The sequence below is a fragment of the Drosophila gunungcola genome (assembly GCF_025200985.1).
Source record: "Drosophila gunungcola strain Sukarami chromosome 2R unlocalized genomic scaffold, Dgunungcola_SK_2 000013F, whole genome shotgun sequence".
Taxonomy (NCBI): domain Eukaryota; kingdom Metazoa; phylum Arthropoda; class Insecta; order Diptera; family Drosophilidae; genus Drosophila; species Drosophila gunungcola.
In genome coordinates this window covers 539,358-643,229 of record NW_026453171.1, presented here as the reverse complement: position 1 = coordinate 643,229, position 103,872 = coordinate 539,358, and the positions used below count along the sequence as shown (strand labels likewise).

The following is a 103,872-nucleotide window of genomic DNA, read 5'->3' as shown; positions in this document are numbered from 1 at the left end:
ACTGCGAATGCCATTTGATAGGCAATTTAATGGCGAATTCAGCGATGTATGACATTCCATCATTTGACTATTACTTCTCAGCATTTTGATAGAAAAACTGATTTTTTAGGAGATTTTAGGTTCTTGGAAACTTGTCAAAAAAAAAAATCCGAAAGAGTCCTTTCGTTGTATCTTGGACAAAATTAGACGTATAGCCATAAGAGTGACTGTTTTGTATAGTTGGCGACCTATACTACCCATCCACAATTGGCTTAGAAAAATGAATTTTGTTTTGGTGCGAAGACAGATTTTTTAAAATCGATTTTTTGAAGAAATTAATTTTATGACCAATTTTTGCATTTTTGATAAGGGTGGGGGTCATCATTTTTTCAAAATTTTGAAAATCTGGAAAAAATTTTACTGCGAATGCCATTTGAAAGGCAATTTAATGGCGAATTCAGCGATGTATGACATTCCATCATTTGACTATTACTTCTCAGCGTTTTGATAGAAAAACCGATTTTTAGGTGTTTATTTTAGGGTTTTTGGAGACTTATCCAAAAAAACAAAATCCGAAAGAGTATTTTCGTTGAACTTGGAAAAAATTAGACGTATAGCCATAAGAGTGACTGTTTTGTATAGTTGGCGACCAATACTACCCATCCAAAATCGGTTTAGAAAAATGCATTTTGTTTTGGTGCAAGGACAGATTTTTTAAAATCGATTTTTTGAAGAAAATTTTTTATGACCAATTTCTGCATTTTTGATAAGGGTGGGGGTCATCATTTTTTTCAAAATTTTGAAAATCTGGAAAAAATTTTACTGCGAATGCCATTTGATAGGCAATTTAATGGCGAATTCAGCGATGTATGACATTCCATCATTTGACTATTACTTCTCAGCGTTTTGATAGAAAAACCGATTTTTTAGGAGATTTTAGGTTCTAGGAGACTTGTCAAAAAACAAAATCCGAAGGAGTCCTTAAGTTTAACTTGGACAAAATTAGACGTATAGCCATAAGAGTGACTGTTTTGTATAGTTGGCGACCTATACTACCCATCCATAATCGGCTTAGAAAAATGAATTTTGTTTTGGTGCGAAGACAGATTTTTTAAAATCGATTTTTTGAAGAAATTAATTTTATGACCAATTTTTGCATTTTTGATAAGGGTGGGGGTCATCATTTTTTTCAAAATTTTGAAAATCTGGAAAAAATTTTACTGCGAATGCCATTTGATAGACAATTTAATGGCGAATTCAGCGATGTATGACATTCCATCATTTGACTAATACTTCTCAGCGTTTTGATAGAAAAACTGATTTTTAGGTGTTTATTTTAGGGTTTTTGGAGACTTATAAAAAAAAAAAAATCCGAAAGAGTCCTTTCGTTGTAACTTGGACAAAATTAGTCATATAGCCATAAGAGTGACTGTTTTGTATAGTTGGCGACCTATACTACCCATCCACAATCGGCTTAGAAAAATGAATTTTGTTTTGGTGCAAGGACAGATTTTTTAAAATCGATTTTTTGAAGAAATTATTTTATGACCAATTTTTGCATTTTTGATAAGGGTGGGGGTCATAATTTTTTTCAATATTTTGAAAATCTGGAAAAAATTTTACTGCGAATGCCATTTGATACGCAATTTAATGGCGAATTCAGCGATGTATGACATTCCATCATTTGACTATTACTTCTCAGCGTTTTGATAGAAAAACTGATTTTTTAGGAGATTTTAGGTGCTTGGAAACTTGTCAAAAAAAAAAAAATCCGAAAGAGTCCTTTCGTTGTAACTTGGACAAAATTAGACGTATAGCCATAAGAGTGACTGTTTTGTATAGTTGGCGACCTATACTACCCATCCACAATTGGCTTAGAAAAATGAATTTTGTTTCGGTGCGAAGACAGATTTTTTAAAATCGATTTTTTGAAGAAATCATTTTATGACCAATTTTTGCATTTTTGATAAGGGTGGGGGTCATAATTTTTTTCAATATTTTGAAAATCTGGAAAAAATTTTACTGCGAATGCCATTTGATACGCAATTTAATGGCGAATTCAGCGATGTATGACATTCCATCATTTGACTATTTCTTCTCAACATTTTGATAGAAAAACCGGATTTTTAGGAGATTTTAGGTTCTTGGAGACTTGTCAAAAAACAAAATCCGAAAGAGTCCTTTCGTTGTAACTTGGACAAAATTAGACGTATAGCCATAAGAGTGACTGTTTTGTATAGTTGGCGACCTATACTACCCATCCACAATCGGCTTAGAAAAATGAATTTTGTTTTGGTGCGAAGACAGATTTTTTAAAATCGATTTTTTGAAGAAATCATTTTATGACCAATTTTTGCATTTTTGATAAGGGTGGGGGTCATCATTTTTATCAAAATTTTGAAAATCTGGAAAAAATTTTACTGCGAATGCCATTTGATAGGCAATTTAATGGCGAATTCAGCGATGTATGACGTTCCATCATTTGACTATTTCTTCTCAACGTTTTGATAGAAAAACCGGATTTTTAGGAGATTTTAGGTTCTTGGAGACTTGTCAAAAAACAAAATCCGAAAGAGTCCTTTCGTTGTAACTTGGACAAAAATTAGACGTATAGCCATAAGAGTGCTGTTTTGTATAGTTGGCGACCTATACTACCCATCCATAATCGGCTTAGAAAAATGAATTTTGTTTTGGTGCGAAGACAGATTTTTTAAAATCGATTTTTTGAAGAAATTAATTTTATGACCAATTTTTGCATTTTTGATAAGGGTGGGGGTCATCATTTTTTTCAAAATTTTGAAAATCTGGAAAAAATTTTACTGCGAATGCCATTTGATAGACAATTTAATGGCGAATTCAGCGATGTATGACATTCCATCATTTGACTAATACTTCTCAGCGTTTTGATAGAAAAACTGATTTTTAGGTGTTTATTTTAGGGTTTTTGGAGACTTATAAAAAAAACAAAATCCGAAAGAGTCCTTTCGTTGTAACTTGGACAAAATTAGTCATATAGCCATAAGAGTGACTGTTTTGTATAGTTGGCGACCTATACTACCCATCCACAATCGGCTTAGAAAAATGAATTTTGTTTTGGTGCAAGGACAGATTTTTTAAAATCGATTTTTTGAAGAAATTATTTTATGACCAATTTTTGCATTTTTGATAAGGGTGGGGGTCATAATTTTTTTCAATATTTTGAAAATCTGGAAAAAATTTTACTGCGAATGCCATTTGATACGCAATTTAATGGCGAATTCAGCGATGTATGACATTCCATCATTTGACTATTACTTCTCAGCGTTTTGATAGAAAAACTGATTTTTTAGGAGATTTTAGGTGCTTGGAAACTTGTCAAAAAAAAAAAAATCCGAAAGAGTCCTTTCGTTGTAACTTGGACAAAATTAGACGTATAGCCATAAGAGTGACTGTTTTGTATAGTTGGCGACCTATACTACCCATCCACAATTGGCTTAGAAAAATGAATTTTGTTTCGGTGCGAAGACAGATTTTTTAAAATCGATTTTTTGAAGAAATCATTTTATGACCAATTTTTGCATTTTTGATAAGGGTGGGGGTCATCATTTTTTTCAAAATTTTGAAAATCTGGAAAAAATTTTACTGCGAATGCCATTTGATAGGCAATTTAATGGCGAATTCAGCGATGTATGACATTCCATCATTTGACTATTTCTTCTCAACATTTTGATAGAAAAACCGGATTTTTAGGAGATTTTAGGTTCTTGGAGACTTGTCAAAAAACAAAATCCGAAAGAGTCCTTTCGTTGTAACTTGGACAAAATTAGACGTATAGCCATAAGAGTGACTGTTTTGTATAGTTGGCGACCTATACTACCCATCCACAATCGGCTTAGAAAAATGAATTTTGTTTTGGTGCGAAGACAGATTTTTTAAAATCGATTTTTTGAAGAAATCATTTTATGACCAATTTTTGCATTTTTGATAAGGGTGGGGGTCATCATTTTTATCAAAATTTTGAAAATCTGGAAAAAATTTTACTGCGAATGCCATTTGATAGGCAATTTAATGGCGAATTCAGCGATGTATGACGTTCCATCATTTGACTATTTCTTCTCAACGTTTTGATAGAAAAACCGGATTTTTAGGAGATTTTAGGTTCTTGGAGACTTGTCAAAAAACAAAATCCGAAAGAGTCCTTTCGTTGTAACTTGGACAAAAATTAGACGTATAGCCATAAGAGTGCTGTTTTGTATAGTTGGCGACCTATACTACCCATCCATAATCGGCTTAGAAAAATGAATTTTGTTTTGGTGCGAAGACAGATTTTTTAAAATCGATTTTTTGAAGAAATTAATTTTATGACCAATTTTTGCATTTTTGATAAGGGTGGGGGTCATCATTTTTTTCAAAATTTTGAAAATCTGGAAAAAATTTTACTGCGAATGCCATTTGATAGACAATTTAATGGCGAATTCAGCGATGTATGACATTCCATCATTTGACTAATACTTCTCAGCGTTTTGATAGAAAAACTGATTTTTAGGTGTTTATTTTAGGGTTTTTGGAGACTTATAAAAAAAACAAAATCCGAAAGAGTCCTTTCGTTGTAACTTGGACAAAATTAGTCATATAGCCATAAGAGTGACTGTTTTGTATAGTTGGCGACCTATACTACCCATCCACAATCGGCTTAGAAAAATGAATTTTGTTTTGGTGCAAGGACAGATTTTTTAAAATCGATTTTTTGAAGAAATTATTTTATGACCAATTTTTGCATTTTTGATAAGGGTGGGGGTCATAATTTTTTTCAATATTTTGAAAATCTGGAAAAAATTTTACTGCGAATGCCATTTGATACGCAATTTAATGGCGAATTCAGCGATGTATGACATTCCATCATTTGACTATTACTTCTCAGCGTTTTGATAGAAAAACTGATTTTTTAGGAGATTTTAGGTGCTTGGAAACTTGTCAAAAAAAAAAAAATCCGAAAGAGTCCTTTCGTTGTAACTTGGACAAAATTAGACGTATAGCCATAAGAGTGACTGTTTTGTATAGTTGGCGACCTATACTACCCATCCACAATTGGCTTAGAAAAATGAATTTTGTTTCGGTGCGAAGACAGATTTTTTAAAATCGATTTTTTGAAGAAATCATTTTATGACCAATTTTTGCATTTTTGATAAGGGTGGGGGTCATCATTTTTTTCAAAATTTTGAAAATCTGGAAAAAATTTTACTGCGAATGCCATTTGATAGGCAATTTAATGGCGAATTCAGCGATGTATGACATTCCATCATTTGACTATTTCTTCTCAACATTTTGATAGAAAAACCGGATTTTTAGGAGATTTTAGGTTCTTGGAGACTTGTCAAAAAACAAAATCCGAAAGAGTCCTTTCGTTGTAACTTGGACAAAATTAGACGTATAGCCATAAGAGTGACTGTTTTGTATAGTTGGCGACCTATACTACCCATCCACAATCGGCTTAGAAAAATGAATTTTGTTTTGGTGCGAAGACAGATTTTTTAAAATCGATTTTTTGAAGAAATCATTTTATGACCAATTTTTGCATTTTTGATAAGGGTGGGGGTCATCATTTTTATCAAAATTTTGAAAATCTGGAAAAAATTTTACTGCGAATGCCATTTGATAGGCAATTTAATGGCGAATTCAGCGATGTATGACGTTCCATCATTTGACTATTTCTTCTCAACGTTTTGATAGAAAAACCGGATTTTTAGGAGATTTTAGGTTCTTGGAGACTTGTCAAAAAACAAAATCCGAAAGAGTCCTTTCGTTGTAACTTGGACAAAAATTAGACGTATAGCCATAAGAGTGCTGTTTTGTATAGTTGGCGACCTATACTACCCATCCACAATCGGCTTAGAAAAATGAATTTTGTTTTGATGCAAGGACCGATTTTTTAAAATCGATTTTTTGAAGAAATTATTTTATGACCAATTTTTGTATTTTTGATAAGGGTGGGGGTCATCATTTTTATCAAAATTTTGAAAATATGGAAAAAATTTTACTGCGAATGCCATTTGATAGGCAATTTAATGGCGAATTCAGCGATGTATGACGTTCCATCATTTGACTATTTCTTCTCAACGTTTTGATAGAAAAACCGGATTTTTAGGAGATTTTAGGTTCTTGGAGACTTGTCAAAAAACAAAATCCGAAAGAGTCCTTTCGTTGTAACTTGGACAAAATTAGACGTATAGCCATAAGAGTGACTGTTTTGTATAGTTGGCGACCTATACTACCCATCCACAATCGGCTTAGAAAAATGAATTTTGTTTTGGTGCGAAGACAGATTTTTTAAAATCGATTTTTTGAAGAAATCATTTTATGACCAATTTTTGCATTTTTGATAAGGGTGGGGGTCATCATTTTTTTCAAAATTTTGAAAATCTGGAAAAAATTTTACTGCGAATGCCATTTGATAGGCAATTTAATGGCGAATTCAGCGATGTATGACATTCCATCATTTGACTATTCTTCTCAAGCGTTTTGATAGAAAAACCGGATTTTTAGGAGATTTTAGGTTCTTGGAGACTTGTCAAAAAACAAAATCCGAAAGAGTCCTTTCGTTGTAACTTGGACAAAATTAGACGTATAGCCATAAGAGTGACTGTTTTGTATAGTTGGCGACCTATACTACCCATCCACAATCGGCTTAGAAAAATGAATTTTGTTTTGGTGCGAAGACAGATTTTTTAAAATCGATTTTTTGAAGAAATCATTTTATGACCAATTTTTGCATTTTTGATAAGGGTGGGGGTCATCATTTTTTTCAAAATTTTGAAAATCTGGAAAAAATTTTACTGCGAATGCCATTTGATAGGCAATTTAATGGCGAATTCAGCGATGTATGACATTCCATCATTTGACTATTACTTCTCAGCGTTTTGATAGAAAAACCGATTTTTAGGAGTATTTTAGGTTCTTGGAGACTTGTCAAAAAACAAAATCCGAAAGAGTCCTTTCGTTGTAACTTGGACAAAATTAGACGTATAGCCATAAGAGTGACTGTTTTGTATAGTTGGCGACCTATACTACCCATCCACAATCGGCTTAGAAAAATGAATTTTGTTTTGGTGCAAGGACAGATTTTTTAAAATCGATTTTTTGAAGAAATTATTTTATGACCAATTTTTGCATTTTTGATAAGGGTGGGGGTCATCATTTTTTTCAATATTTTGAAAATCTGGAAAAAATTTTACTGCGAATGCCATTTGATAGGCAATTTAATGGCGAATTCAGCGATGTATGACATTCCATCATTTGACTATTACTTCTCAGCGTTTTGATAGAAAAACTGATTTTTTAGGAGATTTTAGGTGCTTGGAGACTTGTCAAAAAAAAAAAATCCGAAAGAGTCCTTTCGTTGTAACTTGGACAAAATTAGACGTATAGCCATAAGAGTGACTGTTTTGTATAGTTGGCGACCTATACTACCCATCCACAATCGGCTTAGAAAAATGAATTTTGTTTTGGTGCGAAGACAGATTTTTTAAAATCGATTTTTTGAAGAAATCATTTTATGACCAATTTTTGCATTTTTGATAAGGGTGGGGGTCATCATTTTTTTCAAAATTTTGAAAATCTGGAAAAAATTTTACTGCGAATGCCATTTGATAGGCAATTTAATGGCGAATTCAGCGATGTATGACATTCCATCATTTGACTATTTCTTCTCAACATTTTGATAGAAAAACCGGATTTTTAGGAGATTTTAGGTTCTTGGAGACTTGTCAAAAAACAAAATCCGAAAGAGTCCTTTCGTTGTAACTTGGACAAAATTAGACGTATAGCCATAAGAGTGACTGTTTTGTATAGTTGGCGACCTATACTACCCATCCACAATCGGCTTAGAAAAATGAATTTTGTTTTGGTGCGAAGACAGATTTTTTAAAATCGATTTTTTGAAGAAATCATTTTATGACCAATTTTTGCATTTTTGATAAGGGTGGGGGTCATCATTTTTATCAAAATTTTGAAAATCTGGAAAAAATTTTACTGCGAATGCCATTTGATAGGCAATTTAATGGCGAATTCAGCGATGTATGACGTTCCATCATTTGACTATTTCTTCTCAACGTTTTGATAGAAAAACCGGATTTTTAGGAGATTTTAGGTTCTTGGAGACTTGTCAAAAAACAAAATCCGAAAGAGTCCTTTCGTTGTAACTTGGACAAAATTAGACGTATAGCCATAAGAGTGACTGTTTTGTATAGTTGGCGACCTATACTACCCATCCACAATCGGCTTAGAAAAATGAATTTTGTTTTGGTGCAAGGACAGATTTTTTAAAATCGATTTTTTGAAGAAATTATTTTATGACCAATTTTTGCATTTTTGATAAGGGTGGGGGTCATCATTTTTTTCAAAATTTTGAAAATCTGGAAAAAATTTTACTGCGAATGCCATTTGATAGGCAATTTAATGGCGAATTCAGCGATGTATGACATTCCATCATTTGACTATTACTTCTCAGCGTTTTGATAGAAAAACCTGATTTTTAGGAGTATTTTAGGTTCTTGGAGACTTGTCAAAAAAACAAAATCCGAAAGAGTCCTTTCGTTGTAACTTGGACAAAATTAGACGTATAGCCATAAGAGTGACTGTTTTGTATAGTTGGCGACCTATACTACCCATCCACAATCGGCTTAGAAAAATGAATTTTGTTTTGGTGCGAAGGACAGATTTTTTAAAATCGATTTTTTGAAGAAATTATTTTATGACCAATTTTTGCATTTTTGATAAGGGTGGGGGTCATCATTTTTTTCAAATTTTGAAAATCTGGAAAAAATTTTACTGCGAATGCCATTTGATAGGCAATTTAATGGCGAATTCAGCGATGTATGACATTCCATCATTTGACTATTACTTCTCAGCGTTTTGATAGAAAAACCTGATTTTTAGGAGTATTTTAGGTTCTTGGAGACTTGTCAAAAAAACAAAATCCGAAAGAGTCCTTTCGTTGTAACTTGGACAAAATTAGACGTATAGCCATAAGAGTGACTGTTTTGTATAGTTGGCGACCTATACTACCCATCCACAATCGGCTTAGAAAAATGAATTTTGTTTTGGTGCGAAGACAGATTTTTAAAATCGATTTTTTGAAGAAATCATTTTATGACCAATTTTTGCATTTTTGATAAGGGTGGGGGTCATCATTTTTTTCAAAATTTTGAAAATCTGGAAAAAATTTTACTGCGAATGCCATTTGATAGGCAATTTAATGGCGAATTCAGCGATGTATGACATTCCATCATTTGACTATTTCTTCTCAACGTTTTGATAGAAAAACCGGATTTTTAGGAGATTTTAGGTTCTTGGAGACTTGTCAAAAAACAAAATCCGAAAGAGTCCTTTCGTTGTAACTTGGACAAAATTAGACGTATAGCCATAAGAGTGACTGTTTTGTATAGTTGGCGACCTATACTACCCATCCACAATCGGCTTAGAAAAATGAATTTTGTTTTGGTGCGAAGACAGATTTTTTAAAATCGATTTTTTGAAGAAATTATTTTATGACCAATTTTTGCATTTTTGATAAGGGTGGGGGTCATCATTTTTATCAAAATTTTGAAAATCTGGAAAAAATTTTACTGCGAATGCCATTTGATAGGCAATTTAATGGCGAATTCAGCGATGTATGACGTTCCATCATTTGACTATTCTTCTCAGCGTTTTGATAGAAAAACCTGATTTTTTAGGAGATTTTAGGTTCTTGGAGACTTGTCAAAAAACAAAATCCGAAAGAGTCCTTTCGTTGTAACTTGGACAAAATTAGACGTATAGCCATAAGAGTGACTGTTTTGTATAGTTGGCGACCTATACTACCCATCCACAATCGGCTTAGAAAAATGAATTTTGTTTTGGTGCGAAGACAGATTTTTTAAAATCGATTTTTTGAAGAAATTAATTTTATGACCAATTTTTGCATTTTTGATAAGGGTGGGGGTCATCATTTTTTTCAAAATTTTGAAAATCTGGAAAAAATTTTACTGCGAATGCCATTTGATAGGCAATTTAATGGCGAATTCAGCGATGTATGACATTCCATCATTTGACTATTACTTCTCAGCGTTTTGATAGAAAAACCTGATTTTTTAGGAGATTTTAGGTTCTTGGAGACTTGTCAAAAAAACAAAATCCGAAAGAGTCCTTTCGTTGTAACTTGGACAAAATTAGACGTATAGCCATAAGAGTGACTGTTTTGTATAGTTGGCGACCTATACTACCCATCCACAATCGGCTTAGAAAAATGAATTTTGTTTTGGTGCGAAGACAGATTTTTTAAAATCGATTTTTTGAAGAAATTATTTTATGACCAATTTTTGCATTTTTGATAAGGGTGGGGGTCATCATTTTTTTCAATATTTTGAAAATCTGAATAAATTTTACTGCGAATGCCATTTGATAGGCAATTTAATGGCGAATTCAGCGATGTATGACATTCCATCATTTGACTATTACTTCTCAGCGTTTTGATAGAAAAACCGATTTTTAGGAGATTTTAGGTTTTTGGAGACTTGTCAAAAAACAAAATCCGAAAGAGTCCTTTAGTTGTAACTTGGACAAAATTAGACGTATAGCCATAAGAGTGACTGTTTTGTATAGTTGGCGACCTATACTACCCATCCACAATCGGCTTTAGAAAAATGAATTTTGTTTTGGTGCAAGACAGATTTTTTAAAATCGATTTTTTGAAGAAATTAATTTTATGACCAATTTTTGCATTTTTGATAAGGGTAGGGGTCATCATTTTTTTCAAAATTTTGAAAATCTGGAAAAAATTTTACTGCGAATGCCATTTGATAGGCAATTTAATGGCGAATTCAGCGATGTATGACATTCCATCATTTGACTATTACTTCTCAGCGTTTTGATAGAAAAACCTGATTTTTTAGGAGATTTTAGGTTCTTGGAGACTTGTCAAAAAACAAAATCCGAAAGAGTCCTTTCGTTGTAACTTGGACAAAATTAGACGTATAGCCATAAGAGTGACTGTTTTGTATAGTTGGCGACCTATACTACCCATCCACAATTCGGCTTAGAAAAATGAATTTTGTTTTGGTGCGAAGACAGATTTTTTAAAATCGATTTTTTGAAGAAATTAATTTTATGACCAATTTTTGCATTTTTGATAAGGGTGGGGGTCATAATTTTTTTCAATATTTTGAAAATCTGAATAAATTTTTACTGCGAATGCCATTTGATAGGCAATTTAATGGCGAATTCAGCGATGTATGACATTCCATCATTTGACTATTACTTCTCAGCGTTTTGATAGAAAAACCGATTTTTTAGGAGATTTTAGGTTTTTGGAGACTTGTCAAAAAACAAAATCCGAAAGAGTCCTTTAGTTGTAGCTTGGACAAAATTAGACGTATAGCCATAAGAGTGACTGTTTTGTATAGTTGGCGACCTATACTACCCATCCACAATCGGTTTAGAAAAATGAATTTTGTTTTGGTGCAAAGACAGATTTTTTAAAATCGATTTTTTGAAGAAATTAATTTTATGACCAATTTTTGCATTTTTGATAAGGGTGGGGTCATCATTTTTTTCAAAATTTTGAAAATCTGGAAAAAATTTTACTGCGAATGCCATTTGATAGGCAATTTAATGGCGAATTCAGCGATGTATGACATTCCATCATTTGACTATTACTTCTCAGCGTTTTGATAGAAAAACCTGATTTTTTAGGAGATTTTAGGTTCTTGGAGACTTGTCAAAAAAACAAAATCCGAAAGAGTCCTTTCGTTGTAACTTGGACAAAATTAGACGTATAGCCATAAGAGTGACTGTTTTGTATAGTTGGCGACCTATACTACCCATCCACAATCGGCTTAGAAAAATGAATTTTGTTTTGGTGCGAAGACAGATTTTTTAAAATCGATTTTTTGAAGAAATTAATTTTATGACCAATTTTTGCATTTTTGATAAGGGTGGGGGTCATAATTTTTTTTCAATATTTTGAAAATCTGAATAAATTTTACTGCGAATGCCATTTGATAGGCAATTTAATGGCGAATTCAGCGATGTATGACATTCCATCATTTGACTATTACTTCTCAGCGTTTTGATAGAAAAACCGATTTTTTAGGAGATTTTAGGTTTTTGGAGACTTGTCAAAAAACAAAATCCGAAAGAGTCCTTTAGTTGTAGCTTGGACAAAATTAGACGTATAGCCATAAGAGTGACTGTTTTGTATAGTTGGCGACCTATACTACCCACCCACAATCGGTTTAGAAAAATGAATTTTGTTTTGGTGCAAAGACAGATTTTTTAAAATCGATTTTTTTAAGAAATTAATTTTATGACCAAGTTTTGCATTTTTGATAAGGGTAAGGTCATTTTTTTTCAAAAATTTGAAAATCTGAAAAAATTTTAACTGCGAATGCCATTATAGGCAATTTGATGACGATTTCAGCGATTTATGACATTCCACCATTTGACTATTACTTCTCAGCGTTTTGATAGAGAGGTGTTTTTTTTTACGTTTTTATAGACTTGTAAAAAAACAAAATCCGAATGAGTCGTAACTACCGGTAACACTTCCTAGTGTTCCGACCCTGTTAAGTATATCTATTCTTGATCAGGATCGAGCTATTATTTTAGAAGTTATTTACTTATTGTCCTAAAAAAAAACTGTTAGCGGGCTTTCTAAGCTTCCTGCAGTTCGACCGATGGCGCCACCCAGACCCCGATTGTTTTGTGGGTGAATAATTGGTTTGAAGTTTGTAAGGTGAGTAATGGGTATCTAATAGTCGGGAAACTCACTATTACGTTCTTTCACTTGGTTTTAAATTATGCTTTGGATTTGATACAAATCAGACGACGAAATCTTAAAACTGCAAGGGAGTTCAAAATTGATTGTATCCGTTAATAATAGAGAGAAACGAACAACATGTTCTCCATTGTCATTATTTATTCACTGAAAACTGTACACAAAACGTACGGCGTTATTGCTAATACATGTACAAGAATTTTAGAGGTTCCATTACAAAATACAATGAGTCTGTTAAATAGGCTATGCTTACATTCGAATACATGGCTTATATGGGTTTGATCTTGAAGTGCAGACCGATAAGTGAGAAGACCAGGCACTTGAGATCCTGCACCAGGTAGTAAAAACAGCGCAGGCCTTCGGGGTCCTTTGAGCGATTCACGTCCACCAAGGAGCCGGTCTTTGAGGTGGTAAACGAAATGTGTTCATCCCCTATGACGATTTCCAGTTCCTAAAAAACACATTTGGGTTAGTTAAGGGGCTTCACTTTCACGTGCGCTGGTTGTCCAGAAAACCCACCTGTCGACCCACGCGATCTGGTGGCGGCCAGGGCAGATCATCCTCCTGCATTATCTCCGAATCGATGATGATGCGCTTTAACTCTTCCATCACAGATTGGTGGACGAAGGCCTCTTTGCGGATCATGGTGTCATTTTTGTAGTTGGAGTTGTTGGCGTACCGGAGTTTGCCGTCCGGCCGGAACTCGAACTCCAGAAACTCGTGCCCAAACTTGCCCTTGTGGCCGACATAGTAGCGCAAGTAGAAGTCTTCGGTGGACATGATTACGCCTAGATTGTAATGTTTCTTGGCAAACCTTTGGAAAAATGCTATTTTCTCTTCCCACTTTTACCGAAAACGCGGTAGAGATGGGTTCAACGCGATAAGACTATCGCCGCATATCGATAAGCCGTTCTCTGCGAATGGCTGATGGAGAAGAAGAAGCAGCTTATCGGCGAATCGATAACACAACAACAAACCAACAACGAGTCGTATTCTTCTGATTTATTAAAATGTTAATTTAATTCGTGGCAATGGAACTACCTTAACAAGTGAGTGGTTGGACTAGCGGGATATGTCGATGTCGGCCTTATCAGTGGAGAGTTTTAACAGCAACATTGTACATTGTAATTATTGCTAAATTGCTACAAAGTTGGCCATTCGGATTGTTTTTGGCCGTGTGATTGTGTGCGTGTGTGAGGCCACCGCCGTTGTAATGGCGTCCATGTCAAAATGGGAGAGGACACGGCTGGCTCTCCGGCTCTAGCTCCATCTCCCTTATCCTTCGCCATATCTCCTCAGCCATGTCCTTCTCCAATCCGTATCTCGGTCAAAGTAATTTTACAAAAACACACACGGCCATTAAAGTGCGCCCGGAGAGCGGGAGCGCGATGAGCGCCCAGAGAGCGAGACTCCTGGCAAGTGAAAGTGCAAGGATGCGAGGGCGCAGGTGCCGCTCTTGGCGGGAAAGCCATAAACGGAGCACGTGCGACCCCGGTCGTCCTTCGGGAAAAGTCGGTCGTGCAACATAGTTGCGCTCAGCTGAGACTCGGACTCCAAAGACCCGACTCCAACTCCGCTCTTCACGAGCAGCGCTGACTTGCTTCTTGGTGGTGGTTTGTTTTGACTTTCCGCCCGGAAAATCGATGACATTGAGTGCAACATTGTGGCATCCGCCCATCTGCCCCGCCTAGTAATGCCCCAAGTCCCCATAATATTTACAACAGTTTATGCAAACAAATCTCTCATGCTCTCCGCCTCTCGGCGACGCTCTCCGTATCCGTCCGGATCCGGAGCTCCGTCGGGCCGCGGGTTACAACATTGTTAACTTCGGGCTTTTGTGTGTGCAGTCGGTAACCAGGACAGTAACCGGGAAGGAGTTACTTTGTTGCGTATTAATTGATTTTTTCCGCAATCAGTTTTTGCTTCTTTGTAAGATTTTAAGTGCTCATAAAAAACGGTAGAAAGTTTGTCATTTAAAACAATTTGAATAGGGGAGAAATCGGTAAGTAACGAAGGGAGAATTCCGGAAAGTAAGAGGATTTGGCTTTTTGTGTGTATCCACAAGAGTTGCAAGGGGCTTGCATATATGTATGTGCATTACTGCAGAAGTTAGTAACTCTGGGGGGAATCCCGTTTGAAAAGTTTGTAATTATGTAGCATACATTTAGGGGTTTGTTTTATAGAGAATCTGCATTAAAAGCTATACAAAATGCACATAATAGCTAACTAATCATTGAAAAAGCTTTTTCCCTTCCGCACTTTTTCCAGGCCTTTAAGGGACCTGCCAAAAGTGGCTGGGGAAAACCCTGCACGTCACATTTCGCCGCCTGACCGAACAACTATGGATACATGAAGCCATTCACGAAGTAACGCGAAGTCAACATGTCAATGAACCCCAACCCCGGAGTCCTCCAGAATGCACCCTCCTTCTCGCCGAAGGACAGGGAAAGGGCGACCAGCTCCTCGCAGCGCAATCTGCTCGAGTTCCTGTGCATTTGCGTGGCCTGCCTCGCCTGCTACTACAACAGCACGCAGTGCGGGCTGGTCTTTGACGACATTAGTGCCATTAGGGACAACAAGGACTTAAGACCTCACACGCCGCTGCGCAACGTCTTCCTCAATGACTTCTGGGGCACGCCGATGCGCAAGGAGCAGTCCCACAAGTCCTACCGCCCACTTACCGTTCTAACGTTCCGATTCAACTACTTGCTGCATGCGCTGGAGCCGTTTGGCTACCACTTCGTCAACCTGCTGCTGCACTTGTCGGTCTGCCTGTTGTGGCGACGGGTCTGCCGGCTGCTGCTCCGCCAGTGTGCCTCGTCGGGCAGTAATGCAACCTCGGCCTCGGCCTCACCATCATCCTCAGCCTCAGCCTCCCAGCTCAACACATGCGCCTTTGTGGCTTCGTTGCTCTTTGCCGTTCATCCGGTTCACACGGAGGCCGTTACTGGCGTCGTCGGGCGCGCTGAATTGCTCTCTTCCATTTGCTTCCTGGCCGCATTTCTCAGCTACACGAGGTCCGTCGGCGACTCGGGCTGCCCTCGTCGAACCAATTGGCTGGCGCTTTTCGCCTGCTTTGGCAGTTGTTTGCTGGCCTCCATGCTGTGCAAGGAGCAAGGTATCACCATCGCCGGCATCTGCGTGGTCTACGAGTTGTTCGTGGTGCATCAACTGCGGCCGCTGCATCTTTGCCACTTTGTGTTGCGTCTGTTCGAGGAGCACACCGAACAGCAGTCGCCCAAGTTGACGAATCCCTCGGGCATCCGACGCTGGTCTTCCTCGGTGCTGTGGAAACGATTGATCTTTCTGGCCGGAATCACGTTGGCCCTGCTGGTGGGCCGTGTCTATGTGATGGGCTCCCAGCTGCCCATCTTTACGCGGTTCGACAATCCAGCCTCGGCGGCGGATACGCCCGAACGGCAACTCACCTACGGCTACCTGATCTACCTGAACTGCTGGCTGCTGCTCTGTCCCTCGTTGCTCTGCTGCGACTGGACAATGGGTGAGTAATGTTCATAAATTCAAGACAGCAATGTTTTTTAAAATGTTTTAACCTTTTTTCACAGGCACTGTTCCGATGCTGCAGGGATTTGCGGATGCCCGCAACTTGACTACACTGTTTACCTTCATGGCGCTAGGGACTTTGGTGGCAAAGGCGTGCTTCACCCGCAACTTGGCCAGGTCGCGGACTCTTATTATGTGTCTCGGCTGGATGGTGCTGCCCTTCCTCCCAGCCTCCAATCTGTTCTTCCCAGTGGGCTTTGTGGTGGCAGAACGCATTTTGTACATGCCATCCATGGGCTACTGTTTGCTGGTGGCCTACGGCTTTGAGCAGCTCCAGCGTCGTGGGAGTCCTACATGGCGTCGGATTGGACAGGCAGCCCTGGCTGTTCTGCTGCTCACGCACGCTCTGAAAACGCATCAGCGTAATTCAGACTGGCGAACAGAGTACTCTCTCTTTATGTCTGGCGTACACGTAAATCAACGCAACGCCAAGTTGTACAACAACGTGGGGCACGCTTTGGAAAACGAGGGAAAGTTTGAAGAGGCATTACTCTACTTCCAGCAGGCCGTGCGCATACAGGCCGATGACATTGGAGCCCATATCAATGTAGGTCGCACATTCAATAATCTCAAGCGGTATGCGGAGGCGGAACAAGCTTATGTCCAGGCCAAGGCTCTGTTTCCACAGGCCAAGCCGGGGGTCAGCTATCATGCGCGCATTGCTCCCAATCACTTAAATGTGTTTATCAACCTGGCGAATCTTATAGCCAAGAATCAAACGCGTCTGGAGGAGGCTGACCATCTCTATCGCCAGGCTATCAGCATGAGGAGTGACTATGTTCAAGTAAAAGCCCTCGATTCATTTGTACTACTAGAATTTGTTACTAAACGCCCTTGTTTCACAGGCTTATATCAACCGCGGAGACATTCTCATGAAGCTGAATCGCACCGCCCAGGCCCAGGAGGTGTACGAGCAGGCCCTGCTGTATGACAACGAGAATGCGGACATCTACTATAATCTGGGCGTGGTCTTCCTGGAGCAGGGCAAGAGCCAGCAGGCCCAAGTGTACTTCAACAAGGCGATCGAGCTGTATCCGGAACACGAGCAGGCGCTGCTTAACTCAGCCATTCTCCTGCAGGAGCTAGGTGGCGAGGAGGCGCGCAGGGTGTCCCGCTCACGCCTTTATAAAGTACTTGCCAAGGATGATCAGAACGAGAAGGTGTACTTCAACTTGGGCATGCTGGCTATGGATGAATCGAGCTTTGATGACGCTGAGCAATTCTTTAAGAGGGCCATCCACCTTAAGTCTGACTTCCGTAGTGCTCTATTTAATCTGGCTTTACTGCTGGCGGATACAAAGCGGCCCCTGGATGCGGTGCCGTTCTTAAATCAACTGATCCGACATCACGCCTCGCATGTGAAAGGTCTGATCCTGTTGGGCGACATTTATATCAACCACATGAAGGACCTGGATGCGGCTGAGAAGTGTTATCGAAGCATACTTCACTATGATCCCCACAACACCCAAGGGCTGCACAACCTGTGTGTGGTGTTTGTGGAACGCAAAAGGCTTGCGAAGGCCGCTGCCTGTTTGCAGTATGCCCAGCGCTTGGCCCCCGCCGAGGACTATATTGGTAGGCATTTGCAGATTGTCTATGCACGGCTGCAGAAAATCAACAAGTTACCTGAATCGGCGCCAGAGCGAAAGCTCGCGTACGAGGACTATGATCCTCTCGAGTTTAAACTCCCCCAGAACCGACCGACGCATAAGCCTCGTAAAAGGTCGTAGCAGAAGTAGGCTTCAATCAAACAGCACTTATAAGCATGTATAAAGACACAAGTTGAGTTAAAGGGAACGAATAGTCCCAAATTCTGTGAAATATGCAGAGTCTGATTATGATAACACAAAGTGAAATAGTGGAGCATTCCACAGAATTCCGTTGTACTTATTAGTTATTATTGTAATACTTCGATAATATACTCATTTTTGAGATATTTTTTGGTATTTGCAATTTTTTTGTAACAACTGACATTTCTTTTGTAAATATATTATCTAATTTATATGTGGAGGGCTCGCAGTCTTGCATTTACCAAAATAAGGTAATGATGTGTACTAAAATAAATAATACAAATTAAACATTGAAATTTTCATTGCAGAAGAAGGTGGTAATTATATTTCCAATAAAACAACTTATTTCATTTGCATAATCCTTTTAATTACTTTACTTTGCCTCTTTATGAATTTGATAAATAAATATATGCTTTCATGAAAAGTATCTACACTGCTCACACAATGAAAAATAAATCTTTGATCATCAGCTGCTTATATTTAGAGCCTAGTACGAGTTAGTAATGTTCTCTTAAAGACTAATAGTACTCTCATTTCAAATAGTTTACATTTGTCCTTGATTTGTTGCTATATGCGGATTATAAAACTGATATTTAGTTTAAATGACATTTAGCTCGATTCGCTTACAAGTGAACTTATCTTTAGATGGGCACATTAAGATTTACAGAGTTATAGGACCTGTCCTACTTAATTTCTTATAAAATCGGTGAGCACATTCTGAGTAAATGTCATAAAATGATAGCCACTACATTACATATACATAAGTGATTAAGGGGTTCTTCGAGTGACTAGATTTCCGACAATGTTCTGGCCAGAGTGGCTTGTTCCACCCTCCAGACAGCTGTACATAAGGCAGCGGGCTAATCCCAAGGATCCAAGCTAGCTCACTCACAGGCTATTTTGCCGTCGAAACTGCTGAGGGCTATTGCAAAAGCCTGCATCGCACACAGTGGGTAGCGGTAGTCCATGGTGAAGACGTCCTCCGAGGTGCGACCAAACTGCATCACTATGTACTCGGGATCGGAGTCGTGGACCAGCTGAAAGTTCTTCACCGACGCCTGGGTGACGCGTCCGTGAAAGTTGAGCACATACGACTGCGTTTCGTCGTTCCACACCGGCGTCTTATTGTGCAGCTCCACAATGTTGTCCATGTTCTGTAAAGATCGATTAATCAGTATGCTATCCTTCGGGAATCCCTATCCTCTTACCTTCATCTTCCAGAGGTCCAGAATGCCCTGCTGCTTGGGATCCGCTGAACTGATCTTGACACGCTGATCATCCTCAGTCATGCCCGGCAGTATTACAGTCATGTTGCGAGGTCCCTTGAACCCCAGGATGTTTGTGTCCTGTAATTAAAGTTCACCGAATTTATTTAATTTTTTTGTTTAACTAATTCGTTTACCAGGAGTAATTTATTTAAATTATTAATTTAAGTAAATGAGAAAAAACTGTAAGAAAAAAATGTTGTGCAAAACAGTATTCATACAAAATTTCAATTCCAAATTGTGCAAAAATGTTTTTTATAAAACCATATTTAGATTAACTTAAAAAAATTACGCCTAATCGAATTTCGTTGAGAACCAACGTCTAAGCATCTGTTTGTGCATTACTCTTATATCTAGTCAAGTAATAGCATGTTGTCCTTAAAGATTTTTAACTTTTAAATCCCAATTCAAATTTAAATTCAAATACTGTGGCAACAGGTCCTTTTAGAATTTTAAGTTTACCAAGGTGAAATAATTTCTCTTTGAATTAAGATTTTGTCAAGTGTTCCAGAATTGCGTGCCTCAAAATAAACGTTCTGTTTTGTTTTTAATTAATATTTAAGACCCGTCCCATCACTTACGTAAATAATTACGGCCAGGTCGAGTCTAGGGCTCTCCGTGCTCTCCTTGTTCCCATTGTCAAAGACGGTAAAGGACGTGCCAAAAACATTTGAGCGGAGCTTGCCGCAGAAGCCATCGGCATTGCGAGACAAATCCGTGGGATCGCAGCTGACAATGTAGTTGGATGTCTTGCTCTTCTTGCGTTTGCGGCCTGCAAATAAAATCGGTTGGATGAGGTTATCGGGATAGCTCTGTAATGGGGGATATATTATTGACCCACCTCCCAGCAGGAATATCTTCTTGCCGTAGTCTCGCTCCAGGTGCAAGTAGTATATGGGAAAGAGACCTCGGTCCATGCCCTTGCGATCCCGGGTGATGCGGCACTTGTAGAGGACTCCCTGTGGCGCTGGCTGCATTACGAACTGGTCGATGTTTCCGATGACATCCCCCTCGGACTCCCCACCAGCCCCATTGCCTGTCCCGTTGCTGTCCAGCGTCGCATCTTTGTAAGGCGACGAGGCCATTCCGGCAGGACGCACTGGAGCTGCTCCCGCGACATTGCGATTGGTGTAGTCGTCCTCGTCCAGGTTGTCGCTGAAGGAATGCTGGCGGGCACGCGGCTTCTGCGAGTGCGTCGAGTTGGCGCTGTGGCTGCCAGCCTGCAGCTGCTCGATCACCGTCACCGGACTGCTCTCCTCGTCCTCCAGTTCATGTGATGAGATCTCCTCTATAAGATCCGCTGCAAGAGCAAAAATTGTATTTCCACTATTAATTAAATTCAATGTCGACCAATAAAATTTTTGTATCTAACCAATAAGCACATTTAAATATATAACATGTCCCTATCTGTTAAACAATTAATTGGACTTACAACTTTCTTAGAATCCTAAATTCAACTATGCTTAAAAATTAAAAAAATTTAAAATTTTTTTAACATTATAACTATTTATATGCGAAGTTTTAAGAAGCTTTGAATTTTTTTACTTGTACTTATTGACTTATGAACACTAACTTAAATTTTGACTTTGTCGAACGTGTAAAATTTTCGGTAGGTATTTCTTTTTCCAAAACCTTTTTGGTCGCTGCATTTTTGTATGAATTAACTCCTTAATTTTTCTGTTTATTTAAAATTTTAAAATTACTGATACTCTTTTCAGTTTACAAAAAACAATTTTAAAATTTGATATTAAATCAAATAGTTTGATCTCATTGTAAGGGTTTGTTTTCGAACTATAATGTTGAATCGGTCTTAAAAGATATTTTTTTTTTTCAAGGTTATGACATGATTAACTGATTCTTTCGGAGTGTACGGCCACTTACCCTCCTGGTTGATGGTGCTCAGACTGCGCATGTTGTTTGAGTGGTTGCGACTCGTGTTCATGGCAACCGGAGCGATGCCCCCGGGGCTGCCGTTGGTCAGTATCTGGTCCGGATTCTGGGGCGAGCTGATGAACTGCATGGGTCCGTCGTAGGCGTGCAGCTCCCGGCTGTTGCTGCGCATGCCGGACATGGGCCGGTTGATCTGCAGATCGCTTGCCTGGACCATTCCCGGCGAGGCTCTCTTCTGCCGGATGTAGGCCTCCATCAGCTGGCGCTGCAAGCAAATAAGTTAGCCCGAAAGCATTGTTTACTCCACTCTCTAATCGTAAGTCACTCAAAGATTATTTAGATTAGGAAACGCCTTGGGGTAAAAGATAATAAATCAAATAATTATGACTGCACTTGCTGATAGCCGCAAACAAAACGTTTGCAGGCATAGCCACAATTATTTTTGACTTTGCAAGCGACAATTTGCAAGGGAATTTCTGAAAATCCAATTAGGCGTCCCAGTTTCAAGTTGCAACAAATTGCTGAACTGAATTTACACCCACGGAGCGGATAAATAACCGCAATAAATGCCTAAATATTTGCATATGCATGGATACCCCTAATCCCCTCCAGCGGAATGCAAATGCGGGCACTAGGTAATTGGCCCAACATCCAGATTCGAGTCGATCCGTCATCACCACCTCCCACATCCCCATCCACCATCCACCGTCCACCAAGCACCCAACTCAATGGAATGGGTGGGTGTGGGAATACGAATGCGAATGCAAATGGAAATGGGTACGAACCATCGCCACATGACATGTGGGACAGTGGCTTATGGCAATGATTTCATTAAAGATTTAAATTTCAAGTTCACGTTCATGTTTACCAGCGCAAAAACAAAAGCAGTAAGCAGTCTCTGTCAAAAGTTGCGCTGAAATTGCGCATATAAATCAAAGCAAATAACCCGAGTTTAATGGCTTCCCTTTTTCTTTTCTTTTACTTTCGCAGGATATAAGATACAAGCAAAATCCCAGCTTAGTGTCAAGAAGTTTGTTTTTAGTTCTTATTATTTATAAAAAATGTACTTTTTAATTGGCATAAAAATGCAAGCAACATTTGTGCAATTGCTTACTTTAAAATATTGCCGAAAGAATTTAGAATTAAATTTCCTCGATAGGAAATATTTTTAAAAAAATATTTGAGATATTTTTAGAAAAAAAGAAGTCCGAGTTATGTCCTTACTAGTTCGTTTATTGCATGGGGTATATAACGTTTTAAGGGCGCTACAGAAATCGGGGACTACAGGAAATTAACGTTACTCAGGATGCTTTCAATGGTGGCGTTCAGCTCGCGCTCCTTGGGCGCCGGATCGCACTGGAGCTGGAAGTAGCCGGGCAGGTCCTGCTCCGCCTCGAAGGCGCTCGTCCTGTTGGCGCCCAGCCAGAGGTCCAGCCGGTCGTAGATGACGCCCGTGGGTCCCTGCTGCAGGAACCAGTTGATGGAGTCGCGGTCCTTGAGGTCCGATCCCCAAAGCAGAACGATGGGCACCTGTGCCTTCGCCCGTTGGACCACTGAAGGATCCGCCTTGACGAAAACGGCATTGGGCGAAATGCCGCCAAGATCGAAGGCCTGGGCAAAGTTGATGCTCTGCTCCACAGTGCTGGTCCGCGGATCCGCGAAGACGTGCTCCTTGCTGCTGGACAGGAAGAGCACCGGGTACATGTGCTGCTTGAAGCGCAGCAGGGAACACAGATCGGCGTCGAAGCTCTTGATCACATTGAGACGCCCGCAGCCATGCCGCCGCACCACCGCCAGGATGCGATCCGCGAAGAGGTTTTTGTCCAGCGTCTGTTCACTCTCGAACTGCCCGTCTGCCCGCTGCTGCGGCCACTTGATCTCGATGTCGAATCCTGTGCTCTGGTTCACCCGCTCGAAGAAGTCTTGGAGCGTGGGGAAGAGGCGCTGTTCCGGCGGCTCCACGTTGTTGTGCGCCGGATACTCAACAATCTTGTTACCCACAATCCGGTAGGTCTTGAGGTCCTTCAGCTGCTCGTAGGATATGTCCTTCAGCAGAACCTCGGTGAGGTCGTCGCGACTGGTCGGCGTCTTGGAGTCAATGCACACGCGAATGGAGAAGTCGTGGTGGATGATGGGCACCAGATCGCTGGTCAGCTGCACATCGAACTCCACGAGATCGGCGCCCATCTCGGCGGAGGCCAACATGGAGGCCACCGTGTTCTCGATGAGCGGCGCCGCATTCGTGGTGACCGTCAGCGACTTGCCCAGTCCGCGGTGGCCCACCTCCAAGGCTGTCCAGTTGGAGCGCCAGTAGTTGGCGAAGCTGGTGCGCAGGTCGAAGCCATCCCGCTCCATGGGCCGGATGTGCAGGTACTCCAGCCGCAGTCCACCCACCACGCGCTGCCAGAGCGGCGAGATGAGGTCGATGGAGACGCGGCCCTCGGTGCCGGCGAACGAGGTGTGCAGCAGGTGCGAGTAGCCCAGAAGCCGGACCACACTCTCCGCCGGCTGTTCGGCATACACCTCCACCAGGAAAGCCACCCGCTCCAGCTGCTCCAGGCTCACGTGGAACATGAGTATGTCGCCGGAGGCGTAGGCCACTCCGTACTCCGGCTGCTCGCGCAGCTTACTGTCCGCATACGACATCCTCACGTACTCCACACTGGCGCGTGACGAGCTGAGGATGGGCGCCAGGCTCTTCGGATCCACTGGCTGCAGTCGCAGGCGCAGCCTTCCCTGTCCCAGTTCCGGCTGCTCCTCCAGATTGAGGGCCTCGCGGAACACCTTCAGCTGCAGGATGCTGCCGGAGTCCTGGAGCCAGCCACGCGACAATTGGCGCTGTCCGGCTATTAGTCCGAATTCATCGCTCCGGTTGCCATTAAACTTGGTGGTGTTGAAAGTCCTGGCCTGGACGTGCGACTCCCAGCGGCGGATCTGAACGGCTCCTCCACTCTGGCCAACGGCTGCCGCAAAGTAGCGATACTCCACGCTGCTGTTCTGCGGGATCTCCACGGAGGCGGTCCACACATTGTGCACGGCCGTGCGATTGAGCAGCACCGCCTGTTTCGCCTGCCAGGCTCCCAGAACGGGCAGGTTGCCCACCAGGCAGGACGCTCGAACGTCGCCAGTTGATCGCCATCCGGCAGTGCTAAGGTGAAGTTGAAGACCAGCGGAGCGTTCCGCTTGAGCGGCACATAGCGCCGGGCCGCGTAGTACTTCTCGTAGTAGGAGGTGTCGCAGAAGGTCTCCACGGGCAGCAGGCACAGGGTGCTCAGCCAGGCGACGGTGAGCGCCACGAAAGTCTTCGACCAGGACACCGACATGTCTACGCTCGACGGCGATCGCGGTGCAACTGGGATTGGGGCTGGCAGTGGCCAACCTATCGGGATCAGCAGGGCGAGATTTATGGCAGTGGCCTCATCTTCGAGTGTGCAAGACGATAAGATTTCACACTATCGGGGTTTCGACGCGAACGTGAAATACGTCTCGTCTGGCCGGTGGTCAAATCCGTTCTGTTCATGCACGTGTGCCCTAGACTAGTGCACCCCGTCGATACAGATACACATACCGATACAGATGCAGAGGCAGAAACAAAAACAGAGACAGATACAGATACAGATACAGATAGATACAGAGATACGGATTGAGAATCAGATTCATCGAAAGCTTTGGGGTGGTGCCTACGTCATCGTCATCAACGGGCCACAAACGGGTGGCAGTTTAAATGAATTTGATTTCGAGTGCTGCGCAAAAGCTTCACCTTCAACGGGTGGCATGGTATAACTACATACGAAGGCCCCAAGCCCAGACCAGAAATCAGAAACCCGAGACCCGAAACCGGAGACCAGAGTCCAGAGCTCCCCTTATGTGGTGGCTGACCCCCAGTCGAGCAATTTACATGGTGAAAGTTTGTCAGCGCCCGTGTAATTCATCCGCCTCGCTCAATTACGAATTCGAATTCGTAACGTTTTCCCGTTTTCCCTTCTGGTCGGCACAGTGGTGGCCCTGAAATAGTAATAACAATATTCCGAATACCCAACGGCGTACAGTTCCGTCAAGAGCTCGCAGGGTAATCAGCGGGGCTAGCACCTGATTGCAGTTCCTTCAATTGCTGTTGTATCTCAACAGCAAGTACTCTCTGGGGCACGTTCACTAGGTGTTTCTTTTTGTCTACTGCTTTCTATGAGCAACACGCGATTATGTGAAAATTTGAAATCAGTTGGCTGCCAGGCAAAAACTCAAGCACTGAGCACGTACAGCAAACAGGAAGCAGCGGGGGGAAATGCACAGCCGGTAAAAAACGACTGACATCGCCTTGGGAGGATCCGGTGGGTTGAGTTTGCTGGGTAAAAAACTTGGAGCGTCGACGTGGAGCACGGTAGAACACAAACTCTTCGCAGGGATTCGTTTATGACTTGACATAAATAACAACTAAAAGCAGGGAATGCATAAAGTTAAGCTCAACAAGGACGCTTCTAGTTGATGAAGCAATCAATGATGCAAGACATTAGGTTTTATTCGGGCATGTAGTTATCTAGAGCATCTTCTTGGGAAATCATGACTCAAACATTAGTTTTATTATTCTTTTCAATTTTTTCAATTTGAAGTGATAGCACTTAATCTTTATTATTATCCTATTTATGTGTTATACGAAATTTTAGATAATTTTATAAGAAAATCACGCCATAAATATTTGTTGCTATTCAAATCGAAGATATAAGGCTTGAGAAAACTAAAACAAAATTTCCATAAAACTCATCGTCGTGGGTCGTAATCCTTCGCTTAATACTTAATCATCCGTTTTTATTATTTTTCAATTCCGTACACAAAAGGCGTATTAGGCGGGAAGTCGAAATTAACGAAAATATACGATTGCGGGAGGATGGGTATCGTAAACGAGAAAGTGTGCAAATGTTTTTCAGCAACTTTTTGGGCATGCTTAGCGCATTTATTTTAATTTGGGGCCAGACAAATTTGCGTATACGTAATGAAGGGGACTCGCCCAGTGCAATAAAAGACATAAGCACAAAGGGCACCCAAAACACAAACACACATGCATAAAGATATATATATGTATATATATGTATATAAAGAAGGTCAACATGTGTTGGCAACTGATATTTGAAGGGCTGCATACTTTTGGGGGTCGCGTAATAAAATGATTACTCATACGCCCCGTGCGCAGAACAAGGAAATTGAGAGCGTCAGCAAGCCAAACAGCCCAGAATGTATTGTGGCTTTTTTGTTGCCGCCCCTTGTTTGTTATTTGCAAATACGACAACAGCCAGGATAAGCAAGCAAATCAGCCCCCCCCCCCCCCCCCCACCGCCCCTCCTTCGAATCATCCAGCTCTCGAGATGGCAAGGACCCACTGCTGGCTGCTGATGTGTTTTGGCATAAAGGATTATGTGCACGTATTACAGCGGCTTAAGTGAGCTTCCGCATGCCAAAAAGCCGAAAGGCAACAAATGCACGCAGGAAAAATTGCCAAATTGAATTCAAACTTGAGGAAAATGAAGTCCTGAAATAATTTACATACTTTAACACTTGTAAAAATATTAAATTAGGTAGTAGGTACATAAAACTAGATAAATTGCCGATGGAATATTTATTAAACTAATAGAATATTTAATAGTCGTTTAAGCTGAACTCAAAACCAATTCATTTCATTCACCCACAAAAACCCGTAAAAACACATTTTTTTATCCTCAGCCAAAATTTCTGCAGCTTTAAGTTGGGCTAAATAAATATATAAAAACTGAAAAAGGCAGTAGTTTAAATTGTATGTTTTCAGTGCACGTTACAGGGATGACAAATCCCTCTAATTTTTCAAAACTTTAATATAATTTGGTCCTGCTTGTCCAACTATATTCAAGCACACACGCCAAATCGAATTACCGTTGGCCTGGAAAAGTGTTCATCAATTTTCAGGCTGGCCAACAGACAATAGATATAGCCTAGCTATCTACACGATTCGGCCATTAACCCCGAAAGTGTGGGGAACGGTGTCAGAGCTGCGTGGCAACTATTACGAGGGCTTTGCGCCTTTTCCTTTGACCCCACACCGAACCCTTCATCCGGGTTTTTGTTGCTGTTGCTGCTGCCCTTGTTGGTTTTGGCCATATTGACATTCATTTACGTGCCCGCTTCATTAAGCCATAAGCCATGACCATATCGGACGTGTCATGTTCACATTGTTCTCCTCACAATGGAGACACAATCCCAAACCGGAGGATGTGGCTACAAATGTGTTCCCAAAATTGTATAAAGAGCTTGAGGACATTGGCTTTGAATCAAAATGCTTGGAAATTTGCAGCTTTAAAAGTTTTTGACAGCAGATCATAATAATATGATTCGGCTGTGGGTCGTTCACATAATGAAACTGACGAAGTATTGTAATGTTTCTTTAAATGTTTTTTTTTTAACACGTCTGCAGCCACAGAGATGTTTAAAAATTCAACGTGCGAAACAAAACAAATACATTTGACTAGTTGATCCTGGTCAACAAAGCGAAAATTGAAATAAAGTTTAGAATGCAAATAAAATGGCATATGAAATTATGCATTTGCCTGCTTCCACCACAGAAAATTGGCCAAAGTTCAACTTTAGATTGGTATTATAGTGCATTTTGCTCATTCATGCATGTTTTTCTTGGTATGCTGTTTCGTGAATAGATTAACACATGGCTAAACATTCAGCTTAATGCGATGTTGTAATACAAATCTAATGAGGCTGTTTCCCTTTATGTTTTTCAGACTTCAGATTTGCGCTCATGTGTTTAAGGTCAGGTGTATTCAATTTCCGGCTTGACTTTGAAACAATTTAATTCCCTGGTTCATTGAATTGGGATTATAAAAAAACCTAACAAAAAACCCTTTACACAATTTGGCAAGGTATTTTTGAGAATATGTATGTGCATCTAGATAAGAGTTAGCAATTTATAGGGGTATCAACTATTCAATTGAATTCAAGTACAATAAGATAAGTTTAAAAAAATAATATATACATAAATATACTTATAAACAAACAAATAATCATTAAAGAAACGTTTTAATACTTATCTGTTTTATTTGTTTACCTTATATTTTAATTTTATTTTATCTGTTTTATGTCTTCATTTTAAAATGTCTAATTACCACTGCCAAACAATTTGTTTTGTTTTTTGATATTAAGTCGAAAATCGTTAAAGAACAAGGATTCCTCTATATCTATAATTGTTGGCTTGGAATCCTTACACATCGATTCATATCCTACCTCTACTGCCAGTCCTGTCGGCGTTTGTTTGCAGCCAGTTGGCTTTTGAACTTCCGAGCTGTCTCCGTTGTGCGAGTCTGCATCTGTATGTCGGTTAACCGAAGGCAAAGCAAGAAATTAAAAAAAAAATGCTGCGGTGTTCCAAGCCTTAAATCCTTTGCCTGGTGTTTTTGCTCCTCTTTCTTTCGGCAAGTACTTTGATTTCCGTCTTTGGGGTCTGACAAGTGCAAATTCTTTTGCTCACAGGCCAATGACAAAGCTCTTAAGACTCTACAAAGCCACTTAAGGACCCAAAGTCCTGTCACAAAATACATTTGAGACGCGTAAGGTCCTCGGGCGCAAATTAGTTTCGTTTTTGGTGTAATTCCCCCTTCGCATGCACCTTTTGTATGGAAATTCCAAACAATAACAAGAATATCAACAAAAGCCAACAACAAACAACAAACGACATTGACTCTAGATGTGTGCATGTGTGACTTGTGTGTGTGTGTGTGTGTGAGTGAGCCTAGTTGTGAGTGTATGGGTAAGAGCCTGGCAGTATGCAATGAAATGTGACGAGGGGCAAGTGACTGAACAAGTGAAAAGGAATAGAAAAAAATCGCGATGCCAACGCTGTCACCTTGGGCTGTAGGCCGTGTTATGTGAATTAAAATTAAACATAATATTCAAATATTATTCTGTATACATTTCTCAAAAATTTAAGAAAAATTGCCTTACAGAATAATTGATCAATATTTGGTATTATTCCTTATACCTATTATAAGGTGTCCCACAGAAATATATCTATTTAATTTTAGTGATACATAATTATCTTGAATCTTAAAACCAAAAAATAAGATTCCTATAAATTAATCTCTCAGTAACACTCAAGAGATTCAGGTTGTTTAAGATATCTAAAATCGTCCGTATTAAATCTGCATTAAATTGTATGACCTAAAGTGTTAATCACATAAAGTACTATTCAATATAATATATTACGCCATTGTAACCGCTGTATGGTCAGATAAAGGTTGCGAACTAATTTAACAATGAAGTAACCAAGCTTTGTTTAATTTGCAACTTTAAGTAATCGTGGTTTGAGCCACTGTGCCGTGAAGTCAGAGGAACATAGCCAGCGGCGCCTCCCAACCTTTGTTCCACATATTTGTGGGTGTCGGACGTTATGTGTCCGCATGGAGAAGAGCAGGCTGACAGGCAGAAAGTCCATGATTTCACTCGTTGGCGCCAAGGCACTATGCCGCAAACCTCCCCGTTGCAGCTCCTGCACCTCCTGCACCGGGACATAGAGCAAACACCCAGGAGCAAGCCTCTGCTGTCCCGCTTGTCGCAGAAAGGTCAAATCAGTGGCATGTGTCTGCCTGCCAGAACCTCCGTCCGTCCTATGCTCCAGCGAGCCCGGCTCCCTGCTCCCGATTCCCAGGACATGCCGCGTTCCCCAGCGAGTGCTCACCAAGCCAAGAATTGTTTGTGCGAGGCAAACAGAGGGAGTTGGCAGGTGGCGACGAGTGAATTGGTTGCCTAGCTATTGTTTCCACGGGAATATGAATACGAATACCCACGTAAGAGTACGTAACGTACACTAGAAAGAACTAAATGGTTGGTTCATCTAATAAGTTTATACTATTGAAACAACCAACTCGTGGCCATTCAGCATACATATAGCATATCTTCAAGTATTAAAATAATTATCTATTGACTAATATAAATTATTCATTGGGACAGAAAAAAAATTAAAACTAAATTAAATTAAAATAAAGCTTAAGCTTATTTTAAGAGGTTTTTATTTGGTTACATTCATTTAATGTGTAAGAGAGATTTAATGGGAATGATGTCACTAAATGTATTTTAATTTTCGGCCATTGAAATATAATTGCAAAAAAAGGCTTGATTAAAGACATGTTTTATTTAGGAAAGTTAAAATTTATTTAAATTATTTAATTTATTTATTTTGTACGATTTAGTTAGAAGATTTAACAATATATAAGCAAAAAACCAAAACCGTATCAAGGAAATTAACTTTAGATGGTAATATCTGTGAAAAGTGGAAACGCAGTATTCTCCAAAAACAATCAGATTATAAGTTAAGGATGTGACATAATAGTCGCAGTGTAGTTATAGATTCTACTTCATACTGTATGCTCCCAATGGTTGTTTACAGGGAGGTGTGAAGGAGTAAGACGGTAGTAGAATGCCGAAGGTGCTGGCAGTCCAAATATTAATGGACCTCGTCCGCCCTTTTTGTGGCAGAAGCACTTTGTTCAGAAAGCACAAATGTTGAATAATGCGAATAATTAATTTAAAGTGCACACAGTTTGTGTCAATTCCTTGGATAATCCAACGTACGGCTACCATTTTTAGCAGGGAAAAGGTACTACCAAGGGAAAAGGAAAATTTTCCAGGAAATTACCAACCTAATACAAGCCACATTTTTCAATTTATCGTACGCATTGTTAGCTTCCGACCAACTTTCACTCTCTTCTCCTCCCTTTCCAATAATTTGATGTTATGGCGGTGAACATGAAGGTAAGCGCAGTTATGAAAAATTAGTACGAAATTCCCCGGAGGACTAGTCTCACCCGTGAAATACAAAACGCGATTCACATTTCTAAACCGAATGTGTACACAAGTGTTGTTTATGTTGCGCATATAAAACAGCGAATAAAAATGCAAAATTGAAAAAGTTTTACTCAACTCGATGCACACAGTTGCAACTGGGTGAACAAAAAAATGGTTTTTATTTCGTAAAAATATGTTGGCCCTTTGGCTTTGTTCTTGGAATATTCCGTGCCAAGGAAATTTTTTAACAATTCAATAGTTTTTCCAGTTTTATTCGACTCAGCCCCATAAAGTTTGAGCCACGGAGCTGAATCGAATAAGCTTGAGTTGCAAAAAAGTGGAAGAAAAGAAAAAATTTTAATTAATTAAAGTGTTCCGAAAGCCATTGTTCGTTCAAAAATGTTGACCACGAAGCCGTTGAAAGTCTTTTAAAAAGCCCAGAAATGCTCTAAGGTATTCACCCAAAATTGTTGCCAGGCCTTTTGTTTAATCGCTTAACCCACCGCCCCCGCAATCAGCCCACTTTTTACGGCCTCCAACGCGTTTTAAAGTGAATGGCGAATGAACATCTGCAGTCGTTTCGGCTTAAAGTCCCCGAAACTGCGGCATTTTAAGGACTGCCGAAATGTGTGCACATTAAACGAAGCCACCATGTGCACACATAGACGTGTCTTGCATCTCTCCAGGCATCTCTAGCACATGATATATACGGCCACAACCATCTCCCAACATCCTGCTCAATTTCTCAGTCAAGTTTCTGGTCTCTTCTGCTCGTGGTTTCGGTATTGGCAGACGTTTTTCGGTTTCCGCATTTTATTTCCCAGGTTCAATATGGAAATCCTCTGGCCGCACATGACTCTGCTCCTGACATCCTCACATATTTATTTGCTACTTACGAGCAAATTATTTTTCCTCTTTTTCCTCTTTGGCTAGGTAAATTTGCTTTCACAAAACTGACTGCAAAATCTGGGCGCAAGATATTCTTGTTGCATACCAAAATACTTTCGTACTCTCTTCGAATAAAGTTTTTGTGTGTGAGGCTAACCGAGGTAAGGACCTGGCCTGGAACCTGAAGGTCCTTTGGGACTAAGAGCTTCTGAGTTTCTTAAGGTGACAAAACTGTGAGGAATATAAACAAAGTTGCTGCAAAAAGTGAGAGGCAAATGGCAGGAGACTTTGCGGTGGAGCAGCAAAAAGTATATACGATGTGGGAAATTAATTCAGCCGAGAGTTTCCCTATATGTATGGCTTAAATGTGGGCTACCCAAAAGGATTTAAAAAAAATATTCTACAAAGCCAAAGTTACTGAAGACATTTTACGAGATGCAAGTACATGTACTTTAATTTCGATAGTGCATACTGGTTTTATTTGTATTAAAGCTTAAAATGTTTACTCAAAAAGAAACAACAAAGTAACCACAACATTTACCCAAGGCAATTAAATAAATACAATATTGAAAGAAATTTTTAGTGTAGGAAATAAATGGCCATGGTAGATATTTTTGGTTATTTTCTTCCTAAAAGTTTCCAACTTCCATTTGGCTGAAAAAGAACACATGTCGGATAAAAACCTAACTTATTGTCCAACCTTCTTAGCTTAATCGCCTTTACTTCAAATATATCGATACTCCTTTTTTTAATTTCGCTTCGGACATTCGACTTTTTCGGACCGTAAAGCTGGATCTTTACTAACTGCATATGTGTGTATGTGTTTTGTGAACAAAAGGAAGTAAGGGATTGTGAAAATCCGCTATGGCATTTCACAGGCAATTGGGAACTTTCAATATAAATGCTTCTGTGTGCCTTTGATTGCGGTAACTGGGAAAAGGCAATGCCAATGCTATGGCGAGGGAAACTTTCGAGATCCGGAGGGACCGGAAGGATGGACGGATGGGGCCATCAACGAGCCACAAGGGAATCGGTAAGTCCCCCTCCGCGGAAGGGGAAACAAGGACCATCCTCCGCACTTGCCATGCACATTGAACACATTTAATGCCAATGAATACAGCCTGTCGTCGGCCAAACGACTGGATTGAATATTTATTGGGAGGGAGGGAGGATATGCTCGGTACAATCGTTTAGCCACATGCCCCGAGGGAGGGATTTGCTAATTTACGTGCAATTATGATAAAGCATTGTGGGGCTTGACGGCAAACGGACAGCGATTTAACTGGATTTAACAAATTGTTATTTAATTAGCGCACAGATGTATTTACCTACCGTGAGACAGACACTGGAAGATGCAGCTGCTGCATTTCCGCTTTTCCTTTTGAGCGGGGAAAACTTGAGCTCAAAATTGTAGCCTACTTAGACGGGCCCGCTGCCTTGAGTACAAAAAGTTTCTCTTTCATCTGACGGCTTTAGTTCTGATTACGCCTCCTTGAATGCTGCAGTTGCATTCATCAAGCGACGACACTTTTAAGCAGACAGTAATTATTATAATTGCATCAGGAGACTGGAAGAACATGTGCTGCAATTCACACAATGCGTCGGTCTTAATTAGGTGGATTACTTCATATTAAGATGAAATTAGATTTGAATAATTCAAATGCCCGCTTACTGTCTCTGTCATATCCTGCTGTTCAGATAAGTTAAGTTAAGAATTTCACACATTTCCAGGAAACTAAGTTCGCACATAAATCATGCAGTAAAGTTCATAAATAAACAATGATTTAAAATAAAATTTGATTGATGGGCTCAAGGATGAGCAGTGGCTCAGAATTAGTTGCCGGCACGCACACAGAGTCTTTCTACTCTTTAGATAGTATGCAAATATGGACGCAGGATAACAAACACACAACGATGTCGTTGCCTTGGCACAGTGAGCGTCATGGTGGCAAAGTTTTATCAATAAAAACTCGTCGAAAGTTGCTGCTGCAACATGCAACTATCGCATGTTGCCGCTGTGGCAGCTGCAATGCCAAGTTGCACGACTTTTCCCCGACTTTGGCTCCACGCTCATGTCGTTTTCTGGAGTCGAATGTCTTCCGTTCGCATTCAAAACGGAATTCGATGTGCATATTCATTTGAGCAATTTCTTTTCACCCTATAGAGAGTAAGCGATGGGTGGCAAGGAGGCGATAACAATGTGCCACAATGCGCTGTTTGTGTGTGCAATCAATATCTCATTTTTGAATAGTCTCCATCGTCCTTTGCGTCCTTGATGGATGAGTGAGCTGCAGACCGTCACGTTCAAGGAACGTAGCAATTCGATTAAAATATGCAAATGTCATTAGTGAGGAATTCAGTTGGGGCTCGGACACCAAGGTATCCATATTGACCAATTAACGATAGTTCTACTCCCCAATTAATTCTCCAGGCTTTCTGTATGACAAATTACTTTGTCCATTAAATCCATTTTATCAAAATCACTCTGCCATCTTGCAGCTGAATTAATGGCTGGGTTAATCGAACAATGGAATTGTCATATGTCACTGCAAATCATTAATTCTGATTTGAAATCGCTGATGGAATATCTGGGCTTTCTTTTATTTACCTGCCACAGACAGAGACACAAAAGCTGTTACCCGTGGCAACTGTGTAAAAAAGAGATTAGACCTCTTTGCTGGGGAAAAAGTGCAATGGGATTGATTGAAATGCAATAGCGCATACGACACGTGGAACGTTGAGTTCAGTTGCGACATGACAAGGGGCGTTCTGTTGTCAATGGTTGTTTTTGTTGTTTTTGCGTTTGTGGTTCAGTGTCAAAACAAACTGAAAAAAGGGGGAAAGGGAACAAGAGCCTCGTTCAATCGATAAAAAACACACCCAGTCAGAGTCGTAGTTTAAAAGCGGCTTAAGGGGACTACGCAAAAACTAAAAAAAGTGGGGCAACAGCAGTGGAATTATGACTACCCAAAAAGACCTGGTCCTCTGGCCTTATATTTTATATTCCCCATAAATGCTCTTAATAACTTTAATGGTTTATTCATTTGAATCGTTTAAACCAAGACTATTCATATAATATATAATATATAATATATAAAGTTCTTCTAATCAATCATTTTCTGGCATTTTAAAGTAGCTTTCTGTTAGCTCAGTCGCCCAATTCATTGCATTGATTTTATAAAAAGGTCTTTCTTTGTTTAAATAGTTTAAGTTAGAAATTACAGCTGCTGAAAGAAAACTTCAACTTTTAAAATACATTATAAATATTGTACATAGGTGCCTTGTTACTAACTAAATAGGTTTGTATATGAATGGTTGCTTTCCCAGGCGAAAGTAAAAGGACACGTCCCTGCAATCAAAGCACCAAAGCAGCAAAGCTCGTCACAGAACTAAGCAAACTACAGGTGCAATGTAATGGGAGAAGTGGGAGGTGAATAGGGTGGTAAATCGGACGCAGGGGTGGTGCTCTATGAGGAGCCTAACGATAATCGAGCTAATCCAGCCTGAACGCTGACATGCCTGAATGGCCCAGCGAGCGCACGGATGAATGAATGGGCGGGTGAGTGAGTGACGAGGGCATTGCCAACCTCCAACTGCCAACTGCCAGCTGCAAAAGGGCAGCAGGACGGGTTCCCATTTCCTTGCCTTCCATGGGGCTCCCTTTTCCCTTCAATAACACGCGGAGAACCTTCGATTTTTTCAACTTGACAAACCGCGTTCCAATTTCAATGATAGTTCCTTTGTTTAAGTTTGGCCTTCCACTTGCGGTTCGTGTAATTAAGGTGAAAGTTGAGGACTTTCCTTGACCACTTCTCCTTGATTCCGAGAAACGCTTCCCATATACCTTTTTAATGGCAGAATGTAGGCAGTGGAAAGGTCCTTTATGTCTCTACATACAAACTTCGATGAAATTGATTTTTTATCGAAATGGAAATCGGAGGTAAACGTGTCTTTTATTATGCAAATGTATGTCTGGAACTAACAGTCAATGAATTTAGTTTGATTTTCTTCAAATAACATCTGGAATTGTAGAAATCAATATAATCTAACAGTCAAGAGCTTTAGTTTCTATTGGTATTATTATTTACACAATTTTACACAATTTAAGCTTTCTTTAGGACGCAAGAAAATTTTGTAAAAATAATAATTTTACCCAAACTAAGCTTAGCTTAATTTTTTATGGCAACGACAACTATTTAAACAACAATAAAAACAGTTTTAATTAAAGTTTGCTCAATTACGGCGTTGCAGTCTAGCTGTTAGGCTCTCGAATCAACAAAATAGACGTTCACCAGCATTTCATTTCAATGGAAACAATACCACTAATTAGGCCAGGGAATTGAGGCCCAACAGCGGGATGTTTGAGGTAAATTTGGTGTGGTTGCGATGGCAAAGAGTTGGCCAAGGCGACACAAAGTTCTCGCTTTCTGCCGCTTTTAAGGTTAACCTCAATTAGCTGCCAGCGGGAGGGGGGTGTGGCCTTGGGAAGGGGCGAGTGGGCGGTTGGACCACACAAACAATCAAAATCACACGATGCCCGCAAATGAGAGGCATGCACCACAAGGGGATTGCCACGGGGCACAGAACGTGGAAAACGAGCTAACGGGAGGGGAGCCACAGGATTCTGCCTGCGGAAGAAAGTAGGCACATGGGGCGCAGTGGGCGGCCCAAGATGGAGCACTTTTGGCGAGTTAATTGTTGCACACTTCGAGGGGCCATCAAAAGCTACTGACCGGAAAGCCAACACTCCATAAATACATGAATGCTGATTGCTTTTTGTTTCAAATTATACTTTATACAGTGTTTTTTTACAGCCCTTTTAGCAACGACTCGAGGGAGGCCTATTACGGATGTCGACATCTCGTCCGGAATTGTGCGGCACAAATCTCCGGAGAGCCGCTAAAAATGGCGTTGAAAAGTGTAATTAAGGGGAGCTTTAAGCCAAATGCAGCGGATAAGCGACCACGGCCACACAGTAGGGAAAAAATGGCAGCCACAGGGGATTCAAAGCGGATCCGGATGGGAAATCCCTGTCCCTCAGTCGTTCAATGATTTTCCTCTTTTATGTTTGGTTTACTGCCGTTTACAGGGATCGCCATCGGCCAAAAGGCAAAAACGGCGGGAGTCCGGCATTTTATTTGAAATGCCTGCCACAAGCGCCGAAAAGTCGGCAGCAATAACTTTTTCATGGCTGTCTCGCTTTTATTGGTCCACCCTCGATTCTAGCACATGATGTCTCAATTTATAAAAAAAAACCATTATCAGGGATTTCAATTGTAGCATTCGCAGATCATTTAACTGACACAAACAAATTAGAATAAATTAAAACTTTTTTGTTTAATTTCAATTAAATAACAACAGCTTTTTATTAAAAAGTTGGAATTGAAAAACAGTAAAACAGATTAAAAACCGTGTAATTTTTTTTTAGTTTCCTATTAAAAAATAAAATTTAATTTGTATAAACACCTTGCCTGACCAAACGCAATCTTAATTACTTATAAAGTTTGTTAATGAACAAATAAACGATTTATGGACGATTTTAATTTAATTCATGCCTAATCGGAAATTTCACCGAAAATATAGACACTTAAAGTGGAGTTTAATTACCCAAACAAAAAATAGTATATGATGGAAGATTTTAATAGCTACATTTGCAAAGCACTAAACGTACACATCAAATTAAATTAAATTCGAAACTAAAATGGCAAAATAAACTTTTTTTATAACTATTTTATTTATAATTAAACACTGTTTTTATTTAATTTAATTTATTTTTGTTTTGCTGTTTAATGTATAAGGTTAGAGTTTTCCGAGTTTCTAATTTAAAACATAATTATTATTAACTCTTTGCATAATCAAGAGAAATCATAGCAAACTCCATTTGTTTTGAAATCAATAAAAAGTTTTATAAACAATTTAATTAATTTCGCTGCCTAAACCGGAAACTTTGCAGGTAAAATATAAACCCAAAGTAGATTTTAATTACGCAAACGAAAACAGTATTTTTATATGATTTTTTCGCGATGCTTTTAATTAAATTTCTAATGAGGGACAGGAGTGGAGTTCTCGCTGTCTTCGTTTGACGATGCCGTTAGGCAACAGGGCGTATAATGAACATTTAATTAGCTTACAACTCCGGCTGTCCACTTGTGCGGCGGAATGCTAAGCTAAGGACACTCTGGGCGAGGGTTGCTCAACAAGTTGTTCGGAGAAATTCCCTCCAAGCCTGGCAATTAATATCCAAAATAAACGCAAATCAAATTAAACAAATACAGATATTTACTTATGACAGCTGCACACAAAATTTGCCCAGAGGGCTGTCCCTGGCTGGAAATGCTGAAACTCGAAATTGCCATAAATATTACAAAAGTCATCACAGCAAAAGCAAACAGCACAAGCGCCGGAGAAATTGAATTTGCCCTTTTCAAGTCCTGCGTCTTTAAATTCCTGATATAAATGCAAATTGAAGTGGCTGGCTTACTCTGGGCTTTGCCAGCCAGGCTCAATTGAGCTTGCATCAGTTTCTCATGCAGCCATTCACGATCTGAAGTCACTTAAAAAAGTCCTAATCTCCGGCAAGTAGCAAAAAGCAAGTGTCATAAATCTGACGACTTTTGCAAGATGGCAACAAGGAATAATCTGACTATAAAGGTCCATTCGGACATTTTCATTTTGTGCGACAAGAAGCGAATCGGCGAAGAAAATCTCGGCTGAGTAAATAGCAAATGGGAAGGCCACCAAATGCTGCCAGAGCACCATTCCTCATCTTTCCGCCTTCATCCACCTGAATGCAAAGGACAGCGGAGGAGACATTTTGTACAGGACATCACAAGTTGGGGGCAAAGAGAAAGAGATATGATTGTGTAATAAAGCAAAGTAAGTCAACGACTTCCCCTTCCCCAGCGAACATTATTAAACAAGCCATTTGTATTAACGTTCTCCTCAACTACCTTTGCATTCACTCTGGTATTTTCATTTCGCATAAATCCATTATTGGATTTATAACCAATCGCTGTGACACTTTTCATAATTTTCCAGTCGAAATTCACAGACAATGGAATTTCGACATAAAATTGTGGTGGTTCAAAGCCGTTTTATTGTCACACCTTTTATGCATTTTAATTATTTGTTCAGGTTGCTAACTAATTAGTTTTCGATTGAAAAAGTCAAGTGCAAATAATTGCACAAGTGTTGTTGGAAAAACAGAATTTGCATTAATATTAAATCTGGCAGACTCATAAACAATTCAACGATTGAGACACATTAGTCTCAGCGACAGCTCCTGGTTTTTTGTCGTTGTGCTGAAATCCTTTTCGGAATACTAGTTAAGCCCTGTACAAAAATGGCCTCCTTGATTGTGGCAGCAGGAGATGAAAGAGTGAAAGCGAAAGCCTGTTTGGGAAGGGATAAACCACACACCGCCCGACCACTTAATCAGTGACGTGACGCTCTGCAAACTGTCAGCTGCAGTTTCCGCAGCGGAGCCAGAACCACAGATAACCACACGTGTGACAGCGGACCACAAAACACAACCACTGTGCAAAAGGCGATTAAAGACATTTCAATTTAATTGGTCATTTTCACTACACAGAAGAAAAAAATCAATATACGTACCTGAAACGAATTTTATTTGCTTTTCAAAATCCTGTTTAGACATTCTAAATTCTTATTTGAGATTTGTCTGATTTTTAATTTGTACTAAATTTGTGTTTGAAAAACTGAAACCATTGCCAAATATTTGTTTTATGTTTTGCGTTTAAGAATGAACGTACAAAAAAGGATAAATTGATTTAATTTCATGCTTCGAAACCAATTATTTAGTGTTTTTTTGTTTATTTTTAGCAGCGGAATCAATGTTTGTCATTTGTGTGTGCAACGTCAATTTTTTATGTTACGAAACATTTCGCGTTTGTGTTTGCTCAATATTTCCACTGTTGTCAAGTGTTAAGTGCTTTTCGCTAAATTCCTCGAAAATGTTAAAATTAATTTAATAAAATTTTTACCACAAGTTTGCCAATTAAACAGATTTATTCATATTTGCAATGGAAACAAATTCTTAAGCCTGGCAAATCGCCTAATTCTACGAAAAGTTTTCAACTCTCGACATACTGCCACTCCTAGGTATGTAATTAATTTGCAGCATGCAAAATGCTCCAGGTCCTCTGCTTCTGCATATGCAAAACTTTGGCTGGTGTGGCTGACGGTGTTGCAGAAACTTTCTGTCTGATAAATTGAATCAAATTTGCCGCCTACGAATGAAGTAGCCCTCGGCGCGATTCGCCAAATTGCAGTTAATGAAATCTGCAATTGAAATGGGGTCCAGCAAGGTTGGCGGCGCATTTCCATGGCATTCATATAAAATGATCACAAAAATGTCACAATATTGCAGCTTTTGTAAAATGACACTTTAATTCCGCAATGAAATATTTTTAAATTGGTTTTTTAAATAAACAACTTTTTTGATAATTGGCCAAATTTTTCGGTAAAATTTAAGGGCGCTTTTCTCTGTGTGAAATTTTCCTGGCTATGAGTAATAGCTCTATTTTTTTGGTAACCAAAAGTTTTAAGTTCCCCCATTGCAGGATGAGAAATGAAATTTGAGTCTGCAGTTTGTCCACTAAGCTGGCAACTGCCAACTGCAGTTTCAGTCAAACAAAAATGGCAGCAACATAAACTGAAATAAGAGCCGATGAAAAGCCAACACAGCAATGAAAGCTTTTATCCAGAAATTTATTGCCAGCTATTAGTATATATGTCAAAATTTGTGTGCCCTAATTGAAAATGAATTGCTTTTTAGGAAACCCCAGTCTTTGGCTTTAGTCCTGCGTTCCCTTGTTCTAAGCTCCTTTCAATATATGCGTTCTTTTCATCATGGAATTTTCATTCCCCGTTGCCTGTTGCTTTTTGAGGCATTTTCTGCGAAAATCTGTCGGGTTTAAGGGCGCTTAGGTGCGAAATGTTGGCAAAGAGCTTGCCATGAATTATATAAACTGCAAAGAACGTTCGGCTTAAATGTTGGCTTCTGGAAAAGGCTACGTTAATCCGAGTTTTTCTTTTTCTATTTCACCTGTAGCCAATAGTCAGTCAAGGAAATTCCCCTAAAAATTCTCATCGAATAGTTTCAGCAAGTTGGCACAAAATTGTGGTTCCATTTGTTGTGGAAATACTCACATTTTAATTTGACAACCCCTCGAAAGTATTTTATTTCTGCCAAAAGCACTGAAATAAAATATCTTTCAACAAAACAATCAATCAACTTCTAATGACAGGACTTTAATACACATTTAATACTGTGCCTTTTTCCAATAAATTGCTGGGTTTATTAAATATTAAAGCTTTGACTTTGATGGCTGACAATCGAGAAGTTTGGTAAAACTCGATTTTGTTTAATCCGGCATTTGACTCTCGGTAGGTCAAGAACCTCGGACTAGAAGCAACAGAACGAAAATTACAGGCTTGGAACAAAGGCCAAACGTCGTGAAGCTAAATGAAAGCAAACACCCCAGAGTGGACCTCAGTTTTGTCACTTTCTCTAAAATCATTTGGAAGACAAACAAAATGTTTAATAATTTGTCTTGGTATACAAAGGCAGAAAAAAGAAAATTTAATAATCTTCCCCGCTTTTGGTTTTCTATTTCTTTCGATCCAAAGAATATCAATAAGAGATAAGTATATTTTAATTTAAGAAATTAAAAATTTATCACTGATTCTTGGCTTAGCTTTACTTATAAAATTCCAATAAAAAAATAAAAAATTAAAATGTCTTAATATTACTATTTTTTTTACAGTTTTTATTTTTGTTTCTCAACAAATAAAAACATTATACTTATATACTTAGGCATTTAATGAAACACTGTTTTGCTTGCCACTCTCTAGATATTTTTAATAATTATAATTAATGTTTAAGGTTCACCCCAATGTACACTTGAATATTTGGGAAGTGAAGGCGGTGCGTCATATCCGTTTTGGGGCGGAATATTTTTACGGTTCGCGTGAAGAAAAGCTTTTGCGAATTGGGGAACCGAGTATTATATTCACATATGGGAGAAGTAAACAATTGAGGGACTTATTACTTGGCATTATGCTCTGGCTTAGTTTGTCCCGCAGCTTGAGTACCCGTCGCCATCGATTTAGTGCTTTTGGTTTCCTCGGTTAATGGTATTCCATGGGTGACGGCAAACATGAAAACAATACTAAATACTGGCATTGTTCATATTTCTAGTTGGCTGTCTGTCTTCGTCCCGAGTATCCCGATTCTCTCTGTCTGGGGATGTGTGTGTGTAACTGTGGCAGTTGCCCGTAGTTACGCAGGACCCCAACAACAGAAAGACAACACGTTCTAGTTAAGCGTGAGTCCAGGCCGAACTCTTTATTAATCCTTTGTGTATTTTTAGCGGCCACTTTATAAGTTGACGGCCATATATCTTCCTGTTGATTTATGCCAAGTGTAAATTAGCTCCAACGGCCCTTCTTTCTGTGCTATTTTTTTTTTTTTTATGGCAGGAATAAATTTGTGTTTATTTAAACTTAAGAAAATTACCCAAACGATTGTCTCGAAAGATTAATGGTGTATGCTAACACTTTTCCAAAAAACAAGCTTTATGGCAGGAATAAATTTCTGTTTATTTCAATTTTAGAAAATTACCCAAACGATTGTTTCAAAAGATTAATGGTGTATGCTAACACTTTTGCAGAAAATAAGCTTTTCTTTTAAACTAATACTTTTTACTTATCCTTTATCTTCTCGAAAGAACGAACATAAACTAGGTTATAAAAAATTCTGCATCATTTTTCCTTAAGATTAGTAGTAGTAGTTTTTATATGCAACAGCTATCCTCGGGGAAAGATTAAAAGATGCCCTTCTTGGCAACAACAAAATGTTTCAGGTCTAAAAAAGTATGTGTGTTGTTTTTGTATTCCAATCGAAGTTTGATTGAGACAACCTATTTTTTTCAGAAAAAATTATTATTCTAGCGATTGCACCTGAATCTGAAACGAATTGGCATTAGGATTTCATGACGTCCTTCCATTAAGGAACATCGGAAAGCTGTAAATAGCTTCTGTATGTTTTATAAGCCATCACGGCACGAAATCGAATCGAAACTCTGAACTCCCAAATACTTGGCAACGAAAATCGACTACATCGAAGTGATTCGATTTATGTTCTTGTGGGTGCTAGAGGGTCTTTTTGGGTGGGTGAAGAGTTTCGTGCCACCCAACATAATTAGGGCCAATGACAATCCTATCGGGCTGCAGCAAGTGCACCACCAAAGCTGGGTTTCGATTTATTCGAACGCCGTTGCCCGGACAACAGACGACCAGGTGGCCACGAAGAATTGGGCACAACAAAACCATTCCGAAGAGGCGTTTAGGAACTTGGGTGTTGGGAGGGCGGCACATTTAAAGCGGTCAGATTTGAGGGCAAAAAGTGAACAATTTCGGGGAATGTTGGCTGATGGCCCCATTCGGCTGGTGATGATTGCTCTGGGCTGACCAAGTTTTCCAAGACAGGTCCTTTTTTGTTACTTTTTTCAGATTTTCACAACTCGTCTGGTAATGAAAACGGAACCATAAAGAAAGGATTGCTGACATGCCTTAACCACAAAAGAAGGGTTTAAATTATTTTGTAGCCTTAAAAGTTAATTTGTAATAATTTTTGGGTAAATCAAGCTAATCGTAGCACTTGAGTTAATATTTAAATTATAATAAATTATATTTGGTCACGACTGCTTGTTATATTATTGATTTGTGGGCTTTTTTTAAACGAAGCAATATATTTAACCCGTGTAAATAATGCGAGCAAAAATGAATGAAATGATTCACCAAAATAATATACGAAAATATAAATGATGTTTGCTAATTTATGGGGTATGATTTGAAATACCTTATCTTTAAATCATTTTTAGATAAAATATTTATTTATTTGTAAATTGAATTACTTTATAGATTTAAATTACTTTAAGTAAAGGACCGAAGGGGTGCAAAAACTTGATACTCAACAAAAAATAGACCGGATACAGATTAAGAGGTTTCGTTATAGTTATCTTTTGAATGTCAATAAATAGTTTCTTTCGTATAAGGTCTTACAAAAGTTTTATTTTTTTAGTTAGGGCCGAACAATCGGTGGAATTGTTCGTTAGTCACTCCTCAGTGAAGTCAAAAATGAATACGTACAGTCTTTCATATCGCTTTACCAATATAATATCATAGCTCGAAAATAACATTGAATACGTAAATCACATAAAATTTTAAATGTTTCTTAAGATATATTAAAATGTTGCTTCAATTTTTTGATACCAAGAGATTTGTAAAAGCGAAACCAATAAAGCCAGGCGAATTTTAATACAAATTTAAGGTCTCTTGGATCGTCTTAGGCCCTTACCTGTTGTTCCATTTTCTGATTGCGACCGTTAATTGCAGACATTTTCACAATTGTGGCTTTTACTTCGAGAGGGATCTGTGTTATGCTGGCCTCCAACTTTACTACGCGATTTCAATGATCAAATAGAGGGGCATTTGGCAAATTTCGGAGTGACAGCTGCTGGGAAATTTTCGTAAATCTTCAAGGCGACGAAGAATGCGAATGAATGCAGCAAAACAAAAACGTCGAAGAATCGTTCAAGACCAAGACACTCTCACACTATACATATATATTGCACACCTGGCGACAGTTATGTGGCGTGTGGTACTTTTGTAGTTTGTAGTACTGCAGCACACGCGACACCAAAAAACAAGGGGTGGCAAGGGGACGAGAGGCGGAGGAGGGGGAAGAAGAAGACTGAAGCCGACAGCCGGCTCTTCCTGTTCTCGCTCTCTCTTTCCACGCGATCGGAGGGATTGATATTCTCCGATTTATCGCGGCGATCGGGGGGTACTGATTGCTTGCTTTCGCTTGTAAAAGGCACCCGAAAAGGTTTAGGTTAAGTACATATGTATTTGCAATATTTAATTTGGCAAACACTTCCGTGCTCGCTGAGTTCCGTGTGATGTTTGCCAATCGAGTGGCTTTGGCGCCTATTTCTTGGTAGAGGAGAGGAGGAGACGAAATATCCCGTCGACCGAACCGCACGCTGCCGAAACAACAACTGCGGCTACTACTAGCAGGCAACCACCACTCAGGCAAAGGCAAAGGTCTCGAGCGGAACGGAATGGAAGAGGAAACACAAAACGAACCACTTCGTCCTGTCGTGTGTCAGCGAGAGAGCGAGAGAGAGAGGGCGCGCTCTCTCCTGTGCCTGCTTCCTCTTCCATATCCTGCAACCGACAGATGTGCAGCTGCCGAGTGCCTTTCATTCTTTTCACTAGGATTCGGATTAAGAAACGCATTCCCATACAAATCTGAGCAATTCTCTCATATGCTTATGCATTTGGTAATTGCATTCCGGATTAGGCACACTCCAATGGCTAACATAAACGTATCTTATTAATTTCACTAGATAACAAGAGCTGCTTCTTAATTACAAATAGTAATCTGTTATTTATTGAACACATTCGGTAATGAAATGAGAAGATAGTTAAAATCCCCCGACTCAAGCATTCAACAATTAGAGTCGCATTCTAAAACTCAATTTATTTTTAATAAATAAACAAATGTGTTTATACCAACTACACATATTTTGAAAAAATAAGCACAGTGTAAAATTTGCCTTATTATTTCAATCGATTTCAATTTATAATTCAGAGCTGTTGGTAATAATACCTCCACAAGCCGCACTTGTGTGGTAGAAAACAAGTGGGCGGAATAATATCAAAATAATCTATCTGCTTATTTAACAACAAATGTCCAATGTTCATATTTGTTTGTATGCATAAATACAAGGTATTTATGTTAAAAGACCCACCACGAAGCATTTTACGTATGCAACAAATGTTTAAAAAATGATTGATTAAATATTAAACCAACAACGCTGTTAGCTTTATTGATGAAGACTAATTAAAGCCCCCCTTTTCCATACCGATAGTATACAGATAGACATCTTATGCGTTGTCAGCTCGCCCGTTTTATTTCATTAACATTAGTCTTAGCCTACGATTGTGATAAGTAAAATTAAATAACAAATTAAATGAAAATATATCTTCGCTCAGAACAGCGTTCTGGTAAATTCGATTGAAATTGCCTTGTCATTTATGAGGTTCCTTAGCAGTAAAGGTTGTCAGGTGTTTTTTTTTTTTTTTTTTTTTTTTTTGAGGGCTCCTAGAAGAATCTATGCTTTTTCTTCTTCTTGTTTTCCCCCTCCGCCGGCGGCTGTGGCTCCACGGATACCTGTCGCCTGGGCAGAAGAGGCGGCGGACTGACATTGCCATCAGCATCCCCAGCGCCAGCTTCAGCGCCGTTGGCATCCACCGTGCTAAACGCTGGCGAGAGAGGACGTGGGGCACGCAGGATGGAGGTCAGCGGCGGCAGGGGGGAGCTACTGTGGCCGTTCGCCTCCTGGCCATCCTCCTCGATCCTGTCCAGCCGCGAGCCGTGCACCGAGGCCAGCTCCGAGGGCGTCTTCACCTGCGAGCCGCCCTCATCCCCGAACTCGCTGGCCATGTTCATGCCGATGGTGGCGCCCACCTTGGCACTGGCCCGCTTGAAGTGGTCGCTCAGCTTGATCTGCACCACGTTGATGAACATGGAGGTGAGGGCCAGACCGAAGATCAAGTAGATCATGCTGACCATCACGTAGAAGGGATTGCCGGGCACTAAATCGCCAAAGCCGATGGTGGACATCGAGATGAAGACGTAGTAGAAGGCGTCCAGGGGCGACCAGTCCGACTCCACCAGCGTGTAGCCGAAGGTTCCCAGCAGGATGTACGAGATGAGCAGGAGAGAGGCCACCGACACCGGCAGGTTGAACTCATCGTCCACCTCGAAGGTCTCCGGATACGGCGACGTGGGCGTCTCCGGGTGCGAGGTACCCAGCGATCGGCCCGCCTCCGCATCCGCCTGCGACTCCTCGTCGTTCTCCTCGCCCGACTTCCCAAAGAACATGCTGGGCCGCCGAATGGCCATGTCGTAGACCGTATTGAACCCTGTCATCGCGTCGCGGATCTGCTGCTGCTTCCGGATCCTCCGGCAGGATCGGGTGTAGTACACGCGCCGCACATACGCCCACAAGAACTTGACGCAGCGCGTGAAGAGCTTTCCCAGATCGGCCAGCACGATCAGGAACATGGGGATGCCGATGATGGCGTAGACGATGGTCAGCGACCGGCCCAGGTTCGTCTTTGGAGTGATGTGGCCGTATCCTGAGGAGAACAAGAGGGAAACTCAGTTTTACAAGCAGTAGGGGGGTACAAAATAAAATTTAAAATAGCATTCAAAAACTATTTATTCAACTTCAAGGAGTTTGTGCTATTTATTTAGAAAAAGTATTAGTGATTTAAAAGTGGATTGTAGAGTGCTCAAGTTATAAGTCGACGAGATCTCAGAAGAGCTCCGGCGTCATTTAGGAAATAAGATTATCCTAACCAAAAAAGGAAAACTATATTAAGACAAGGCGGAATGAACAGAAAAATCCATTCTTATTGTCCTGCTATGAAATATATTACATCACTTATGTATCTGTTCATATTTCGCTGTTGACTTAGCCAAAACTTAAACGTAATTGTTATGTTTTGTGAGTCAGAAGTCCGGGTTGCGTTAACTTTGATAATTTCAGAAATTTATATATTTTTTAAAGGTTTTTCTAATAAAAGCTGGTCCTAACTCAAACCAATTTCGAACCAATTTCTTCCGCTCAAAGAGGAATCCAATTGATCGGTTACCTATGGTTGTGATTACGGTCCAGCAGAAGATAAAGCAGTTGACAAAGTTCCACGACTTTTGTCCCGGAAAGCGGCGCAGTCCCAGCTCGGCCAGGGTATTCAGTTCGTCCTCGAATTTGCGCAGCTTCTGACGCGCCAGAGATTTCCAGTCCTCCTCTCTGGCAAAGATACAAACGGATCACTCGCTGAACTGGGCTAGCAAGCCCGCTCCATTGGCCCTACCTCATGTTGTGACTGACGTCCCAGAGTTTGTCGACGAAATCCCGCTTGACCTTGCGCACCTCGCACTTGTAGATGTCCTCCGAGGCGCCCTCCGTGTAGCGGAACATGAGTCCTCCGAATCCCAGCAGCATGGTCAGGCAGATGAGGTAGGCAATGCACTTGTTGCGCAGCTGACGCAGCTCATCCACCCGCTGGGGGTAGTCCAACTTCAGGCGCCGCCATTCGTGAGCAGCTTCCAGGCGTAGGTGGTAGAGAAAGACCCTGGAGGCCAACTTCTCCGGCTGGCTTACTGTGGGTAAATCTGTGACATCTTTACTTTTAACCTCTTTCTTTCGTCGGAATATATTTTTTATTCGCTGCCAGAAGGATGACTTGGGTTCGGCCATTGGGATGGGTGATGGGCATCTGTATGGCATCTGGTCAGCTTCTGACTCAGCTTCTGGCTCAGGAATAGTTACATCGGCGCCTTGAGGTTCCTCACTTTCCAGACTGCCGCCCGATCTCAGGCTGGCTCTCAGCGGACGCTCTAAGCTGGAACTGCGCTTCGGCGGCTTCTCTTCCTTATCGGCCAATCTCAAGCTGTGGCTGCGACGCACTCCCTCCGCCGCTAGATTTTGGGCCGCCAGTGCAGCCTCTGCTTTTTCCGCCCGTTCGGCTGCCTCCATGTACTTCTGCATCAGCTCCGCCTGCTGATCCGCCTCCGTCATCCTGGGCTTTGGCACCTCTGCTCTAGACTCGCCCACCTCCACGTACTCGTGCTTCCGGCTGATCTCCTGCCGTTGCTCCGGAGTCTTGGACCTTCGTTGGGGTCTCACGGGCGACAGGGAGTTGTTGCGACTCACGGACTGTCTTTCCGGTGGTTTGGGTGGGGCAGTGGCTGGTGGTGGCGGTGGGGCCCCTCGAATCGGAGCTGCCACATAGCCCTGGGGAATCTTGGGGGGTCGTGGCCTGGCATGAATCTCCTCCACCGCCTCAGCTTCGGAGGAACTGAATTGGGTGGAGGACTCCTCGTATCCGCTGCTGCGATTCCGAGCCCGAGCCTTGGGTGCCTCCTGCCTCTGAAGCCGCAGGCTGTGGATGAGGCGGCGGCGCTCCTCCTCGTCCTGCGGCAGCTGGATGCGATCGCTGAGCTTGCGGTAGCTCTGCAGGAGTCGCTTCTTCTCCTCATTGTCCAGCTGCTGGCGGTGGCGCATCTTGTGCTCCCGCTTCTCGCGCTCAAAAAGCCGTTTCTCGGCATCGAAACGCCTGCGTTCGTCCTCGAACCTCTGCAGGTTCTGCTCCAATCGGGTGAGGGTATCCTGGGTCTGACCGAGATTCGGGATGGCCATGGCCCTCTGCTGCTGGCTGCTGCTGCCGGTGGTCAGCTCACTCTCGCTGGACTCCTCCTTGTGGCGCGGCGAGGATAGACTGCGATGCTTAATGAGATGGTTGGCATCCGGACTACTCAGTTTCTCCGCCTCCCGCGGCTGCGACTGACTGCGTGCCGTGGAGCTGGCGAAGCTCTTGTCCCGCTTCCGCAGGATCTTGCTCTCGTGGGCGGATAGAGTGCCAGGCGGTCGTATTTGCATGCGCACCATTTGGGGCGAGGGATCCGGGAAGTGCTCGGGACTGGCATCGTCCTGCGGCAGGACATCGGTGACGGGCGTCGGCTCCCGGTGGCTGCGACCCAGGCGGCGTCGATGGCGCTGCTGCTGCCTGGCGTCCACTGGCTGCTCCATCATGTCCAGCCGCAACCGTGCGCTACTTTCGCGATCTATCTTTGTGCTCGTGCTCGTGCTCGTGCTCATGCTCTGGCCATCTATTTTTAACTGGCCAACGAGGCGTTCATATTCCGCTTATGAAAATATGCCTCTGGGTAATTATATCACTTTCGCTTGCAATTTTCTATTTGCTTATCTTTATGCAGTTGCTCAAATTGTTAGACAATACACTTTTCACCGATTTATTCTTTATTTTTTGATATTTTTATGTATTTCAGAAGTGCTATTACATATAAGAATGTCTGTATCTGTTCATATAGATGGTGCAGAGCGCGACGCGATCCAACAGATTGGATATATCTGACTGACTCGACCACGGCTGGCATTCAACTGCTGAGAGTGTGGAGAATATTCTAATTCAAAATTTCAATTTCAATTTTGTTGTCTATATTTTTGGTAGACGTCTCAACAGCTGTTCTGCTATATAGTAGCATGTATCTGCTATATCTGCTGCATCCGATGATGTGAGATACTTTCTCTCTTATTGTGTTTGTCCAATTTTCTCTTGTCGGATTGCTCATTGAATGAGTAGGAAGAAATTTTTAAAATGTGTAGTTGCACCAGTTGTATTTCGATGTCTCAATCAACAATTCGTTTTTTTAATTTTATATGAACAAAAATATGTTCTTGTTAAAAAAAAAATGTGTAAGAAAATTTATTTATGATTCGATTAAACAAACCCCAATGTAAGAAGCTGTAAACAACTTTAATACATTAAACCATATTTAGTACGTACAAAATTATTAAATATTTTCAACCATAATGTATGTATTTTTTGGACCAAACTCACAAATGTATGCTTTTTAAAAGTTTCCAAATTATTGTACATACCCATGTGTTTTACACCAGCTTTGACATGTTCTCTACGCATAAACTGTCATTGGTACACATACAAATTAGCCAAAATCAATTAAACCATTAAACGAGATAGGAAGCTTAACTTAGCAAAACCAACATCAAGATATTTAGGCATATTTGTTGCAACCACCCATAACACTTGTTGCACACAAGGGCTGGAGTATTTTACCCGTTTAAGAATCAAGAAAATATTTTACATTTTAAAAAAGTCCGCTACATTAGTTCAGTGTGACCATGAGTCCACAAATATACTAAAAAATCGAAACACGGTTAGTGTTGTAAATACTGAAACACATGCTTACAGTTATCGATGTATCGATTAAGAAATTCAAACTTCTTCCTTCTCTAAATATTGTGGCTCAAAGATACGCGCACGTGTTTTTGGTTATTGTGCTCAATATTTATAATAATTAAATATGGGATTTGGTAGACCTCGTGGCGGCGGTGGTGGCGGCGGAAGAGGATTTCGTGGCGGCGGCGGCGGCGGAGGAGGAGGTGGTGGCTTCAGATCCAACGGCGGCGGCGGCGGAGGATTCAGCAGAGGAGGAGGTGGACGTGGTGGCGGCCGAGGAGCCTTCGATAATGGTATGTGAATGGAACTTCTTAAGTGTCACTACAAAACCTCAGCTAATGCGATAAAGAAACTAACTTTGCCCTAAATATAACATTCAGTTAATACAAGTATTAACAAAACTACAAAAACCACGTTGTTTACATATGTACATACATATATTCCAACTTATCCCCATGATTTGATATACATATGTATGCATAAAGATTAATACATACATATAAAAGAAGATTGGAAAATATATATTGTATTGGCGAGTGAAAAAATGTCTCGAAAAAATTTTGAAAACCCTTTGGAAGTGTCGTCTTCTTTCAGGCAATTTGCCAAGTTTCCATAGACCACATTATTTCGCTTTTACACTAATTGTTATTTATATTTTAAATTATAGGACCTCCGGAGAGAGTTATTCCCCTAGGAAGCTACGTTTATTCGTGCCAAAACGACCTTGTGTGCAAAGTTGGAATCCAGGATGTCCCATATTTCAATGCTCCAATCTTTCTCGAAAACAAGGAACAAGTAGGCAAAATCGACGAGATCTTTGGAACAGTTCGTGACTACAGCGTGTCCATCAAACTGTCGGATAATGTCTATGCGAACAGCTTTAAACCGAATCAGACATTGTATATCGACCCTGGAAAGCTATTACCAATCGCAAGATTTCTACCCAAACCTCCACAGCCGAAAGGAGCAAAGAAAGCATTCACAAATAACCGCGGTGGAGGCGGCGGTGGATTTGGAAACAGAGGAGGTTCCCGCGGAGGAGGTAATTTAACAAGTTATGTTTGCAAACTGGAGCCTAACTCTTGTACTCAACAGGTGGTCGAGGTGGAGGCGGATTCGGCGGCGGTGGACGAGGTGGTGGCGGATTCAGAGGAGGATCTCGTGGAGGTGGCGGCGGCGGAGGCGGAGGATTCGGCCGAGGAAGAGGAGGTGGTGGTGGCGGTGGTGGTCGTGGTCGATGGTAGTTTTCAATATTGGACCCACATTCAAACATTTAAGGAACTGTACAATACACTTTTTGTACATGTCCAAATAGTTTATAAGGAAAGACTCGTTTGGGTATTATTCACTGACCAATCAATCGAAAATTGTACCTCAAATGCTTCTAAAATAAAAAACTTAAAATTATATGATCATATTTAACTGAAAAAAGGGAATTATAAACTTTAGAGATACCATGCAGTTCAAAAATAACAAGGATTAATTAACAAGATGATGACAAGAGAACACTCGGTATTTGTATTTGGTAGCAAATCTTTTGGTAAAAAACAATTAAAACTTGAAGGAACTTAACAATTGGCATTGGGTTTTCCGTTGTTTTATGTGCATTTTGGATACACTTAATGTCAAAGAAATGTATCTTTTTATCCCTGCCTCGTCAAGAACATATGTACAATAGGGTGGTCCAAAAGCAAACTTTACTATTTACCTTTCGAGGTAGAAGATTTGTGTGCACAATAAATTTACTCGAAAAACATTTTACTTTAAGTCTTAGGCGTTGCGCAATGGGAGCAAAGTTTTCGTAAAAATGTCATGATAGAATATAATTTTTGATCAAAGGCTACAGTACGTATGGGTGATATACTTTCAATCCAATAAGCAGACTTTTAAACTCATTTTTTCTGAAAAGTTTCGTCTGATGTGCCTTGAGATCGTTAGTAAACTACTTGAGAATGGCTGGAGGGAACTAAAAATGTTGGAACTCGAGTTTATCTCTTAAGTTTTCTATTTACAGAATTTCATTGCAAAGAAAAAGGTAAGCTTGGAACGGGAGGGAAAATAACTTCGGCTAAGCGAAGTTGATATTATCTTGTAGTTATAGAACAAAATAATGATTGGAAATGTTCTCGAAAAACCCTATTTCTAAACGCAAATATCTACAAAAACGACGAATTTAAGCAATTGTCATTGCTTTCTTTCTCTGCATTGCAAACACGTAGCCAAAATAACAACATACTCATCAGGGGAACTTTATCGAATGATTTGTGGTAAAATAAACGGATGACTCCATTAGTACGAAGCGAGCTGCAATTATAATGTATCAATTTTATGCTAGAATTACACTCATCCGAATTCCCTTGAAATTTTATTAATTCTTCGAGGTTTGTTTAAAATACCCAAGATTGTTTGGTATGGGGGTTTCCTTCCGCTTTCCACTAGCAGTTCGATTCGTGCATGTAATTTGTTAAATTTGCAGCTGTTCTCAAATCGAAAAAATATATATTTATGGCAATAGATTTGGCAAACATTTTAAATAATTTGTTTTTGACGTCTAGTATTTTATCTTTGTATCCACTGACGTCATTGTTGCCATAGAGCAATTCTCCACTTCCAAATTTCAAATAATTTAAATGTTTTGTTAAATTTTCATCAGATACTTTCCGGAACCCCTTTGATTCTTCTCGCCCCTCGAACTGTCGGATGGCTCAGCTCCCGCCCCTTTCTCCTCGGAAAACGTTGATGACGGATCGGATTCGCTTTTATGGAATTTCTTCGCGATTTTTTTGTTTATTTATTCCTCGCAATTTCATTCAACATTTCCGAACTCGAGATTCGATTGCCATTTGGGCATGCACCATTTTAAAACATTGTATTGAATCCATAAAATCGTTTTCACTAAGCGTTATGTTAATCGCAGCACCAACAGTTTTATGGCAGCTAGCGAATATGGATTTTGCTTGGGAACTATGAAGTGTTTTCCGGTTTATTGGTCTGTTCGATTTTGTGTTTACTTTGCGCATAAATCAATAAAAACTAATATGCAAAATCCTGAAATATTACCTGTCATTCAAAAGAGAACTTATTCGAATATTTCATTGTGTCATGGGTGAATTGGGTAATATTTTTGTGACATCTTGGGCCTAAAAATAAGTAAATACTAAATATAGCGGGCATTGATTCTCAAGTGAGTCATACTCGTGAGCAACCACAGCCATCTTTGAAGACTCTCGATTTCAAATTAACCCATCCATGCACTAGATCATAAATGCAAATCTGTTTACAAGGCACCCGTTTAAACAAGAAAATTCTGTCGTCGTGTTGTGGCAATTATTTGGCAATTGGTGTTAATTGCTTTTGCGTTAATGTGGGTGCAAAGTTTTCCACACTTGCGGATTTACTTGAGTTTATTTCTTACTTTTCGGTTTTTGGAAACTTGTCAAAAGTGGCGACGCATGGGTATAATTTATTTCCATTTTCCCTATTTGTCTTGCTGGCGATAAAACGAGTCGGCAGGCAGAGTATAAAATTCAGAACAAATCCCAAAAGCAAGTGAATCGAATATAATTGGCTATCAAATCATTAACTAACCACAACAATTAACATGAAACATAATTTCCCGATGTAGAGCAATCATTCAAAATATGAGACTACCGCGCAGATTTGTTCGGTCAAAAGAATTTCCATTTTCATGGCTTGTTTATGACGGAGCTAAGTCTTTTGCAAATTAAAAGTGAAATTAAATGAAAATTTAATTAAGAATGTGTGAAGTGAAAATTCGTGGAATTTCGTTCTTGAGGTGAAAGAACGGTCGGTGAGTTATTTATAAGTCCTAATTAAGAATTGTGACAGTATTCCAAAGAATTTCGTAGCCTCTCGAGAGACCTCATAACTGTCTGCGCTAGAAGAGACACAATTTTTTTATCTCGCAAATGCCGTCAACAATCGCAAAAATATTCAAAACTATTTCCATCTTTTGTGTCACGTATTTTGTTGGCTTAATAATGAAGAAGACTAAACATAAATAGACCGTCTTGCGTCCTAAGAAAACATCTTTTATCGGCGTGGGAGTCTTTGCACTCACAATACACTTGGGAATTACGAAAGTTCGCTTTCGAAGATTTAAATATATCACTTACCTATGGTAGTGTATATGGTGCAGCTGTATACCATGGCGTTCCAAAAGGACCACGGTTCCGCTTTCTCCGCCAGTCCATTCCTGAGTAGCGATTCCACCACCGACGGATGATTGTTCATTATTCGCAGCACTTGACTGTCGAAATCTGTTTTCGACAACTGAAATATGCACAAAATGATAGACTGTTTTGGGTTGAAAATATTTCACCAATGATCTTACCCCGCTCAACTGTGGATCCTTGGTCATCTGACGCATTTCGTCGAAGAATTGCCTCTGCATCCCCTGGAGCTCCAATTTTTCCAGCTTTCCCTGACGAACTAAAATAGAAGAACACGTTTCGTGAAACCTTGACCTATGTTGGATGGGATTAAAAAGTAGGAATATTGCCAATGGATTTGCAATTTAGACTTCGCGCTCAAGGCAATAAATCAAAGGGATTTGGCTTTCCAAATTAGTGAAATCGACAAATGCATTCGGTTAATTTAAAGCTTTCTTCAATATTACAATGATTTTAGGAATCCTCCATCCGCTCGTTAATCATCTACAACTGGACGCCTTGCTTGTTTATACGACACAGTGTTCCCCTCGCAGCTGTGATTCACCCATGTGTACCTATGAGATGCGAACGTTCCTTCACCTGGATACTTGGACTCGGAGACTGAATCAGTCGTCTGCCAAATTGATGGGGCATGTTTTTACGATTACAATACAGCGCGCACACAGTCGGCAGGTGTATTTATTTGAATGGCAGCGAACTGTTTACTATTTTCCAAACAATTTCCGAAGAGCTTGATAAGCAAACAAATCAGTTTAGTGCACTTCTGCGTCCGGTTGTTTGGGGGGAAACCTGATGAATATTGTCTAGAGGATATCGTCACTGACTTACGGACAACTCTTTATCCGTAGTCGAACTGAAATTGATAAGGAGGTTAGCTCACCTTCGATGGCCTGGAAGAGGAGCGCTCCGCCCACGCTGTAGAGTCCCAGGATGAAGAGCAGGAACATGTGGGTGAACCACCGACGTGACCACTTGCTAAACCTGTTGTACATGCCGAAGGTGAACTTCTCCCCGAAGCTCATGCCCGACTTGGTGAGGTCGAGGAAGCCCTCGTAGCCCTTGGTCATAAAGTTGCCGTAGCCGAAGGGATTGGCCACAGGTGGCCAGTAGGGACCCTGAGTCCCATTTCCGGTGTAGTTCGTCTGAGCCGTATGGGGGGGCTGGGCACTGGCGGGCATCGAGGCTTGACTCATCGCCGATCCGCTGGTCAGGTTGTGGATATTGATCCTGGGTGGTCTATTCGCCCTTCGAGAGGGCGGTGGAGTACTAGGGATTGGTGTTATGCTGTTCGCCTGCGACATGGTCGAGGATCTGTTTATCTTGTCTTGGGATTACGCTGAATAGGACTCTTTTTAAGCTTTTTTAACACTTGCTGACTTATAAGAACTCAAATCATTGGACACTTTCTCGCCATTATTTAAGTTCCATTCACATATATTATATGTATGTACTTATATATTTGTATTATTTTTAAGTTTATAAGTAGAATTGCCGTCGCGTTTCCAAGGCGCCGCGCGTATTTGCTTCTCCGCGTATTTGTATTTTCCCGATGCTGTATAGCTCTTCCCACTTCCGACCGCCTCGTTCTTGAATCCAATGCGAACTGAAATGAAGCAAAATATTTTGGCCAACATCAGTGCTGTTGTCGCTTTCGCTGGGAGCGTTCTAGCGGCTATAGTGTTTGTATCAGTCACGAATCTCCGGCTGCCGCCGACTATGACGACATCGACAGTCATGAGCTCACGGGTCTGGGTCTTCGCCTTCGTCTTCGCCTCCATTAAGGAACCACCAACTGATCTCAGCGTACAAGCTGATTATTTCATAATTATGTGATAGGGTCGCGCAGTCGCTGCTGTTGTACTTCCTAAATCGAGTTTTGTTTTTCGTTTAAAGCGTAGTTCTCTTATCGCAAATATTTTCGTTTTGTTGATTATAAATTTGTTCTCGCGTTAGCTTGGTCTGCCACAAATGAATTAGGCATTTTCCCTCGCATAATTTATCAGTATTGAGCATTTTTCTCGCTTCTGCCGCTTAATAATTTGCATAAAATTAAGACAACGGAAGATATTAGTCATTCGTGCCCGGCAGTCATTTGGGTTTTCATAGAACTGTGTCTAATAGACTTGACCATTTTTTTATTTGGCTTACACACAAGTGGTGAACAACTTTCTAGGAAACGCTTAAGAAATTTTTAAATTAATGACAAAATTATCTGACCAATTAAAAGAATATAAATACACATATCTAGAATTTATTTTAAAAATTACTTAAATACAAAAAAATTGTTGCCTTTGTTTTTCTATTATTTACTGAAGTGCAGCCACTTGGATGGATTTTTCAGACAAATATTTAAATTGTTTCCCGCTGTTCATATATTTCGATACAGTTTATATATATGCCAAGAAAGAAATACATTTTTATATTTCTATTCTTTAGCAATTTGTTTTCTTTAATTCTTCATCTGTTGTTCTTTTTAAATATAAATATTTTGAATAAATGACACCTGTTGATAAACGGTTGCTTGTTTGTTATTTTATTTTTAAATTATTTATAACAAAACTGTGAGGCTGCTGAACAGGTAGCGGAAAATAAAATTTATTTATTTGTTTATTTTCATTTTTTTAATACGACATTATTATCGCACGCTTTCTATACAGAACCCGGCTTAGAATTATAGCAAACAAAAAATTTTGAAAAGCGAAACAAAGTCTTTGTGCTTTTTAGAAATTATTTCAGCTTTTTCGAATCTCTCAGTTTGTTACATTTGCTTGTAAATGTATTCAAAAAATTAAAAAATAAGTATGAACAAGAGGATAAGAAGTGGGTATAGAAACACACGGTCATGGCTATATCAACTCGTCTAGTCAAACTGATTAAAAATATACATATATACTTTGAAATGTATCCTTCACTGCGTTACAAGCTTCTGACCAATTTTATAATACACTCCGCAAGGGTATAAAAAGTATAAAATCAAACTATTCAATCTTTGCCCTTCTTGGTAAGTATAAAAGAAAAAACGTATCTGATACATGAACTAGTTCTATATTATTTTTATATATTTTGTGTGCCAAAAAGTATTTAAATGTAGGCGCTGACTATCGGTATTCTAACCGATATATGCAAGGACGGTCACACACCTGGGTACGCAGTGTTGCGAAACGCGAGAACTGTAGCCTGCGAGCATTGCCCAACACGACGGTGTTCTAATTGGTGCACTAACATATGTACATATAAACTATCAAATTGGCCATCGTTTAGCTCGGAAAATGGAAGAAAATGAGACCCGGCCAGAGGCCACAGACCCCACGGAACTGGCCAACGGTAAGGCAGCCTGTTGCTGCGCGGGGAAAGCCCTTCACTAACCCTAAACTCCATCGACAGGGACAGGTGAGGTTGACGCCACAAGCCAGCACAAATTCAGTCACCTGCAGAACGAGATGCGCAAAATGCAGAACGAGTTCAACACACAGCGGGCCAAGATGCGGGAGCTGTACATGCAGAAGGAGGCGGAGGTCAGCCAGAGCCAGCTGGAGCGCAGGCAGCTGCAAGCGGAGTTGGACGAGCTGAAGACACACCTGATGGTGGCGGACCTCAAGTCCGAGAACGAGCTGCAGCTGAAGGACCTCAAGGCGCAGGAGGAAATCTCCTCGCTGCAACAGCTGGTGCAGGACACCATCGAGGAGTCGTCGCACTACAAAAGCGAGCTGGAACGCCTCAAGCTGGAGCTGATCAAGTACCAGCAGATTCAGCATCAGACGCAAACGCTAGCTCAGCAACCGCAATCTGGCGGCATAGCGCCCCAAGTGCTGAATCAGGTCAAAAAGACGCTGGGCTCTGTGCGCAAACTGGGCACCGACTCACTGAACAGCAGCTTTCAGCAGGAAGAGGATACCCGTTCGTCGAGCAAGGGCAGTGGCAAACAATACGTAAGTTTCTCGTACTGATCTTTCAGTGGTCTAACGCATGCTCCTCTTACAGGCCTCCGAGGAGGCGGAAATGATGCACTCCATCGTCGAGCAGCTGCAGGAGGAGATGAAGGCCCTAAAGGTAAAGCTGCGCGAACAGGACGAGCAACTGCAGGCCAAGTCACCGGCGGATGCATCCGCCCTGCACAAGTCGACGTCCATGGATGTGGCCGAGGGTTCCTGTGAGGCCTGCAGCTTGGCAGAGAAGAAGGCCGAAGAGCTGAATGCACACCTCAGCAAGCAACAAAAGCAGGTGGATCTTTTGCAGAAGCAGCTTGTGGAATCGCGCGAAACCCTGGCCAAAGAGGCCGCGCTGCGAAAGGATCTGGAGGACCAGTGGCAGGAGAAGCGTGAAGCCCACAAGAGCGAAGTACAAAGCCTGCGCGATCAGGCCAAAACCAATGAGCAGCGACTGCTGGACATGCAGCAGGCGTTCCTCGAGACCAAGGACGAGGTGATAAAGCAGATACAGCGCGTCACCGACGACCGGGAGCGCGTCAACAAGCAGCTGGAGACGCTGCAGGCCGACAACGACTTCCTGTCCGGTCGCTATCTGGCCACTTCCGAGGAGATCGACAACCAGTACATCAACCTGCCCAACACGGTCGTCGAGCTGCAGGAGCTAATGCTGCGACAGCAAAACGAGCTGATTCAGGCACGCGTTAGCAGCGAGTACGAGCGGCAGAAGTGCACCAGCACTGAGGATGAGATTCAGATCTTGCGGGCCCAACTGGAGGAGAGCAACAACGAGCGACGGGCGTACAAGCGCAAAATGCAACTAGATATTAAGTCACTGCAGTAAGTAAAAGCCTCTGTTGATTGAAGTGTAAGCCGTGGCTCATGTAAGAACTGATTACTTAGGGACCGGGTTACGGAGCATTTGGTCACGGTGCAGGCGTACGAGACGACGAAAACTCAATTGGAGCGCAAAGAGGCTGAGCTCAACAAACAGCTGTCCGAGTGCCGCGTTGAAATCATTGAACTTCAAGAGACCAATGTAAGTAAAGACCTTGAAATATCAGATACGGCGCCAACTAGAACCCTTTGCAGGAAAAGTACGCCAAAACAAACTCGGATTACAAGACGAAGATAAAAACCCTGCAGGAGGAGCTGTCCACCATGGAAACAGTGCAAAAGGATTTCGTCAAACTATCTCAAACACTTCAGGTGAGTGCGATATAAAAATATGGTTTATTCACTTAAATATTTACATTGTGTTGTCATAGATGTCGTTGGAGGAGCTGCGGCATGCCGATACGGAGGTTCGCTGGCAGGACGACGATGACGTGAACAACTGCCCCACGTGCAACGCCTATTTCACGGTCATGGTGCGCAAGATCCATTGCCGGCACTGCGGCCACATCTACTGCGATAAGTGTCTAACGAAAACGGTGCCATCTGGGCCACGAAAGCGAGTGGCCCGAGTCTGTGATATCTGTCACACGCTGCTCACGCCAAACACCGCTCCCTACTTCAGTCAGGGACAGCCGCCGCAGCAGCAGCCAGGACAGCAGCAGCAGTCCAACTAGGCGGCCGGGCTCCAAGCCCACGTTATGTTTATTATGTAGGAGCTACGATTACGATTAGTTGGTATTTCCTTGAACTCTATTGCTCTGTTTTTGTGCTCCGATAGAACGATGTTACGATTCGGTGTTAAAAACCTTTCAATGCCACAGTAGGTCGAGTCATTTCCTTTTCCCATATGCTAATGTCTAATTTCCAATTTTGCCGTACCTTCTTTGTGCTCTGTATAACGTAAGCGATGAGTTGTCTATGTTAGCTTATGTCGTAGGTAAGTTTTCACAATTGAATTGAACTCAAATCAAATATACAAATAAAAACAGATAATGTTTGTTGTTTGTCATCACACATCTTTACTTGAACCAACTTTGCCTGCAAGAGAGGGAGCAGTTAAAAATGTTATGTATTTAAAGACGAGTCATGCAACAAGTGGTTTGTGTTCTTGTTTTTTTTTATTTGAAAATACTAAAAAGAGTTTGTAAATTTTTGTTAACAATTGTATTTGTGTCTTCATTTGGTTGCGAGGAGCTAGGATTGGTATAGGTATTTGCTAAATATTAAAACATACTAACAATTTTGGGCATGCCCATATAAATTCAGTATATACAACTCTCACTTCAACTACCAAATAATGTTAAACTAATACTGCAATCTCCGCATTCAACAAAAATCATGAACAATAACAGACACTACACACACACACACACACTCGGGGAATCACGTTACTTGGGAAGCAATTACGGGTTGTTTTGGCACAGGTTGTCTGCGGAAGAGATAGAAAGATTAGATGGCAATTAGCCTGTCTGGGGAAACGGATTTCGATCTAATTTCCCTTACCTCACCATAGAACACGACCTGCTATCAGAGCCACTACAGTAACAGCTGCCACGCCCACAACGCTCATCACACTTATAGCTGGATTGGGAGAAAAGAGAATAACCAGATCAGTACATTAAGCTATTAATGGGTAATTTAAAAGCATAGGAAACTGCCATCGTGGATTTGGTTTTATACATATTTTAGGCGGGTTAGTTAGCTGGTCAGTTTCATTAAAGTTTCGTATTCATGCATGCTAGATATAGATAGGCCAGAATTGAGTGTGTGGTTAAGTTTTTAAAGCCGGTATAGTCTATAGAAAGTAATATCTGATGGACAAATACCATGGATCAGTCTGTTATAGGTAGTGTTTGCTGGATCTGGTGCTGGATTGTTACACTTAACATTGCCTTGACATTCACAAACAAAAAAAATCAACCAAATACAATGACCCAATTGGACACTTACGCGTGAATCCTCAACTTGGTCGCGACGCTCGGACTGCTTTGAGACATATAAATGTTCTTTTCGATTTTTGCTTGAATTTGGACAAGTCACACGAATGTGCAAACGTGGACTGGACGTGGATTATATGGAAAACAGACAGTACAGAGATGCTCGATGGATGGCGGACCTCGGATCCTGATTCCTGGCGGTGCTGTGATTGCGGTGCTCTGGTTCGTAGTGCTTGACCCGGGATTTCGATAGTTCGCGATACAGATATAGGTTATGGACAGCGGCGTATGTAGGGATAGATATTGCGGAGAGAGAGAGCATTGTCTTAGCCTAAGAATGAGCAATTTATGAGCGCTTCTGGATGGATGCTTAACAAATATCTAAATACAATTTATTCAAAAAAGCTTTGGCTTTGAGCCTGTGGTGATGTCTGATGTCTGACGATGATGTCTGATGGATAGCGTTGTGGCCTGGCTACAGATTCATTCTATTGCGGCTCATCACCTGATGCACCGCCTCCCGCGCCCGTCGAAATATCGCGCCCGTGCTTGCTTAGCCACTCGATGATCACGCCGTTGGACCAGCCGAAACCCGTCTGCACTTCATACTCGCCACCTGTGCCATGTCCTCCGAAAACTTCGGCATTGTACTGCAAATAGAGGACGTGACAGGGGTTAGGAACAACAAATTTTGAACCAAAAACATTTACACTTATTAAAGATTTTTTAAACCATTAAAATAAGATTTTATAGTAACTTTTGTTTTTGTGTTTAACTCCAAGAATTGAAGCTTCTCTTGAACTAAAAAAATTGAATTGCTGAGATACCATTGTAAAACCCACTTGTTAATGTTTTTTAATTATAAATATTTTAATCTGCGCATATTACTTTAAGCTGTATTGTATTTCTTGGGAATAGACAATATATATATGAGTAAATTGTTTTAAGCTTTGAATATGACAAGAAAACCGTAATTTAATTTAAAGAATCGAGTGAAGTTTCTAAAATTCGCAAATACTACGAGCTAGAAAATAGTCAAATTATATTTAAAAAGGATGTCACTTGAACTTACCTTCTCGTACATATCAAAATTGTCGGTATAAGCCTTGAAGTTTGACTTCACCCAGCGGGTGGCCCACTTCTTGGACATGTTCTTGGCCTCGGGAGTGTTCAGGTTGTTTAGACCCTCGACCACGATGTACTGCATCGGCGCCCACACATTGGGAAAGTCCCACTGCTCTCCGGGAGTGGCTAACGTATTGGGAACTCCGCCAGGATATGTGTCCAGCTTGTTCTTCTCAATGTAGGCCATAATTTTAGCCGAGATCTTTTCCGTATCGGAAATGTTGAAGGCCTTAGCCCACAGCGGCGAGAGATTGGTGGATACAAAGTAGTTGCGCGGCTTTTCGTTCTTCATATCGTAGTCCAGCCAGCATCCGACCTCCTCGTTCCACAGCACTTCCTGGATGCCCTTTAATTTGAAGAGCATATCAACATTTAAATTAGTGATATGTTTTTTTGCAAGTCACGTAATTCATTACTAATACTTTTATGCTGTTTATTGTGATTATATGAGATGACACTTAGTCATACATAGGAATGATCGTCGGTGACAGACGTAATTGCCATAATTTTCAGAGAAATTATCAAATGACAAAAATTTTTTAATAATATAATAATTTAACATTTCAATAATATGGTTTACATCATCCCCTTTCAAAATTATTGCGTTTATAAATTGCGCTTGACAAAATGAAAGTTTTTTTAGCACACAGCTGATTTTCAAATATTACTTTATAGGATTAAAGAATTTATACCACTCATCACCATTGTTTAGACTTGTCCGTCCAAAAGAAACGATCTCGGGAACCATAAGAATTTTAAGTATTAGATTTTCCCAAAGTTTTAAAGCTACATGTTGAATAAAGCATGGGTAGCTGGTATCAAATGATCGGGTAAACGGGTCATTAAACCAACTGAGGTTCACTTACCAGTAAAAGCTTCTCGGCCTTGTTCTCGTACTCGATCACCTTTTTGGTGTTGCCGGCCTTGGAGTGGAATTCGGCTATCATTTTGGCGTTCCAGTACAGATAGGCGTTCAGGTCGACGGGCACAATGGAGGTGGTACTTAGGTTGGTCAGATTTCCTTCGTTGGTGCCATTCTCAGAGATGAACCAGCGTGTGCTAAAGTCCATTCCCGATTCAGCCGCGGCCTTCAGCTCGGTGTAGAGACGCTCCTTGTCGTCGTTTGAGTCGAATTTAGCAGCGCTCTTAAAGTCTTCACTGTAGGACTCTGGTCGCGGACCCGATGAGGAATCGCGGTAGACGCACAGGCTGTGATTCTTGACCTCCACCGTGTGGTTATTCACAAAGTACTCGAACTCGTGCTCCAAATCCTCCAAGGCATTAATGGCGAACAGGTCATCGTTGGTGAACTCCACATATGACTTGACCATTCCGGTCAGAAGTGGCGGCTGGGAGCGACCATGGTAGTAGACTCGTCCGCCGTTCGGGATGAAACCGATCCTGTTCACGATAGACAGGAAGTTCTCAATCATGCCGCGGGCAGTGTTGTACATCTCGCTGTAGAGCAGTCCCCTGATGATCCAGTAGGAGTCCCAGTAGTAGAACTCAATGAAACGACCTCCGGGTATAATCACTGGATTGGGCACCGGGATGATCGAGTAGTGCTGCGGGTTCTTCTTCACATCGTCCTTCATTTTGCGGCCCAGTTTCTTCCAAATGTTATTCAGTTCCATGCCCCACTGCTTAAGGTCTGGGTCAGAAACAAGATCGAGGAACTTGGGATTCTCCTTCCAGTCCGTGGGCTCCCACGTTTCTAGTTCGGTGCCTTTGACTCCAAAGTATTCCTGCAAAATGGTTGGCACTCTTCATTTTCAACCTGCGGAATTACTGCAGATTTAAGGCTACTTACATCGACGAATATTTTCAGGTCGTCCCTGCTGGGCGTATTGTTTTTGGCCTCCATCATTGCATTAAAGTCGGCAAGGGTCTTGTCGGGCGAATTCTTAAGTGTCATGTCCACAAACGTCTTTGAGTCCGAGAACAATGGAGGTGAAGCCATTTGGATAGTGTGCAATAGATTGCCATAGCAGTAGATTTCACTGGAAAAGAAGCAAATTAAAAATTCAATATTTTGGATTTGCCCGTTTGACAAATAAACTTAGATTTAAAAATGCTTCCCAGTACTGGAAGTACTATTTCTATGCCACAATCTTAAGCTCTAATATCTGAATAAATATGTATCTCTTAAATGAACTTGAATCTTAGTAAGCTACTGATTTTATATGTATTTTATTCTTTAAAAAAGGGAATTTTTTGAAAGTTTACAAAATTGTTTTCCAGTCTGCGCCGAAAAAACCCGGATGACGATTACGTAAGTTAAAGCATAAAAAATCGCCTTATAGTACACACACTGAAGGCACTAATTAGTGCAAACAATTCACGAGCTAAATGGCAATAAAACGCTACAGCCCGAGAATCCAGGTGGTGCTGCTTAGCTGAACACCTGTCTAAAGCATCGATGAATCGTATCTCTTGATCGGATACGGCTTAAGCTAATGCACGAATGGCCAACACGTCACGTTTATGGCACTGGTAAAGGAAAGCACTCAAGCTGAAAACTTGGCAAGACTTTGCATACATGAACGCTCCAGGCCCATCGATTAAAAACGATCAGAGTCCGGAAGTCTGCGAAAACTTACCAACTTGCGAACGGGTCCAATGTGTCCTCGTGAGCGACAATGGCGTTATCGCTGTCTATGTCGAGATCTGGGGAACCGTAGGACTTTGCCTGCGCCACAGCTGCCAGGCAACTCCAGCTCACGAGGAGCAGTTTCACATTCGCTAATTTTAACATAGCACTTGATGAAATCCCTATCACTTATTTGCTGCTAATTATATAAATATATTTTTCAATCTGCTGGGATGACAATACAAGTTGTTGCGTGACTGAGGGGTATATCCTTTCGCGTACAGGATATGCTCGCGATCCCTGAATTCGATCTGAGCACAAGCACAACCAGCGCCAGTCACCGCAAGAATACTTCTAACTGTTTCGTTGGATTCCGTTTTTATAAGACCAAATTAATCAACAAATACAAATACGACGTATAGAGCGCGACGACGAGCGATCGGCCCACGAGCGTTCGTCGGGTGGGGCAAGGTGAGATCTGGAGTCAAGTCGTCGGAGCTGATCCGATGGGGCGAAGTGGTGGGGTTGGCTGGGTCGTTCGATCGACGGTCGCGCTTTGGGGGCGCGTTCAGTCTATTTTTAAAATCGTCAAAGTGGCCCCCACCGTATTTGTCGGGTTCACTGGCTAAAAGTCTCGTGAACATATAGTCATTCATCGCGTACTGGCTAACTGGATCAGTCTATTCGTATCTGTTCGAGCTGCTTTGGTAATTGCCTAGTGTTTCACCGTGGCAAAGGGCAGGAGATGGGGTTTTTGGCACACCCATAAGATTTGCATATGGCAAACTGACGGTTGAATATTCATTATGATATGGTAGAGCCTTGAAATATTCATAATAAGCTATACTTATTAAATACTTTCCCATCCGACACCCGCATCAGTTGATGGATGTATGCTCGTATATTTTAAATAATACATTTGCCTTGTTTTGTTGTACAAGGTGCCACCGTAATGCCAAGGTATTTCTGATAAGAAGCAATTTTGGGGATTTTAGGCCTAGTTTTAATGCTAATTAGCAATGTTCCACTTGTGATAAAAAGTGAAAAACTGTGCTAAATATTCTTGTAATTCAAGTAACCATTTATCCAGAAAATTAATTAAGGTGGCCTGATAGCCTAAGAATTTGCATTGTAATGCGGAGTTAAAGTTAATCGTACTGGGTCAGATTTAAAGTCACCCAAGAAAAACTATAAATGTTACATTTGGCCTGCGATTTATTTATACCCATCAAGTTGATATATTTTTAAGTTTATATTTAGAGTGGGTTATGTGTTAGTGACACGTGTCTGGCCCCAAATAATGGACCGGAATTGCGCCGTTTCGCATGAATGTCGCTTTGCGTAGTTTACGTTTAACGAGTCTTAATTGAACTGATTTGCTGAGTAAGGATTGCTTTTAAGATATTAACAAATGGACATATATGCAATCGAGACTCAAATTTAAAGCGCAAAAAGATTGTTATGGGCTTGGATATAAAAATAACAAAATATATTGCTAAAAGTAATCGGTCCTATTTTTCATCTTTCTTTGCAAATCTGTAAAGCACAGTAAGTTTATGTAGGGTATTGCACAATATATCTTATGGAACATTAAGCAACATCAAGTGTATGATGAATTACTTTTATCGGGGATCATCGCAGTGCGATGATATAACACCAGCTACACATATCATCTATGGCTCGGGAAACAAAGGAAATCCAACTAAACGGAACAATTGTGCAATTTAAATTGAGCCTTACGGTAGTGAGAATTAGATATCGAGAATATCATTGTTGTGCCTTCTGTGACGACAGCAACTAGCAGGTGCGACTAAATCATTGACTTGGCACGTCACAAGCAGTTAACATTTTTATGATTTCATTATCAAGGCGATTCAGCATTTAAAGTTAGACCTGCTTCGATCGAAGGTAGATCGTAGATTGTTTAGTTTGCTGCAGCTCTTTAAGACACAATCTATCCAACATACAGACTTTTTTTTTAAAGTTTTCCGCCCTGCTCTAGGTCAACATGCTAAATCAATATTTGTACGAACGTAGGGGTCTTTTTTGAACAATAACTCAGAAAACCGTGGATGACAAATAGCTGGCACAACAGTTGGTTTGGGGTACGTGCTAAGCGTTTCCAAATAGTAAACAATTGACATAAAAACATGATTGTATCTACAATGTTGCTTGTTTTAAATTCCCCTGACGGGGACTTCCGATTCCGCATAGCACGGAATCGCACAACTCCAACTCAATTCCATATAAATCATAAGAATGCAGCAAGACCCTCCAAAAGATGATCTCAGAATTATGGAATAACTATTATTTAAACATTTAAACATTTTAAAGCGCGTGAGCAAAATAATTAAAAAATCTTCAATAGCCGTTCACACTCTCACCATTCAACTAGGTTATTTTGCTTGTGACTTTATAAAACGTTTATATAGATCTTTGTTATAATCGTCATTGTCGTCATCGGTGCAGGCGATAAGTGCCTCAGGTGACGTCTTTGTTTGAATACAATAGCCGAACGCGCTTTACAACTCTGTCGATTTCGATTTCTGAACTCCGCTCAAAAACAAAACTTTGCCAAAATCATTCAAGGACAATATTTATCATTATGTGGGGCATTCAACGCGTTCGTATAATTGCCGTTTAAGTTAATCGCTGTGCTAGCTTTAATAAAGCACGGTCCGTTTGATGGCTAAACGAAATATTTCAAACAAATACCTTGTGCGTTCAGTATGACATGTTTAAGCACAAGAGGAAAAAGAAGAAACACATACAAAAACTGGAAATATCACTAAGAAGCCTGCATCAGGCTCAATTAACTTGTTTTAGATTCGGTGCGTTCTGTTTTGATTAACGGTTCAAATACCAATGCAAAGACCTTCAAAATGTTAAATGTTAAACCTTTATACGACTCAAGGTTTCCTTTTTAGATTTGGGAAAAAACTAGCCCATATCATAATTACTGGTAATTACATTAAGGATATTTAATGGCTTAAGATCTGTATCTTAACTAAACAAGAGCTTTTTGGCCTAGTAACATAATACAATACTTGAGAGCCTTTAATATTGAGTGGACAATAAAGGTTTATCGATTGAATCAAGGCATTGAACTTAATCTGATAGATTACTAAAGCTTGAGTACTTATTAAATATTCTTTATCAAGAGAATTGTTTATTGCATTGATGTAGAAAATAGATTGTGAAATAATCCCCTCAAGAGAGGTGGTTGATTAAATTTTCTCTTGAAGTACTGCGCCATTCAAGGCTCCTTATCGCTCTGTAAATGTACCATTAAGTAATGCCTTCAATTCAATGCCACCAATCTTCTATTTGGCCAAGTTCAGGGATACTGTAAAATTACTGATTATTTAGTTGAGTAGTCAGAAGCTTCAAGTAAATGTAGACACATTCGTCAACCAACAAAAAAAAATATAATTGTTATAGATATCTATATCGATATGATTGAACAGGCTTTACAGCAGCAGGTTCATCTTCCAGTCTGACTGGATCAGCTTTTTGCACTGCACAATATAAATTTTTAAGACGCAAATATTTTTTATAAAATAAAAAAGTAGATTTGACAGTGGAAAAACGAGAACCGAAAAAATTACACTAGCCGAGCGTTTATATTTTATTCAGTATAAGATGCTGTCCGTCCGTCTGTTTGAGTGTTAAGTACCCGGGGACCACAGATCACTGACACCGCAAGTCGGTGTGTAAAAATAACGCGACTCGGCGTTTGTATCGCGATTAAGCTCAGGGAAAATATCAGCAAATATCAGGGAAAATGTCAGCAGCAGCCACAACAATTTGTATTGAAAATTATAATTTAATTGCTTTTGTATATTCAGCTTGCGGTTTCTGTTTTTTTTGCTGGCTGGGAGATCCATAGCAATTTAAATACACTAAATTACAATTGTTTTTTGTTTTTTTGCGCTTTCAAATTAAATTCCAGTATGTTTTCGCATTTCTCACACTTTTATTATTGGCAATTAGCCAGGTTCTGTACGAGTTTTTATAATTCGCTCACTATCTCAATTGTGCACCTGATTATAAGTATATGCCTGGATTATATATACTCTCAGGTTCTAATCAAAAACTGTGCTCGACAGCGCTTCGCCGATGTTGAGCGATTGAAGGCAAAAATCCGACTGCTTTAACCCAAGTGCTGGAGATTTAAATTTTATAAGATCTGACCAGAATAGAGTTTTCAACGTTCTCTTGGGGAGATGAAGCTTTAGCGGATTGTACTGGAAATGTTTTTGGAGGAACCAAGTAGACTTGCGTTTTCTGATTGTCTTATTAGTTAATTAGTTAATAAATAATAATTAAATGAAGCGTGAACTGTCAGCTCATCTTATTGAGTGACTGACAGTCAATATAAAGAAATTATGTATGTGGTTAATCACTTGCAAATAATAAGCGAGGAAATCGTAAATTATTTCCTTAAAAATCTCAAAAACGGAGCGATAAGATAGAATTTCAATAATTGCTGTTGTATGTTAGACCGATTAATGAATGATTTATCACAATGATTGCTGACACAAATGGTAATAAATTATTTTTGATTGGGCAAATATTGTTTACTAAGAAGATAGAAAGGAAATTGGCTTTTTAATGTATAACGAATCGCAACTATTCTACTGTACTAATATATGGGTTTCGGAGTGTAAATTAATAAGTAAGTATAATTTAATATAGGAGTTCAAAAACAATAATTTGTTTTCTAAACTCAAATTAAGGTTTTTCCTCTGATACCGCTTTTTCCTTCTTAAAGTTGCATTGATCATAGCATTTTATACTTTTAGTCATTGGTCTTGAAATGACCGGTTTTATGATTCAATGGGATCAGCATTTCCCAGCTCAAATGAAAAAATTTTATTAAAAATAATATTAGTTAATTATTTTAATCTGCTCAGTAACCAAAAACAAATGTTTCATTAAAAATATTAAAGTGACAACATTTCCGTTGGATGTGACTGGATGTCAGAAAGTTATGACAAATTTAGCTATAAATAATAAAGTTAGGTTAAAAAATAAAACTACTTAATTGGATTATCAATTTAACACCAAGGGAATGTAAATTAGGTTTGACTCTGATCTTTTTAAAACCGAACGGCTTTAATTTTTATAACTTTACACTATAGAAAAGGGTAATCAAACTTTGAACCAGAAAACAAAAACCTTTTTTTTGTTTGGGCTAGACAAGATCAGGTGACTCAGTTACACCCCTAAACGTAAAACGTGGGTACAATGAACGTACTCTAGCTATCCCGTTCATTTAATCAGTTGCAGCCCAACTGGCCTCACCTGAGCCTGCGATGATTGGTGCATCTCCTAATCGCAAATTGATTTGATTTTTTCAAAGAGCAATGGAGACCCTGCAAGTGGGGCAAACGCAACAGACACTTGATAATATGCATGGCAGGCTGTGAATGTTCGCAGTTCACGATTAATACTGTTCTAGTGGGGATCTTTCTGAAAATTATGCCTTGTCACTGTCTGTTATTGTCTGAGTTGATAAGAAAAGATGCTGATAATGGATTAATTGTGATTTAACGTTTTATTCTCCCTTACTCTCTACGAGAGATCCGTAAACGTGACTGTCGATATTGCTTAACAGCTGGTTACTATTAGATCTTAACGGGTAAGCCGTTCAATATTACGTATACGGCGTGGACACACCACCAAGCTGCGACCAATCGCAAATTAGCGCTAAACGGAACACGGGGTTTCCATAAAAATATGAACTGCGTTCGTGACAAACCACAGCTGGTGAGATAGATTAAACATTTGCTTCGCATTTGTCTCTGTCTAAAAACAATCTGTTAATACTTATAGTTATCTAGTAAATAACTAATATGCATACTTACAATAATTTAAAACGCTGCGGTTTTTTTAACGAACATAAATAAGCTAAAGTTCTAGCATCGCTCATTATTTATGACAGTTTCTGGTATAGACATGACATTTCCAGATTAGAGTCTCTGTATTTTTTTTCATTTAATAGAAATTTGTGTTGTACAAAAAAAAAAAAAAACAAAAAAAAAACTTTTATATAAAAACTTGACATGTTACATGTTATGTTACCTTACATGAAATTAAAGTTCGATTCAAATGTGGCTCCGTTGTCATATATGGCTGTCCTTTAGAATAAAACCATTAGCCCCAATACAATTAAGTTAAGTAATAGTTAACACTCGTATTGTATATGTATCGTAATTTCAGAGAGCGTTGTTATTTTGCATATATATTTTCAATCATATTTTAAAGCTAAGCTTTAAAGGATCTAACCAAATAAGTAAAACAAATTAAATTGTGTTGCACTTGAGTGGACATTTTCATAAATTACGGGATGCCCTTTCTTTTCTTTTGTATTAATTAATTAATAATAATAAACAATAAATGTTTATCATATTTAAAAGGAGTCATTTATGCTCTATTAATTGTAAAGACACAAAACTTTACCACTATTTCAATTCTACAGAGAGTTACAGTACACAGAACGCTAAAAGTTGTGAACCTAAAAGTATGCAATATATTTTTTCATACCCCAAAAGTATTCTCCAAAAAAGGAATAAGTGGCTAACAGACAATAAACCATAATCAAAAGGAGGGGCTCGTTGTTACTGATTGATAAGCGTCCACGGCGAACTGATAACAGATGGTAATGGTTAATATTCTTGTACCGGCAAGTGTGTCCTTGGGCTAGTACAACTTACAATGCTAGCACTTTTTGTAATGTAAGTAACTGGCACCTGTTGCAGTTTTCGCCCAATAAATTTCAAAGGTGCTTCGACACAAGGTCGTATGTGACTTGATTTGTGACACGTGCTTAACTGGTGCTACTTGTACATGTAATTAGCTTTTCATTACATTGGCAAATGCGCTTTGGCACGAAAAATCTAACATTTTTTCTGCGTTTAGTTTTTATGATTAGTTAAGGCTGTGGTGGTTTAATATCAACGGTATGAGAACATGTAAACTCTATTCAGTGACACTTGTGAAAACAGAGCCTAAACAAAACAAAAGCGAAAAATTACCGAAGCGCTAATGACAAGGCGGAATATGTATACACTTATAATACACGTTAAAGTGTTAAATAACAAGATTACCAATTTATTAAATAAAATTCAGCACTGAGATAAGAAATTTTTTTGATAGTACATTAAATGAAGTGGTCTAATATTTATTTTTTGATTTTGAATAAAAACTACCTTTTTGAAAATTATTTTTTGTTATTCTTTTTCAAACTTTATTATTAAATTAGAGAAAAGCTTGTAAGGCAGTGACCTACTGATAATACGGTTCTATAGCCATTATTCGCATAGTGTAAAAAAAAAGATTCTTGAAACTTTTCGAATCGAAGTCTTTCTTATTTTAAGTTCAAAAATCTTGCCGATCGAAAGACCAGAATTTGTTGAATATGATAAGCTCTGCATAAAAAATCGTTTCTTGCCCAGGTTCTTGGCATCTAAATATTTACCAAGCCTAATGATTTTGGAATTAAATTTTCTAAAATTAAATAATATCTTATTATCCTTTAAATATTAAGATCATTTTTTGCCATAGACCTAAGGAGTTTTTTCTGTATTAACGAAATTTTAGAAAATACATAATACAAGACCAATTATATTCTTGATCATTAAGAGTTCCCGTGGAAACAATTTTTTTAAATCAAAGCGCTAATACTAATTGCAGAAATACTATCATGATACAAAAAAAAAAGTCGTTTTGGCTCGCCGGCAGATTTGCAAACGTATACGTGCGTGAGAAGAGATAAAAGAAAACAAAACCGAATAAAACAGTGGCACTGGCACAGAATGGCAAAATAGCGGTGGTCTAAAATAAAACTATTTACTAAACGTGGCTATATATACGGCTTTGGCACTTGGGCGAGACATTGCCAGATATCTGGCGGGCAGAAAAGTGAAAGCGGGTATGAGTATCTAGACAACAGATGTCTTCAGTTGGCTAGCGCAGTGCACATTCTGCAGTCTTATGCAATGCGGGTTCGACGTGCAGTCTGAATCGATCAAAACTATTTAAGCAAACTCACCCGTTTCCGTTCATTTTGTGATTGCTGGAGGAACCTGCTGGAGTGGCCATCTTGCGGCTAAGAAAGTTACTCCCTGGTGTCGCGATATGTTTTGAGTATCTCGCAAGGCCGCCGGCGGAAGGCACAGATTTTAATTTAGCTAAAATGGTTTGTTTATTTTTGCCCCTTGTTTATCACTTCAATATGCGTTGTTTGCATTTATCACTCGGTTCGATCACTGCCGTCCTTTTAGCTGTTTAGCGTAACTTTGTTCAATTGCCTTTGAGCAGCGCCACGAGACTAATCACGACCGTGCAACTTGCGGTTGTTAAATAGTTTTTGCTCAGCGAATTTCGCGCTTTTTCGCTCTGCCGATTGGGTTCACGTTTACGCTCTTGTTCTCACGTTGTAAAACTTGGATAGCAACGAACCAGAGAACGACCGGACTGTACACAATTATCGGCGAGATATACACTGTCAGTTAATGGGCGTACTCAACCTAAAACATGAACCTCAATTCTTAAGACATAACCTAACCCTATATAGCCCAAGAAAATGTATGATTCATATACACAAAAACATATTTACGTATGTACCGTTTTGAATCACTAGAATGAATGTGTAAATTATAAGATAATTTATGTAATGATTAAGGTTTGTTTTAAAAACATCAACAGTAAACAAAACTAGATGACGTAAAATTTGACAAAATTCTCCCAATATTAGTGATTCATTTTATATTTGCACTACTCATAAAATCATAGTAGTTAGAGGTTCAATAATTTCAATAATTTTTGCCAGTGTAAAATGACAGCTGATGGCGAACGTGCTTGTGAAAAAAAATGAGAGCGAGTAGTGTTGGTTTCTCTTGCTGTGATAAAAGTCCGCTCCCTCAAAATACAAAGCTGGGAAAGAGAAATTTACCAGATCGTTTTATGCGTGTGTGACGTGCGTCAGACGGTACTTTTTCTCTATCCATCGCCTCTCCCTCGCTTTTACACTCTACACACATACATACTTCCCCTTTTTTCCGAACTTTGTCCACACTTTTCTAGCTCTCTTACCTCTGTTTTTCGCAACACCCCCTTATATTCCTAAAATGCAATTTGCAAATGCACTTTAAAAGTGACGTGTTGACAGTAAAAACGGCGACAGACCAAAACAAAATGTTTAGGAAGCTAACATAAACATAACGTTTGTCGCATTTTTGAGTCATTCCCAAGGTGCCCTTGCCAATTATCGAAGGAGGAGACTGTCTGCCTCCCTTTTTTGCCAGACAAACCGGTTCCGAAATTATGCCAGTCTAAGTCTATAGACTCTTTAGTGACTGCCAAGTTTCGCCCAAACACCAGCACGTTTTCATCTCAAAATACCAACGACCTTCGACTGTGACCTTTGGGCAACCACTCGAACACACACACACGTACACCTTTATACGAAAGCAAAAGAGAGACAAAAGATAACTTATCAGAACAACAGGCCAACAACTCCATTATCGAACGGGAGTTGCATTAATCACCAGGATAAATATAAATATCAAAAGGTTCCGAAGTCAAATCAATCGGAATAAGTGGCCAATCACGATCAGTTACCTTTTTTATTTAATGTTTTGATCGTAAGAGTAAATTAAAACCAGTTTTTTTTACATTTAACGGAAATATACATACATACATACATGTTTGTATAAAAACGTAAAACTCATATTGGACTACAAGTACTGAGGGCTCGTCAAGCACACAGACAGTATTACCTACACAAATATAGGTTTAAGTTTATTTTTATGTTTTCAGCTGATCTGGTGTTTGTATGGATGAATGATTTCATAAAAAATATTTATCTTTCACGTGGCCCTATGGGGCGTATACGCGATAAAGCGATTTAACGTTATCGCTGCTCATTTTTTTAATTTTCCTTTCGTTACCAGACAGTGCTCATCTGCATCGAAACCTAGATTTTAAGAAATCTTATGGTGTTTAAAAACAAATATTAAATTAATCAAAAAATTAAAAAAAAAAACTAGGAAATAAAATAAAATAGCCATTTTCTCTCCTTTCTATCTAGGGTTAATACAAAGTTGATTGCCCTAGGCCAGCTCAATTGGCTGTTGACACTTTCAAGAGAATCTTTTGGTCGGAGGCTGGTACAGAGACCCAATTAGATTCAATTGAGTGAGTTCATCCAGATTTACACTTGTCTCTTGAAATGTCGCAAAAGTCGGGAGCGGAAATGTTAATTGAATCGAATTAATTTATTTCAATTTGGCACTGAACAGCGAGTGAATATTTCCCTTAATTGAATGGCAACCCAAGGCAAGTATTCTGATGGTACAGCATTCCAGAGGTCATAATGTTACGCCAGTCGAGCAATAAAACTAAATGGGAAAGTGTAAACAAAGTTAACTTGTTTTGTCCGCTTATCTGCGCAGTATACATTTTGGGGGCTCGTCAATGGAAAAAGTGAATTGTGTTTGAAAGTTGTATGAAAGATTAGAAATAGATGACGAAATAATCTATGTGTGTCCATGTTTTCTCGTCCCTGTTTCAACATTCACTATAACTAAAATTATTTAGTTATTATCCTTAACTGTCAATTCTTTAAGATCGTAGCACAATGCAATATGCTAAAATTACCTAATTTAAATTTATTTTTACTAGGCTTATTAACTTAACTTAACCATTAGTTCAACAGCTGGCATTCTAGTTAACCTAAACTCAACAATTTCGTATTTACAGCGGCGTAACTGCACATGTTTCTGTATTTGTTGTTGGGCACTGATGCAACGCTCCAGCTAAACAGAGTGAAATCCTAAGCCTCACAGAAAAATTATAATGTTAGCACTAAAATTAACAATAAAAGGATCCCTTTATAAGCAGTGTATAGTTTGTTTACTCGTCTGCCACTGTTTGTTTGGGTGTGTGTTCAGGTGTCTCCGATATAAATACCCCCAGAAGCACGGTGTGAGCAATTGATCTACTCTTATCACAAGACAATTTGGCACGGCTAGCAGTTTCTGTGAACGTAAATAACAATTAGTTTATTTTACACTATTTCCGTTCGTAGACACGTTCTGCGCATGCACTTTTCGTAATAAAAAAATGCGACCGTCTGGCGAGAGGAAAGAAACCCGACTGACATTGAGAACCCAAGAAGCCATGAACAAAGCAGCAGTGACGTAAAGAAAGATAATTCGCACACCCCCGCACAAGATGGGCAAAGAACCGTAACGCTAAAAATATTGGTCCATAGCACTTACAAATCATATATGTGGTGCCCCAAAAGTATGCTACAATATGGAACTTTTTAGAGAACCACTTTAATAGCGCAATAAATTTAAAATGACCGGTTGGAAAACCTACATATGTATTTACTATTGTTAAAAACATTATTGCAGCATCGACATTTTAGACCCTTACGGCGACATCATTGGCAATAGCTTTGGATGCCCTGGTTTGGTTAGCCATGTGACAACACAAACTAAAACCGGCACATGACGTCAAAACAAGTGACGACAACAAAGCCAAAACATAATAAAAGGAGTAAACACAAAATCAGAAAAACAGGAACATCGAAGTAGAAGTACACTATCAACCAGGAAATCGTAAAATTAATATTACAAATATTTTTTTGAATTGCAGCTCGTAGAAAATTCATTCTCTTAGTTGCTCGTGCTTGCCTAAATTAATATTATAAATATTGTAAATTTCCAAAGTTTTTATATTATTATCTATTTCAAAAGTATTTTCGGTCGGTATTTTTTGCGTATCTGACTTATTTATGGCTAGAGTTGTAATTGTTGAATTTAACATAAATATGTAAATCATTGGCAAGCGGAAAGCAAAAAATATCAAGCCCTTTGCTAGAGCACTTCAGCATTGAAAAAGCTTCCTGCTGGTCTAGATGACATCAGCAGTAGCTTTTGAGTCAACGTGAGTCATTGACGTGCTAGGCAAAACTGGGTACAAATGCTACTCCGAAGATTGCATACTCTATTCAAAATGGTTTGGACTTTATTAAATAACAAACATTGTAAGGAAAATCTTATTTTAACCTTAAGATAAGCAAACCGATTGACTTTAACTTGTCGATGCCATAACGGAATTTCCCTTTTATATAATTAATTTTGATACAAACATTTTTATTTGTTTTTAGATCTGTTATTATTAATTCAAAAGTTTCATGAGTTTTTGAAGGACTCTGGGTTAATATGGTGCTTACCTATTTCAATTAAAGTAAAGCTCTTGTAACAAGGTGTAGCAATGAACGGTAGAACTCTTTGGTAATAGCTCACCATTTCAAGCTAGTACAGTCAGTCGACTACTTTCTAGATAGACATCGATCTCACACAAATTGAAAGAGAGGCCAAAAGCTTGTCGAGCTTTTATTCTCGCAGTGCCTCTTTTTTTTAGCAGTGCTTACCTCGCCGGTATTTGGGCTCCATTGCGGCAGTTTGAATCAGAATCTCAGTAACCGAACAACGTTAAGTGGAAGCAGCAATCATGCCAATTGGTGAGTGCCCTAGTGGGTGGAGTGCCTAGAGCAGTTGGATAATGGAATGGATAATTGGGTGAATTCAAACGTAGGAAGAGACGCGGACCGAAGAACGAAACTTTTGGCCCTCGACCAAAATTGAATTGTGTCAACATATTCCTAGAATCGAAACATCAGAAGTAAATAAATTATAGAAATTTTTTATCTGTGTTGAGTTTCTACCAGATAAAATATATGCATGGCGTGTTTAACAGAACTTTCACCTTGTGATCATCTCAATTCAATTAACGGGAATACGCAGACAATACAACAACTTTGGGACTTTGCTGCCGCCTTTTTAGTATTATTTATGACCTACTAAATTGGTTTTCGATGCTGTCATACAACAAGATGCCCAAAAATGTGTATCAACTGTGATGAGTCACTATTATACGCCTTGAACTCTGGTAATAATCAATAAGAATACCGCGACGGTGACCCGAGGGTCAGACGAGAGATGCACCTATAATGATGTCATGCGAAAAAAAATGTTGCTTGGGAAACAATTCGTGCTATCTGGCGAAAACAAACAGCACAACTATACATACATATATCTGGGCAAATGTTTGTCGCTCGAGACCCCGTAAAGCCGGCTCAGAGCTCGGAATTGAGCTTGAGTGGAATTAGCTAGAATGTTTTTATAGCAAAGAACCGATGGCGATCTAAATGACATCATGCGAATGGCGCTGATGAAGAAGCGAAAACAAAAACAGACGCTAAACATTCAGATATGTATCTGCAACGGCCCAAACATATAAATAGCAACGAATTCTTTCCAGCTCAAGTATTTTTTATGACAACACTTTTCCCATGATTTGCGGGAGATGTTTGAGGTTGATAAAACAAACCTCAAAATATTCCCATCTCGCACATATTTTGGGTACAGTTGCCTCTGAAAACGGGGTAGCTGGGTACAGTTTTTTTTCCAAAATGCTCTACTAATCTTCTCATCGCCGTCTTGTTTGCAGAAATCAACACCCCCGATAAGTTGGAATACCAATTCTTCCCGGCCAGCGGAGGAGTGTTCACCTTCAAGGTGCGTTCCCCAAAAGATGCCCACTTGGCACTCACACCAGCTGCCGAGGAGAACGGTCCGATCTACGAGATCTTCCTGGGCGGTTGGGAAAACACCAAGTCGGTGATCCGCAAGGACCGCCAGAAGCCCGAGGTGGCCGAGGTGCCCACTCCGGGTATCCTGGACGCCGGAGAGTTCCGTGGCTTCTGGGTGCGCTGGTATGACAATGTCATCACCGTGGGCCGCGAAGGCGATGCCGCTGCCTTTCTTTCCTACGACGCCGGCAGTCTGTTCCCAGTTAACTTCGTCGGCATCTGCACGGGATGGGGCGCCAGCGGGTCCTGGCAGCTGGATGGTGAGTTTACGCCCAGTTACACCCATTTGGGGGCAAGACAATAGCACAAGTGTTTTTTCCCTCTGATTAGTTTACCTTTCGTTCTGTTTGGATAATGTGTTGTCGTTTAGTTGTACAATGTAAACATTGTCTTTCTACCAAGAACAACTACGCTTAATCAAATTATTATTATTATTTTTTAAATATTTTAAGGTAGGATCTTCATATAAAATGCAAAGTAAGCTTTGGAAAGGTTTTAAGACATTTGTTTACTTTACTTGGCATTCAAGATAAACCTTGAAATAATTATCTGCCTTGAGTAATCAACTAATCTCTTTAGGAAGAATAATTTATAATATGGGTAAAGATACCGATCAAAGAATTTACATTTTTTAAGAGTTTTCTATCTTATAGTTTGTATGAAATTCTAATTCTAATTCAACCCTTTCTCCGCAGACCCTACTCCCTCGGCGCCCGTAATGGGCTTCGCCGCGCCCACCGGAAGCGGACCAGGATGTTGGGTGGCTGCCGCCAACGGAGAGGTTCCGCCTAACGCCCTGGAGGGAGGATTCGATAGCAGCGAGCAGCTGTACATCGCCCGTGCCCGTCACGAGGGTGACCTGATTCCCGGCAAGCTGCACCCATCGCACGGCGTTACCTACGTGGCCTACGGAGGCGGGGAGCACGGACACGGCGAGTACGAGGTGCTCTGCGCCGCCGGAGGACAGTGGGTGCCCGTGGAGGCCGGAAACATTCCGTCCAACGCTTTGCCCGCCGGCGAGACCGCTGAGGGCGAGCCGCTCTTCATCGGACGCGCCACCCACGACGGCACCATCACCGTGGGCAAGGTGCAGCCCTCGCACGGATGCTGCTACATCCCCTACGGCGGCGAGGAGCTGGCCTACAAGGAGTTCGAGATCTACGTGGCCAACTAAGTACTGGGTCAAATCCATGATGTCCAACGCACTAAAACACAATTGTTAGCCTGAGCGTTTTACAGTTAAACTGGGCGCAAAATTTTATTTATATTTGCATTTCTACTCAATATTGTTGAAGAATCTCTATTCGATGCCGAAAAGGTTATTATTTTGTTCACCCAAATTGATAAATAAACAATAAATATGTTTAAGAAAATAACATATCACATTTAAATTGGTATAAGCAATATCAAGGATATTTATTTTTTTTTAGTTTGAGTATAATGGGTAACACAAAACTAAGTGGGGCTGAGTCAGTAAAAAATTCGAATGTTGTAGTAACCCGACATTTTTTGTTGTTTTACGGAGCTATGTGTGATATAATCGGCTTTTACTGGATCAAAACAGCTTAACTAAAGCTAGCTAATCTATAGCGAATCTATCTAATCCGAATTTAATGAAATTAATCTTAAGCAAAGTGGAATGATATGAATCAAGTTCATTTAATATAATTTACTTCTACTCAATGAACATCTTTTTCACTAATCACGTTATCAATGAACGTATAAGCCTCCCATAAAATCTAATAATAGGCAAAAAAAGAGAAATAACACTTTTAAAAGATTGTTAGCAGGTCACAAAGAATATACACGCAAACCAAAAATTCTTTTGTGACATGTTTTATTACCCAGTACAAAGACAACAGCTGTTTAGTTAATAGTATTATTAAGAAAAAATTTATTTTTTTATTTAAGGTATAATTGAATTAATCAAAAACCAAATTTTAACTCAGTTTATTATATCTACAATTCTGGATTCGTATTGTTGTTCCATTTTGAATTTACTATAGTGGAAAGGTAAAAAGTAGTCGTGTGAGTTTATGAAAAAATAAAGCATTAGTGACCAGCAAGAATTACCTTCTTGTCCATTTGAACACCTGGGTTTCAAATAACATAGAGTTAGAATACGGTTAGACAGAAAGTGTTTTATGCAACCTTGATTGTCCCTACACGAAGATACTCATTAGTTACTAAAATTTGAGTAATAAACAATATTTAGATTTACTATAAATTTTCATACATTACATATAAATTAATTATTTAATTAAATTATATATTTATATGTTGTTCTAAACAACTGATTTAACTTGGATAACCGAAGTTTTTCATATAATCATAATTAGATTTAAGCTTTATCTTACGAAAAATGATTCTTTTCTAAGCAAGATTGCATTATTTTTAATTTAATTGTATCTCTAAGAATAACCCACCAATTTTAGTACTCTTCTTGCAATTATAATGTCTTATAGGTCGTCTTTGACTTGCCTTCCTAGCTTGAGCAGAAGCGAACATATGCTCATTAAATTTTCAAAATCACAGCAAAATTAAAAAACAGCGTTTAAAAATTAAAATTAAAAATTTAAAAATAAAAGGCTTTGGAATTTTTTTATTTTTATTTTGGTTATTATAAAATAATAAAGAAAGGGATATCAAATTTTTTGGGATGTCCCTTAAAATAGGGTAAAATGCCTGTAAGCAATACAGTAGGTCACTTTTGTTTCCAACGAATTGAATGTACCCTTACACTCCGCAAATACCGAGTAAAAAAAAAATAATGTGAGTTTTAAATACTGAAGTACCTCTTGAGAGAATTTACAACTTAAGGGATATTAAACCAAAACGAATCTAAGCTTGAGATACAGATACGAGCACCTGGTATAAATATCAAAATTCAAAGCAAAAAGCACGCGACGAAGCGTTAATAAATTTGGCAGACATGTGGAGTGGAGCAGTTGCTGCGACTGATAAGGTCAGTGATAAGGTAAGCGGAGAATGGTATAAATACCTTGAAGAAACCGAACTCTGCAAGCATTCCTTGCAATGGCAAAGTTATTGGCACTACTAGCAGTCCTCTGCCTGAGCCAGGTGATCGGTGCTGAACGTAAGTATTAGTCTATTGGGGGGAGGTGATCCTAAGTTCGTCTAACGTTGTGCAAATGCAGGCATCGTGAACTGTTACTGGGGCACCTGGGCCAACTACCGCAGCGGCAGTGGCAAGTTCGATGTGTCCAACATCGATGCCGGCCTATGCACCCATTTGAGCTACTCCTTCTTCGGCATCAACGACAGCGGCGAGATTGTGTCCCTGGACACCTGGCTGGACTACGATCTGGGCTTCATCAGCCAGGCCGTGGGTCTGAAGCATCAGAACTCCAACCTGAAGGTCCTGGCCGTCGTGGGTGGCTGGAACGAGGGCTCCACCAAGTACTCCTCGATGGCCGGCGACTGGTACAAGCGCCAGAACTTCATCAACTCGGCCCTGAACCTGCTGCGCAACCATGGATTCGATGGGCTGGACTTGGACTGGGAGTATCCCAACCAGCGTGGCGGCAACTGGAACGATCGCTCCAACTTTGTGACCCTGCTACGCGAGATTAAGGAAGCGTGAGTACTAGTTCCACTTTTGGAGGCCTCCGAACTGATTGGATTTGCTCTATAGCTTCGCTCCCTATGGCTATGAGTTGGGTATTGCTGTGGGTGCCGGTGAGTCGCTTGCCAGCGGTTCCTACGAGATCGCCAACATTGCCCAGCACGTCGACTTTATCAACGTGATGACCTACGACTTCGCCATGGCCTCCGATGGCCAGACCGGCTTCAATGCCCCCCAGTGGGCCGTGGAGAACGCCATCTACTTCTGGATGAGCCAGGGTGCGCCGGCCCACAAGCTGGTCCTCGGCGTGGGCATGTACGGACGCTCCTTCCAGCTGTCCGACTCCTCCCAGAACTGGCCAGGAGCACCGTGCCGCGGTGAGGGTGCCGCTGGCTCCTACACCGGCTCCACCGGGTATCTGGGATACAACGAGATCTGCCAGAACAACTGGCACACCGTCTTCGACTATAACAATGCCGCTCCGTACGCCTACTCCGGCGACCAGTGGGTGAGCTTCGACAACGTGCTCAGCGTGCAGTACAAGATGGACTTCGCCCTGCGCAACAATCTGGCCGGAGCCATGATCTGGTCGTTGGAGACCGACGACTACCGCGGCAACTGCGGCGAAACCTATCCTCTTCTCAAGACCATAAACAGGAAGCTGCGTTGGTAAAGGGGGGATTCCGAATAAAAAAGAATAAATGTTTACAAAATAAAAAAATTTAAAATTTAATTAATGCGTTGTTGGTTAAATCATTTCAAGCCAAAAGTCCAAATTTTAAATGGTTTTTGGTTTTATGCTTTTATAGACTAGTCCCAACGGCAATACTTATTATATTACTTATCCGCCATGTTAACTCTTTTTTTATTTTATTGCCAACGTAAAAGATAAAAGATATTTCCCAGGATTTCTCATATCAAAAACTTTTATTGATACCATGCATTTAGGTTCTAACAATTTAGGTGTATTAACTCAAATATGACGTAGAAAAGTCAAATCTCGATGCCCAGAAACCTTTTCAGTTTTGAGAGATTAAATAAACTAAAGAATTGAATTTCAAAAAATGATTGCAGCCGCCTTGGAACTCCTGATAGGAATAAATCGATTGAATGACTAGCAGAAAAATACTCAGTATCTAGTTTTTCTTGTTTTACCCGAATTTAAGAATCGAGCTATTATTTTAGAAGTAATTGAGTTATTAAGACCTCTGCCGCTGCTCGGACGCTGTCTGCCGGGCTTTGGCGATCGCTGATGTAGATGTTTTCTTTGGCGCATATTTAGTTTGAAATTTTGTTACCTGAGAGAAGGATATATAATAGTCGGGGAATTCGACCAAGGGCTCTTTCATGTTTTTTATAGTATAAACATTTTTTCTGCTTGATATTTGCAGGAAGCAACCAAAAGTGCAGAATCATTTATAAAATTCTTATATTCTCACCCCCAAAATTTTTAAAGTAGGTAACTAAATCTGAGTAAACTTAAAATTATTCCTCAACTAAATTCTCACAGGTTTGTATATAATCATTGCACCGATATCCGGTTAGTTGTTATATTTTGCACAGTAACCGTTCTTTCTGCTTAATAAATAAATCATCGTACAATAAATGTCGCCATTCTTATTCATGTTCCAGAAGAATGTGTATTTACTCTATCTACGCTTCATTATTGAAGAGGTTTCTAAAAGTAGCTGGCAACAGATTTTAAATCACCATCCAGGACGATGACAAAGTGGGTGTTCGAGTGGGGTACGATACGAGCACCATCATCCAAAGCTTAGGATGCACTTAAAATTCTGGTAATAAATTGAAATTTATATGCACAATATAAAACATGAGTGGTATGTGTTAAGGTATAGGCCATTGTGTAGTTTCCTCAGATTCCTCAACCAATGCAATATATTAGACTTTTGTTTTCTATTTCAACAATGAAGTGGCGATTTATCAACATTGCCAGTGTGTACCGATAAGAAATGGCCGGGGAGTGGCCTATATAAACGCCGTCCCATTATACGCGAAGCTATTGCGATCATTAACCGACTAAAGGCATCATGAAGTTATTCTCGGTTTGGGCTTTGGCCGCTCTCTGCCTTTGCCTCGGCCAAGTGGCCAGTAGCGAAAGTAAGTAGGCGATGCAGATTGTCCAGGAATAGGTGCCTTACTCGATCCTTCCCGCAGAGTTGATCAACTGTTATTGGGGCACCTGGGCCAACTACCGTCCCGGCGATGGAAAGTTCACCCCCTCGGACATCGATCCCTCGCTGTGCACCCACATCAGCTACACCTTCTTCGGAATCAGCGATGCCGGCGAGTTCAAGTCCCTGGACACCTGGCTGGACATGGACGATGGACTGGGTAAGCTACTAATTCAGAGTTCCATACTTAAAGTGCTTTTAATAACCATAGCTTCACATAATATTCTCGATCATATCTGATCCGATCTGTTATTAATTAGGTTTCAACTTAAATTACGACAATTATGCTTTTCTCTATATAGGCTTCATTAGTCAGACGATTGCCCTGAAGCAGCGCAATCCGAAACTAAAGATTTTGGCGGTGGTGGGCGGCTGGAACGAGGGCTCCGAGAAGTACTCGGCCATGGCCGCCGATCCGGGCAAGCGAGCCACCTTTGTCGCCAGCTCCCTGGCCTTCATCCAGCAGCATGGCTTCGATGGCTTGGATCTGGACTGGGAGTATCCTGGACAGCGAGGAGGCGCTGCGTCGGATCGCGAGAACTTCGTGACCCTGCTGCGTGAGATTAAGGAAACGTGAGTGGCTATAGTGGGTACCTTTTGGGAAAGGCTAACGGATATCAATCATCTACAGCTACGATAAGTATGGACTGGAACTGGGCATTGCTGTGGGTGCCTCCGAGAAGTCGGCCAGCATCTCGTACGACATTCCGGCCATTTCCCAGCACCTGACCTTCATCAATGTGATGACCTACGACTTCCACATGGCTCTGGATGGCTATCTGGGTCTGAATGCTCCCCTGCCCGAGGTTACCGAATCCATTGACTATTGGCTATCGCACGGTAAATTTTAAGAATCTTTTTTGGTAACCTGACATATCAGCACTAAGCCAATGTGTTTTTGGTTTAGGTGCCCCCGCTGAGAAACTGCTCTTGGGCATTGGCTTCTATGGCCACAGCTACCAGATGTCCGACAGCTCACAGAACTGGCCCGGAGCATCCTGCATTGGCCCCGGATCTGCTGGCATCTACACCCGCGAGAATGGCTTCCTGGGCTATCACGAGATCTGTCTGAACAACTGGCACACCGTTTTCGATCAACAGAACGGTGCTCCGTATGCCTTCCAGGGCGACCAGTGGATCGGCTATGACAACCCCGAAAGCATCCAGATGAAGATGCAGCTGGTGGAGTCGCGCAACCTGGGTGGCGCCATGATGTGGTCCATCGAGACGGATGATTTCCGTGGCCTCTGTGGCGAGACCTATCCCCTGCTAAAGACCATGAACCGAGCTATGGGCAAGGACGGTAGCGGAGGAGGAGGTGGTGGCGGAAGCGGAGGCGGAGGAAGTGTTACCCCGGCTCCCACTCCCGCACCCACTCCTGCACCCACTCCCGGAGGAGGAAGTGGTGGCAGCGGAAGCGGCGGAAGCGGAGACTGCTCCGAAAATGGCTACTTCTGGTTCAGTGGCAGCTGCAGGTCCTTCTATCAGTGCGTGGATGGCATCCGTTACGATTTCCAATGCGGGGAGGGACTGTATTTCGATCTCACCACCAAAAACTGCAACTGGGAGTGGGAGGTCAATTGTCCCTATTAAATAAACAGCAAATATTAATACGCAAAAATTGCATTAATCTATGAAATCGTCGTATAAATCGAAATTTATGACTAGCCAAATCCAGATTAGATTTAACGTTTTCATAATAATATTTACAATGAAAACTCTTAGTCACTGAAAGCGGACTGAACGGAAAGGTCTTGGATAGGCCATGAGGCAACTGCATATGATTCAATTTCAATATTGAAATAATGATATAAAGAATAACAACTCATGGACTTGTCTACCAGAAAGTATATTTGTACACATAAGTGAGGTAATGTTAAGAAATGTTTAGTTGCTTGCTGTTTAGGTCATGACCACAGTAGTTTTGATTCTTAAAATATAGGTGAAACTTTAATATTACGAAAAACCTTAATTGAATAAAAGTTATAAAATTACCTGCAAGATTAAATCTTAATACACGAAACAAGGCAATTAAACAATTAATTTTTGAAAAATAAATATGCATCGAGTTATCGGTGCTTTTTTGGGGTGAGTTTTCTTTAAACTCATTCAGAATCAACACTTTAACTGTTCTGGAAATAAAAATAAACCAAAACTTACAGAAGTAAGACTTGAACCATTTCACTATATGTGCAATAAGCCAAAAACTACTCAAATTTCAAGTTCGTTAGATTAGTGTTTGCCATGGCTTCTTTTAAGTGTATTTTAATGATAATGATATTTCTGATCTGCGGGTGTTCGGCAAAAGAGTGTTAGTATATTTTGGTGCATTTCTTTGGAGAACTAACCGATTATTCCTGCAGACAACATCTTCTGTCAATATGATTTGGCCTCCTACTATTTCAAAGAACGTAGTCAGTTCTTTGATTGGAACTTGGACTCCAGGCTTTGCACTCACCTGGTCATTGGTTCTGGTGTAGGTGTGGATGAAGAGACTGGCGAATTAAAGATCACTGACAAACAACTGCTCTTGGAGAAAGGTAAATTGCATTATGTGTTTTCAAAAAATGATTTTATAGATTGGCAATTTCCGATTAATTTCTTTATATTTTTGTAATTTTAAAGCCAAAATAATTTAAATAATAAAATAACAATAATTAAAAAAATGTATTTATTGATTTAAATACCAATTAATATAAGACGCCTTTCGATACAGATTATCCATAATTGCAGAATTCAACTATGAGGAATAATTAAATTCAATCTTCCCAAACATTGCAGACATGCTGAACAGCGTTAAAAATATGAAGACTGATAGCATAAGGAAGGTGATGTTCACCGCCGGTGGATGGCAGGAGGAGTCTAGGGGGTTTTCCAGGATGGTGGCCTCCCCTTCCAGTCGGAACCACTTCTGCACCTCGATGATAGCGTTCATGAATAAGTGGGGATTCGATGGCGTCCAGATAGATTGGCGCTATCCCACGCAGCGCGGCGGTCAGTCGGATGATCGAAAGAACTTTGTGCTCCTGCTGGAGGAGCTGGGATTATCGTAAGTGGGGGCAGGTAGGGCTATATATCATCAATTAAGGATTTCCCCATTCGACAGATTTCGGGAGCATAAGTTTATACTAATGGTGGCTGTGCTTGGGCGAACGGACAAAGGGACCCTGGAGAGTTACAACATCCCGCAGATAGTGAAGAATTGCGACTTTGTTCATCTGATGCTGCACGATGAGCGGGATCCGTACCGCCTGCGTCTGGCCTACAATGCTCCGCTCCTTAGGAATGAAGGTAGCGTAGCCGATGCCATAGAACATTGGATTGAGCACGGAAGGGCACCGCAGAAACTCATCTTGGGCATCCCACTGTTTGTACGTTCTTACACCATGGATAAGAACCGGACAACGGTGGGATCGCCCTGCAAAGGACCCGGCAAAAAGACCAAGTTGTCTCGTAGGTCTGGATTTATGACCTACAACGAATGGTGCGTGCAGGAGTCCAATTGGACGAGGAAGTTCGATCAGGTGGCCAAAGTGCCCTACGCCACGAGGGGAGATCAGTGGGTGAGCTACGAGAACCCACAAAGCATCTGGGCCAAGATGCACCTGCTGCAGAAGCACAAGTTGGGCGGCGCTATGGCCTGGACAGTCGACGTGGATGACTTTCGGGGAGCTTGTGGAGAGCGTCATGGCTTACTTCGCGTAATCTTCTCGGCCCTCGGCGACAAGAATGCCCTCACAACCGAAAAGCCCACCACTGAGGTCAGTGGGCTATGTCCGCAGGATGGATTCTGGCGCGATGGGTGGGACTGTCGGCTCTACTACGAGTGTCGCAACGGGGACAGGATCTACTACGAGTGCCACGAGGGTCAGTACTTCGACGAAGCCCAGTTGATCTGCCGACCGGCCGCTGAGGTCAAGTGTGACAAGGAATTTGTAATCTGGCGACGGGGCATGCCCGTTTACAACTTCAAGAACATGCCGCTGAACCTCAAGATAGTTGACTAGATCCAATAAATACAGATAACTCGATTGGGGAAACAAAGGCTAGCATTTTACTGAGCCGGAGTAATCGCAGCTGTTCGTGTTTAGGTCAAAACTCAGTCCCTTGGGACAGTCAAAACTGTGGGTGTTGCCGCCATTGCAGAAGTAAAATTTGGAGCAGTTCTCCGGGTCACGAACATATCCCTCAGGAGCACCAGCCGGGCAGCAGAACTCTTCATTGGGCTTGTCCTCGTTCGATTCGTTGGTCAAACCAGTAGGAGTTTTGCCGCCGAAGAGCACGCGGTTGATCTCGTGCAGCAGCGGATAGCTCTGCTGGCCACAAGTGCCACGGAAGTCATCCGACTCCAAGGACCAGATCATGATGCCTGCCAGGTGGTGGTCCATCACATACTGCGCCTTGAGCGACAGGCTACGCGCATCCTCGTAGCCCACCCACTGGCGCTGCCTGAAGGCGTAGGGCACCTGTTGCTCGGACTCCCACTTCTGGGTCCACTCCTCCTGCTGCATGAGCTCGCAGAGCTCGTTGTAGCCCAGGACACCTGGTTCGCGGGAGTAATTCCCCGCAATTCCCTTTCCAATATGGGGAGATCCTGGCTGATTGCCCTCGGCGGTGGTCAAGGTGAAGGCGCGTCCGTAGAAGGGCACTCCTAGGACCAGTTTCTCTGGCGGAGCACCTGCCAGCAACCAGTACTTGACTATGGCGTCCACGTTAAGCTGCTGCTTCCGTCCGGTTGAATCGCTGGCATCACTAGCCGCGGCGTACAGGGGAGCATTGATGCCCACCACGTCGTCCCAAGGACCGTGCAGGTCATAGGCCATCACGTTGATCAGATCGAGATACGGAACAATGGCCGGAATGTCGTAAGATATTTCAGCGGAAAACTGGGCTGATCCCACAGCGGCACTGAGCATGAAGCCAAAGGGTTCCAGGCTAGGAATGGGTTACATTTTGTGGTCAAAGTTGCTCACTGAATGCTGCTCAATCATCTCCTTAGCTTACCCCTCTTTTAGCTCCTTCAAAAACGTAATGTAGTTGGAGCGATCCTCGTTCTGCAGACTGTGACGCTGGTCGGGATACTCCCAGTCCAGATCTAGGCCATCGAAACCATGGCGCTGCAAGAACCTGACCACATCGTCCACGAACTTGGCTCGCTTCACGGGATCTCCGGCCACTATAGAGAACCGTTTGGAACCCTCGTTCCAACCACCCACCGCCACCAAAGTCTTGAGCACGGGATTCTTTAGCTTGAGGGCATTGAAGCTTTTGATATTGCCGCGACCAGCGTTATCCTCGAGATCCAAATAGGCGTCAATCACCCGCAGCTGACCCGTCTCCTCGATGCCCAGGAAGGCGTAGATCAAGTGGGTGCACAGGAACGGATCGATGTTCTCCACGCTGAACTTGCCCAGACCAGGTCGATAAACAGACCAAGTTCCATGGTAGCAGACAACATGCTCTGCAAGAGGATTACTCTGATATTCCGGGGTGAAGGGATAACACCTACTTACTTGTGGAGTTCTGCTGTGCGATTGAGTTTGCCCGTCCCATGAGGATTGCCCCGAGGAGCAGCAAAACAAGACAATATCCGTGCCACATTTCTTAATCACTGATTTCATGTAACCCGCAACTCCACGACTTTTATAGCATCACCACGATTATTGATAAGGAAAAATGTATTTGCGGTTTGTTTTTTAAAGGGAAAACATAGTGTTTACACACTTGTTGCTCAGGAGAGCATGGCAAACAACATGGGTCGCCTTGAGGGTCGGGTTCGGGTCTCCAAAGTCAACGGTTAACGATCAACGATAAAACCTAGAACTTCTTGAGCTTGGACAGCTGGTTGTTGCGCCGCAGAGCCATTTTCCTCAGGCGGCGCCAGTACTGCTTGGAATTGGGATCCAGCTCGTCCAGCGGGATGATGCCTTGGGTGTTCAGGGACCACAGCCAGTCGGGATACTCAGCATCCGGTTTGATCTGTAACGAGGCGTGATGTTTGAGCATATATCCTGGCAATTGTTGACAGACTGCTTACCTTTACGTCCTCGCCAGTTTTGAGGTAGTTGCTACCGCACACATAGTTGACCAATTTATTGGCGTCCGTCTCCACGGGAATGATTTTCTTTTCCATAATGGGTCCCAGCTTGCCAAGCTTTTTCTTCTTGCCCGCTTTGGAATTTAGTTACTATTAGTTACATATTTATTAACTAATTCGATCTTTATGTGGAGCTTTACCTGGCGCCGCCGGTTTGACGGCATAACAACGCGTGGAGTTTCCTATCGCTGGAGCTATCAATCGCTGCCTTAACATTTGGAAAGCCGCCGTTAAGTTGCTCATGTTTGCTGTGTTTGATTACTCCTAAGTTATCACTTTAATTGACAAAAAACTGTTAAATTAGTGCAAAGTATTTACAAAACGTTTTGTTGTATAATCTGCAAAATGTGAGTGCGACGTTGCAGCCCTGGCTAGAAAATACGGTCACACTTAAGCAGTCAGCTGTTATATCAAAACAAATAACAATCAAGGGAATTTTTATAAATAATAAGGTATTGCTTAACACATATAGCGCTAATTTTAAAAATTTTAAGATTAACTCAGTACAATAAGAGCTAAACTAAAGATTATTTGTGTCAGTTATTTGAAAAATAAAATTAATATCGGCTGACTGTCATCTCTAACTCGACACCGGCTATAACGAATATTACACAAGTGACAACAGATAGTTTGAATAAAAAGCGTTGGCAAAATGGTGGGACTAAGAATGCCCTCCAACCGAACACTGGGAAACATATGCGTCTACGGCGCCGTGGCCTCCATATCCGCCGTGATGTACATGCGCTGGAAGATGGAGGATCGGGTGAGATCCTGCGAGTACTACAAACTGGCGCTAAAAGCACTGCGAAATCATCGAGGAGCTGTGGGTCTCCTGGGAGAGCCCATCAAGGATTCGGGTATTGATCTGTCTAATGCCAACAACAACTGCAATGCGGAGATGGCGCATTTTGAGGTTTCCGTGCGGGGCAGCAAAGATAAAGGTACACCCATGTATTCCTAATCCAAATACAGATAGTATATAACATATTCAATCCACAGGAACCCTATACTTCTGGGCGTCCCATCAGCCGGATAGAGGCTGGCTGATCGACCGACTGGAGCTGGAAACCAAACTTAATCCCGAAAAGCGCTTCCTGCTCAAGAAATCCGAGGAACTAACCTTCGATCTGCCCGAGAGCCTAAGCAAAGTGCCCGCCCAACAAGTGGATTCCGATGTTATTCTTTCCGAAACAAATCTACTAAATGCCGAAAAAACGGAAAAGCATTCAAAGTAACCAAGAATTCCGATTCAATTAGTTTATTCTCTTTAAATTTGACTAATTCAAGCAATCTTAAATGTTTTATAGTTATGTTATTTTAATTACAAATTTATTGTTTTTATAAAATCAAAGTCTTCAGTTATTGTTTGTCAATATAGAGCTGGCAAAAGGATCAGTGGTTTAGCTTAGTTAATATTCATGCTCATGCTGTAGGTGGTGGTGAACAATCGGGAAAGCAGAAAACTTGAATGGGTGCTCTAATAATAGCGCTTAAAATAGTCGAGAGTCGGCTGTTCGGTGTTCCAAATCGAAGAACTAGCTGGCCCATCTAGAGCGCAGATCTCGTGTTTGATTCGTTTAAAATTAGAATAATACATAGGTCAAAGGACATGATAAAATCCGCGTTTAATGCTCTTTCTTAAACGATAAAGGCGACAATTGGTGGCGATCGTGACTCAGACGAGGCAGCAGTGCATCATCGTTCACCGTCAGGCTAAAGTCATCCAAATGCTTGCAATCAAATTGTCTCCGATCGTAGACGTTATAGTTATGTATATGCACTTTCGTCGTTATATAACACAGTATAAATACACGCTGTCTATATATATAAATGTAGGTATATGTTCGTATGTATATAGCCAATTACAGACATTTTATTTGGCGGGCTGGCGCCTGCCCGCCCTCGTATTCGTATTCCTGCTGCTTCTGTTTGGATGTTGTGGTGTTAATGCTGATGATCGGTTCCTATGCTCGCTTGGCCATGGCAAGTGGAAGACTGTTGGGCCGCTTTGTCGACTGTGTCCGCTCCTCTTCCGCTTGCACCTCCTGGTCTTATTGCGTCTTCAGCTCCTTGCCAATGCTGTACGAGACGATTTTGCTCCAGTCGATCTTGGTCCTGGTGATGGGCAGCTGCCGGCGCATGGCCTTGAAAGTCGTGTCCGACATCGTCTGGTAGTTCTCCGAAATGGCCAGCTGGTACTCGTTCTCGGCCTCCTCGATAAGGCGGATCACCTCCTTGGCCAGCTGCTGCTCGTTGCTGACCACCACGCTCTCGCGGCACTCCTTCGAGGACACCAGCTGTACGTTGCCGTCCTCGTAGTAGTGCACCTGAACCTTTAGCACGCCCTTTAGTTCGGCGGATCCGTTGCCCGCCTGGAAGCTGACATGCCACTGGGAGCGCCATCGGCCGTTCCAGTAGTTCTTCGGCTGGAACTGGTGGTCCTCAATGCAAATTGTCAGGGTGATCTGGTTGCCCTGCGCCTTTCCAAAGACTGAGCTGACCTATCGAGAGAATTTTAGGGTTATAACATGTAGATGATCTACTGGTCAGCTGGGCATACCCCGTGTCTATAGTGACTGGCAGTGTAGGCGAGCGTCTCCAGATCCATGGCGGCCCTCCAGGGCTCCGCGCTGGCATCCGCCTCCACGTCCTGGTAGTCGGAGGCCTCTTTCCGTAGGTGGTCGTATTTGAAGGCTTGCTTTGTGCGCGGATCGTAGAAGCGACCGTTGCCTGGAACGCAATCGCTTATCAGTAAAGGCTTGAGATATCAGCCAAAATGCCAAGCATTTGGAATGTGACTCATGGCGGGGCTTTGTCCGTTTATGGGCATATGCTCGTTGACTACACTCACCCAGATCGTTGTGCTCCGATATGATAGCGTTGTGGTCGGTGCCCTCGATGCGGACCGGGGTCAGCTGGTCCTTGTTGTACTGGGCGAAGGCGTGGCTGGCCCCATCCTTCAGCAGGGTATCGTTTTTCAGGAGCTCACGCACATCGTTGAACACCTCGTTGAACTCGCCGGGCGGCGCGTGCAGGATGAAGTCCGCAACGATGCGCACCTTCTCCGCATCGGTGATCGGGGTCTGCTCCATAGTTCCACTGGGTGATTCACGAATTCGGGGCAGGGGCGGTTGTTTGGTTTGGTCTGATTTCCTGTTCCTTGGGTTCTGGTACTGGCCGGGATCGCTCTGTGTAGTGCTTGGGCGTTGCGGTGTTGCTTTAACTCTTCCTCAACCCTTTTCTTCGGCTCTGCAGCGAGTTGCTATCTTTTTTCTCCGCAATTAATGGGCCAAGACGATGACGATTCGATTCAGTGTTTTTTTTCACTCTGCGCTAGTGATGGACGTTACTTGTGTACCTGTACCTGCTACATTTCACGAGTATTTTTAATGACTGGACTCCACTGCTACAAAAACAGACATGAGAATGGCAAAACGATGGCGGGCCCCTTTGAATTCGTAATAATAATAATAATCAAAAATAAATATTTAATAGCGAAAAATAATCTCCAGGCTTTTCTAAACTTTTTACCTAAACACATTTTTAATACCATACCCGATATGTTAATACCCTTAACTCCTGATTCAAATTTTATGTTAAATGAAATTTTTAGGTTTTAGGCCTTTGAAATCAATGAAATTTTTAGGTCAATAAAACTTAAAAGATTTTATTTAACCAAACGAAATTATCTCCACTGAAATTTATAGTGCTGATGTTTTTTAGCAATTAAATTGACTTTGAATATGAGCATAAGAGTATCTTAACAAATAATAATATATATAAATATTAAATAATGTGGTTAAATTAGAGTCGCTAACTTGAATAAATGAGTTTTACGTATTTAAGTATTTAAATAATCCACAAAAAGCCCATAAAGTATGAATTAGCAATCGCACAGCTCACAAAAGTAAAACATGAAAAAACATATATAATAAAATATGATCCTCAGTTTTTAAGAGAGCTGTCAACCAGTGGTCCGCGGTATAGTATTAAAAGTGATGTGGGGTACCTTATTCCTAGGTACATGTCTACGTATCTTACCAAATTTGGTACTCTAACTTTAGATTTAGTATTTATTTTTAGAAAAGAGGTGTGCTAGAGTTATTTAGGAACTGAAGTATTTTTATAAGTTTAAGGTTAAATTTTTAATTATGTAATTTATTTAATTAATTTAATAATAATAGATACTGCAACTTGAACACAATATATCAACTTTTTGCTTTATAAGGCATATTTGCCAGTGCGTATAAAAATAGCGTAATTCAATTATTGTATCCCCAATTTATTTGCTATTATTGGGACATGTTCCCAATAATTTGTGCAGAAATGGCGTATTACATAACCTAGATAACTAAACTGATGTGTACGTTGTCCCTACCTAGGTATTATCTATACCTTGTTTGGGTCCCAAACACGGTCATTGTCAAAACTGCCATTAACAGAATGTGCTCACGGAATTTTAGCGGGGACTTACTCCGCAGCTAGCGAGGCCTTACACCACAGCGAAAATGCATTAGAGATGGTAAAACATCGATGAATCCTGACAAACATCGATAGAACCTATATTTTGAAAACATCGATGACGTCGATTTTGTATCGAGGCTTTGCCACCTCTGCCGCTCTCCGACCAATTTTTTCTTGATTTTGAATTGAGCGGTTGTCTCGCGCGTCGATCGGAGTTTCGAAACCGTTTCGCTCTTGCAGCTTCGCAGTTTCTCGCGAATTAAGCGACAAAAGTGGGCAAAAATACGTTTTGCGATCTAATTATTGAATTTTATTCGCCAAAGTGTACAAGTCATAACGAAATACCAACGAAAAGTGCCTTTTTTAATCAAGAGTTGGTAACACACATACCAACGCTAGGACTGAAGCACGCACACAAATGCGCGCGCTCAGTGGTGTGCGTGTAACCACTTTTTTACCTGGTCTTACCTGTTTGCGGAGCGAAAGAGAGAGGGCGAGGGAGAAAGAGAGTGTTAAAGCGGATGAGTGAAAGATAAAAGTGAACGAAATATCAGGCAGAGCAGCTGCACCGAAATCGGAATAAGTCGGTCTATAATCACGGGGCGAACTGTACGAGTTCGATTTCGATTGAATTGAATTGATAATTGATAATTGAGCGGTTGCCATGAAAATGCAGTCCAAACAAACGGCACACTGAGAGAAACAAGAGAAGTGCAAATAGAAATAGAAGTGGCAATACAAACAGAGCACGTAAAAGTAAAAGGTGTGCCAAAGTGTGAGTGAGTGGACAGAATAATACTGGGTGATTCACAAAGAAGTGCTCAAAAGTAGTGGTCCGGCTGAAAAAGAGAGTCAGAGATGGCGGATCGCCGCTAAGGAGCATGTCCACCAGTGTCCAGCGATTGTCCAGTAGCTACTGCATTATCATGTCGGTGACCCAACAGGCCGGCGTCCTCAATCCCGCCCAGCAACAGACGCACCAGCAGCACAAGCGGAAATGCCGCGACCTCGGCCGGCGACTAATCCCCGCGAGACCGCTCCTGGCCGTCCTCGTGGCGCTCAGTGTCCTGTCACCCGCCCTCGCAATTCTTTCGCCGCCGGACAAGACCTCCTTCCGCGACAACCGAAAGCCCGCCTTCAAGAACTGTGCCGGATACGCTCCGAAGGTCAAGGAGGAGCAGCCGGAGAACACCTACGTGCTCACCGTGGAGGCTGCCGACCCCGATCCCGATCAGGTCATTCGCTACAGTCTCGTCCAGTCGCCGTACGAGCGGCCCAAGTTCTTCATCAACCCCAGCTCGGGCGTGATCACCACCTCCCACACCTTCGACCGCGATGAGCCGATCCACGAGAAGTTCGTCTTCGTCACTGTTCAGGCCACGGATAATGGGCTGCCCCCGTTGGACGACGTCTGCACCTTCAACGTGACCATCGAGGACATCAACGACAATGCTCCGGCATTTAACAAGGCTCGCTACGACGAGTCCATGTCGGAAAATGCCCAGGTGAGTGTGGCCCTTGGACTAAACTGGAGTTGGCTCACTCTGCCCGCCATTGCTTGCCAAATTCGTGGACCCCGGATTACTGCGGTTTGGCCAAGTAAGTGGGTCGGTGTCGGAGTGATGTCATTCCGTTCGATTTCGTCCCCCTCTGCCGTCATGTCATACACCTAGCTTAATTGTGTTATTGAACTTAGAAAAAACGAGACCAGGAATTTAAAGTTTTGTACTGAGGAATTTAGTTTAAAACTTGGAAACCTAAGGCAGAATAGGCTAAATACAGAAAAAGTTATCCAAAAGCTTTTAAAATTGTATATTTTCAAACGAAATAAATGTATTTCTATGTTGAAGCTAAAAGTACACACTCGAAAACATAACAAACAAGAATTTTATAATTTTATTGCGATTATATATGATTAGAATTGAATAGAGAATATTTAAATGGTCATGAAGAAATTATAAAAATCGTAACAATTTTCATACTTTTTTGTAATAAATGTACTTTTGCGACAATTCCAAAACATTTTTAGTTAAAAGGAAAATTTTTGTGTTTGACTACTGGTATTTATGTGCTATTCCAACTACCAACATCCGTCCATCGCCCACCTGCCCACTTTAAAAGACAGACGCCCCAACTGTCGCACGTCCTGCAGTCCATGCAGCCTTAATTAACCATTCGGCCAGTTCATGGGCGAACATCTTCATGGGCGGAACTAGTTTTCGCTTGGCGTAGGAGGGCGACCACTTAGAGACGAGTTTTGGGTTCATTGCTCGCCCGGCTCGATACTAGAAACCTTGAAACCCTTTCCAACGCCCTGGGCCGCCTTTTCTTTTTCGCCATTTCCATGTTTGCGACTAGAAAAACTTGTCGTCCAGCCAAATAACAAAGGGCAAGCCCACGAGGCATACCCTGAAAACTAATTTTAGCTTAAATACATGTTAGGGTATAATAGTTTGTGTAAAATTTTCCCAAAAATTTCTACAAACTTCTTAAAATACTCTGCAAACGTAACAGCTAATGATTACTTTTACTAAAGACTAGAGATTATAGTAAAACACTTCACAAACGTATTAAGAAGATAAGTTTTAAGTTTCTAAAAATTTACTTTTATTCGTTAATATAATAAAAAACTGTTAGGCGTATTTTAGACAAATTTCCTTAAAACTTATTACATAATTTTCATTTGTTCAATAAACAAAAAGATATTAACGATTCGGCATCCCTAATCCCTAATACCATCAAAGGAATACTATACCAGAAAGTTCTTAACGTCGAATGCCTGCCTTCCCTTTTCTAATTTCCTCTTTTTTTTTGCCGCTGCTATTTTAAGCAAAGCTCTGTAGCAGCAAAATTTCCGCGAAAAGGTTTCAGTTAAACTTAGGCTTTTGCTCAGATAGCATTGAAGGAAAGGTGGTTGAAGGAAGTAGAGCGGAGACATGTGTTTGATCCTGATTTGGGCAAACTTGCAGGAAAGTTGGACTAGCGGAAGGAAAAGAGAAACCCCCAAAAATGTTTTGCTTTATCTTTACCTTTTACTTGCAGCCCGACGCGGTGGTGATGTCTATCAGTGCCAGCGATTTCGACGATGGAAACAATAGTTTGGTCGAGTACGAGATTCTGCGGGAGCGTGACTTCCAGTACTTCAAGATCGACAAGGAGTCGGGAATTATCTATCTAAATCGACCAATTGACAAGCGACCCGGCCAGTCGTATGCGATAAATGTTCGGGCTTACAACGTTGTCCCCGATCCGCCGCAGGATGCGCGGACCGAAGTGCGCATCCGGGTGGTGGAGTCCTCGATCAAGCCCCCGTCCTTTGTGAACCCCATCGACACACCCATCTACCTGAAGGAGAATCTCAAGAACTTCACACATCCGATCGCCACATTACGGGCAGTATCCAATATGCCAGATAAACCGGAGGTGATCTTTGAGCTAAATACTGGCCGAACAGAGCAGACGAACAGCAAAAACACTTTCGTGTTCAATCAGATCGGCAACGAGGTGACCATAAGCCTGGGCAAAACGCTAGATTACGAGGCCATCACGGACTACACGCTCACCATGATTGTGCGTAACACCCACGAACTGGGCACGGAGCATCAGATCAAAATCCAGGTGGAGGATGTAAACGATAACATTCCCTACTACACGGAGGTGAAATCGGGCACGATTTTGGAGAACGAACCGCCCGGCACACCTGTGATGCAAGTGCGCGCCTTCGACATGGACGGCACTTCGGCTAATAATATTGTTTCCTTCGAGCTGGCGGACAACCGAGAGTATTTCACTATCGATCCCGATACGGGCAACATCACCGCTTTGACAACTTTCGATCGCGAGGAGCGTGATTTCTACAACGTGAAGGTGATTGCCAGCGACAATTCACCGTCGAGTTTGTTTGATAATGGCGAGCCAAACCGTGGCCACCAGGTGTTTCGCATTTCCATTGGCGACAAGAACGACCACAAGCCGCACTTCCAGCAGACAAAATATCTGGCGGAGAGGCTTGCTCGAGGACGCCAACACCAATACCGAGGTGATTGAGGTGAAGGCCGAGGACGAGGACAACGCTTCACAGATCCTCTACAGCATCGAGGGCGGCAACGAGGGCGACGCCTTTAAAATCGGCCTTAAGACCGGCAAGATCACGGTCAATCAAAAGTTAGACTACGAAACGATCACGGAGTACGAGCTGAAGGTGCGGGCCTTCGACGGAATTTACGACGACTACACCACGGTGGTGATTAAAATCGAGAATGTAAACGACAACCCTCCGGTTTTTAAGCAGGACTACAGCGTCACCATTCTGGAGGAGACCACCTACGACGACTGCATCCTTACAGTGGAGGCCTACGACCCGGACATAAAGGATCGCAACGCCGATCAGCATATTGTTTATTCGATGCACCAGAACGATGGCAATCGCTGGACCATCGACAACAGCGGCTGCCTGCGGTTGGTCAAGACGCTGGACCGCGATCCACCCAACGGCCACAAAAACTGGCAGGTGCTGATCAAGGCCAACGACGAGGATGGGGTGGGCACCACGGTCAGTAAGCTGAAGGAGGTGACGATCACGTTGAAGGACATCAACGATAACGCTCCGTTCCTGATAAATGAAATGCCCGTCTACTGGCAGGAGAACCGCAATCCCGGCCATGTGGTGCAGTTGCTTGCCAATGACTACGACGACACTCCGGGGGCGGGAAACTTTACCTTCGGCATCGACAGCGAGGCCTCGCCGGACATCAAGACGAAGTTCAGCATGGACGGGGACTTTCTGCACGCCAACGTGCAGTTCGATCGGGAGGCCCAGAAGGAGTACTTCATCCCCATCCGCATCAGTGACTCTGGCGTGCCGCGGCAGAGTGCGGTGAGCATTCTGCACCTGGTGATTGGCGATATCAACGACAATGCCATGAGTGAGGGCTCGTCGCGCATCTTCATCTACAATTACAAGGGGGAGGCGCCGGAAACCGACATTGGTCGCGTTTTCGTGGACGACCTGGATGACTGGGACCTGGAGGATAAGTACTTTGAGTGGAAGGACCTGCCGCACGACAAGTTTCGGCTGAATCCCAGCACGGGAATGATCACCATGCTAGTGCACACCGCCCAGGGAGAATACGATCTCCAGTTTACAGTGACCGAGGAGTCAATGTTCGTGCCCCGTCACTCCGTGGATGCCGATGTCACCGTGGTGGTTCGAGAGTTGCCTGAAGAGGCGGTGGACAAGAGTGGCAGCATCCGATTCATAAACATAACCAAGGAGGAGTTTATATCAGTGCCACGCGACTTTCGGTCGCCTGATGCTCTTTCCCTCAAGGATCGCCTACAGCACTCTCTGGCCAAGCTGTTCAATACCTCGGTAGCCAACGTGGACGTGTTCACGGTGCTTCAAAATGAGAATCAGACGCTCGATGTGCGCTTCTCCGCCCACGGCTCGCCGTTCTATGCCCCGGAAAAGCTAAACGGCATAGTGGCCCAGAATCAGCAGCGTTTGGAGAACGACCTGGACCTGCAGATGCTAATGGTGAATATCGACGAGTGTCTGATCGAGGGGTTCAAGTGCGAGGAGTCGTGCACAAATGAGCTGCACAAGAGCTCGGTTCCGTACATGATCTACTCGAACACCACCTCGTTTGTGGGCGTGAACGCCTTTGTCCAGGCGCAATGCGTCTGCGAGGCACCTTTGATGACACGTTGCCTGAATGGAGGAAGCCCGAAGCTTGGCGAGAACGACGTGTGTACCTGCACAGACGGTTTCACCGGACCCCACTGCGAACTCGTTTCCGTTGCCTTCTACGGCACCGGTTATGCCTTCTATGAGCCCATCGCCGCCTGCAACAACACAAAGATTAGCTTGGAGGTCACGCCCCAGATTGACCAGGGTCTGATCATGTACCTGGGACCTCTAAACTTTAATCCTCTGCTGGCAATCTCGGATTTCCTAGCTCTGGAGCTCGATAATGGCTATGTGGTTCTGACTGTGGACTACGGATCGGGTGCAATACGGCTTCGGTATCAGCACATTAAGATGGTGACAGACCGCACCTACCAAGTGGACATCATCCTGCAGCGTACTAGCATAGAGATGATAGTGGACAACTGCCGCCTGTCAACGTGCCAGTCTTTGGGTGCCCCAGTCGGCCCTAATAAGTTCTTAAATGTGAATGCCCCGCTGCAGCTGGGCGGTACCCCGGTGGACTTGGAACAGTTGGGAAGGCAACTAAATTGGACCCATGTGCCCAGCCAGAAAGGATTCTTCGGGTGCATTCGTAATCTGACGATCAACGAGCAGACCTACAATCTGGGAATGCCCTCAGTTTTCCGGAACATCGACAGCGGCTGTCAGCAGTCCGTGGCCGTGGCATTCAGCTTCGGAATCGATCGCAACTTCATCATCGCCATCATCGTCTGCCTCGCGCTACTGCTGATCATCCTGCTGGCCGTCGTGGTTCAGAAGAAGCAGAAGAACGGATGGCACGAGAAGGACATCGATGACATTCGCGAGACGATCATCAACTACGAGGACGAGGGTGGCGGTGAGCGGGATACGGACTACGACCTGAATGTTCTGCGCAGCCAGCCCTTCTACGAGGAGAAGCTCTACAAGGATCCGCATGCCCTGCAGGCGAGCATGCGCGACCCCAACGACATACCGGACATCGCCGACTTCCTGGGCGACAAGAAGGAGAACTGCGACCGGGACGTGGGCGCCACCACCGTGGACGATGTGCGGCACTACGCGTACGAGGGTGACGGCAACTCCGACGGCAGCCTCTCGAGCCTAGCGTCCTGCACCGACGACGGCGATCTCAACTTCGACTACCTGTCCAACTTTGGACCGCGCTTCCGCAAACTGGCCGACATGTACGGCGAGGAGCCATCGGACACCGACTCCAACGTGGACGACGACCAGGGCTGGCGCATATAGAAATCTTGGCCAGCCACAGGGTTGAAGATGACGTAGAAATGAAAAGACTTTTTATATACTAAGAGTTGTACGGATGTTGATAGTGGCGGGACGAGGCGCCGGCCTAGCCGGCCCCAAAGTCGATTCAAGAGAGATATATATATATGGGTAAACTATATATATTATATATATACATATATTTTTATGGAGGAGTATTGCAAGGGCCCAGGGGAACACGTTTTTGTTTTTTGTTTTGTAAATGCAAAAAGTGATCTTGATCTTACGTAAACGAACTATATTAACTAAAGCTAACACTAATGTAGCCAAGCAACTGCGAACAAACCACAAAATTCTGCAGAACTGTTATTGCTTCGATTCCACATATTAGGTAAAACACAATAATATATTGAAACTAAACAGCGACCGAAATATTCCTATAAAGAGAATTCGAAATCAGTATGCATTTTTCATTGCATAAAAATACATTACACCAACACTAGATAGTAGTTAAATTAAGAATTTATGTTAGCTGAAAATGCATTACACAACGTAATACGAAGAATTATATCGCGTGAGAGCCTAGACAAGACAGATCTTCAATTAGAATTCGTTGGAACTTCCGAACTAAAAGAAATTTACACTAAATCAAAGGGTAACTCAATTTGATAAGACAAGTCGGTACATCTAAGTTAACACTTTAATCGTAATTTATCTAGAAATATAGACCCCATCAATATCAGTATAAGTTCTTAGGGTTGTCTCCTAGTACATGTATAAATCAGTTGAACCTTATTTAAGCTCTTCGAATCGAGGGAGACCTTAACTCTCCCTGTAATGTGTGCAGCTATATCTATGTTATATTAAAAGGGATATAATATATATATATATATATATAAATATAGAAACATACATATATGTAAGTGAAAATGTTCAATAAATCAATGCGATATGTATTTTTGTAAGTCTTTTTCCGTATTTACTAAGACTCAAGTAAGCCGAAAGGGGGACATTTTTTACATGCCAAGGCGAACCAACATAACAGTGAAAAGCTGAAATACTTTATTTATATATAGTACATATTAATTAATTGTATAATTTACAACAAACGAAAGAGCCACACAAACACACAGTAATTGTGTTAAAATAAAAAACATAATAAAATCGAATATATTTCTGTGTGTTGATCATTTAACGGGCGAGATAAGCGGTTGAGGAAGCGCCTCATACTTGAAAACGTAAAGTTCGATCGGAGGTGCCACATAGAACCGGACATCTTTTATAGGCCGCTAGCCCGTAAAGCTCCGCTCCCTGGATTTTTATTAGAACTAATGAAAATGTACACAAGTGCTCCAGCTAGCTATGCTTGCTCTTCGCCAGACACACATAAATACATATGTGCCTGTTGGTATATAG

At 41.4% G+C, this 103,872-nt stretch overlaps 17 protein-coding genes across 30 annotated transcripts; 9 read left to right on the top strand and 8 right to left on the bottom strand.

Moving 5' to 3' along the window:
• Nucleotides 1–12,892: 12,892 nt before the first annotated feature.
• On the bottom strand, nt 12,893–13,667 carry LOC128256085 (protein mago nashi). The gene is made up of 2 exons (XM_052986148.1): nt 13,289–13,667; nt 12,893–13,220 (listed from the first exon to the last, which is right to left on the bottom strand). Exons 1-2 carry the CDS (start codon nt 13,547–13,549, stop codon nt 13,038–13,040), a joined length of 444 nt encoding a protein of 147 aa, XP_052842108.1. The 5' UTR covers nt 13,550–13,667; the 3' UTR covers nt 12,893–13,037.
• A 58-nt stretch (nt 13,668–13,725) lies between these two features.
• On the top strand, nt 13,726–18,407 carry LOC128256070 (protein O-mannosyl-transferase Tmtc3). The gene is made up of 4 exons (XM_052986124.1): nt 13,726–13,818; nt 15,038–16,271; nt 16,336–17,117; nt 17,179–18,407. Exons 2-4 carry the CDS (start codon nt 15,152–15,154, stop codon nt 18,061–18,063), a joined length of 2,787 nt encoding a protein of 928 aa, XP_052842084.1. The 5' UTR covers nt 13,726–13,818; nt 15,038–15,151; the 3' UTR covers nt 18,064–18,407.
• Nucleotides 18,408–18,464: 57 nt separating this feature from the next.
• LOC128256078 (protein king tubby) lies at nt 18,465–45,046 on the bottom strand. Of its 2 annotated transcripts, none has more exons than XM_052986141.1 (6): nt 44,359–45,046; nt 21,270–21,543; nt 20,230–20,688; nt 19,970–20,160; nt 19,332–19,469; nt 18,465–19,277 (listed from the first exon to the last, which is right to left on the bottom strand). In XM_052986141.1, exons 1-6 carry the CDS (start codon nt 44,398–44,400, stop codon nt 19,008–19,010), a joined length of 1,374 nt encoding a protein of 457 aa, XP_052842101.1. In that variant the 5' UTR covers nt 44,401–45,046; the 3' UTR covers nt 18,465–19,007. The 2 variants fall into 2 exon arrangements, with proteins under 2 accessions (XP_052842101.1, XP_052842102.1); XM_052986142.1 differs by lacking the exon at nt 44,359–45,046 and adding an exon at nt 39,591–39,611.
• Nucleotides 22,491–24,800, bottom strand: LOC128256071 (glycerophosphocholine phosphodiesterase GPCPD1). The gene is given in 2 exon segments (XM_052986125.1): nt 22,491–24,385; nt 24,388–24,800. Coding segments are annotated over 2 exon segments (2,040 nt in total). The 5' UTR covers nt 24,602–24,800; the 3' UTR covers nt 22,491–22,559.
• A 907-nt stretch (nt 45,047–45,953) lies between the features above and the next one.
• Nucleotides 45,954–56,667, bottom strand: LOC128256069 (trichohyalin). 2 transcript variants are annotated; one of them, XM_052986123.1, is made up of 4 exons: nt 55,935–56,667; nt 55,216–55,313; nt 54,998–55,154; nt 45,954–47,210 (listed from the first exon to the last, which is right to left on the bottom strand). In XM_052986123.1, the coding sequence occupies exons 1-4, from the start codon at nt 56,353–56,355 to the stop codon at nt 46,171–46,173; spliced, it is 1,716 nt and encodes a 571-aa protein (XP_052842083.1). In that variant the 5' UTR covers nt 56,356–56,667; the 3' UTR covers nt 45,954–46,170. The 2 variants fall into 2 exon arrangements, with proteins under 2 accessions (XP_052842083.1, XP_052842082.1); XM_052986122.1 differs by lacking the exons at nt 54,998–55,154; nt 55,216–55,313; nt 55,935–56,667 and adding exons at nt 47,730–47,887; nt 47,952–50,145.
• LOC128256082 (probable H/ACA ribonucleoprotein complex subunit 1) lies at nt 50,971–52,267 on the top strand. The gene is made up of 3 exons (XM_052986146.1): nt 50,971–51,154; nt 51,529–51,903; nt 51,957–52,267. The coding sequence occupies exons 1-3, from the start codon at nt 50,986–50,988 to the stop codon at nt 52,103–52,105; spliced, it is 693 nt and encodes a 230-aa protein (XP_052842106.1). The 5' UTR covers nt 50,971–50,985; the 3' UTR covers nt 52,106–52,267.
• A 1,550-nt stretch (nt 56,668–58,217) lies between the features above and the next one.
• Nucleotides 58,218–60,870, top strand: LOC128256072 (rab GTPase-binding effector protein 1). Its single transcript, XM_052986126.1, has 6 exons — nt 58,218–58,378; nt 58,439–58,983; nt 59,036–59,820; nt 59,884–60,019; nt 60,073–60,189; nt 60,249–60,870. Exons 1-6 carry the CDS (start codon nt 58,324–58,326, stop codon nt 60,549–60,551), a joined length of 1,941 nt encoding a protein of 646 aa, XP_052842086.1. The 5' UTR covers nt 58,218–58,323; the 3' UTR covers nt 60,552–60,870.
• Nucleotides 60,775–74,071, bottom strand: LOC128256074 (trehalase). Of its 12 annotated transcripts, none has more exons than XM_052986132.1 (8): nt 69,573–69,674; nt 65,540–65,728; nt 64,750–64,939; nt 63,806–64,684; nt 62,887–63,285; nt 62,320–62,464; nt 61,386–61,458; nt 60,775–60,915 (listed from the first exon to the last, which is right to left on the bottom strand). In XM_052986132.1, exons 2-8 carry the CDS (start codon nt 65,692–65,694, stop codon nt 60,897–60,899), a joined length of 1,860 nt encoding a protein of 619 aa, XP_052842092.1. In that variant the 5' UTR covers nt 65,695–65,728; nt 69,573–69,674; the 3' UTR covers nt 60,775–60,896. The 12 variants fall into 12 exon arrangements, 9 of the variants coding, with proteins under 9 accessions (XP_052842092.1, XP_052842093.1, XP_052842087.1 ...); XM_052986133.1 differs by having other exon boundaries at nt 65,540–65,725; nt 69,573–69,671; XM_052986127.1 differs by having other exon boundaries at nt 65,540–65,725; nt 69,502–69,658.
• Nucleotides 74,072–77,955: 3,884 nt separating this feature from the next.
• Nucleotides 77,956–80,577, top strand: LOC128256080 (C3 and PZP-like alpha-2-macroglobulin domain-containing protein 8). Its single transcript, XM_052986144.1, has 3 exons — nt 77,956–78,070; nt 79,060–79,461; nt 79,897–80,577. The coding sequence occupies exons 1-3, from the start codon at nt 78,061–78,063 to the stop codon at nt 80,373–80,375; spliced, it is 891 nt and encodes a 296-aa protein (XP_052842104.1). The 5' UTR covers nt 77,956–78,060; the 3' UTR covers nt 80,376–80,577.
• A 1,566-nt stretch (nt 80,578–82,143) lies between these two features.
• On the top strand, nt 82,144–83,492 carry LOC128256079 (acidic mammalian chitinase). The gene is made up of 3 exons (XM_052986143.1): nt 82,144–82,298; nt 82,360–82,801; nt 82,857–83,492. The coding sequence occupies exons 1-3, from the start codon at nt 82,238–82,240 to the stop codon at nt 83,458–83,460; spliced, it is 1,107 nt and encodes a 368-aa protein (XP_052842103.1). The 5' UTR covers nt 82,144–82,237; the 3' UTR covers nt 83,461–83,492.
• Nucleotides 83,493–84,795: 1,303 nt separating this feature from the next.
• LOC128256076 (acidic mammalian chitinase) lies at nt 84,796–86,600 on the top strand. Its single transcript, XM_052986138.1, has 5 exons — nt 84,796–84,905; nt 84,963–85,139; nt 85,282–85,552; nt 85,611–85,819; nt 85,887–86,600. The coding sequence occupies exons 1-5, from the start codon at nt 84,836–84,838 to the stop codon at nt 86,570–86,572; spliced, it is 1,413 nt and encodes a 470-aa protein (XP_052842098.1). The 5' UTR covers nt 84,796–84,835; the 3' UTR covers nt 86,573–86,600.
• Nucleotides 86,601–87,061: 461 nt separating this feature from the next.
• Nucleotides 87,062–89,023, top strand: LOC128256077 (chitinase-3-like protein 1). The gene is made up of 4 exons (XM_052986140.1): nt 87,062–87,290; nt 87,343–87,519; nt 87,761–88,028; nt 88,086–89,023. Exons 1-4 carry the CDS (start codon nt 87,224–87,226, stop codon nt 88,984–88,986), a joined length of 1,413 nt encoding a protein of 470 aa, XP_052842100.1. The 5' UTR covers nt 87,062–87,223; the 3' UTR covers nt 88,987–89,023.
• On the bottom strand, nt 89,011–90,632 carry LOC128256075 (chitinase-3-like protein 1). Its single transcript, XM_052986137.1, has 3 exons — nt 90,493–90,632; nt 89,984–90,440; nt 89,011–89,914 (listed from the first exon to the last, which is right to left on the bottom strand). The coding sequence occupies exons 1-3, from the start codon at nt 90,578–90,580 to the stop codon at nt 89,026–89,028; spliced, it is 1,434 nt and encodes a 477-aa protein (XP_052842097.1). The 5' UTR covers nt 90,581–90,632; the 3' UTR covers nt 89,011–89,025.
• Nucleotides 90,633–90,639: 7 nt separating this feature from the next.
• LOC128256086 (39S ribosomal protein L54, mitochondrial) lies at nt 90,640–91,441 on the bottom strand. The gene is made up of 3 exons (XM_052986149.1): nt 91,217–91,441; nt 91,017–91,150; nt 90,640–90,958 (listed from the first exon to the last, which is right to left on the bottom strand). The coding sequence occupies exons 1-3, from the start codon at nt 91,317–91,319 to the stop codon at nt 90,797–90,799; spliced, it is 399 nt and encodes a 132-aa protein (XP_052842109.1). The 5' UTR covers nt 91,320–91,441; the 3' UTR covers nt 90,640–90,796.
• A 102-nt stretch (nt 91,442–91,543) lies between these two features.
• Nucleotides 91,544–92,434, top strand: LOC128256083 (uncharacterized). The gene is made up of 2 exons (XM_052986147.1): nt 91,544–92,017; nt 92,076–92,434. The coding sequence occupies exons 1-2, from the start codon at nt 91,729–91,731 to the stop codon at nt 92,309–92,311; spliced, it is 525 nt and encodes a 174-aa protein (XP_052842107.1). The 5' UTR covers nt 91,544–91,728; the 3' UTR covers nt 92,312–92,434.
• Nucleotides 92,319–94,420, bottom strand: LOC128256081 (F-actin-capping protein subunit alpha). The gene is made up of 3 exons (XM_052986145.1): nt 93,928–94,420; nt 93,637–93,806; nt 92,319–93,577 (listed from the first exon to the last, which is right to left on the bottom strand). Exons 1-3 carry the CDS (start codon nt 94,166–94,168, stop codon nt 93,128–93,130), a joined length of 861 nt encoding a protein of 286 aa, XP_052842105.1. The 5' UTR covers nt 94,169–94,420; the 3' UTR covers nt 92,319–93,127.
• A 1,284-nt stretch (nt 94,421–95,704) lies between these two features.
• On the top strand, nt 95,705–103,625 carry LOC128256068 (DE-cadherin). The gene is given in 3 exon segments (XM_052986121.1): nt 95,705–97,045; nt 98,583–99,548; nt 99,550–103,625. Coding segments are annotated over 3 exon segments (4,521 nt in total). The 5' UTR covers nt 95,705–96,421; the 3' UTR covers nt 102,481–103,625.
• The last annotated feature ends 247 nt before the right edge of the window (nt 103,626–103,872 follow it).

What these genes read in the sequence shown, in the direction of transcription:
- LOC128256085 (XM_052986148.1), bottom strand. Translation starts at nt 13,549, where the DNA reads ATGTCCACCGAAGACTTCTACTTGCGCTACTATGTCGGCCACAAGGGC. An exon ending in CAGATCGCGTGGGTCGACAG is followed by an intron (nt 13,221 to 13,288) that starts GTGGGTTTTCTG and finishes TGTGTTTTTTAG; the next exon opens with GAACTGGAAATCGTCATAGG.
- LOC128256070 (XM_052986124.1), top strand. Translation starts at nt 15,152, where the DNA reads ATGTCAATGAACCCCAACCCCGGAGTCCTCCAGAATGCACCCTCCTTC. An exon ending in CTGCTGCGACTGGACAATGG is followed by an intron (nt 16,272 to 16,335) that starts GTGAGTAATGTT and finishes CTTTTTTCACAG; the next exon opens with GCACTGTTCCGATGCTGCAG. An exon ending in TGAGGAGTGACTATGTTCAA is followed by an intron (nt 17,118 to 17,178) that starts GTAAAAGCCCTC and finishes CTTGTTTCACAG; the next exon opens with GCTTATATCAACCGCGGAGA.
- LOC128256078 (XM_052986141.1), bottom strand. Translation starts at nt 44,400, where the DNA reads ATGTCTGCAATTAACGGTCGCAATCAGAAAATGGAACAACAG. An exon ending in ACCTGGCCGTAATTATTTAC is followed by an intron (nt 19,470 to 19,969) that starts GTAAGTGATGGG and finishes CTTTAATTACAG; the next exon opens with GACACAAACATCCTGGGGTT. An exon ending in TGGACCTCTGGAAGATGAAG is followed by an intron (nt 19,278 to 19,331) that starts GTAAGAGGATAG and finishes CGATCTTTACAG; the next exon opens with AACATGGACAACATTGTGGA.
- LOC128256069 (XM_052986122.1), bottom strand. Translation starts at nt 49,738, where the DNA reads ATGAGCACGAGCACGAGCACGAGCACAAAGATAGATCGCGAAAGTAGC. An exon ending in GACGTCAGTCACAACATGAG is followed by an intron (nt 47,888 to 47,951) that starts GTAGGGCCAATG and finishes TATCTTTGCCAG; the next exon opens with AGAGGAGGACTGGAAATCTC. An exon ending in GACCGTAATCACAACCATAG is followed by an intron (nt 47,211 to 47,729) that starts GTAACCGATCAA and finishes TGTTCTCCTCAG; the next exon opens with GATACGGCCACATCACTCCA.
- LOC128256082 (XM_052986146.1), top strand. Translation starts at nt 50,986, where the DNA reads ATGGGATTTGGTAGACCTCGTGGCGGCGGTGGTGGCGGCGGAAGAGGA. An exon ending in CCGAGGAGCCTTCGATAATG is followed by an intron (nt 51,155 to 51,528) that starts GTATGTGAATGG and finishes TTTAAATTATAG; the next exon opens with GACCTCCGGAGAGAGTTATT. An exon ending in AGGAGGTTCCCGCGGAGGAG is followed by an intron (nt 51,904 to 51,956) that starts GTAATTTAACAA and finishes TGTACTCAACAG; the next exon opens with GTGGTCGAGGTGGAGGCGGA.
- LOC128256072 (XM_052986126.1), top strand. Translation starts at nt 58,324, where the DNA reads ATGGAAGAAAATGAGACCCGGCCAGAGGCCACAGACCCCACGGAACTG. An exon ending in CCCCACGGAACTGGCCAACG is followed by an intron (nt 58,379 to 58,438) that starts GTAAGGCAGCCT and finishes CTCCATCGACAG; the next exon opens with GGACAGGTGAGGTTGACGCC. An exon ending in AACTATCTCAAACACTTCAG is followed by an intron (nt 60,190 to 60,248) that starts GTGAGTGCGATA and finishes GTGTTGTCATAG; the next exon opens with ATGTCGTTGGAGGAGCTGCG.
- LOC128256074 (XM_052986132.1), bottom strand. Translation starts at nt 65,694, where the DNA reads ATGTTAAAATTAGCGAATGTGAAACTGCTCCTCGTGAGCTGGAGTTGC. An exon ending in TTGGACCCGTTCGCAAGTTG is followed by an intron (nt 64,940 to 65,539) that starts GTAAGTTTTCGC and finishes CTTCTTTTCCAG; the next exon opens with TGAAATCTACTGCTATGGCA. An exon ending in AGGCCGAGAAGCTTTTACTG is followed by an intron (nt 63,286 to 63,805) that starts GTAAGTGAACCT and finishes TTCAAATTAAAG; the next exon opens with GGCATCCAGGAAGTGCTGTG.
- LOC128256080 (XM_052986144.1), top strand. An exon ending in CGGGTCCTGGCAGCTGGATG is followed by an intron (nt 79,462 to 79,896) that starts GTGAGTTTACGC and finishes CTTTCTCCGCAG; the next exon opens with ACCCTACTCCCTCGGCGCCC.
- LOC128256079 (XM_052986143.1), top strand. Translation starts at nt 82,238, where the DNA reads ATGGCAAAGTTATTGGCACTACTAGCAGTCCTCTGCCTGAGCCAGGTG. An exon ending in CCAGGTGATCGGTGCTGAAC is followed by an intron (nt 82,299 to 82,359) that starts GTAAGTATTAGT and finishes GTGCAAATGCAG; the next exon opens with GCATCGTGAACTGTTACTGG. An exon ending in CTACGCGAGATTAAGGAAGC is followed by an intron (nt 82,802 to 82,856) that starts GTGAGTACTAGT and finishes TTTGCTCTATAG; the next exon opens with CTTCGCTCCCTATGGCTATG.
- LOC128256076 (XM_052986138.1), top strand. Translation starts at nt 84,836, where the DNA reads ATGAAGTTATTCTCGGTTTGGGCTTTGGCCGCTCTCTGCCTTTGCCTC. An exon ending in CCAAGTGGCCAGTAGCGAAA is followed by an intron (nt 84,906 to 84,962) that starts GTAAGTAGGCGA and finishes TCCTTCCCGCAG; the next exon opens with AGTTGATCAACTGTTATTGG. An exon ending in CTGCGTGAGATTAAGGAAAC is followed by an intron (nt 85,553 to 85,610) that starts GTGAGTGGCTAT and finishes AATCATCTACAG; the next exon opens with CTACGATAAGTATGGACTGG.
- LOC128256077 (XM_052986140.1), top strand. Translation starts at nt 87,224, where the DNA reads ATGGCTTCTTTTAAGTGTATTTTAATGATAATGATATTTCTGATCTGC. An exon ending in ACAACTGCTCTTGGAGAAAG is followed by an intron (nt 87,520 to 87,760) that starts GTAAATTGCATT and finishes CAAACATTGCAG; the next exon opens with ACATGCTGAACAGCGTTAAA. An exon ending in CTGGAGGAGCTGGGATTATC is followed by an intron (nt 88,029 to 88,085) that starts GTAAGTGGGGGC and finishes CCCATTCGACAG; the next exon opens with ATTTCGGGAGCATAAGTTTA.
- LOC128256075 (XM_052986137.1), bottom strand. Translation starts at nt 90,580, where the DNA reads ATGTGGCACGGATATTGTCTTGTTTTGCTGCTCCTCGGGGCAATCCTC. An exon ending in CGCACAGCAGAACTCCACAA is followed by an intron (nt 90,441 to 90,492) that starts GTAAGTAGGTGT and finishes ATCCTCTTGCAG; the next exon opens with AGCATGTTGTCTGCTACCAT. An exon ending in TTGAAGGAGCTAAAAGAGGG is followed by an intron (nt 89,915 to 89,983) that starts GTAAGCTAAGGA and finishes ACCCATTCCTAG; the next exon opens with CCTGGAACCCTTTGGCTTCA.
- LOC128256086 (XM_052986149.1), bottom strand. Translation starts at nt 91,319, where the DNA reads ATGAGCAACTTAACGGCGGCTTTCCAAATGTTAAGGCAGCGATTGATA. An exon ending in CGTCAAACCGGCGGCGCCAG is followed by an intron (nt 91,151 to 91,216) that starts GTAAAGCTCCAC and finishes TAAATTCCAAAG; the next exon opens with CGGGCAAGAAGAAAAAGCTT. An exon ending in AAACTGGCGAGGACGTAAAG is followed by an intron (nt 90,959 to 91,016) that starts GTAAGCAGTCTG and finishes GCCTCGTTACAG; the next exon opens with ATCAAACCGGATGCTGAGTA.
- LOC128256083 (XM_052986147.1), top strand. Translation starts at nt 91,729, where the DNA reads ATGGTGGGACTAAGAATGCCCTCCAACCGAACACTGGGAAACATATGC. An exon ending in GCGGGGCAGCAAAGATAAAG is followed by an intron (nt 92,018 to 92,075) that starts GTACACCCATGT and finishes TTCAATCCACAG; the next exon opens with GAACCCTATACTTCTGGGCG.
- LOC128256081 (XM_052986145.1), bottom strand. Translation starts at nt 94,168, where the DNA reads ATGGAGCAGACCCCGATCACCGATGCGGAGAAGGTGCGCATCGTTGCG. An exon ending in ATCGGAGCACAACGATCTGG is followed by an intron (nt 93,807 to 93,927) that starts GTGAGTGTAGTC and finishes ATTGCGTTCCAG; the next exon opens with GCAACGGTCGCTTCTACGAT. An exon ending in CCAGTCACTATAGACACGGG is followed by an intron (nt 93,578 to 93,636) that starts GTATGCCCAGCT and finishes TTCTCTCGATAG; the next exon opens with GTCAGCTCAGTCTTTGGAAA.